At 35.6% G+C, this 121896-nt stretch overlaps 1 non-coding gene and 1 pseudogene across 1 annotated transcript; both read right to left on the bottom strand.

The window, feature by feature from the left end:
* Nucleotides 1–424: 424 nt before the first annotated feature.
* LOC118895330 lies at nt 425–98011 on the bottom strand (annotated as a pseudogene).
* Nucleotides 98012–105148: 7137 nt separating this feature from the next.
* On the bottom strand, nt 105149–105255 carry LOC118896249. The gene has a single exon (XR_005020155.1). It is a non-coding gene; the product is annotated as a U6 spliceosomal RNA (small nuclear RNA).
* Between the last annotated feature and the right edge of the window lie 16641 nt (nt 105256–121896).

Here is a 121896-nt window from a genome sequence, read left to right as displayed (position 1 = left end):
GAGCTTTTGACTGTGGCCCTTCCACTTGGTTAAGCATAATACACCTCCTGCTTCAGCTACTCCTTAAAATATCTCTATAAGGTAAGTGTTATTATCATCTCCATTTTAGGAATCAGAAGAATGAGGTTCAGAAAGGTTAAATCACTTGTTTCAAAAAACATAGCTTAGAGAGATGGGAAAGGGAGTCTGAGAGGGAGATGCAAGAGGGAGGGGATATGGGAATATGTGTACACTTATAGCTGATTCACTGTGTTATACAGCAGAAACTAACACCACATTACACAATGTTAACTAACACAACATTTACAAGATTGTAAGGCAATTATACTCCAATAAAGATGTTAAAAAAAAAAAAACATAGCTCATGAACAGCAGAGCTGAGAGTTTAACCTCTTTTGTCTGATGCCAAAGCCCAGGTTCATAATCATTTTTGTTTATGACGACTCCTTTCAATTTCCATCCATTGATCACGATTCTCCCTGTAGATCTGAACGAAAAGCATAAATCTCTCTTTCATCCGACAGTCTTCTACACAATTCAAATCAATTATCACTGGATGTTGTAGCCTTGAGTCTCTGTTTCTCCAGGCTAAAAAAAAATAAATGAAAACAAACAAACAAAACTAAGGCCCTTTAGTACTTATACATATGACATCGTCACAAATCTTGTCAATGTACCGGTCACCCTTCCCTTAACGGCCATGACTATTTTATTTAGCCTCCACTGAAAACAGGAAATTTAAGAAACCTCTACTTCTCTATTTTTTTTTCAGCAAAGAATGGAAACACACAATCAAGTTTAATTTTTATATTTTCGCCTGATGATTTTGTTATTTTTTTCTTGACATTCACTTCATAAAGTTACTTATAATAAAACCACATAGCATTGAGAGATGAATTAATACTTTAAAAGCGTATTGATCTGTGTGTCCCTGTTTGGTAATATTACAGCAGATACAAGGGATAGAAAGGACAGATAACGTTAGCATAGTCATTTTTTCCCCATCCATTCAATAAGCATTTATGTAGCACACACTCTGTGAGGAGCCAGTCACTAGAGATAAAATGATGCCCAAGATGTCTGCTTTTTCCACAGGAGGTTTATAGCCTAATAAGAGAAAACAGACAAGAAAATAAAGAGGAATTGATAAAATATTTTGTAATAGAAGTCTGTATATATTTTTGTGGAAACACAAAAAGAGAAGGATTATTCTATCTTGAGAGAACCCAATTAAAATAGAGGTGATGATATTTCAGCTGAATCTTGAAAGATGTGTTGCTGACCAGGAAGCCAAGGGAGTGGCATTAGGGAAGAACTAAAAGATTGAGTCTTAAGGAGGCAGAGATATCTGCCCTAATTTGTATAAACTAGCAGCAGAATTAAAAACAGAGCCCCCTGTGGACTCATCCCGAGCTTCCTCTAGACCTCAGAGACTGTTTCTGCACTCTTTCTGGGCTTCCTCTCAACTCTAGAGCTACCTGGAGCCAACCCTACCCACACAGCAAGTTGTAGTCCTGCCAGGTAGGGGAGAGGCTGACTTCCCAGTAAGAAAGTCAGTGCCTGGTTCATCTTGCCTCAAACTAGCCCTTCTAAAAGATTACTTGAGCCTTCTGAGTAGGCTGATATTAGGCAGATACCTAAGCCAGCACAGAAGAATCTGCTTGGGCATGACCTGAAGATTCCAGAGAGACATGTGATACAGAGGATCTTGAAAGGATGCTCTATCTGAATCTTTTCAAATGATATTTTGGGAAATTGAAGTAGGGGTACAGCAGGAGGATATGGGCCAGGTGAGGAGAGAAAGGAACTGAATGCATAGTGAGCCTTGACTGACATTCACTGAATCAGCAGCTAATTTGAGGTTGATAACATCCTATCAGAGCTGTTAAGTTTTAAAACATGTCTGCAAATTCTTTGACACTTTTCCCACAAAAAGTGGAGTCTAATTCCTCACCCCTTGAATATGCATCAACATTAAATGACTCACTCCTCATGAATAGACTGATATAAAAATTCCATAAATTTCTAACTGGCTCTCTCCCCCAGGTCTTTGGAACCCTGCACGTCCATGAAAGAAGTCCAGTTCCCCTGAACTCAATATGCTTCAGTAACCATATGGAGACAGAGAGACTAGCTCAAGAAGCCCCAGCTGTTCTATTCCACAGCTGTTCAAGTCCAAGTCCCAGCATGTGAGTAAAAGAGACTTCAGATATTCCAACCCTCAGTTTTTGAGCCACCCAAGCCAATGGTGAGAAGAGGAAAAAACTTTCCTCTTTTCCTGACCAGATTGCAGATCCAGGAACAAATCATGCTGTTTTATTTTATGCCACTCAGCTTTGGAGTAGCTTGTTACAGTCACAGCCACTGGAACATTAGCACAGATGACCTAACTGAGTCTCAGAAAATTTCAGCATTTGCTGTCACAGAACTAGAGAGTACCAGAGCTAGGCACTAACCCCCAGTTTTCCTTACACCAAAACTATGGTCTTTTTCTCATTCTACATAAACCAATAGGTCTCCTTTCAGCTGCAGACTCCTGATTACCTGTTTCCCCACTGTGATGTCTACCACACTACAGTACTAACAGCTTCCTGCTGGTACCAATCGTCAAAAAGCTGTTATCTGGATGCAAATCTCTCGGAAAGAACCTGTGACACTAATATAATAGTAATAACAACCAACTGTATATACATTTGTAGTTTAAATGAGTCATACCTGTGGTAGTTAGGCTTTTTCAGGAGAAGGAACTTATATCCTCTCCCTTGAACCTATGATCGATTTTACCAGTAGAATGTAGAAGATGCGATATTCTCGGACTTCTGAGTTCTGGCCTCTGCTTTCTTTCTCTTGCAACCCTGAGCCACCAAAAAATCCCAAGGTAGACTGACAGAGAGAATAGCCACATGAAAAGATGATGGAAGATAACCTGCCATGTGGAGAGAGAGGCCAAAGGGAGGAGCACGAGAGAGGGGACATCTAGACTCTGCTACAGCTGTCATCTGACTAAAACACATGAGACAACCCAGTGATGCCAGGAGAGAAATAACTCAGCCGAGCCCAGGTCAACCCATGGAATTGTGCACTGCAATAAAATGCTCTGAAGTATAAGGCTTTAGTGTGCAGAGTTCTCTAATTTATGGATCATGGTACTATCGTGCTACCACACGCTCTTACCTCCCTACATTTTTTTCTCACATTATTTATGAAAACTGGTTCTTAGAAAACTATACTTGTACGTGGATGCTTTATAGACATTTTGGAAAATGGGTTGTTTTGGGGCACTTGTGTTTTCCTAGAGGAATCATCCATCAAGTTTCACTGTACCTTTCAGGAAGTGAGAAGTTCTGGAGTTGACTGGAAAAAGCTGTGTTCTAAAGATGAGCAGAGTTCCTGGATGACTTGGGTAGTCTGAATACAAAAGAAGTGACTCGGTTCCTAGTCATAAAGATGCCACCCCAGGATGAAGACCTCTGGGTCTTCAGAGATCCAGGCTAGAATTTAGAGATACATTTGCTCAGAATGAACTTAGTGTATGAGAAAAAAAAATGAGCTCTATATCTTATTAAGTGCCCACACCTAATAAAATGGAATAGACATCAACCTGGGAAGATTTCCAGTTTGAAATGAGGGCTTTCTTAACACCTGCATTTGAACTGGAATTCTTCTGTACTTTAAAAAGTGCATGGCATGAGTAGTTGCCTGCCTCCCTCTGTGTCTTGAATTACAGAAATCATCCACCCATCCTATGGAGTTCCAGCTTGAAATCCTAAGTAGTTTGATGACATATTTTTCATTAAATATTGGTTTATAAAATTAATTGAAAAGATTGTGAGAAAAATATCTGTTTTAAAGGTGACTTCCCTCTCATTTTACAGTTAAAAAAAAATTAATTCACATTTACAAAGTCCCTGTAACTATTTTTGGTCCTGAGGATACAGTGATAAATGCAATAAAAATGTTTCCATTCTTTAAAGAGCCTAGAGTTTTCTATTTCAAGGCAGGATTTTTCCTGAATTCCATGTAGCTCCAAATTTTAGGAAATATTTATCAATGATAATATGTCTCTGTTCCATGGATAAGACCAAATGAGACTCAAAGAGGAAATGAACTTATGCATGTGAAGTATTTCACAGACCTGTAGATTATTACAAAACAGAATTTAGAGATAAATAATTCCCAATAAAGCTAAACAAATTACCCAAAGATGTCAAATGCCCAATATCTTACAGAACTCATGACTTCTAGTTTGCATTTCAGCGTTCTTAGTTATCAGTTCCCAAAGAGGCTTATAGTATGACTTTTCCAGTTCACATTAAGATGTTTCCTGTGTTATTAAGGCATTGAATTGGTTACTTCAAGTTTTTATAGAGTAGTTGAGATCACAGGCTTTGGAGTCATAGTGCCCTGGGTTCAAATCATGACCTCTCTCTACTAGTTGCATTATCTTGGACAAAATGATAAATTTCTAGGAGCCTCAGTGCTTCCATTGTTAAATATTCGCTTGGTCAAAAAGTTCGTTTGGGTTTTCCGTAAGATGTTACAGAAAAACCTGAAAGAATTTTTTGGCAAACCCAATAGATTCTTTCTGCCCTCTCGGAATTACTCAATTAATGATAGCTATGAATTAGCAGTTTTCCTCAACTGGACTTCCATTTCATGTTTTATCCTTGGAAATTTTAAATTTTCATGACAAGTCTCGGTTGTAAAGTAAAGCAATATTCTCATGGTTCTGCACGTGCAGTTTCTGGCACTAATGATTATAAATAGGTGTTTGGCAAATGAAAGTTATTTTAAAAAGAAAAGGGACCCACACTCAGAAAAAGACATTTCTACCTACATGTATTTCAATATTATTTTTTCAATGTCAACAAACACTACCAATTTGAGATAAGAAAAAATATTGAAGAAAGTTATGAGAATAGTTTAATTTACAAGGCAGTGGATAACCAAAGGTAACTGGACATTGTCTAAGTACCTCAGAGAAAATATAGTCCAGTTTTTTGGGCAATTCCAAAGACCCTTTGATCATACAGCTTTCATATGTGATTTGGCCTTTTGTCTCCTGGTGAATTTGGCCATGGTCTTCTGTTGTATATTCTAGAGCTGAACAAGGGGAGCCAGCTTCTTAGTCCAATGTGGTTGTAATTTTTGTATTATTTGTGAATGTGTCTCTTCACTACATTAGGCAAAAACATCTTTATTCTAAGTTAGTCAAAACAACGATGCCAACTCATATGTTCTAAATAGTTCATTATCTAAGATTAGCGAAAGAACTTTGGCTCTAAATATTTATTTTCTGTAAATAAGTTAGTTAGATGCTGAGTGAATTAATTATGTTATTAGCAAGTGTTTTAAGCCCATAAAATTTGATTAAAAACTTACCAATATGTACCCAGATACTTGTTCTTCTACCTGCACTTAACTAGGAAGGCTGTGACTACTTTACAATGATGTGACCATTGCTGGAATCAAAGTTAAAGTTCTATAGACTTGCTGTATAGGTTAAAACCCCAGTTATGCTATTTTACCAGATGTGTATTTTCTACCAACTTATTTGACCTTTTCTGATCCTTACTTTTCTCATCTATACGATGTGGATAATAATTGTTCTTGGCATTAGTGTTGCCGTGAGGGGTAAATGAGCAGTACCTAGTCTTGGAAAGCTCTCAGTATATGTTAGTTACTATTACTATCCTTATTACTATTGCTCTTATTATTATTTTAGCTATTAGTCATAGAGAACAGAATTAGCCATTTATAATGGATACCATTTTTTGAACATCAGCGGTGTGTCTAGCCCTGCACTAAGACTGTATTTCTTCTCTCTCAGTGACTGAGAGAGAGTCTCAGATGAGTGCACAGGTACTGCTAACATCCTTTGCCTTGATCTGGACACAGACTGGATTGGTATATACCATTTGTGAAAATTTATCAAACTGTGTCCTTTTCATAAAAACATCTCTTGTTATGTGAAATACTGTTCAATACAAAGTGAAAAAAAAAAAAAAAGAAAAGAACCAAACAGTTATAACAACAATACAAAGTAGTTATATCTTACACTCATGGTGTCTATGTGAGCCAGTTCTGTATATTAAGATATAAGCAGAATTCTACAGAATGGGGCTTGTGATTAGGCTATTGTTTTCCTGATAGAAGGGGAAGACTCAGGTTGACCATGACTTTTGCCTTTTATCCTCTCCATTCCCCTTTTCTCATTCCTGGGACTCAGGCATGAACCTGGAGTTATGTCATATCCTTTGTAACAATAAAGATAAAAGCCACATGCTAACATAGTAAAGAAGGAAGCTAGGAGGAGCCTGGGCCGTGACTTCCTTGAGCAAAGAACCTGGATTGTGACCTCTAGACTTCTTATTATTTAAGAAAAACATATCCTTATATGTTTACGGCACAAAGTCTTAGATTTTTCCTTTGTTCTCTCTCTTTCATTCCTTTTTTTTTTTTTTTTTTTTTACATGCAGCCAAATTTAATTCTAACTTTCCAACCTTTCTTGAGAAACTACAATATTTACTCTCATGGCCAAGTTGTGTGAAGTTAAAAATTTTTATATATAGGATTAGAGAAACCAACTAGCACCACTTGGGTGGATATGTCTGGAGAGTTTATGTTCCTTGCTGGGAATTACTAGTTGCTTGCACATGTAATATTACAATGAAATTTTCAGATTTTATCTTTTTGCTACATTTTATATTCACTATCTTCAATGCCTTCACTATCTAATGTCTAATAAATTGGAAAGCCCATCTTAGAAAGAGCTAAAATTAAGGTAAATATACCGTTTGGTTTTAAAAATGAAATTGAATGAGGCTGAATATTGTATGTTTCATTAATCGAATTGAATTCCTAAGAAGGACTTCAACTGCTCTGAGCTGAGCAGCAGTGCTGTACCAAGTAGATATTCTTCTAAGAAAAGTCATTTGAAAGATAGCATTTATTTCTGCATATACATTTTGGTACTAGCAAAGAAAAACAAATCAGCAATTCAGCAAATGTCACATTTGTTCTTCTAGTTGTTCAGGCTCCAAATCTTGAAGTCAGACTTAATTCCTCAGTTTCTGTCACATTCCACATCCAATCTATCAATATCTGTCCTCTTTACAGTCAAAATACATGCAGAACCTGTACACTCTTCTCCACCCTCACCTGCTCCAAATCTCAGCTGTTCTTTCCTAGACAATTGGAATACCCTCCTTCTCCTAACCATCATTCTGGATCTTGACTCCTGTCTCTCCTCCTTCCTGTAGGCAGAAGTCAGTTCACTCCTCTACACAAAACAACTACCTATGTCTTCCCATCTCACTCATATTATGATGCATAGGCTTTATTTTGACAAAAAATCTTTTTGTGACCTGGCCCACTGCTATCCTTATATCTTACCACTTTTTTTTTTCTTACTTTATCAGGATATGCTTTTGACTCAGAGACTTTGCATTTGTTCTTCCCTCTGCTTGAAACACTTTCATCCCAAATGATATCTTGACTCACTCCCTTCTTTTGTTCATAGCTTGGATCAAATGTCCCCATACCATAGAGCCCTATATTGACCACTCAATCTAAAACAACTAACCACCTTCTGCTTCCTCCTTCTTTCTCTATCTCCGTTATCCAGCTTTTTTTTTTTCATACTATCTATCATGGGAATTAGTATATATTTAATTTATCTAATATATCGGATATATTTATTTTCTGTATAAAATGTAAGCTCCATGAAAGCAGTTATTTTACATATTTTATTCATCATAGTGGTGCATAAAATGAACTGGATAAATAATTTAATGAACAAAAAACATCAAATTCTGCTTCATCTTTGGACATGAGTTCAATTACTGGAACACAAGTTGGAGGAAGAAAAGAAAGAAAACATCGAAGCAATCTGCTTCCCCCGGAATTCTTTGTGTAAGACATTCTGACAATCCTTTGTCAGATGCCCGATGCTAACAACGCAGTTACTTAGGACACATTCATCATGGTCCGCATTCCACACGCCGCAGTGAGAGGAGGAAACCAGCCCTTCTGGCTGACAACTCTCCCAGCACTGACCCTCTGTGAATTCTCATATCACCCCAGAGTATCCCAGCCCACAAATGACAGGCCCTCAACTTCAGTTGGGGGACACAAGACAGGTAGAGAAGCCCTGTTCTGCAGCTTCAAAAGATAAAAGAATGCCCTGAGTATTCTGGTTTGAGATTTATGGCTATGAATCTGATAAATCATCAGAGATAAATGTGGTTTGTTTTTCTCTCTCTTGTCAAAGATTACCTCCCTCCAGACTGCCATAAATGTCTTTAGGTTGTACCATCTTATCGCTGCAAGAATAGCGTAGAAGTATGTGAAATGCTCATTTGAATTCCATCCCAGCATCCCCAGCTCCCTCTGCCTCCTCTTGCTCACGCTCATGCTAGCTTTTTTTTTTTTTTTTCCCATATGTAAAGCATGAATACACACACACAGAGGAAGATACTATCATTTTAATTTTTTTTTCTGGTAGTTTTGAACATGCTTTGCATGAGCAGTTTCAATTGTGAACTCTGACCTGCTTATCCAGGCAATGCATTCCAGGTTTCAGCAGAAAGGCTTTTTAATGAAACTATCATCTTAGGAAAGCAAGTGATGGTGCTTTATTCAAACATATCTAATTCTTAAAAGGTTACATAAATAACCTAAGACACAATCACATTCAATTCTGTTTTTCTTTCTGCAATTGGACTTTTTTTTTTTTTTTTTTTTTTTTTTTTTGCTATTTCTCCGTTTGCTTGTGGGGTCATACCACTAGGAGATCTGAGGAATTAAGGCAGAAAATTTGGAAAGGGGCCAAACGTATTGAGTTACCATTCCAGTTTTCTAAACCCTTCAAATAAAACCATTGAATATATCATTTTATGATATGAATATTTGATTTCATAAGCTGTAAATTATTATTTGAATGTTTGATTTTTTAATATTTTTAAATCATAAAACTTCTAGTTATTCCACAAATTTGATGCGCCGGTATATATTGAGAAAACCTTCACATTTTCTAATAATAGAATGTTAATGCTTTAATTTCTATTTCCTGGACTGGAGAATGCTTAAATATTAGAGGACTCAAGACATATAATAAAGAAAACTAAGCTTTGAAAAAAGAAGCCAGGCATTCTAAGCACTTTAATTATTTTTCTACTTCACTCCCGTGGTATTTCTATGAAGGAAGGTTACTACATCTAGTTTACAGATGAGGAAACTAAAGTTCATACAAGTGAGCTGATTTTTTTCAATGGTACCCAGCTGGCATGAGTAAAAGTCAGTGCTCAAAGATGGATCTGACTCCTAACCTGTGTACAAGATACAAGAAAGCTTATGGAGGATCTGACATGGAACTCCAATTATTTTTTGATATCTATCTGAGTCTTTGATTCCTTAGAATATATGAGACAGAGAGGATTCTAAGAAATCTTTGTAGAAGAAGTAAAATTTAAAATGGACTTTAAAAGATAGATGATATTAAAACAAAGATAAAGAAAGATAATAAGGTAGAAGGGATAAAGGGAATAAATAATCTAGTGAGAGAAGGGAAATTTATTGTTGGGTAGAAAAAGCCTAGATCAATTAGAGCTGTAAGAGATAGTTGGAGTTAGGAGGTGGAAAATTCTGGTATATCAAGCTTATGAGAATCCTGCAGGTATAGGTGAGACCCTGAAGATTTTGTGTAGCGGTGACATGTGAAAAGCTGTAGATTAGGATTATTCATCTAAAAGTTGAGTCTGGGGAAATTAAAAGGGGAAAGAATCAAGATAAAAGTAGAATTAGAAACCTGTCACAAAGACTAGTGCAGATGGTCGTAGTTATGCAGTTTTGTGGGGAATGTCTACACAATCATGAGGAGAACACTTTGCACATCACATTAAGAGAATATTATGTACCCTGAATTGTTTTCCCATTCATTTATTTTTACTGTTTAGTCAGTACCTCCTGTAAGCTCAGGAGTTTGGATACATAATGGACATATATAGTCCCTGACCTCAAAGAGCTTCAATTCTAGTAAGATGGACAAACAAGGCACCAAGCAGTTTTAATATGGTGCACTTATTGCTATGAAGGTGGCAAATACTGGGGGCTATTGCAGCATGTGGGAATTCATTGCAATTGCAGTTTCTCTGTATCTTTGATCCACAAGTTATTTAGGACTGCTTTGAGCTATATATTTTGTTTGATTTTAATTTCCACGTTCTTGGTGAATGAATAATTCTATGAACAAAGGAAATGCTAATGAGAAAACAAAATTAGAGATCCAATTGCGCTGGATGAGCAAACACTCCAGAAGTTAGGTGACAGCTTTGGAGAACAGGGTGGGCCTGAGTATGGAGTGTAAAATCCTTTAGACTTCCAAACAGCAGTTCTGGAAAGGTCCCTGGTAGTATTTGGATGACCAATAGTCACAGTTGTAATTTAGTAGCAAAAGCAATTATTAAATGGCATGAATACTAGGAGGTAGTTTTCATGGTGATTTAAAATGTTTTGATAATGAAATAGGTATTTCAAAATAAATCAACAATTATAGCATCTCAGATTTTACATTTAAATCTGCAGTGAGAAAAAATGTATAGGTTTGCAGCTATATTTTTCTTAGGATGAATATTTTCTCTTGTTAGAAGTAAATGAATAATTACAGGATGAGTTTAAAATAAAATAGGAGAAGGTAGCATGTCATCTGGCTACAAAACAAAACAAAAAGGAGGCTGAATTGGAGTATCAGAAATCTCACCTTGGTTATAGTGATATTCTAGATAACCATAAGGACTAAGAGAAATCTAATATTAACTAACAGCCATGGAGTTTCCTGTGCTTCTCTTTCTGTCCTTCTCATTCTCTCTGTATGGTACACCCATTCACTAACCTCTCTGCCTTCCTTTTCTACTCTTTCATTTACATATCTGTTAACATTTATCTGGAAAAAGCAGAGCCAAATGGTTAAAAAATATTCACAGTGACCTTTTCACCTCTCCCAGTTGAAGTTTCTGTATTCCTAAAATGAGAGGATAATAATATATTGCTTACTTCCTAGAGTAGTTTTGAGAATGAAGGTGTTGATGTATATGAGGTGCTTAGCACAGCCCCCAGCATATGGGAGGAAATCAATCACGTCCTTTATTTTTATTTTTTTTAATTAATTTATTTATTTATTTTTGCTGTATTGGGTCTTCGTCTCTGTGCGAGGGCTCTCTCCAGTTGTGGCAAGCGGGGGCCTCTCTTCATCGCGGTGCGCGGGCCTCCCACCACCGCGGCCTCTCCTGCTGCGGAGCACAGGCTCCAGACGCGCAGGCTCAGCAATTGTGGCTCACGGGCCCAGTAGCTCCGCGGCATGCGGGATCCTCCCAGACCAGGGCTCGAACCCGTGTCCCCTGCACTGGCAGGCAGACTCCCAACCGCTGCGCCACCAGGGAAGCCCAATCACGTCCTTTATTATCATTATGTACTAAGCACTTAGAATTGATTCCTCAATTTAATGTCCCATATATTCTCTCAGATGTGTTATAATTATCTATAATATTAAAGGATAATAGTAATCCCCCTTCCATCTGTAAAACTCTGCAGCTCAATGTTATGTTTATGCATTCCAGTTACTAAGAAAAATATAAATTGCCCCTGTATACTGAAAACTCAAACTAGGAATACACACAATTCTCTCTCTCTGTCTCACTGTCTCTCTCTGTACTGTCTCTGTCTCTCCTGTCACATCTCATATAAGAGAAGTATGATGCCCACATTTCAATTTAATATTTCATTCTCCTGGTTGCTGTTAGTTATTGATTTCTAATTGGTAAGAAAGCCCAGGAAGCCAGCAGTGGCAAAGATAGAAGCTAATCTCATGATCGGCGTAATATGACCTCATTTGGAGCTGTTTAGACAGTCTGCTACTTGGTTTACTCATCTTGCTTTTAACATGCTCATGTCGTATGTGGAGGAAAAACATAGAGCAAGAAGAGTAGAAAGGAAATTAACAGCTGAGTTATAGCATCATATGCATTCAGTTTTTTCTTTCTTTTTATAGAATATCTTAGATGAAATGGGGATAAGGATTATAAAGAATGTCCAAAGAATATAAAAAAGATCAATTCCTTACAATAGAGAAGTATAGATGTGCACAATCAAAGATGAGCTCTTTGCACAAGCTATATTTTATAGCAAGCATTATAATAGTTTGATTACGAATCAAAATAACCTGTAGTTCACTTGAGAAAATATCATGAAAGCTTTTATGTCTAATGAAAAGCTCAACAAATTCTTCAACTTCATAACAGTATCAGGTAAGAGTAGATTTAGCTATTGTCTAGTTTGAGGGAAGATTTTCTCATAAAATGTTTAGATTTGGCACTATCTCTTGAGGTTGTAATATAATTAAATTTAAAAGCATTGACTCTTTCATTCTTGCAGGGTGTCTGCTCCTGTGAGAATATGATAAAAGTTATGGACCTTGCCATAAGAATAATATACATATGCACACATATTTGAAATATTTCAGAATTCCATAACCCAATTTCCCACTTTTCTGAAGTGCTCTCATTAACCCTTGAGAAGTCATGAACCTCTGCTTTTGAGAATATTGTCTTCCAAAGCTAAATGATTGTCCCAGGAAATCCAGATTTTCACTTCTCACTCTAATGCACAAAACAAGCAAGAAAGTTTGTGGAATTTCAAAGATGATGGATTTTTAAAAGTCTACTTTAGTTTGCTAATGCAGAAGAGAACAGAGCAAGTTAAATCATTTTGAAGGATAGAGATAGCTGTGCTCATCAAAAGTTCCTTCTCTTTCCTCTTGGAGATGCATTCTAGCTTTGTATAAGCTTTTTAGAGGTAAGTTGGGATTGTACAAAGAAAATAGACTTTGATATTAATTGTATATGAAACCCAGCAATGGATCAGGCCCAGACATAACAAAAATGGAACATTCACAATAGAAAAACTTGGCCAAAGCAAACACTCCCCTCTGACTCCTCTGCAGTCCATGGGGTACTATTAACATCATGGTTGGCTGAGCAAAAATTCCCAGGATATGAATTCTCCCAAGAAAGTCATGGCAAAGCCACCAGCCTCCAGGTTGAAGAAGCCAAAGAAGTCACAGGACTGGTAGGGCTGCCATCTGTTCTCTTTGTGCCACCATCTTTTTATCCTCTGCACTTCAAACCGACCAAGAGCTGATTTCTGTCTAGGGAGGGTTAAGATGCATGCAGGTGGCTTTACCACCTGTGACCATGGAGATTCGGCCAAAACAATGCTCTCCGGAATGCATGGCTGGGAATTTGGATAAATGCTAAAAGATGACTCAGAGACCAGAGCGGAAGAAGACTGTTTCAAAGTGGGGAGAGAGCAGGGAAGGTGAAGGTCAAATAATACATATGAGTGATTCTCCTACCTCCTGCCTCTCTTTGCCTCTTAATTCATTACATGATGGATGGTTGATTAAGTAAAGATATTGATACTTCATGTTAAAATGCACAGTCCTATTAAGAACAAACGATTTACACCTGGCATTTGTGTACTTTGGGTTTTACTTTATTCCTGAGACTGTTTTTGCTTCTATTTCCACTGAATCTTTCTCCTGGGCTTTAAATTTAATGCTTCCTGTCAGAAAGACTTTTCTATATCTCCCTTCTGTGGGATGATACAGACATCTGAAAAGGAGAGAAAAAAATACTTTGGATTATCATGCTAAAACACAAGCATCATGAGATATATTCATTTATTAAGTGCTTACTCTGTGCCATATACTGTGGTGAGTATTTTACATGGATAGTTTGCAATCATCACAACAACTCTGCAATAGGCTTTCATTATATGCATTTTCAATTGAAGAAACTGAGACACAGAGATATTAAATGAACTGACAATCTTATCTGTGAAGGAGAAAGACCAGAAAATACCTTAAAGGAGGGCCAGAAAGTGTGAGAATTAATAAAGGCCAACATTTGGGCCATATAATCTCTGCCATGCCTATTCCAAATACTCTGCATATACTTATTATTACCGGAATTATATGAAGTAGTCTCATTTTAACAGATGAAAAAACTTAGACACAGAGAATTCAAAGTCAATTTGATAGCAAGTCTCATGGTCCCAGAGAATCCCTGAGTTCTTAGAGAATGGTGGGAACACAAAATAAAAGGAGGCTGGATTTCTGAATTTTTACAGTGAGAAAATCTTGCCCAATTTGGACACTTTGGAGAGTTATGTCAACAAGAAATAAATGTTTAGTATGTTAAGCAACTGAAATATTGGTGTTTATTTTTAGAGTTGCTACCTTCACCTTAACTAAGTTAATGATTATGATAAGGACAAAGATTATAGCAATTATTATATTTTCCCAAACACATAAATTTATTAAGAAGTAGAATCAGTATTATAACCTAGAAATAGCTAGATTTAGTTCTAGTTATACATCTATATCAATCGATCGATAGATTATAAATAGGTAGATAGATCTATATATACCCACATGTCTGTCTATCTAGTTATCTGTCTATCTATCCATAAACTTTTACTGTAGCATCAAACAATTCTGATATCTCAATTGTTTTAAATATATAGTTCTTATTCATGTACACAAGAACAGCAATCTGCAGTTAGATTAGGTTTATCTGAGCTGTGCCAGGCTTCTGGACTACGTTGTGCTTGGTTCTATATGTCTCCTTATTTCAGAAACAAGGCTAAAATTATAGTTCTCCTCTGTGACATAATTTTCTTATAATAGAGGCCAAATAAGAGACAGAAACATGCACAAGTACTTTGAAAATTTTGGTTCATGTGTGGTATATAGCATATTCACATTTAATTGTCCAAAGGAAGACACATGTCTAAGCCCAAAGGTAATCAAGCAAGAGATTATATTCTCTCTAGTAGAAAACATGGCAAGTGCAGGGAACAAATGAATAATCATGAACCAATAATACATCCACTACATTTTGGGGTCCATATTCTTTGCATTATGATACTTTAGCAATAGCTATGGAAGAAGATGAACATCATCATATATTCCTAATAAAGCTGCTTAACTAATAGAGTGATCAGCTGACCTTATTAAAGACCAATCTATGCCCTTACCTATAGATAAGACACATATTGAAGACAGCATGTTAAAATGGGATATGGAAAAGAATACAGGGTGTTTTTAAGGAGGCATCTGAGCCATCATAATACAAATGTATCAATTTTTCGATTTGTGCCAAACAAATCATAAAAGCCACCACCTTAAAGTAATTTTTTAACTCTTCAAATTTGTACAATTCCATATGTGGAATTTACTCAATGAAAATTCAGTTAATAGTTATGAATCTCAAAATGTATTGAATTTTATCATTAAGAACTAATATAGTTTGAAATAATCACTTCCACTCTACCCAGAACCCTTAACAAAACTTTCTCTTCTCTTTCTTCTCTTTATAGCATCTGGCTAGAAGAACACAGATATCTTCTTTGAAAACCATTTGGTGAGTAAGGCCACCCATGATTGAAGTCAGTCATACAACTGAATTTATCTCGCTAGTTTTAAAACATCCAATTATTTGATGAAATTCAGTCTGGTATCTACCTTTTTTCCCTTCAAGCTGGAACAGTGTGTTCCTTTGTGTGTGTGTGTGTGTAATATCCTCAACTGTAAGTTCCACTTATTGATACCAGTTAAGAAAAAACAATTAGAGAATGATGGCTGACTGGGTAAATTTTCCACATCTCACTCAGACACACAGGTGTTGTGCTCTTATACAGAAGACATTGTATAAATATAAGTTCACTGCAAATTAATTAAACAACTAGACATGTAAAAAACATATAAAATAGTTTGTATTGGTTCACTTTCATAATGGTGGGCAGGATACACTGGATCTCTATTAAGTTAAAAAGACGTGCTGAAGGGTTAAGGGAATGGGCAGTTGTTATTTAATAACTATAAAGTTTCAATTTTACTAGATGAATGAGTTTTAGAGATGTGCTATATAACATAGTGTCTATAGTTAACAGTATGGTACTGTGCACTTCAAAGTTTGTTAAGAGGGTAAATCTCATGTAAATTATTCTTATCAAACACATACACAGAGACAAGCACACAGACACAGAACAATGGGACACACAGAAGTTTCAAGAGTTGTTGGATGCATATAATGTACATTACCTTAATTGTGGTAATGGTGTCATAGATGTTTGCATATGTCTAAGTTCATCAAATTGTACACATTAACTATATGTGGTTCTGTGTATATTAATTATACCTTGATGGAGCTGTTAAAGTTGCATATAGACTTCATTAAACATATCTTCACAACTGAACATTAATATAGGTGCTGTAATGCCAATTTACTTATGAGGCTCAGAGTTACTAAATGATAGTAACACTTGTATATATCAAAATACAGTCCATTTCTTCCTAGGTCTGTCAGAGTTTCTTTTGCTTCATGGAAGAAATTATACCTATTTCTGTGAGTCTCCTAAGCACTACCTTGTCATGTGGCTGTGACTAGATTCAAAATAATAATAATAATAGTGATGATAATGATGATGATGATTATAATAGGCACAATCTTCACCCTCTGTGAGTTGATGGGTAATCTATATGACAGTAAGATGGACATAATACTCACAGTACATCAAGCAACTTAGACATCTTTAACCCCTTGGAAGGCACATGCTATTAATTAATAGAAATACAGTTCTTACATTTCAGTTCAAAATATATACATGTAGCATTTATCTCCAGGTCAATGGCTTAAGGAGGGATTAAGCAATTTAGTCTAAGGACAAGATCAGTTGACCTCAGTCTGGTATTTCATTCTTAAGGTACTTTGGGATAAAATGGGTGGGATGCCTTCTCTTTCATGTTATGTAACTTGGAGCACACTGTAAAGACTTGATTCTAGAAGAACTTAAAGCAATAAATTCTTATAACTTCATTAATGGTTTTGTAAGGAGAGACATTAAAATTCTTCCATGTTAATCAGCTGCATGGGAGGAAAGAAATATATGAAAGAAAGAAAACAAAAATTTTAAATTTTAAATTGTATGTTCAAAACTTTAATAAAATAATTGATGCTGTGATTTCAAAGACTCAGGGCAAAGTCAACATTGATTACAATCATGAAAAATTAGAAAGATCCTAAATATCCAAAAATAGGAAAAAAGTTACTCAAATTTTGATACATGTACATAATTTAACGTTAGGAAGTTATCAGTAAAATATACTTTTTATACTACATATTGTGTGAATAGTGAAAATTCAAGTATAAAATATAGTGAAAATAGTGGAAAGAAAGAAACAAAATATATAACATAATGTAAACATTAGATATATTTGAGTGATAAGAACATTTAATTTTCCTTTTATTTAACAAATACTAATATAATACTAGGTGACAGGCATGAATTCAGCATCTTGTGAATATTAATTTATCCTCCAAATAATTATATGAAAGAGGGGCTATGCATTAGTTTTCTATTGCTGTGTAAAAAATTAGCACAAACTTAGTTGTAGTTGCACTTTAGCAGGGCTGCATTCTGATCTGGAGGCTCAACTAGGAAAGAGTCTTCTTCTGAGCTTATGCACATTGTGGGCAGAATTCATTTCCTGTGGCTTTATGAGTAAAGGCCCTGGTTTCTGACTGGCAGTTGGAAAATATCTTCAGGTTTTTAGAAGCTGCCTGAACTCCCCTGCCACATGGTCCTCTCATAGGGCATTAAAGACACAGCTGTTTGTGTCCTCAGTGTCAGCAGGGAATCTCTCTTGCTGCAGTCTGCTAAGACAGAGTCATATAATGTAATGGAGTCAGGGGGTGATAGTCTATCTTGTTTGGCATACAATGTAGCCTAATCAATGGACTGACATCCCATCACTTTGACATATTCTATTGATTAAAGCAAGTCACAGATTCTCCACGCACTCAGGAGGAAATTATACAAGGACATGACTCTTTGGAGGTAACCTTAATTTGCATCAGCCACATAATATTTTTCTTATCATTTCATGAATAAGAGAATTGAGATTCAGAGAGACTAAGTAGCTTGCCTATGGTTAAAAGTTAGTAGTAGGAAATGCCGGTATTTGAACTCAAGCAATATGAATCTAGGATCCTTGCTCTTAATCTTATCTTTTCTAAAATTCAATATGCATTCAATATATAAATTGAGTGTCTCCAATGTGTTAGGCATTATGGTAACATTGGAACTACTGTAGCAGAAAAGATATAATCTTTGCCCTCAAAGACTATGCAGTCTAGTGGGGAGATGATATAACCAGGTGTGCAACAAATACAATCGAGTATAAAGACAATGCAGACAAAGTGTGGAGTGCTGTGGAAGCCCAGAGAAGCGCCACCTAATCTAGAGTTGTAGAATCAAAGGAGACACCCAAGAAAGCATGACATGAAAGCTATGGTGAGATGAATGGATAGGGATGGAGATGGAGGGCAAGAAATGAGTGAAGGCAGCAGGTAGGCAAAGTGCTTCAGGAGATGGAAGAAACAATATTCAGAGGTACCATGGTGAGAGTAACATCACTCTGACCAGGAATTAAAAGTATCTCCACAGCTTCAGCCAAAGATTCTGGGGCCATAATGGGAAGGGTAGATATAAAACTTCTGGGTTAGGAAGGGACTTGTGAAGGAACTTGGCTTTATATGAGAAAATGGGAAATCATTGAAGAAAATATTTTCTCAACTTATAAATATTTTACTGGCTGCAGATAGAAGGATAACTGCAGGCTGGGGGCCCAGCTAGAATATTGTTGTAATAACCCAGGTGAGAGATAATAATGGTATGGACCAGGTTAGTGAGATTTGGGTTGGACAGGGTTGATATATTAAGAATTAAGAGACTATCTCTATGCTTTTTTGTCTTCCTTACAGTTTTCTGTATGTTTTCAGGATTATAAACAATAAGCATATCTCATTTTTAATGTCAGAGATACGTGCTTTTTTTTTTTAAATTTATTTATTTATTTATGGCTGTGTTGGATCTTCATTTCTGTGCGAGGGCTTTCGCTAGTTGCGGCAAGTGGGGGCCACTCCTCATCGCGGTGCGCGGGCCTCTCACTATCGCGGCCTCTCTTGTTACGGAGCACAGGCTCCAGACGCGCAGGCTCAGTAGTTGTGGCTCACGGGCCTAGCCGCTCCGCGGCATGTGGGATCTTCCCGGACCAGGGCACGAACCCGTGTTCCCTGCATTGGCAGGCGGATTCCTAACCACTGCGCCACCAGGGAAGCCCAAGATATGTCCTTTTAAAAAGGAGTCAAAGCAGATATTCTCCCCAAATACAGTGCTCTACTAATTCTCCTACTAAAGTTAGGTTCATTTACTGAGAAGAATAATTTTTACCAGCTGGGGCACTTCCGCATCTTTTTCTACCTTCTTTCCTAAAGAGCTTAGGGTTTCATAATGAAAAGCTGCTTCATTAGTTTTAATGGTTTCCCTGTCACATGGGTCTATCCAGAATTAGTTTTTCATACTTATCTGTAGGAAATCAAAAGACTCAAAAACCTAACTTATAAGGGCCACGAGATAGGAATGCAGGAGTGTTCCCAGAAACGGGCCACAGTGCTTATATTTCAAGCTCGCGGGACTGCAGTGGCACATAAGGAGTGAGCAACTCAGTGTGAGTCTCAGCAGTGTCTCCTCCCCAGATGCTCAAAGATACGTGATATAAAAAGCTTGGCACCAAGAGTCCAGAGTCCTGACTCCGGAGCACCTGCCCCATTTCCATCATCTCAGAATGTTCCATTGAATACCCTTGGTATATACATTCTCCCCAAGTTTTACAACAGTTTAAATTCTTCATTCTAAATGGCACTGAGACTTGGATGTGCTTGAACTCTCCTCTGTCTGAAAAAAAACCAAAACTATTCTCAATCAATCATGCTGCACCCCCAAGATTAAGCTATTTCCTGGAAGCAGTTTGAGAGATAGACAGCAGGCTGGATAAAGATACCAAGTCTTAATCCCTGAAGCTTGTAAATCTTACGTTATTTGGGAAAATGTCTTTTGCAGATATAATTAAGGATTTTAAGATGTGGAGATTACCTTCAGTTATGCAGTTGGGCCCTAAATGCTATCACAAGTATCCTGATAATAGAGAGAGACAAAAGGAGATAACGGAAGAGAATGATGCTGGATGGAGCAGAGAGAAATGCAGCCACAATCAAGGAATGCCAACAGCTGCCAGAAGCTGGAAGAGGTGAGGAATGGATTCTACCTTAGAGCCTCCAGAGGGTGTACTGCTCTGCTGACATCTTGATTTCAGGCTTCTAGCCTCTAGAACTGTTAGAAAACACAATTATATGCTTTAAGCCTCTAAGTTTGTGGTAATTTGTTATGACAGCCCTAGGAAAGTAACACAGGAGAGGGAAGATAATGTTAGAACATTTTCTGTGCAAATTAAGAAAGGAGTTTGCTCTTTGAATAGACAGAGTTCCATAGACAACCAGCCTGGAGAGGAGGTACCTGGGTTGGATTTTAGCCTCCACTTATCTCTTCAGAAGGTACCTTTGTAAAGAGAACAACTTGCACCACAGTCCTAAGAGTGGAAGAGATAACAAGATTCTGGGTTTACACAAAAGCAGAAAGAGAGTGCAGAAATAAGAGTCAGGTGGCATGGAGGACGCATTAAATCATGATTATAATTCTCACTTCAGAGTGTATCTCAAAAATGCTTCATGTGAATTATCTCTGTGGCCTCACAATATCCCTTGAGAAAGACACTAGCCCAGTTGCCTCTGAATTCTGTTGGATACTCTAAGAAGATTCACTTCCAAATATTCTCCTCTGTTTCTTAGTTTCCTGTCACCGTTGGGGTGACTAGGCAGAATCACTTTATTCTATAGAGAGTTTAATTAAGCAATTCTTTCAGGAAGCCCAGCAAGTCTAGATTGATTAAGATTGCTTTCAGAATGATATTTAATTGGGATAATGGTTTTCATTGGTTATTGATGGGGGGAATATTTGCTTGTGACTAGCTTAATTCCCTCTGGATGCGATCAGAAAGCTTTCCCCGGCCAGTATGTAGTTCCTCGGATAATTTGAAAAAAATTATATTAGGCATAATTAGCGACTGAGAAAATGCTTGACTAAGGTGATCTAAGAATTTAGCCAAACCATCAAGAGTATAAACTCTCTAGAGGAGACACACTCTAAGTGACAAACGATTTCCACAGAGTTGACTGTGAATTTCATGCTAATTTTTTGCTTTCATAATGTATACTACGGGTCAGAGGCAGGCATTTGCAGGATAAGCAACAACTAAAAGTCCCGAGCCCTGCCAAAAACAGAATTAGGCATTGGACACTCCATACCTTTAATCACTATGCTGCTCTGAGTAGAATTTTATCATTCTCATTTAACAAGGCTCAGAGATATCAAATTAATAATCCAAGACCACACAATGAGTAAATGGTGATTGGTAGCTTTAAAGCTCGGATCCCTCGGAGTCTGATGCTAGTTCATTCATTCAGCAACTATTTAATAAATACCTACTGTGAACTAGGCACTAATCTAGGCACTTGGGATAAAGCAGAATAAAATAGATTCTGTCATCCAAAAGCATACATTTGAGTGTGGGAATCAGAGAGTGAAACAATATAAAAGGAAATAAATTAAATATCAGGGTATAGGAGAAGTTAAATGTCCCAAAACATACTGTTCTCTCATTCACTCTTTTCTCTTTTTTCCCCAAGATACTGTCTTTGTCAGGGACCACACAAGGTCATGGATTCAAACAAGAACTTTTAATAATAAGTTTCCAGGAAGATATCCTCTAAGCAGACAAGGGCAATGTGAAGAGTGCCTCATTTCTAAGAGGTTACAATGGTGATTTTATAAAGATGAGGTCTTAATAATCCCCCCTGTTGTGGAACTTCTCAAATCATCCCATCTAATCTATTTATCACTCCATTTATTTGTTAATCATTGATGCTCTGGGACAAAGAGGAGAAAATTCTTACTTGAGTGTAGGATTCCATGGTAAGATTATTCAGGGTTGAAATTAGACCTTGTCATCCACTAGTTGAGCCTCAGTTTTCTTATCTGTACAGGGGACAAAAGAATCAATGGGAAAGCATAGAGAAAGTGCTTAGGATAGGGACTGGTACATAGTAAATGCTTAATAAATGTTAGCTATTGATACTAATCATTATTCCTTCAAAATATTTTATGGTGAAGAAAACAGGTTGGGGATTGGGCAAGGTCTTTGATGACAAAGTTCTGAGGCTTCCTTCTGTCCCCAACTCTCTCCCCAGCTTGTCCTGTGATTGATTCTCTCGCTTATCTGTGTGTCCCACAACCCAAGTTACATAGTCCTGCCTCCTCCTCATACTTGCCCAGCATTTTCTTGTCAACTTGAAAGTCAATTCCCCTAAGTTCTGGCTTTGCCCTTTCATGCCTGTGTGGCCTTCAGCAAGTTTCCTAACCATCTGAGCCTGTTTTATTATTCTTCAAAATCAGGACAGTAACTCCATCACAGCATTGTTATGGAAGCTAATAATTGCTATAACTACTATATATATATATATATATATATATATATATATATATATATATATATATATATATATATATATGTATGTATTTGTATCAAGCAGAGGGTAAGCGATTTACAAGAGTATCTTCACAGCAACCCTATCCAGGGAATATTACTTTTCTTTTCTTTTTATGTTTATTTATTTATTTTCTTATTAGTCATACATTTTATACACATCAGTGTATACATGTCAATCCCAATCTCCCAATTCATACCACCACAACCTCCACCCACCACCGCTTTCCCCCCATGGTGTCCATATGTTTGTTCTCTACATCTATGTCTCAATTTCTGCTCTGTAAACTGGTTTATCTGTACCATTTTCTAGGTTCCACATATATGCGTTAATATACGATATTTGTTTTTCTCTTTCTGACTTACTTCACTATGTATGATAGTCTCTAGATCCATCCACAACACTACAAATGATGCAACTTTGTTCCTTTTCATGGCTGAGTAATATTCCATTGTATATATGTACCATATCTTCTTTATCCTTTCGTCTGTCGATGGGCATTTATGTTGCTTCCATGACCTGGCTATTGTAAATAGTGCTGCAATGAACATTGGGGTGCATGTGTCTTTTTGAATCATGGTTTACTCTGGGTATATGCCCAGTAGTGGGATTGCTGGGTCATATGGTAATTCTATTTTTAGTTCTTTAAGGAACCTCCATACTGTTCTCCATAGTGGCTGTATCAATTTACATTCCCACCAACAGTGCAAGAGGGTTCCCTTTTCTCCACACCCTCTCCAGCATTTGTTGTTTGTAGATTTTCTGATGATGTCCATTCAGTCTGGTGTGAGGTGATACCTCATTGTAGTTTTGATTTGCATTTCTCTAATAATTAATGATGTTGAGCAGCTTTTCATGTGCTTCTTGGCCATCTGTATGTCCTCTTTGGAGAAATGTCTATTTAGGTCTGCTCATTTTTGGATTGGGTTGTTTGTTTTTTTTTAATATTGAGCTGCATGAGCTGTTTATGTATTTTGGAGATTAATGTTTTGTCCGATGATTCATTTGCAAATATTTTCTCCCATTGTGAGTATTGTCTTTTCGTCTTGTTTATGGTTTCCTTTGCTGTGCAAAAGCTTTTAAGTTTCATTAGGTCCCATTTATTTATTTATTTTTTTATTTCCATTACTCTAAGGGGTGGATCAAAAAATATCTTGCTGTGATTTATGTCAAAGAGTGTTCTTCCTATGTTTTCCTCTAAGAGTTTTATAGTGCCCAGTCTTACATTTAGGTCTCTAATCCATTTTGAGTTTATTTTTGTGTATGGTGTTAGGGAGTGTTCTAATTTCATTCTTTTACATGTAGCTGTCCAGTTTTCCCAGCACCACTTATTGAAGAGGCTGTCTTTTACCCATTGTATATCCTTGCCTCCTTTGTCATAGATTCATTGACTATAGGTGCGTGGGTTTATCTCTGGGCTTTCTATCTTGTTCCATTGATCAATATTTCTGTTTTTGTGCTAGTACCACATTGTCTTCATTACTGTAGCTTTGTATTATAGTCTGAAATCAGGGAGTCTGATTCCTCCAGCTCCGTTTTTTTCCCTCAAGACTGCTTTGGCTATTTGGGGTCTTTTGTGTCTCCATAAAACTTTAAGATTTTTTTGTTCTCATTCTGAAAAAAATGCCATTGGTAATTTGATAGGGATCTCATTGAATCTGTAGATTGTTTTGGGTAGTATAGTCATTTTCACAATATTGATCTTCCAATCCAAGAACATGGTATATCTCTCCATCTGTTGGTATCATCTTTATTTTCTCTCATCAGTGTCTTATAGTTTGCTGCATACAGGTCTTTTGTCTCCTTAGGTAGGTTTATTCCTAGATATTTTATTCTTTTTGTTGTAATGGTAAATGGGAGTGTTTCCTTAATTTCTCTTTCAGATTTGTCATCATTAGTGTATAGGAATGCAAGAGATTTCTGTGCATTAATTTTGTATCCTGCAACTTTACCAAATTCATTGATTAGCTCTAGTAGTTTTCTGGCAGCATCGTTAGGATCCTCTCTATATAGTATCATATCATCTGCAAACAGTGACAGTTTAACTTCTTCTTTTCCTATTTGTATTCCCTTTATTTCTTTTTCTTCTGTGATTCCCGTAGCTAGGACTTCCAAAACTATGTTGAATAATAGTGGTGAGAGTGGACATCCTTGTCTTGTTCCTGATCTTAGAGGAAATGCTTTCAGTTTTTCACCATTGAGAATGATGTTGGCTGTGGGTTTATCTTATATGGCCTTTATTATGTTGAAGTAGGTTCCATCGATGCCCACTTTCTGGAGAGTTTTTATCATAAATTGGTGTTGAATTTTGTCAGAAGCTTTTTCTGCATCTCTTGAGATGATCATATGGTTTTTATTCTTCAGTTTGTTAATATGGTGTATCACATTGAATGATTTGCATATATTGGAGAATCCTTGCATCCCTGAGATAAATCCCACTTGATCATGGTGTATGATCCTTTTAATGTGTTGTTGGATTCTGTTTGCTAATATTTTGTTGAGGATTTTTGCATCTATATTCATCAGTGATATTGGTCTGTAATTTTCTTTTTTTGTAGTATCTTTGTCTTGTTTTGGTATGAGGGTGATGGTGGCCTCACAGAATGAGTTTGGGAGTTTTCCTTCCTCTGCAATTTTTTGGACGAGTTTGAGAAAGATGGGTGTTAGCTCTTCTCTAAATGTTTGATAGAATTCACCTGTGAAGCCATCTGGTCCTGGACTTTTGTTTGTTGGAAGATTTTTAATCACGGTTTCAATTTCATTACTTGTGATTGGACTGTTCATATTTTCTATTTCTTCCTTGTTCAGTCTTGGAAGGTTATACCTTTCTAAGAATTTGTCCATTTCTTCCAGGTTGTCCATTTTATTGGCATAGAGTTGCTTACAGTAGTCTCTTAGTATGCTTTGTATTTCTGTGGTGTCTGTTGTAACTTCTCCTTTTTCATTTCTAATTTTATTGATTTGAGTCCTCTCCCTCTTTTTCTTGATTAGTCTGGCTAATGGTGTATCAATTTTATCTTCTCAAAGAACCAGCTTTTAGTTTTATTGATCTTTGCTATTGTTTTCTTTGTTTCTATTTCATTTATTTTTCTCTGATCTTTATGATTTCTTTCCTTCTGCTAACTTTGGGTTTTGTTTGTTCTTCTTTCTCTTGCTCCTTTAGGTGTAAGGTTAGATTGTTTATTTGAGATTTTCCTTGTTTCTTGAGGTAGTCTTGTATAGCTATAAACTTCCCTCTTAGAACTGCTTTTGCTGCATCCCATAGGTTTTGGATCAGCATGTTTTCATTGTCATTTGTCTCTAGGTATTTTTTGATTTCCTCTTTGATTTCTTCAGTGATCTCTTGGTTATTTAGTAACGTATTGTTTAGCCTCCATGTATTTGGGTTTTTTTACATTTTTTCCCTGTAATTGATTTCTAATCTCATAGTGTTGTGGTCAGAAAAGATGCTTGATATGATTTCAATTTTCTTAAATTTTCTGAGGCTTGATTTGTTACCCAAGATGTGATCTATCCTGGAGAATGTTCCATGCGCACTTGAGAAGAAAATGTAATCTGCTGTTTTTGGATGGAATGTCCTATAAACATCAATTAAATCTAACTGGTCTATTGTGTCATTTAAAGCTTGTGTTTCCTTATTAATTTTCTGTTTGGATGATCTGTTCACTGGTGTTAGTGAGGTGTTAAAGTCCCTCACTATTATTGTGTTACTGTCAATTTCCTCTTTTAGAGCTGTTAGCAGTTGCCTTATGTATTGAGGTGCTCTGTGTTGGGTGCATATATATTTATAATTGTTATATCTTCTTCTTGGATTGATCTCGTGATCATTACATAGTGTCCTTCCTTGTCTCTTGTAACATTCTGTATTTTAAAGTCTATTGTATCTGATATGAGACTTGCTACTCCAGCTTTCTTTAGATTTCCATTTGCATGGAATATCTTTTTCCATCCCCTCACTTTCAGTCTGTATGTGTCCCTAGGTCTGAAGTGGGTCTCTTGTAGACAGCAAATATATGGGTTTTGTTTTTGTATCCATTCAGTAAGCCTGTGTCTTTTGGTTGGAGCATTTAATCCATTCATGTTTAAGGTAATTATCGAGATGTATGTTCCTATTACCATTTTCTTAATTGTTTTTCATTTGTTTTTGTAGGTCCTTTTCTTCTCTTGTGTTTCCCACTTAGAGAAATGCCTTTAGCATTTGCTGTAGAGTTGGTTTGGTGGTGCTGAATTCTCTTAGCTTTTGCTTGTCTGTAAAGCTTTTGATTTCTCCATCGAATCTGAATGAGATCCTTGCTGGGTAGAGTAATCTTGGTTGTACTTTCTTCCCTTTCATCACTTAAGTATATCATGCCACTCCCTTCTGGCTTGTAGAGTTTCTGCTGAGAAATCAGCTGTTAACCTTATGGGAGTTCCCTTATATGTTATTTGTCATTTTTTCCTTGCTGCTTTCAATACTTTTTCTTTGTCTTTAATTTTTTCCAATTTGATTACTATGTGTCTCTCCTTGGGTTTATCCTGTATGGGACTCTCTGTGCTTCCTGGACTTGGGTGGCTATTTCCTTTCCCATGTTAGGGAAGTTTTCGACTATAATGTCTTCAAATATTTTCTCGGGTCCTTTCTCTCTCTCTTCTCCTTCTGGGACCCCTATAATATGAATGTTGTTGTGTTTAATGTTGTCCCAGAGGTCTCTTAGGCTGTCTTCATTTCTTTTCATTCTTTTTTCTTTATTCTGTTCTGCAACAGTGAATTCCCCCATTCTTTCTTCCAGGTCACTTATCCGTTCTTCTGCCTCAGTTATTCTGTTATTGATTCCTTCTAGTGTATTTTTCATTTCAGTTATTGTATTGTTCATCTCTGTTTGTTTTTCTTTTAATTCTTCTAGGTCTTTGTTAAACATTTCTTGCATCTTCTCGATCTTTGCCTCCACTCTTTTTCCGAGGTCCTGGGTCATCTTCACTCTCACTATTCTGAATTCTTTTTCTGGAAGATTGCCTATCTACGTTTCATATAGTTGTTTTTCTGGGGTTTTATCTTGTTCCTTCATCTGGTACATAGTCCTCTGCCTTTTCATCTTGTCTATCTTTCTGTGAATGTGGTTTTTGTTCCACAGGCTGCAGGATTGCAGTTCTTCTTGTTTCTGCTATCTGCCCTCTCATGGATGAGGCTATCTAAGAGGCTTATGGAAGTTTCCTGATGGGAGGGACTGGTGGTGGGTAGAGCTGGCTGTTGCTCTGGTGGGCAGAGCTCAGTAAAACTTTAATCCGCTTGTCTGTTGATGGGTGGGGCTGGGTTCCCTCCCTGTTCATTGTTTGGCCTGAGGCAACCCAACACTGGAGCCTACCCTGGCTCTTTGGTGTGGCTAATGGCAGACTCTGGTAGGGCTTATGCTAAGGAGTATTTCCCAGAAGTTCTGCTGCCAGTGTCCTTGTCCCTTGGTAAGCCACAGGTGCCCCCTGCCTCTGCAGGAGACCCTCCAACACTAGCAGGTAGATCTGGTTCAGTCTCCTATGGGGTCAATGCTCCTTCCGCTGGGTCCTGATGCGCACACCAGTTTGTGTGTGCCCTCCAAGAGTGGAGTCTCTTTTTCCCCCAGTCTTGCCGAAGTCCTGCAATCAAATCCCGCTAGCCTTCAAAGTCTGATTCTCTAGGAATTCCTCCTCCCGTTGCCAGACCCCCAGGTTGGGAAGCCTGATGTTTGGCTCAGAACCTTCACTCCAGTGGGTGGACTTCTGTGGTATAAGTGTTCTCCCGTTTGTGAGTCACCCACTCAGCAGTTATGGGATTTGATTTTACTGTGATTGCACCCCTCCTGCCATCTCATTGAAGCTTCTCCTTTGTCTTTGCATGTGAAGTATCTTTTCTGGTGAGTTCCAGTGTCTTCCTGTCGATGATTGTTCAGCAGTTAGTTGTGATTCTGGTGCTCTCGCAAGAGGGAGTGAGAGTACGTCCTTCTACGCCTGCTTAATATTTGAATGACTATCTAGGTGTCATTCTGGTAGCAGAATTTTTAGAATGAGAAGACAAAAAGATCACCTTTGTGGGGTATATGTTTATCTTGAGATTAATAAGGAACATCAGGAAAGAGGATTCTATGCCCAATGCATTCAGAGAGAGTGATTTTCTTATCCTATTACAGTATAGCTAATTTCTTAATTATTATAGATTTCTTTCTGATACATTTAACAAACTGAATAATAGGTCCATTCACTCCCTTGTTAAGTAATGCCTTTTCTATATTACTGGTTGACAACTGAGTTATTGGTTGAGAGTAACTCTTGGCTTTTAAATAATTCAGATCTAAGGAAAATAGAAATAAAATCTCTGTGAAGAGAATAGCTGAGTGATTCTTGTAAAATAGCTGAAGATGTATTTGTTCACTTCGGCTGCCAGAAAGCCCCAAAAGAAATGAAGAAAACATGTCTTAAAACAAGATGGCAGGGCTAGATCAAACATAACTTTCATAGCGAACATTGAATTAAAAAACCCACAAAAGTATATACTATGTAAAAGCAAAAAACTGGAAGCAATGTGATTCAGAAAAGTTTAAAATTAAAGGATGGGCAAAGGCACAGAAAATCATATAAAACTACAAGGAGACTTAGGCAGAAACACAGTATTATGAGTTATTAATATGTTTCTTTTTTACATCCACTTCCCAATTTAAGCAAAGAGTAATAAGAATGATATAGAGAATGTATTTTTAAATGGCCATAAAAAAGATCATATAATAGATAAAAATTAAACAATGTTTATTAAAATTCTAACTAGTGGAATTAGTACATCGTGGATACTTTGATACAGATGGCCTGATTTCCCATTCCAGCTCAGCCACCTTGGACAATTCCCGTAGTCTTTCCATGCCTCAGCATTCTCATTGTAAAATGGAAATTATAATGATACCTACCTTATTGGGTTATTGTATGTGTTAAAGGGTTAATAATAAGTAAAGCTCCTAGAACATTGTCTGGCACTATATAAATGTCAACTGTTATTATTTCTAGTTCTCTTCCTATCAAATAATAATTTCTCTGTTCTGTATATCTCTTTTCTGCAATCATTTATTTTTCTTTTGCTTCTGCATTCTGGAGGGCCTTTACAGCTTTGCTGCAGTTCTCAGCAATGCCAGTTCTTTATTACCTACAAATATATTTCAATTTTGCTATTGCATTTCATATAACCTCATATTTTCACACAATAGTCTGATTATTTTTCATCTCTGAAATTATTTCATCATACCTCCATATGATATCTTACTCTCAATTTATTAAAAATACACCTTCTTGCAAATATCTTATATTTAGGCAATGCTTTCTAAATGTTTAATTTTTTAAATGATTATTTTCAGAGAACCTTATTTTTCTGAATTTTAAGACAATACAACCTTTTCACACATTTCCTTGAAAACAGATAGAATAACTGTGTTCACTTGTGATATATATTTACAGTCTTCATCTATTCACAGAGAGAGTAATTGGGTCTGTAGTATTTTTCATCATGCAATCAGTGACTAGGCGTTTTTTAGCCATCAGATATCCATTCAATTTTCAATAAAATGTATACTGAGGACTTACTAACTTGCAGACACTGTTCTAGATGATGGGGACACATGAAGCACAGGTCAGAAATGATTACTGATCATGTGATGGACAGACAGCTGACAAACAATATATGCATACATAAAATAATGTTAGTACTAGGAAACAGAAAGCAGGATAAGGGGCTGGAGAGTTACAGAGAATAGAACGGAGGGAGAATGTGACTAGGCAGAGAACCTTTTATCTCATAGCACTATCCTACGTGTAATTATATATGTTTTTGTCTTTTTATATAATACCTGTCTCCATCATTAGATTTCAAGTTCACTGACAACAGGGTTGATGTCTGTTTCATTTATCACTGTACTCTAAGCCTATCACAATGTGTGCCCCATATGAAATGTTAATTATTATTTGTATTTAGAAGGAATGAGAGGAAGACCAAATAACATAGAAGATGTTTGATACATATGTACTCAATGAGTGCGTTATGAGAGAAAGAAAGGGAACAGGAGATGAAGGGAACTGTGGAAGAAAATCACATCACCAAAAAAATAAAAACAAAAAAACACACCAAGAAATAAAAGTAGAAAATGAGAAAAGAATTGGGTTTGGTCAGCCTAGTGTTATTCAATACTAGCTTCCTGTTTTTTGTGGAATATCTTCTAAGAAATATATATTATAGTTAAGTATGAAATTTATATTTCATCACCAAGAAATTTCTAGTTAGCACAAATATTCCTACCATAATAACAGTAGACAAATCACCTCACCTACAAAATAATATTTCATGCTTTATGTGTAAGATACAAGAGAGAGATTCACTGAAGACTCATGTCTTCTAAATTATACATCTATCGAAAGAGGAATTAGTCTGGTTTTGGTAAGAAAGTGGGGGGGACCAAAGAGGTCTGGTGAGGTGAGGGGATATTAAAAATATCAACTTGCTCAAAGCTCTCTATGAGAGATCAGGGAAAGTAGAGAATATAGGTTGTGTTCAAAGATAAACTGAGGCATATTAAAAATCTGAAGAGTTTATTTGACCAAAAATCCATTGGAATAGGGTAGCGCCAAACCAAAAGTAGTTAGGAGTGCTCCAACTATAGGAGCTGGGGAAAACATTTTGTACAGAAAAGGCAGGAAACAAAGTAAGAAAATTGTTGATTGACTATAGCGTAAAGCTCAGTTGGCTGTTTGCAATTGGTTGTCCTTAGGTTTTGATTTTGTAATCTTGAGGTATTTAAAAGTTTAGATTTTGGTTTTCTCATGTAGGCCACCACTGCATTAGAGCCACCTCAGTCTAATATGGCCACCTTGTTTAATTAATTTAACAGTTAAAATAAATTGTTTTTTCTAGAGAAATGGAGAAAGAGCAAGAAATAATTACTATGTTATATTATAAAACATAGGAGATTTTAAGAGTAGGAAGGTCAATTTTCAGTTTCTTAAGGAACCTATATACTGTTTTCCTTAGTGGCTGCACCAATTTACATTCCCACCAACAGTATTGGATGGTTCCCTTTTCTCCACACCCTCTCCAGCATTTATTGTTTGTGGATATTTTGATGATGGCCATTCTGACTGGTGTGAGATGATATCTCATTGTAGTTTTGATTTGCATTTCTCTAATAATTAGCGATGTTTAACATCTTTTCATGTGCCTCTTGGCCATCTGCTTATATGCAGAATCTAAAAAAAAAATGATACAAATGAACTTATTTACAAAACAGAAACAGACTCAGACTTAGAGAGCAAACTTATGGTTACCAGGGTGGAAGGGATAGTTACAGAGTTTGGGATTGACATGTACACACTGCTATATTTAAAATGCATAACCAACAAGGACCTACTATGTAGCACAGGGAACTCTGCTCAATATTATGTAACAACTGAAATGGGAAAAGAATATGAAAAAGAATAGATACATGTATCTGTATAACTGAATTACTTTGCTGTACACCTGAAACTAACACAACATAATCAACTATATTGCCATATAAAATAAAAAGTAAAAGAAAACCCAGAAAACAAAAAAGGTGTAAACAGGTCAAGATTTCTCTTACCCTGCTTGAGGACAGTTGGACAGGGAGAATGTTTCCTAAACAAACTTCTTCCTCAGTTAGGGGTTCATGCTTGAAAACTGATAGAAAACAGGAAGAACCAAGAAATTAAAAGGAAAGACTGTTCCTGCAAGATTTCCATGCCTCTCTTGCAGATTCAAGTGCTTCAGGGCCTTCCATGAAAACTAAGCCTACAACCTAAAACACTGGTCCCAGAGGAAGGAAAGGAATTCAGTCTAAGTAATCAGGGCCCTAGTTGTGAATGGCTCATCCTAAGAAAGTAAGCTAGGTGTAGTCTAACAATATTTTTTTTTCTTATCAGTTGCTTAGTGAACACAACAGGAATGCAGGAGTGGTGGAAGCAAGCTCAGCTAACAATTCACATGGAAACACCTTAGTAATGGACAAAAGTCAAAAAACATTGTCTCACATTTTAGAATATTGAGGAAAGAAATATCACAAAGTCACCATTAAAAGTAAATTGTGATATCATATGATATTTGTCTTCCGCTGTCTGGCTTACTTCAATTAGTATGATAATCTTTAGGTCCATCCATGTTGCTGCAAATGGTATTACTTCATTCTTTTTTATGGCTGGGTAATATTCTATTGTATAAATATACCACATCTTCTTTATCTACATGATATTGCTTATATGTGGAATCTAAAAAAAAAATGATACAAAGGAACTTATATACAAAACAGAAATAGACCCACAGACATAGAAAACAAACTTTTGGCTACCAAAGGGGAAGGTGGGGAGAGGGATAAATTAGGAGCTTGGGATGAATATATACACACTACTATATATAAAATAGATAACCAACAAGGACCTACTGTTTAGCACAGGGAACTATACTCAAGGAATCTGAAAAAATATATATATGTACATATATATATATACACACACACACACACATATGTAAGTGAATCACTTCGCTGTACACCTGAAACTAACACAGCATTGTAAATCAGCTATATTTCAATTAAAAAATAAGTTTAAAAAAGTCAGTTGCAATAAGCAGAGTGGGGAATAGCAGAATGAAGGAGAAGAGAAGACTTTCAATAGAGAAGATTTGGGAAATGCATAAAGACATTCTGCTTTCCAGAAAAAGAGCCAGAGCCAAATCTACTCTGTTCTATACCCTGTACTCTAACTTGACCTCTTCATATAAACTTGGAAGAATATGCGCCTTTGAATTTTTCAATGGCATACAAAATAAGAAATCCCAAGAGCAAAGGTCAGATTTAGAGCATAAAGAAAAAGAAGAAAATATATTTTTCACTTGAGATAATTTATTACTATTATTTTCACTAATGATAATTACAAAGAGGTTTTCCTTTTCCACAGAAAGCTTTCCTTCAGGAAGGAAATTGGAATTAAGGTTTAAGTTGATGGAAAACAAAAAGTACAATAATATTCATTTAAGAATCTACTTGACATATTCCAGGCACTCTTCCCTTTCTCTGTTTCAGGAATGAGGGAGGGATTTTTGGCTTTCCTGAGTTCTGAGCCTCTAAAGAGATAGGAGCAAAACAGCTAAAAGAAACCAGAGGAGAGCTGTGGTTCATAATGGGGCTCACAGGACTCCAGAGTGAGGTATTGGGGTTCGAGTGACAGCATTTCCTTCCCAGATGCCTTTACTCAGGTGTGAAATGGAAAGAGTTCCTACTTCATTTGTTTGTCTCTTGACGATTATTCCCTCCAAATATTTTCTTTATACATGTATGTTAGAATGATGAGTTACCACATGGTTAAACCCAGGAAATCAGAAATCTCTAAAAATAGAACCACCTTCAGTAATTCATGGAAAAGCCAAGCCTCCAGGATACAATTTATGAAAACAGAGATAATGAATAATAATTGGAACCTCGTATTAATTAACAGCTATGATATCCAATATTCCTGGTATAGCCTCTTAATCACATTAGAAATGACTCACTGGTGCTCTTTAAGTCCAATAATTGCACTAAAGACTTAGCTAGATTTCTGGTTTTCTTGGCAGATAAAGACTCTGACCTCTGCTCTTGCTGAGATGGTGTCCTTTCCTGAAAATCCAATACTTAAAAAAAAATTTTTACCTCCTCAATCAGTTTAATTTTACTTTAAAAAGATCTTTGCCACTTAAGGCAACCTAATAGAATTCCAGATGAAGACCCCTTGTTACCTGTATTACCTATATACATGAGATAGGGGAGAGACCCATAGGATCTACAGCAGAAGTAATGGTGACTTTTGTAAAGGGCTAGAACATTACATATTTAATAAATACATGAATAATTGACATCTGGAAAACATTGTTCTGGTCCTATGATGGCTACAAAGGTCATATGCATCAGAAATGTTGTTTAGAAGCTCACGGTTTTGTAATGGAGATGAAATGTGTGCATAAATAACTCAAATAACAGTCAGAACTAATATAAATCCACCCTAAACAAAAACCCAATATGAGAATACAAATCAGAGAATAGCAGCCATAGAAGTTGAAATAAGGAAAATGTATTCCTCCTACAGAAAATAGCGATGTTTTAAATGAAGAATCCGGCAAGTTCTAAATGGAAAGACAAGTTGTAAGAGAAAGCAAGGGATATTTTGGATATAAGGAACAACTTGGGCAATAAAGATAGGCTAGAAATTATAAGCATATTTATTCCAGGTTTCTAGGGTCATAGAGTATATTTTCACCAATGGCAATAAAGTGGGAGAATTACTTTCTGGGTTATGAAAATTTTTGGATGCATGTGAAGAATTAAGAGTGCTGAGTGAAAGCTTCTTTGAAGGAGACTACCTGAGGCCTTTATGTGATTAGAACTAGACACTTAGAATATTAATCTGTCAATAGTTATTAAGATAGATTTTGGTGGTTAGAAACTCACTGAAGTATTCCAACTAAGAGATTACTGTTGTGAAATTTTTGTAACAGTACCATTAGAGTGGCAAATATTAATATTGGTACCTGATTACATGGCAGACACAAAAGTCCAGGAAAAAATGCTATGAAATATTTTATTTAGGGTAAAATTATTACATGTCTGTTCTACAAAATACTAATTAAAAAGAGTTGCTATACTTAAAAGGGCTCTCTGGTGAAATGTGTTGAGTAAATAATAAAAAACCTTCATTTTATTGACTGGCCTTGTCAAGAGAGTGGTATCATAAATGTTGATATCTAAAGACTAATAATGATGATAATGATGATGATGAAGATGATGATGATGATTTCAACAACACTGTGTCAAACAGTGTGCCGAACTCTTTATATGCATTATCTCATTTAAAACCATTAGTGGCCTTATGAAATAGGTATTATTTATTATGCCCATTTATGAACAAAAATCTTCAGATGCAGATAGCTTAATAATTTGCCTAAGGTCACATGGCTTATATGTCGTGAATCTGCAGTTTGAACACAAGCAGTTGACTCCTAACCTACACTCTTAACCATGATGATATAATTACTAAGAAATTATTTATATATGTGATTTTAAAAGTATTTAATAGAGGGTTAAACTGTTATTAAAAATATAAAAATAGAAACTCCCTAAATGTTTCAAATTATAGAATAAATACATCCTTTTTATGAAATAGTGTTAGTAGGCATCAAAACCTATATTTTCAAGTACTAGTCATGTCACCTGACTATAACCAAGTACAATATTAAGTGAGAAATACAGCACACAAAACAATATATAGTGATTTTGTAGCTGATTACATAAAAAAAGTAAAAGAAAGGGAACATCACATTTGCACATTTTTCCTAACTGATATGTTTATATGTGAGTTCAATTTTTTCATATTTTTCTCTATTTTCTAAATAAACCATAATTAGGGTGTATTACTGTTATAGTTATTTGAGCTTTATAATCAGCATTTGAGCATTTTCATCGTAGAACATAGTCTCTAAATAGGATAGGCAATGATCTCTACATTTATGTTATCTACCAGCTGAAATCTCTCTAATCACCATCCATTCCTCTTAAAAGAAAATCCAAACCTTTCAATGGCCTCCAAGGCAAAAGTCAGAATGAGTAGGTGATCAGGCCAGTCTGGTTCAAGGAAAGTATTTTGGGACATGAGATTGACTTATTAAAGTAGGGCCAGATGAAAGCAAAGCAAACCATGTGTGGCTATAGCTTTTCATATGGGACATCATCAAAATCATGGTTCCACATTTGCCTGAGCTGAGGAAAGGTGACAATATTTTGTTTTCACCTAATTCCTTATACACCTGTATTTATTTAAAGCTTTCCATTTTGTGTATAATCTAAACTGCCAAGAGAACCCCATGTTTTATTGCTTTCATATATTAGTGGGCATTAAGACACTAGTGACTAGTCTTTGCGAAACAGTCATGGTGAATCTGATATAATCTAAGTATTATGTCTTTCTCAGAGTTAACCATGTCACCACAGACTACTCAGCAATCATTTTAGCTACAGTTAGAAAATCCATTTCAGACTGGAGATTTTCTTTCTCTTTTCTTTTTACTTGTTCTGTTGTATGACTAGGGGTCAAGGACCCATTTCAACATATATAACTTCCAAAATTAAACTTGGCTAAAACAGTGAGACTTTATTTTCAAACAATTTGTTCAATGTTGTTAACACAAACAGATAAAGTTGGATTGTTTAGCAAGTTGATGTTTTTTTTCTTCAAATTAAAGGATTAGTTTGAACCATAAAAGGAAGACAGTCTTACTGTTAGAAAATATGAGAGCTGTTCATATTCAGGGAGATTTTGAATATTTAAAATACATTTTTTGTTGTTCTCCTATAAGTTTAAAAAATCAAACATTAACATGCAGAAAACTTAAACCAAATGTAAAACAAAGAGTGGAATATATTTTCTATGTAAGGAAGAGAGATATTTTTACTAAGAATACACAGTGGGAAAAGGAGAATCAGTAACTGACAGTTTAAACTTTTAAGGGTGAAGAGAGAGAGCCATCTGTAGTTAATCAGCATAAATCTATAGGTTGCCTTAGCTCCACAATTAAGATACTCATAAAAATCCACTGTGTAAGAGCTTTCCTGAATCATAATTTAACCACTAGACATCAAATGACTTTTTTATTCTTCAATTTAAGACCACCAAGAAAATACATGAAGCAACTAGGTGCTGAAAAAGGAAAAAAAAAAATTTACCAGCTGGCTGTTACTTTTCTTCTTGTTAATATAAGTGATAAGAAGTAATCACTTTAATGATTTGATCATTCTAATTTTATAATTTATGATATTATTTATTAATATGTTATATAATAATAGCAGATGAAATAGATTTACATTTCATAAATCAAATTAAAAGGAACTGTAGATGTTTTAATTTTGGAAGAAGCAATTATCATATCACCATATTAATAATGTATGGGAAACTATGGACTCTAGCTCTAGTGTGCTTGAATTTTAGGAGACAGATTTTCATTAATATATGTTCCATTTCATTTTGTTGCATTTTATATATATCTAAAATACTATCAAGTTTGAGAAAATATAGAAGATATATGGGTGGATTAAAAAACAAAATACAATAAAGAAAAACTGTTAAATTGGAAAATGGTGGAATTCAAACTCGAACCCTTGAACAGTGGATTGGTGAAATCAAGAAAAAGCTTTTATCACATATTCGTGTCTTTTACAACAGAGAGAAGAATTTTAGTAAATGAGGCAGAAATGAGATTTGGAGCTTAGCAGAAACAGGACATTCAGAGTCACTAGATAGTCAAAGAAATATTGGGGAAGAAAATGACATTTTCAACATTTCCTGAGATGATGTCTAACCTAATTTTATTTAAATCTCTAAAAGTAACATAATGTCAGTGGACATCTGGATTAAGCTGAAGAAAACCCTCAGTCGATAAGTTTGAGAGAGAAAAGAACAAAGATGCTGTGACAATATTGATGAGAACCTCAGTGGAGGGTACAGAATACTAAAAACTTGGTAGAGAAAGATGCAGTTAAATAAAGAGACAATTATCTATGGCTATGACATAGATGAGCAAATGATCTATAAGCAAAGCTTAAAATGTTAACAGTGGTTGAGTTTGTGAAGCATGAGGCTCTCAGAAGAGTAAAAAACAAAGAAAAATAGTGGTCAAGAGATGTATAAGGGCACAGTTAGGAAGTACCCTTACTCTAGAAGGGATTGGAATAATTAAGTACCATTTTATGTATGGATTAAGGAAGACTTTGTACAAGGGGATTCTGTAGAACACTTACTTGCCTGTGAAAAGATCTGCCCCTCCCCAATTAGGAGAGAAGTAGCTCTGTACTCAGATCAGCTTGGAAAGTGCTGTAGAACATTGCCACACTCCTCCATGGAAATTCATAATTCATATTAGCACACTACAATTCCTGAAAAATGGTGCATTGAAAAATAAATATTTTTAACCAATTTACCTTTATTTAACACAGTGTTAAAAACCTCTTGCAAGGGACATCATTTACTCTCCCATGAAAGTGTGATAAAAGTTGTAAAATAGTAATTTTTTATTTGGCTGAGTTGGGTCTTCGTTGCTGTGTGTGGGCTTTCTCTAGTTGCGGTGAGCGGGGGCTACTCTTCGTTGCGGTGCGCAGGCTGCTCATTGTGGTGGCTTCTCTTGTTGTGGAGAACGGGCTCTAGGGGCGCCAGCTTCAGTAGTTGTGGCGCATGGGCTCAGTAGTTGTGGCTCAAGGGCTCTAGAGCGCAGGCTCAGTAGTTGTGGCGCATGGGCTTAGTTGCTCCGCAGCACGTGGGATCTTCCCAGACCAGGGATCGAACCCATGTTCCCTGCATTGGCAGGAGGATTCCTAACCACTGTGCCGCCAGGGAAGTCCCAGAAAATAGGGACGAGAACGTTCAAAAATTTAAGCCTGAGCTGAGTTCCTGTGATTTTTCTGAACAGTAAATTATATTTTCTGGAAATATCCATTTTGTGTGTGTGGTAACAATTTTCTTCCTGGATTGATACTGGGTTTTGGACTAGAGTAGAGAGCAAGCCAAGTAACAGGTGCTGCCAAATAAGAATGAAATATAGAGTAGGCTTTCCTTGTCCCTTTCTCATACACTCATGGACCCTACAACAAAAACCAAGACCAGTAGTGGCAGTAACTGGATTTAGAGGGTTTTCTCTTTGAGTTTGCACAGAGAGAGGACTTCTAGCAAAAGCCATACAACTAGTTGTTATTCTAAGAGAATAAATAACTTGTAGTATACACATATGATAGAATAATACTGAGTAAGAAAAAGGAGCAAACTATTGACACATGCTACAGTAAGGATGAATCTTGAATATTATATTGACAAATGAAACCAGAAGAATATGTACTGTATAGGTCCATTTATATGAAGTTCTAAAACAGGTAAAAATAATCAATGATGAAAACAGATCAGAAAAGTGCTTGCTTCAGGAGATTTGTTGGCTGCCAAGAAGCACAGTGGAACTTTCTTGGGAGATGAAGAATTTCTATATCTCGACTGTGGTATAGGTTACATTGGAGTATATATCTGTCAAAATCCATCTAATTGTATACTTAGGATCTGTGCATACCATTATATGTAAATGTCACGTCCCCCCATAAAAAATAAACAATAAACAAATCTAGGACTCTAGTTAGTAAAGTTTCATTTTTTAATAATCATATGGGTTAGAAATTCAGGAACTACTTTTTATGTATTTTTAGCTTAAGAAGTAAGTATATATATTAAAGGTAACAGGAGACAAATTTCTCGCTATTGATTATGAAGTTCTTCATATAAAAATGTGTAAGACTAAACATACTCTGCAGAGCTGGAGTGGAATTGAAAATCTCAGAATGTATTCATATTTCATAAACACATACATACACATGTACAGGTATATATGTAATAAATGCACACACATATATATGTAGATACAAATACAAATATATATATATATATATACAGGGAGAGAGAAACAGAGAAATAGGCAAATATTCTTGTTTTTCCACATACAGCCACAAACACACACACAGAGATAGAGAGAAATAGAAATAGGTAAATATGTTTATATATGTGCATATATATATATAGTTACACATGTGTGTGTATGTGCGCCTGCGCCTGTGGGTTTCCCAGCTCTGTATGATGAGAGGAGCTAGAACTATTATTGGCAGCTCATTAACAATGTGCAAATTGTTTCCAAATCCTGCTCTCCACTAACAGGAACTATGGATTCTTGGAGAAAAAGCTAAATCCTGGATTGGAGCAGAATATCTGGAGCTTTAATAGATAAGAAATGAAGAAAGTTACATAAGAATGACGGCAACTTATCAAAAGGACAGAGCCAACTTGAGGGAGCTCCTCCTACCTAAAACTGGGATATTTTGAGAATCAATATAAATAGTGGCAATATTGTATTATAGCTCAAAGAATAAAATAAAAATCCTCAAGTCTATAGTTAGTTATACAAATCAATTTAATCAATCAATACAGAGAGAGCAAAGCTCTTTTTTACGGTAGAATATCAAATAAAAAAACATAGAAGGAATGATGGAGTAAGAAAGTTATTGAGTTAGAAGATGTTATATGGTATTATGATATCTCCCCACAAATTACCTATTTGATGCAAAGGAAACATCATAGTGGAAAACAGTTAAGATCTCCAATATTGGGAAAAATCAACATCATGTGATGTGATGCACAAAAAAGGATGTATCGCTTTTGATATTCCTCCCCAAATGCACAAATAAATATAAACCTAAATAGAATGGAATTCTATAAAATGTCTGGTCTATGCTCTTAGGAACTGTCAAGACTAAGAAAAACATTGAAGGAGACAAAGGAAATAAGGTAACTAAATTAGTGAAAGATTCTGCATTGAATCCTGTAATAAATAGCTATAAAGAATAATATTGGGACAACTGATGAAATTTGAATATGGTTAATGGAGTTTTATCCAAGATCTACCATCTCTTTTTCTATAAGTTCTGATAAGAAATGTTTTAGATATTGGAAGCTATATGGTCTCTATTGTAACTACTCAACTCTGTGTTGTAGCAAGAAAGCAGCCTGGATAATATGTAAATGAATGAGTTTCTGTTCAAAATAAACTTATTTATAAAAACAGGTGTCATGGCAACAGAGTCCAGACTGATATCCAGGAATGTTTTCCTTATTCTTCTGTCTTCTCTGGTATTAATCAAAAATTTTATATAGTTCTACTTCAACTTCTCTTTCAACATATTAGTCATATTTCTTTATAAATATTTTTTACCTTCAAATATCAATATATCATTTCCATGTAATTCAGGTACCTTATAACAGGGTGTTTCCAATTTCTTCATCCCATGTCTTATGACATTGCTGCCTTTCACTTAATTTATCCATATGATGCAAACACCCAATGTATTATTATTATTATGTTAACAGTTATCTTATAGATTAAGAGGAAAAAAATATTTTTTTTCTATTTTACCCTCTTTGATTCCTTCACTGCTGACCTTCCTTTTTGTAGATACAAGTTTCTGACATACATAATTTTTCCTTTTGGCTGAAGAACTTCTTTTGAACATTTCTTGCAGGACAGATCTGCTGGTAGCAGATCTGATGTATTCTTTCATTTTTTGTTTGTCAAAGAATGTTTTTATTTCTCCTTCACTTTTGAAGGATAATTTCCCTGAGTGTAAAATTCAAGGTTGTTGGTTCTATCTTTTATCACTTTGCATGTTTCACTCCACTTTTTTCTTATTCGTGTGGTTTCTGACAAGAGGTCTGCTATAATTCTTACCCTTGTTTGTCTATAGGTAAACTGTTTTCTCCTTACCCTATGACTTCTTTCATTATTTTCTCTTTGTCTTTCATTTTCTGCAGGTTGAATATGATATGCCCAGGTGTAGATTTGTTTGGTTTTCTTGTTTATTTTGACTTTTGGCTTGATACTTTTGTATTTTTTGTTATTGTTCTTGTTGTTTTTATAGTGGTAGTATTTATCCTGCTTGCTCTTCTCTGAGATTCATGAATTTTGCTTTGATGTCTATTCCTATTATTAGAAATTTCTTGGCCATTATTGCTTCAACTATTCCTTGCACTCTGTTCTCTCTTGCTGGTATTCCAATTATGCATATGTTACATCTTTGGAAATTGTCCTATGGTTCATGGATGCTTTTTTTTTTTTTCCCATTTCAGTTCACGAGGTTTCAATTGATCTTACTTCAAAATCATTGATCCTTTTCTCAACCATGCCCAATCTCCTCAGGTATCCATTAAAGTCAATACCATTTATATCATTTTTTTTATTTCTACTATTCTCTTTTGAGTCAATTTCCATCTCACTGTTTATCTTTTCTTGCAGGTCATCTACTTTTTTTTTTTTTTTTTTTTAATTTATTTTTGGGTGTGTTGGGTCTTTGTTTCTGTGCGAGGGCTTTCTCTAGTTGTGGCTAGCGGGGGCCACTCTTCATTGCGGTGCGCGGGCCTCTCACTGTCGCGGCCTCTCTTGTTGCGGAGCCCAGGCTCCAGATGCGCAGGCTCAGTAGTTGTGGCTCACGGGCCCATTTGCTCCGTGGCATGTGGGATCTTCCCAGACCAGGGCTCGAACCCGTGTCCCCTGCATTGGCAGGCAGATTCTCAACCACTGCGCCACCAGGGAAGCCCCAGTCATCTACTTTTTATCATTAGAGTCCTTAATATATTAATTATAGCTACTTTATGGTCCCTGTCTGATAATTTCAACATCTCTCTCATATTTGGGATGTTTTTTTAATCTCTTAAAACTATTTTCGTTTTCAAGGGGGGCTTGATATGCCTTGTGATTTTTTGTTGAAAGCTGGACATGTTGTAAAGTTTATAGGAAATGAAGTAAAAAATGAATGGATATATGTTAATTTGTGTAGGAGTTGGGCTGTGTTTAAGGTGTTAAGGTTTTTCTAAGGTTTGTTGTACTTGTAAGTGCCAGAGGCTTCACTTCACTCCAGTGTCATTTATTTTTTTCTCCCTTGTTTTCAGGTGTTCCTAAGAACTCCTTCTTAAGTAGAATCTGTATCTTAAAGCTTGTTCATTGTAATTAACTATTATTATACTAGAACCTTATTAGTGTGGTGGTAAGGTGTGGGGCAGGAGAATTGTTCTATAATCCTATGATTAAATTACATTCTTTTACTGAACCTATGTCAAAGGGCTGTGACTTTCACAGAAATTGTTCCATTAATATATCTCCTCTCCCCTTTTTTTGTGATATGGGAAGGCTAGAGGGGTCTAGAGTGGGAGAAATGCCTTTTCTCTGGATGAAATAAGGCTGCAATAAAGTCTGCCTACCTTTTCTTTTGAGAATATAGTGAGAGTGTTTCACAATATGACTTTTACCTTACCCCCTCCAGAGACCCGAGGAGAATCTTTCTTGACTCCTTATAGTGAGAACTTGGGGGATACTTAGAGGTCAAACCCACAAAAATATAGGCATGCTTTTAAGCCTGTAGCCCCTAGGAGTTTCTCACTCTCATGCTAGTGCACACTCAACCTCACGTAATCTGTCAAAGTCAGTTACCATTTAATTGTTTTCAAAAGTTTGTGACTTTAACAGCTTCTGCTCTAGGTAAGCTAATTTTGGTTGTGACCCTCTGGATCCTCCTATCTCCCCAGATTTGTTCAGTTTTTTTTTTGTTGTTGTAAAGACAGGAGCAGTGACTTCTAAGCTCTTTAACTGTCAGAGCTGTATAAAGAAATATTTCAATTGGGCCTTTAAGATAAATTCTTTTGGGGACTCCCCTTCATCCTTTTATAGGAATTCTCAATCTAGAACACAAATATACTTTATTTTCATTTTGGGGAAAGGGACATTCTTCACTGAGAAACCTCTGTGAAATATGTTCAGGTTTTCCAATAGATGAATTTTCCCATCAAGGACTTCAATTGCATTTCAGTAAAGTTCCTTGTTCATCTATAGGTCATTCTTTTGGAGGAGCATAACCTTCTAAAGTCTCTAAATGCTTACATGGATGTGACTGGCAGTTCCTATTGATCTAGTGGTATCCTAGATAATATTTAACAATGTTTACTTTGAATAATTCCAATCATTGTGTCTGAAAAAAACTCCACATGATTCTAATTAGAACTCAGAAAATAACATCATGTAGTGACCTAGAACACATGCCTGAAATATTGTCATATCTTTTCTAAAACTCTTACAGAACCCAAGACTTAAGAGAAAAAATAGAGATGTTGGTAACACTCTATCTCATGCCACTTAATCCACTTATTTCCTTTTTTCCTTCTCCTTTGCCTTCTTTCTCTCATTTCCCCATTCCTTCCTTTTATGTTTCTGATTCTTTCCCCTTTCTGTTCTGCCTTCTCTTGATTTAACTCCATTTATTTGTTCATTCATTTATCTATTTTCTTTTTTCTTTCTCTCTTTCTCCCTCTCTTTCTTTCTTTCTTCCTTTCTTTCTTCCTTCCTTCCTTCCTTCCTCCCTTCTTTCCTTTCTTTCTCTCTGTCTCTCTCTCTCTCTCTGTCTCTCTTTCTCTCTTTCTTTCCTTCTTGTTTATACCTTTTTACCCTCAAGGTAGTCCTTAAAGCCTATAGTGACTCTCTAAGGCTCTCTAAGGAACATTGATGCCTTAAACATTTGCTGACCTCTGGTTTGCAGAAAACAAAAGAAAGTATATGCACTGATACATTGATTTCTAAGAGTTGACCAGCAGATTACTTCCTTTATTCTCAGGGAGTTAAGGCACTAATAACTTTTTATCCTTTACATAACTGATTTTTTTTCATATCACCACAAATGTAGTTTATTCAGGATGAAATTACTTTAAAAATCCTCAGAATCTGTTTTGTTATTCAGCTTTGAGGTGGAAGTTTACAGTTGCTGAACCTACCTTCTGGAATGTGCCATTGAGTGAGAAACCAAATAATTGCTTGATATCTTGATGTTAATACCACCTCATTCTTTCACAGTGAAGAAAAATTAATAAAACTGTAAACATGGAAAATTTTTGGAATTCTGTCTGGAGAAAATGGATTTAGTGCAGAATCATGAACATGGTAACCAAATAACCACTATGTCACCCAAAGCTTTTAAAACTTTCAAAAAATAAATGAGGATTCAGAAGGAAAAGGGAGATCATACACTTTACAATAAAATGCTAAGCTTTTGAGCTCAGGGAATCAGTTTTATACTGTTTCCTATTCTCCACATTAACCTTACCTACAAAGTCCTAAGAGCACGATAGCTTCTTGATTAGTACATGCTAGTTATAGCATGTACTAATGGAGTAACCAGTGCTGATTGGGTAAGGAATTGTGGTTTCCTTACTGGATTTAGAGACAGAACTTGTCTACATTTCTTAAGAGGGGTGAAGGAAGTGATGAAAGAAATAGCATGGACATTTAAAAATATGTCTGCAAAGTCTCTTGACACTTCTTTCACTGAGATAGGGATCTGTGTGTGCCCTCCTTAAAAACGGGTGTATCGTTGTGGCTGTTTGAACCAACAGAGTTCAACATTCAGCAGGACATAATATTAGCAACTCATGAAGCTAGATCATAAAAAATGATGTAGCTTCATCCTTGATCACTGGAATATTCACACTTGAAATCTTTAGATGCCATGTAAACACTATGGCAGCTTGGGGCTGTCAAGCTGTGAAGGAACTGAAAGTAGCTCAAATGGAGAGACTACATGTAGAGGCTTTGAGACCACACAGACATACACACACACGTGCACACATGCACATATGCCCCCCTACACACACACTCACACACATGCCCAGAAAGCCCCAGTTGTTCCAATCACCTGATGTTCCAGTTCCAGCCACAGTCTGGCTGGAATTGCATGAGAGAACCCAAACCAGAACTACCTATTTTGAGTCTTTCCCAATTTCCTAATCCACAGAATCCAAGACAGCATGAAAGATAATATAGTGATAACTGTTGTTTTAAGCCAATAATAAGTTGTTACATAGCATTAGATGGCCAGAACAAGTGTGCTTCTTGTTTGTTTTTCTTCTTTTTCCTCATAGGACCTCAAATTTAATGATGTGTGTTTACATATAGTGTCTGAAATGAGTGTAAAGTTCAAAAGTCATTAAGTATACAATAACCAGAAAATACCCGCCTATATTCACTAATGCAGGGTTCTGGAGAGAAAAATAACCAACACACTTATATAGACTTATTTTAAATAATTGGCTCATGTAATTGTGGAGGCTAAAAAAGTCCAAAATCTGGTTGGAGACACAGGCTGGAGATCCAGGAAAGAGTTGCTGTTTGAATCCAGGGGCAGTCTGCTGGTGAACAAGGAAGAGTTGATGATGCAGAAAAAGTACAAAGGAGGTCTGTTGGCAGAATTCCTTCTTGCTCAGGGAAGGTAAGCCTTTTGTTCTAGTCAGACCTTTAACTTATTAGATGAGACCCACCCACATCCTGGAAGGCAATCTGCTTTACTCTAAATATACTTATTTAAATATAAATCTCATCCAAGAATCATGTTTACATCTAGAATAATGTGTCACCAAATATCTGGGCACCATGACACAGCCAAGTTGACACACAGAATTAACTGTTACACCACCTAAGTAAAAAGCAAGGTGATCTCTTTTGATACAGGGTCAAATATCTTCATTAATTGCTTGAAAGACAGAAGAGAAGTTTTTTAACCTTTCTTGCCTCATTATCATTCTGTATGACATTAGTTCAGTAATACAATTTATAAGGATATTATACAATTATAAATAAAAGTTGCTAATGTGTCCAAAACATTTATGCCTGGCATACAGTGAGCATCAATGAATGGTAACACCTGTACTCTTCACTTTAATGTATGTCACGGATAAACAGAGAAATATGTAACAATAGGATTGGTACCTTGGGGGTCATCTAGTCCATATTTATATCAAAAACATCTTACTATTCTTTTTATTCATTGAATAGAAGCCAGAACATGAAAGGCAACAATGCAGTACCTGTGCAACCAGGTGTCCCAGGTCCTGGCAGTACTAACTGATCCATTTAGTTGAGCCCTTAAGAGGCAAGGAATCCCTCCCAACATAATATTGTCAGCAGTCACTACTAACAAATATGATTTGACATTTAAGATGAAACAGTGGTTTCCTGACCATGGTCCAGTAATTCCATCATCATTAAATATACATTCCGGACCTCCTACTATGTGCCATGCCCTGTGTCCTTTTAACATATGCTGCCTTACTCTTCACATTTATTAATTTCCCTCTAAGCTTTATGTATGCATGTATAGCCTTGCTTTAAAAAAAGTAGCCTGGTAGACACCTTATATTTGTTACATACTACTTTATCCTGGATGCATTTATGAAAGGAAAGGTGAGGTTATGAGAAAGATGTGGTGTAAGAGAGAAATTTACCTGGGTGCAATTACTGAGATAATTTCCAAGTCCTGGGGCCACCTTTGGGAACTAAGATGAAAGAGACACCAGTGAAATATAATGATGTGAGGAATTCAGTTCAAGGGGTACAGTAAAGATATAGTATTCCAAACATAAATTGACCAATTCTGTTTCTGTATAGTCAATAAAATACTGAGCATTGGGTAAGTCCAAACCAGAATAAGTCGTCTTAGAAGTAGAATATGACAGTAATTTGTTAAAATAGATAATGAATATTGGGGAAATATGAAGGCAAATTTCTTTATTCACTAAGTGTCCATCAACAGATTAATGGATAAAGAAGATGTGGTATGTATATATATATATATATATATATATATATATATATACACACAATGGAATACCACTCAGCCATAAAAAACAATAAAATTTTACCATTTGCAGTAACATGGATGGACTTACTTGAAGGGCATCATGCTGAGTGAAATAAGTCAGACAGAGAAGACAAATATTGTATAATATCAGTTACATGTGGAAGCTAAAAAATCAAACAAACCAGTGAATATAACAAAAAAGAAACAGACTCACAGGTATAGAAAACGAACTAGTGTTTCAGTGGAGAAAGTGGGGAGTGGCAAGATAGGGGTAAGGGATTAAGAGGTACAAACTATTATGTATGAAATAAATAAGCTATGAGGATATATTGTACAACACAGAGAATATAGTCAAAATTTTATGATAGCTATATCAATGTCAAGTGTAATATTAATGTAAAACTATAAGTTAAATAATAATAATTATAATAAACTTACACTGACCTGTTATATAAAATAATTTATGATAACTATAAATGGAATACAACCTTTAAAATGGTGAATCTGTATGTTGTACACCTGTAACTTATAAAAATATTTTACCTCAACTAGACTTCAAAAATTTTTTTTTAATTGACTGGCCTTAATGAAGAATAATGGCAATAATTTTATTCTGAAAGGATAACTCCTAGCGCTTACAATAAGAAGAGGAGATTGATGCTGGAAAGATCAGTTAGGTGAAAAATACTGAGGACTTGAACCAAAGCTCTTATGATGGTAGAAAGGAGGTGACAGGTGGAAGAAACATTCAGAAAACCAGGTAATTCAAGTGTGACATAAAAAGGATGATTCAAGCATGACCCTGGGGTTGCAGACTTGAATAACTGAATGTTTTAACTAGAATAGATTTATTTACCGGAATAAAATACAGAAGACATTGGAATAAAAGGCACAGATTCGGAGCCTAGAAAAACAACAAGCTGACTTTAGTTTAAAATGTTCAGCTTGAGATTCTCAGGGATTTATTACATCTCATCACATTAGTGTCAGTCTATCATTTCAGTCTTTTTGACCCTTCACAAATATCAGTTTTTCATCTGGATTGTGAGCTAGACTTCCTGGCTGTGATATCATTGATGATGAGAAATGTGTGAAATGAAATAGGATTAAAATTATCCTTCCTTGAGCCCCTTCTTTGTATCAGACACCTCTCTACATGATATTCATATATTTGTTTTAATCTAAAGTTCAGAATTGTTAATGAGTAGAAACTAGGTCTTTGTGAAATGTGCCATTTTTTGAGGTCAATCGTCCTCATAAATATATCTAAACAATACTCATAACCAATTGGATACTCTTGATATTCACTGGTAGACAGGAAGAGTTCCATTAAATATTTTACAGAGTGGTAATTTGAGACATGCAGAGAAATCTTTCTGGTTAAATACATGTTATCTCCTTCCAAGTATTCTAGTACCTTTTCCATTTCCTTCACTCAGCTTTCACATGCTACCCCATTATTGAGTTATCGGGGATGCTATCCACCTCTGCTAAGGAGGCCACAGGATGAATTGTGTCTTCATGTTGTAAACCACTTAGAGTTTTCTGGGTAGAGTAAATGTTACCACTTGAGGGCATCCTGTCATTATGTTCTGTGATAGTCCTGAACTTCTAAATCTGCCTCAAAACCATAGCTCTCTGACAGAAGGGACTAAGGGAAGGAAAAACAATCTTTGCGGGAAACGCTGAGGCAGCAGATGAAATGGTAATTTTACCATGCTAAATTATTGGTGTTTCCTGGGATTACTAGGTCAGTGAAGAATGTATTTCAGGAAATGCCTAAGTAAACGAAGAGGGCAAGTGACACAGATAGTAGTTGATGGAATCTTCCTGGTCAGGGACCCAAAATAGATCTTTCAGACACACTGAGTGCTCTACACGTTAAAGTGATTTTGGTAGGAGGATCTGCATTCAACAAGGACTTCTTTGAGCAGAGCAGGCAAGGAAAACACCACGGTTCAGCAGCATTCCTTCCGGTAATAGTGGCAGTTTTTCTACTTTGAGCCCATCAGTTGTTGGGAAGAAGGTTGAGAATTTGAATACATATACTAATTGGACAAATTTTAATTGACAGTAACCCTAAACATTTAGGGATGTTTTCCCTTGGGTTTCAATAATATGATCAGACAAATGCATTAAAATATGTGTAAGTATGTCTGCAAATTTAGATTACTGTTAGAATACTTTTTAATCTAATGAGACTAGTAAATTTAAAAATTAGATACTCATTATGAACACAATTTTCCCTCTGTGCTTATTCAGGCTTACAGAAATAACAAAAACATAAACCTAACTAAGGCATTAGTTCTAAGGAAGGAGAAGTATTGTGCCCTAAGAGAAAGTCATAGTCAAAATTAGGGGGCAGTACACAAAATTATATTATAAAAATATTAACTCTGGTGAACCAATACATTTAATTGATCTAAATAAAATCTCTATTGGGAGAGTGTCGAAGTATTTATGAAAAAAGTAATTTCTTGTTTCATCCAAACCCTCACATTTTTTAGCAGTACCTTTTACATTTAAAATGGATAACTAATTTGTAGTACAACCAAATTGCCTTTACTATTGTTGGGGGGGAGTATAAAAAGTCGTATTTTTGAAAAAAAAAAAACACCCTATATGGCAAGCCTATTTCTTGGTTTTTTAAAAGGACATTGAACTATTTTTTTTCTATTAATTTAGTATGATGAGTATTATATTAAGAGGAATAATGTTTACACATAAGGAAAGGAACCCAAATCAGAACTAATCATAATCAAAATTATACCCATATCTAAAAAACATAAACATACTATATAACCCTTAATGTACCAAGGTTAATTATATTACAGAGAGCTAGTTAGTCTTAGGGAATTTGGTTCAATACACTCCTGACCGTTTTTCAATGCAGGGGATCATGAGTAGTATGATTTTTTTTCTGTCTTCATGGTTTAATGCTTCTCACCAGTAGCTACTTTTAGGCTATTAGCAGCCACAGCAGGTCAGCAGAGGAATGAGCCATGTCAAGTCGTTATTGGTTTAGGGTCAGTGTTCTTTAACACACTGTCATGACTGCTTCCTTATGACAAGATAGCATCTTAAAAAGATCTGTAAGTAAACTTCTTGTTAAAGGCAAACTATCAATTCTCCCAACCAGGAACATTTGTCAGCGATTTTCTCAGAAGCTTGGTCTTAGATTTCTATTCAAAATAGAGTTAAAATCCTGCTTATTCATTCAGGAAAAAAAAAAAGCCCTGGCTCCAGAAATACAGACTATGACAGTCAGATAAAATAAAATTTTCTAGTTTGGATTTTACTGATAGCTTCAGTAAGACAGAAGCTCTAGTGGTAGCAGACTAGAAAAAAACATCCATTAAGGAATTGAAAGTCATTTATTGTAGGCAAACCAACAAGGAGTGGAGGACAAAATCTAGTGAGTTCTTGTTTATAGTAAACTTCAAACAAAGCAAGTGTATGTGATGTATAATAATCTACTACCCCAAAATGATTTCCTTGAGGGAAAAAAAAGTTGCTACCCAGCAAACTTTATTTATTTCTTTTTAATAAAGTTTTTTTTTTTAATAAATTTATTTATTTTATCTTTGGCTGTGTTGGGTCTTCATTGCTGTGCGCGGGCTTTCTCTAGTTAGAATGAGCGGGGGCTAATCTTCGTTGCGGTGTGCAGGCTTCTCATTGAGGTGGCTTCTCTTGTTGCAGAGCATGGGCTCTAGGTGTGTGGGCTTCAGTAGTTGTGGCACGTGGGCTCAGTAGTTGTGACTCGCAGGCTCTAGAGCTCAGACTCAGTAGTTGTGGCACACAGGCTTAGCTGCTCCGTGGCATGTGGGATCTTCCTAGACCAGGGATTGAACCCACGCCCCCTGCATTGGCAGGCAGATTCTTAACCATTGTGCCACCAGGGAAGCTCCCAGCAAACTTTAAAAGCAACACCGGGAAAAAACACACAGAGATCATTACTATGAAATTTTTAATCACCTTATAAATGGAGGGTAAAAAGCAACGGATTGCAGGGCTAACTCCTTTTTCATCTAATCAACAAGTTGCTCCTGTTCCGTGAAATGAATGCCATGGCCTTTTTAAGCAGCATGGGGGATCTATTTACTGTGAGAAGAGATTTGCTGAATAACTGTAAAATGCAGAGATCATTTTGGAAATCAATTAACAGCTTTGCTGTGGACACTCTCAGATCCCACCTGCCCATGATATCTGTTCCCCTCCAACAGGCATCTGGAAATCGCTTTTCTTGCAATCATCAGCCAAGGTATCTGCCCAGTTTAAAAAAAAAAAAACCAGGAGTTTCAAAAAGTGACAGTGACAATGACATGTGCTAATTCTTGGCGTGGTAAAGATAAGGGACATGAAAAATTGTCATTCAGTGTCTATTAATTGCATTGTAAAACAGAAGAGGGAATGTGTTTCAGATTTTTTTCATTAGCACATGTCTGCTGTGGTTCTTTGTGTGAATGACATGAAAGGAAGGTGAGCGGTGATATGAAAAAGGTACAGTCTCTTTTGGTGGTCCATAAAGGTATTCCTCACTCTATTGGCTAGAAGGAGATGGGCTTGTTAAAAGATGTTGCAAATTGAATCTTTACTGTTATTTTGAATATCAATTATAAACTTTTGGAAATGTAATTTTCTGGAATTTTACTTTTACCCTAAGTTATAATGCAAAACAAAATAGTAGCATTCATTTTTGTACCAATATTTAAAGCAGAGATAATGAAATTCTGATAAAATATGTAAAGATGCTCAAAAGCGTAAAATATATAAAGTCATTCCCATATTTAGCAAAGTAGCTTATATAAAGAGGAAAAGCAATACTAAGAACTTAACCAAAAGCAGTAAACTCATTCTGAACCCTTCCTCCCCCTTTCTCACCCTCAGTTTTTATTCAACCAATTGTGCATATTTAATGGTAAAATAAGTAAATGATTTTTTGAGAATAGTTAGAAGATAAATACATTTTAGGCTTGAAGACATTTCTTTGGAATAAAAGAGTGAAGGAAGCACAAAAAGAGCAGAGATCATGATTCAGAGCATAGCAGTAACACAGTAAGGGAAAATATATTTCTTGAACATGTATGACATTCAGTAAAGCCCAATTATCTGAATAGTGAAATACTGGCCTCCTTTAAAATTATATAGATGTCAATCTTTATAGATCTCTACACAAACAGGTATCCTGTTATTGAGTTCTGACTTAAATGGCAGACTTCTATTTCCAGTAGCATGATGGTCTCTATACCCTGTATGACCATCTCCATAAATCCAATTAAGTGTTTGAAAATAAAACATTTTAAATCTTATTTACTGCATTCCTGAGCAGGCATGATAGAAAAAGACATCATCAGAGACCAAAGTAAAGTTAAAGCAGAAGAAATCCTAGAGAGTAAGTGATCTCCAAAACCAGCTGGGAGTTTTGGCCTAAAACTGGAACCCCCAACATGCTATATCTGTCTTTTAAAACTCCAGAGACTAAGCTCTTAACCATTACATATAGACATATAGTGCCTGACCATATGAGAAACCCCAGACACAATTTCACATAGCCTCCAGAAGTCCTGCAGTTAGGTTTTCCTGATGTCTTTTGGACCAGGAAGAAAAAATTTTGCTTTTAAACTGTTTTACAGTTTAGAAGACATTTAGACATCTATTTCCTCATTTAACCTCAAAACGACTCTATGATGTCAGAATCTTTTATTACCCTGGTTAAGCGATTAGGAGGCCCACGGTCAGTGAGAACAAAGACTGATGCAGAGTTTGGAATTAAACTTAGTTTTTCTGATTCTGAAGCCTGTTTGCTGTCCAAAACTGTCCAAACACAGTCTGTTAATGTGGTGAACTTCACCTCCTAAAGCATCTAGCCTATATCTGCAGAGTAGTTCCTGCTCTGGGAAACTTTAACTCCCTGCCTAATAGATTGTTAAGAGCCTTAAAAATGTGCAACAGTTTTTAAAAATTTATTTATGTATGTACGTATGTATATATGTATGTATGTATGCGTTTTCTGATGACCCAACTTAGAAATACAAACAGAGCAGCAGAAAGCAATGATACCCACATGTCATCCTGAGGCTTTTCTCAGAACAGTAAGGTAATGGTCTTTAAAATAGCTATGGATGTTATTAAACACAATGTACTTAAGTCACACCTGAGTAGATAGTTCAATTAATCAGAACCAGAAGAGTTAACCAAAGTGTCAATTCAAAACCATCTCCGTCTGAGGTTTCAGACCAACTCCTTTCTCTTCCTCAAATGCATTGGGCCATCTATGAGTCTGAAAAGGGTTTTGCATTAACAATCCTAAAATCTGTGTTTAAAATTTTTATTTAATAAAACAATCTAATGCTTTAATCAGAAGCCTGATTTTTAAAAACCCAAAAAGCTAAAAACAAAACAAAAATAACAAAGTAACCTAATACCCAACTGCAGAAATTTCATGGCAAATAAAATCTCACACAAAGAAAACAGTGGGAGTTAAGTTTTCATCAAAAGGAAAATTTTAATGATGATGGTGATGATGATATTGATGAAAATTGTGTATCATGTGAAACACATATTTCTATGTATCTATATCTTTCTATCTATATCTATCTGTCTATCTATCTATCTATCTATCTATCTATCTATCTATCTATCTATCTATCTATCTATCTAATATCTCTACCTTATATACTTAGAGTTAATTATATTAAGGTGTTTTCCTTTGACATTTGAGATATTCGCAAATGGAAGAGTACAGGGACTAGGGCTATACCATTAGAAGAACAACCTATTACACTGCAACACTGAAAGGCTACTAATGAAATGGGGGACTAGCTTCCACAGTCCTGAGGGATTTGACAGACAGCTCAGTAATCCAGCAGATGACAGTTTCATATCCTGGAGGCTGGTAGTAGAGTAAGTGAAAATAATTTTGAATTCATATTTGGGTGGGTGAATTTCTCTCTTTCTCCTCTCTCTCTCACTTTGATTTTTATCATCCAAAAAGAGTGAAGTACCAAAAAGAGTTATTTACAAAACAAAAATAGACCCACAGACATAGAAAACAAACTTATGGTTATAAAAGGGGAAAGGGGGGAGGGATAAATTAGGAAGATGGAATTAACAGGTACACACTACCATATATAAAATAGATAACAAACAAGGACCTACTGTACAACACAGGGATCTATACTCAGTATTTTCCCCTATAAGGAAAAGAATCTGAAAAAGAATATATATATATAATACATATATATATGTATATATATAAACTGAATCACTGTGCTGTACACCTGAAACTAATGGGGCATTGTAAATCAACTATACTTCAATTTTTTGAAAGAAAGGTGAATTTTGGTCTCTTCACTGATACAGTACAAAGATGACTGGGGTACATTTGTGCACCTTGCCTCCACCCACAGTAGGAAATTCTTTTCCCAGCTCCTCCTTCAAAGTCTGCCATCTCCTTCAGGCTTTTCACAAAATAGTAATAATAACAACACTGCTAAATTGCAAAGCTATCCCTCTTCAGAAATTCATAAAACTCTTCCTAAATATCATTTTACTTAATTATTACCACAGCTGTAATATGCTAGAAGGGCAGGCACTTCCATCTCCATTTTGTAGATGGAGATACTAAAGTTTAGAGTGGAGACTTATTACTGAGGCTCACGGTGATTGTTCCCTCTTGTGAAGTCTTACAGAACATGCAGCCTGTACCATTTTTTAACCTAGGTCTTTGATGGAGACGCTAAGGTCTTTCTGATGAGTAATAACATAATGGCAACTACCACGTATCATTCTTGCTATATGTCAGGCACTGTTGAAGAGTTTCACATGTATCAATTCATTTAATCCTCACCATACCCTATGAGTTAGGCAATATTTTATTCACATTTTAAAGATGAGGAAACTGAAACACAGAGAGGTTGAATGACTTCCGCAAGGTGGTAGAGACTGGATATAAACTATAATTGCTTGGTTCCAGAATTTGTATTTCTAGTAGACTAGCCTTAAATTCTAGTTTTGGTATAAATGGCATTGCCTTTACTATTTTCAGTGATAAACTAAAATGCTTTATGTTTAATTATAGCTGCAAGGATACTTTCAATTATTTAATAGAATAATTGTGGAATTCTGTTTGAAAACTGTCAACCTCCAAATGCTCATGGAGAGGCTTATCAGCGATCTGTGCCTATCCCAAGCCCCATAACTCAAGTACTTGTTAACTATAATAGAATATAATGTAGATTAGAAAATGGGAGCGATGGCTCCAAAGATCATCAGGTTTCTTCGGCCAACTATAATTTTACTATTGATCCATTAAAGTGGCAGTGTGCCTCTGAAAGGAGAAGGGTAGAGACTGACCGTATTTATAGTTATCCCATATTTTACAAATCAGTATATCAAGGGAACCAGCTGTTGTTATTTTGTTTATTTGACAAAGTTGTTTTACTTTTCTATTTTACCTTTGGTTCACATCCCCAAGAGCATTTCTACATTTTAACATGTTTTCACTTTAGTAAAAGTGTTCTTTCCTGGAAAAACCACTATGTCTCCATTATCCAGAATTCAGCTGGAAGTGAAGTGGTCCATGTTTCTCTCCACTGGAGTCCTAGAAAGTTGGGAAGGTTCACCATACCCACAATTAATATCTCTCTCCTGGGTTCTGAGGTCACCAGATAGGTCACAATACATCCTACGGATATTTGTGAGATTAGCTCTCCAGCATGATGGGCCCTGGCTCTTGGGATTTTTTTCCCCCTTCTAGCATTAAACCTCCCCATAACCAATAATTTGGAAGTCATTTAGAAGGATCCTGCACAATTCCAGGTGATTGGTTAATCAACATATATTTAAGTGCTTGAGATTCAATTCAGGGAATCTTGAAGACCGTTTAATTCAAAATACTAACAGAGATAGTGCAGGAGGACTAATGTCAACTCTCTGGCTTATTCCCATTGCAAAGAGTTGATAATTTCGGCATTCTATATGAGGCTAGAGAAAACATAGTACAGTGGTTAAAAGCAGATTCTGGAGGTAGCCTGCCTGGATTGACCTGATTATGCCACCTGGCAAGAGGGCATGTTCAAACACTTAGAATAGTGCCTGGTACATAGCATGCCATGCAAGAGTTCCTAGTATCATTATGACCTACAAAGAAGATGTTATCCTCTAGATTATTTGTACGCAAAGTATATTCTACCTACGAATGACATGAGGAGACAGTTAAAAATATGTTTATGAACTCCACTCAGATCTATTTAATCTATATCTCTAGCAAATTGCAGCCTAGAAATTTCTATTTGAAAAAAATTGATGATGTTTATGCAGGGGGTTCTGACATAGTAGGTTGAAAACAATTCCTTGAGCACAACTGACGAAGACTTTTTTGACATATATAGCAGTATTTCCTTAACGCTGTTAAATCTTCACATTTGTAAGGCATTACACGAAAACTGCAAGAAGACTCCATCCTTGAGTATTTACAAAATGTCTAGCTTATCTATTTTGCTTGTTTTCTAGCTAGAATAGACATGGCAGTGTTCACATTCATCTCACAGCAAAGTAGAGGATATTGAATCCTACCCCAAATTATCTTCCCATCCAGCCCTTAGGACGCTTCGGGTGCCATTAAAAAATTTTTGTGAACATTAGCAATTAAGGGGGAAAGAGACCAGGTTATTCTTTTGAGAATCCTAATACAAAGGTGGTGAGTGGGTATTTCCTTCAGCTTCCCCCAGCATGATTGTTGGGGTACTTGAAACACTTGAGCAGAGAAAGTGAAAACTCAGTGCTCTGACAGAGAAATGATGAGTTCTCAGAGCAAAAGAAGGAGTAACGTCAACAAGTAACAGGGACTCTGATGTGCCATAATCAGTCTGAACCAGCTCTACAGTAGAGTTAAGGGAAAGGAACAGCTTAAATGCTTAAGCACTACTAAAGAGAATGTGTAACCTTTGGGAAAGATTGTGAGACCGGTTAGCTCAAGAGGCTTAGGCAGGGTTCTCTCAGTTTCACTTAGAGACAGTGAGTCAAGCTACCTTACATCACACAATATGAATTGTACTCCTTGAAGATGAGGAGTATATAGCTGTGAAATTGAGGGTGGAGGGAACAATGGTACTTACGTTATCAGGTTGTTGTGATGGTTTAAAGGGATAATATTTTGAAAACACATGATTCCTTTGCACATGATTGTGTTATGTAATTATTAGGGTAAACATTACCCTTTTAGTAAAAGTGTTCTTTCCTGGAAAAACCACTGTGTCTCCATTATCCAGAATTCAGCTGGAAGTGAAGTGGTCCATGTTTCTCTCCACTTAATAATATGTCTTATTAAGATTACTTTATACTGGAAGTCCTCGAAGTATGGCCTGTAGACTACTGGGTATCTCAGAGGAACTTTACACGTTCAAAAAGATCAAAACTTTTTTTTTTTTTTAATTTTAATTGTGGTAAAAAATAAAAAAGAAACACATATCAGAATTGATAAACAAAATGTGGTATATATAAACAACATTTTATTTATTCACCCAGCCATTGATGGACACTTGGATTACTTCTGCCTTTTGCATATTGCAAATAATGCTATTACTAGCATGGATGCACAAATATCTATTCTAACTCCTGCTTTCAGTTCTTTTGAGTATATACTCAGAAGTTAGACTGATGGATCTTACAGTAATTCTAGTTTCAAATTTTTGAGGAACCACCATGTTTTCTTTAGTGGCTGCATCATTTTACATTCCCAACAGTACATAAGTGTTCCAATGTTTCCACATTCTCACCAAAACTTGTTCATTTTTTTTGTAGTAGCCATCTTAATTGGTGTGAAGTAGTTAGCCCTCATTCTTAAAGTGATAATTTCACTAGAATGCAGTTTTCTCCTAACTTTGTAGGTATTATTCTTTGAATTCAGCCTTCTAATGCTGCTTCTGAGAATCCAGCTATGAGAATAAATAATCATCTTTCGTTTACAAGTAAATTTGTCCTTTCTTTCTCATTGCTTTTCAGACTGTCTGTCTTTAGTGTTCAGTACTTTGATTCATGTGTGTCTAGGTGTTCACTGATCTATTGAAATGTACTTGAAGCCAACAATGACCTCCAAACTAACTCCTAAAATACGTTAATATCTATCCCTCAGTCTTTCTACACATTTTGGCGTTATTCAGCAGAAATAAATACTCCCATATATTAGAAATATTCTTTCAATTTTTGTGATTTCACATTCTCATAGTTTTCCTTTATCTAACTGATAATTCCATGTAGGGATTTTTTTTTTATATATATACTCCTTATTCCTATCTGACCTCTAAATATTTGCTATTCCCAAGATTGGTCCTAGGTTTTACTTTCTTCTCTCTATATATACCTTCCCTCTGAGTTATCACCTCCATGTCAGTTGCTTTACATATCAACTATATGCTCATGACTCCCAGTTATATATTTCTGGCCCAAACTTGCTCTGAACTTCACATACATGACAGATTTTGCTATATCGAATGATCTCTGAAACTTATTAAGAATGATATTAATGGCTCTCACCATTCTAATATTTTTCTCACTCAACTCAGTCTGTTCCATATAAATAAATGATACCACCATCAAACCAGATGTTCAAGCCAAAATGTAGTAGTTATTCCTCTCTCTGTTTCCCATACATCTAAAGTCTTCACATATTTATTCTATAATTATCATCTACATCTTCACTGCTTATCCATAGTTAAAACCACTCTCATATCTCACCTTGTCACCTCCAATAAAGTCTCTCAGACTGGGCTTTCCATCTTACCTTCATATAATCTATTCTACTTTAACTAGAGCAATCTTTTAAAAATGTAAATCAGATTAAATTACTCCCCTGCTCAAAAGCTTCCAATGGACTTAGAATGAAATCTGAACTTCCTAATGAGGGTCCACAAACTTAGCATGATTTTTTCTTTGTCCACCTCTGCTACTGCTCTCTTCTTTCCTCACTGGTCTGCAGCACAGGCATTTCCTTGCAGTTGCTTGAAGCTGATTTGTGCCTTGTAGTCTTTGGACTTGTTGTCTCTATGATTGAAATATTCTTTCTGGTTCCTTTTCAGCCTTCAGATCTCAGTTTAAATTCCATCCAGGCCAAACCTCAATCCTTTCTTGAGTGGCACCATCCTCTCATCCCCAATCATTACTACTTCAAGGCTTTTTTATTTTCTGTGAAGCACGTATCAAAATCCACTATCATCCTAAATATTTTAATGTCTACCACCTTCTACAAGAAGATAAACTTCCTGAGGCAGAGACCATGTTTATCCAGGACCTATCATGGATCCTATCAGAGAAGATCCTCAATAAATATTTGCTGAATTAACTCTAAATAATTAATCAAATAGTAAATGGTGATTAAAATATGTCCCTAACCTTATCTCTGTCTAATGGTGGAGACTGGCATGAAAAAAATATATTTCCCAATAATAATAAACTGTGATAATAATATGAAAGATGGTATAGAATTATATTTACTTATACTACATAAAAATTCTATTTTCGACTCTGATTTTGTACTTATTTTTACATTCAGAAGAGTAACTTTTATGAAATAAATGACCACATCTAATTAGATAATAGAGTCTATGTATCAGAAACATCTGGCTCCTCTTAGATAGGCAAAGAGGGACTGGTGAACATCTTCTGGATCTTCAAGAAGGATTATATTGCAGAAGGCTTTATCTGCCAAAATCAATTTGTTCTCTCCTTTGACTTCTTTGTGTTCTACTTGCTTCCTACAGCTTCAGGTCTTGACAGGTTTTTATTATACTTCACCACAAGTCATTGCTAGTAGCATTACTTGCCTCCAACGTTATTCTCTTTACCCGCATCCTCTTGAGACTCCTCCCTCGCATCTGGGGACATTTTCATATTTTACCTGCTCCACTAGCTCTGACCTCCAACATAGCTTTTACTTTTACTTTCAGAGGACCAAGTCTTGTTTAGAATAGTGGTGCTGAATAGTTAAAAGAAGAAAAAGACAGCAACTGGACCAGAGTAGTTAAGGCTGCCTTACACAGTTGGTTCCTCATCATCGTGAGTATCGCATGATGGAGTTACCTCCATTACTGTAAGCTCAGAATTTTACATCTTAGATACTTGAGAATAAAAACCACATAAGCAAAAACAAAATTATACCATCTACCATCCTAAAGTAACTTTAAGTTCTTCATATGTGACTGCCCACCACAAACAAGATTCATTCCTTTAAAAAAAAAATTATGGAAGTGTCATTTTCTTCCAAGCGCTGTTCAAGCATTGGGAAATCCACAGTGAACATGAAAAAACAGGAGTCTCTGCCCTCATGAAATATATATTTTAGTGGGAAGGGGAAAGATAATAAACAAATAAATATATACTTGAGATAAATCAACATGTAATGAGTGAATATATGTGACAAACATTGTTCTAGGTACTTGTATTGCCAGAAATTAAAAAAAAAAGATACTAACAAATTCTATGAAAAAAAAAATGGAGTAATAAGATGGAGAGTAATGATTAAGGATGGAAGAGAATAGCATAATACATTTAGATTCATGGTCAGAGAAGAATATCAAGTTGGAATTTGGATGATCATGAGGCAACAACCATGCAAAGATCTGAGGAAAGAAGAGACAGAGGAAACAGTCCAAACATAGCAAGTAGTGAACTTGGCTTGATCAAGAGACAGCAGAAAGTCATTGTGTCTGTAACATGATGAAAGGGAAAGTAGTAGGAGATGAGACTGTGTAAATAGGCAAGCTCAAGGGTTTAGAGATAATGGTCAGAAATGTTGATTTTATCCAATCACATTGTACAATCATGAATTAAATTCTTCATAAAGATGTTGGGTACAGACAACCAGCCTGATCTGTGCATCCAATGTCTTCACAAGTAATTGTTCTACAAAATATTGTCCTAGCTACTCTTGCCTTGAGTCAGAAGCCCTAGTCACATCCCTTGATTAAGCCATCCATCGGAGTCAACAATATGCCTCTACGGGAAGTGGACCTTCTCTGGCCTCACAGCTGACTTATAATATCTGGTTACCATGCTAGGGGGACTTTACAGAGTGTAATGTCTGGAAGCTCCATTGGTGAATTAAAGAACAATTGGTTTCCTAATACTTAAAATAGACAATTACAGGAAGATCATTTTTATTTGTATTTTTTAAAATTTGGTTTTGGTAAAACGTTTACTTCCCCTCAGGATAAACTTGCATATAAACTGTTTTGGTGAGTGGGTCTTCTGTCCAGTTGGTCTTTGAAACATTGTTAATTAGTAATGTTGAGGTTAAAAATGCTCTTCATCATCAAATTATAAAAGTTTGAATGTAAAAGGACCAGGAGGTTATACACCAATCTCAAATATGCTCCTCAAGTCTGTCCTCCATATTTTTAGTAACCCCATATACTACTTGAGACAGCTCATATTTTGATCATACTCCATTGTTAGAAAAATTTATCTAATGAATGAAATTTTTCTTGAGACTTCCACTCTGTGTGGTCCTGGTTTTATTCTCCGGAAAGACTTCGTAGTCCATAAACAGTCATGCAAGAACAGGTCATATCTCAGCCTAACTCTTCTCTAAATTATACACATAAAATTTTCTCAATTGTTTCCATTCAAATTAGTTTGAAAACCTTTTTCTATTTGGTTTTGCTTCCCAGGGATTATAATCAAGTAAATCAGTATTCTTTGTAAAGTGGTATGTCTAGAAAAACGAAATATTTCTGATCGACTCTATCGAGCACTAAGTAGTTATATCACCTTCTTTCTGAAACTACCTGTCTTTCTAAAAACCTAATCCCACTAGATATTTCTTGCTCTAGAACTTTGTCTTAAAGAACTTTTCACATTAAACACTAGTTTTGTTTGTTCATGGAAGCCCTCCTCATGACCTAGTTGCCTTCTCTCTTTCGTCATAATAGACAGCACTATGGAGTGTTATTATGCCACCACGTACTATTACAAACTCTTCATTCGCCGAGTCATTTAATGTTCATCCCTATGAGATAGATGCTGTTTTTATTCCCATTTTATTGATGGATGATTGAGTGAAAGAATAAATGAGTGAAAGAATTCTGATCATTCTCCCACCTTGTCCGGAGCCACAAGTGGAGTCTGAATATCATCCCTATTCTTGAAACATCATGCTTTCAGGATGCCATTAGCTGACTTGCTAATGGAGAATATTACCTCTCAAATAAGGGAGACTGAGATGTAGACAACTTTTTAAAAGTATCAAAAATAAAACTATCATGAACAAAACAATACACATAGAATTGATTTCTAACTGGAGAGCTTGTTCACCTGAAAAATCATGCCATTTAGGCAATGCCTTATTTTCTGCACACCCCAGCAGCTGTACCTGCCCAAATCCACACATGTGATCTCTCAGGAACCCAGACAAGGTAATTATAGGGAGGCTTCCATTCTCGTCCCCTCACTCCGGTGTGCCAAACTGCCATTCAGTCAATCTGGGTAGTTTCTAGGAATTATCCCTGTTCCCTGCAATTCCCATAAGGCAGCAGCCTACATATTCCCCTTTTCTTAGCATACAGAAGGTTTCCCTTCATTTGTTGTTGTGATTTAGACAGCACAGACTAACTCCCAAATTTAATTTCAGACACATGTGCCTTGGATCAAATATTCTGCTGGCTGCTGTCCAAACCTTTTTTTTTTACCCTGGATTTCCTGACTTAATTATCTCAAACTCAGATAAAGCCAGATCCAAATTGTATGAAAAATCATATCATTAGCCATTATGGAATGGGTTTCAGATTTAAAACAATTGCAGAACATAAGCTGCAGTAAAATAATGAGCAACAACATTCATTCCTAAAACAGTTTTCCTATTCAACATTTTACTAGGTGTGAATATGTTTTAAATGTGTTTTGTTCTACGTGCCATCTTTGTCAGTTCCCCAGCAAATAGGTCTGTGTAGTAAGACCTGGACTGGAATTGTGGAAGAGTGACTCAATAACCACCTTCATTATCACGAGTATGATTATATGGAGGATGGTGACCAGCTGTTCTCTCTCTGATGAGGGCAGAATAAGAGAATAAGGGCATAAATTGCAGCTGGAGGGAATTCAGATGATGTAAGGAGGAACTCTGGGGGTAGCAAGCATGGTAAGTAGCAGAGGAGTTAGCAGAGCAGTTAATTCTATCCTTGACAATGTGTCTGGAATGGTTTGGTGAGCTTTACTTAAGACAAGGAGTCCACCTAGATGACTTCAACAGAAATTTCTGGTTCCAAGATTCTGCCTTCATTCCTCACTGTGCATTTCAATTGGTGGCCCTCACAGTCTTTATAATGCAAATGAATTGCAAAAGTAAAATCAATGGAGGCATTTTAAAAGTTAGGCAACTAAAGAAATTACATATTGCACAGATTACAAAAATTGAACTTGAGAGTCAAGCAGACAAGAGGAGTCCAGGCTCAGCTATGTATTTGTTTTTTGACCTCAGGCAAGTCATGCTATGTTCCTTGACTCAGTTCATGGTGATGTCATGAGAAATGGATAAATTGTCTGTAAAGCACAAAATACATATGAATGAAAATATTCCTACTTTAATCAGCAAATCTTGGTGGACTTCGTAATTGTTTCTTTAGAGGATATATAGGATTTGTTTATATCTCACCTCTTGAATTTCACCATAACCCTTGAGATCAAGGGTTAATATTTTATAGTGCCAGAAACTGAGACTTAAAGAAATTGAGAAACTTGTCCAAGATCACATAGTTAATAAAGATGATTTAGACGCTAGAACTGAAACTTTGCCTTGCTTTTCCAGATCTAGATCAATTGTTTCTATTGTTTCATTATTTATCACACTTCATCTAATAAAGTTTGTAAATTTACTGTGACAAAAGAAGGGAACAACAATAATTGTCACAACTGTGACCTTTTCTCAGAATGAGAAAGCACTTTAAAACAGCCTGTTCTGGGGACATTTTAATCCATAGTTCCAAAAAAAAAAGTCGATGTTATTTTATGACAGTTTTCAGCAGTAACGTCTTTACTTAGCAAGTTCCTTTTTCTCTTTGTATATACTTATACTATTTTGCAATAATCCCAGCATCACAGACAGTGGCCAACGGGACCTGATGCACCATCTTCATTGGCTAAGTTCATATGACCATATATCTATATGGGTATTTCTTTAAGGGTAGAAAAGATCCTATGGAAATTGGGAAGACCTATTAAGTAGCTTCCCTAGGAGTAAGATTCTGAAAAAGTTAGCTTAGACTGCAAGAAACTAATTCTTATGTGTGCTCCCCTCCACCTGGCACTAAATTGGGGGTCAGCATTTGCTGCTCAAATGATCTCTTTCCCACAGTTTTTTGAGAGTGAAGGAGTGACAGAATGTGCATAGCTTTCCTCAGCTCCTCAGTTGGGATTTTTCATCTAAACTGTATAACCCAGAAAATGATTCCAGTGGCTATTATCTCAATTCCTTCAAAGATGATAGTTAGGTTGTATCATACTAGATGAAGAGGAAAGAAGGAAACTCATTAGGTAAAATAGATGTCTCTTGGAGCTTCAGGGCTTAATTTTCTTGTGGAGCCCCTGTTTTTCTGTTTGTTTGTTTGTTTGTTTTTTGTCTTCTGTTTTTTTGCTGCACCGTGGCATGTGGGATCTTAGTTCAAGGACTAGGGATCGAATCCAGGCCCCAGAAGTGAAAGCGTGAGTCCTAACCACTGGACCGCCAGGGAATTCATGGACACCCTGTTTAGAAAGGCAGATGAAAGCAACTATGTAGTTGGTCTTTCCTCATTCATTGGGGTTCCTAATGGTCTCAGTCTTCCTAAGATGCTCCAGCTCCACTGTCTGCTGGCAAAATGTAATTGGTACTAACAGTCCTCATCATCCATGGGCCCTAATAAGACCTATAGACTGCTCTAGCCTTGTTTCAGCACTAACTAGTAAAAGCACATAGCAAATTGAATATAAGAAAAGGCTGAGTCATGTGAATACAAATGTTTATGTAAATTCAATTCATATTGGATATATTTTACAAGCATATAACTGTGCTAAATTTCACAAGGACAAGGAGGCCTGTGATAATCTCATTTTGGCTCACCACCCAGATCATTATTTATCCAATGATTTCAATCCTGATATATTTAGAAACAATAGAGGACAATAGGGCACAATGAAATGTCATAAAAATTATTTGACAGCAATTTTCAAGATAAAATATAAGAACTAGATACTCAAGTGTTGTGTCCACCAAAATGCCCAGATTTGGGAAAGAATATGAATAGAATCTGACTAGAAGTCTGGTTGGCAAAAATATCAATTTATTATGGAAGCAATATAACTAAATATATGTATATATTTAGTTTTATATATCTATGTATACATAATTAAATTTGTTCCAGTTAAATGTGGGAGGTTGGAGGCAAGTTAGCTGAGCTGGAAACAGTTTAAAATTAACTTGTATATTCTGGTCTCTGTTAGAGGTACAAAAATGGAAAATGCATGCTCACCTCTTAGCGTGTTTGCACAGTGACACAGGATCCGGTCATCTCACCTGGACCTGCCTTTCCCCAGCTTTCCAAGGCAAGAGGATGAGTGAAAGGAGAAGATACCAAGGAAAACACTGTAGATCCTTAGTGATGGCATCTTTGCCCTGCCTGGATAGGCAAAGATGATTAGGAAAAGATGATTTACCTACTATGATTAGGTAAAATTAAAACTGCCATATATTTGGCAATGTGGCCAGATGTTAGGTTATATTAGCAATCTCTACCCAGAGCAGAGGTTCCAGGCAACCCATCTGGAGTTCAAGATAAAATGTCAGCCCTTCCACATATATACAGTGGAATATTACTCAGCCATAAAAAGAAACAAAATTAAGTTATTGGTAGTGAGGGGGATGGACCTAGAGTCTGTCATACAGAGTGAAGTAAGTCAGAAAGAGAAAAACAAATACCGTATGCTAACACATATATATGGAATCTAAAAAGAAAAAAATGGTCATGAAGAGTCTAGGGGCAGGATGGGAATAAAGACACACACCTACTAGAGAATGGACTTGAGAATATGGGGAGGGGGAAGGGTAAGCTGGGACAAAGTGAGAAAGTGGCATGGGCATATATACACTACCAAATGTAAAATAGATAGCTAGTGGGAAGCAGCCGCATAGCACAGGGAGATCAGCTCGGTGCTTTGTGACCACCTAGAGGGGTGGAATAGGGAAGGTGGGAGGGAGGGAGATGCAAGAGGGAAGAGATATGGGGATATATGTATATGTATAGTTGATTCACTTTGTTATAAAGCAGAGACTAACACACCACTGTAAAGCAATTATACTCCAATAAAGATGTTAAAAAAAAAATTCAGGCTTTCTGTTTAACAGTGCTGTAACTGTATGTTAGTAACTTAAATTCATTAAATCTCTGTTCTTCTATCTGAGAAATATGGAGAATACATAAACTTGCAGTGTTGGAGAGAAGATCAGCACTTAGGTATATACACTGTAGATACACAAATGGTAATTATTTTCTAGATGAATACTCGAACTGATTTTTTCCCTAACTATAATAAAAATATATGTATATAAAAACATGCCTGCATCTTGATTTGGATATTTTTCCCTTTGGGGGTCATCTTACTTTTTCCCCTCTCATGAAACTGGTGGGTAAAGAGGGGATGTTTAGTACAACTCCAGGAAACAAACACAATGTCCACTATATAATCCCTCTGCCTGTTCCTTTGTTGAGTAGGAAATACAAGACCAGGTGCCTTAGAAAACCAACCAAAATATTGCATTTGTACGATAAAAATGGTCAAATGGAATGACCACAGAATGGTCAAACTCTTTTTCAATTAAAATGCCTGCAGATGCAAGTGGTATTGAAACAGCAGTTTAATTTTACCTCGTGCTGCACCAACCTTCCATTCAGCCCCTGAGCAAAGTCACTGCAATTGAATAAGAAAGAACAATAGCAAAAGAGAGAGTAAAAGGGAATTTTGGGGAGTTAAACCAGTAACAGACTGAGAGAGAAGGGAAAACTGGTAATGGATTAGCCGTCTGAAGCACGGCATTGGATCTCACACAAATTGTGACTGAAAGTCATTACCACCTGCAAGCTGCCCATTCAACTGTGAGAATGTGCTCTCAGCATTGATTCTGTTCCCACTGGTCACAGGTCCAGTGCAGGGGCTCATCACTTGGGACATCTTTAGCAGCAAACAGGACAAAAATTAAATAAGTAAATTTAAAAAAGGAGGAAAAAGAAGAAAGTGCTGGTCTAGTATAGAGAGTAGCCTTTTGCCCTGCAAATTCTTTCCCTGAATGGGGCCACCACAAGGCAATGGTTCTCTGCGACAATAAAAATGGCTCAGACATATCCAATCCCTTCCACAAGCAGGAAGAAATAAATCACAAATCAACAAACGGTAAACAACTATTTTTCCCAGCATATCTTTTTGAAACTTCTATACCTTTAACTTATTAAGAGGAATTATAGATGACCTGTGACTTTAACGCAGATGATAGGCTGGAAAAAGATGACAACCTCAAGAATATTAGACAAGAATAGACACATTCTAAATTAATAGTATTACAATGATTGAAAAGCTACTGAGATAAAACTTTGCATACGTTTCTCATTTAATTTCCACAAAAATACTATTATTCATATAACTTTAAACCTCTTTCACAGGGGAGGAAGACGAGTGTTGTATGTTAAATTGTGTCCCCCAAGATTCGTATGTTGAATCCTTAACCCCTCTCGGAATGTTAACTTATTTGGAAATAGGGTTATTGCAGATGTGATTAGTTAAGATGAGGTTTGGAGTAGAGTTATGCCTGGGGAAATTTGGACATAGACACATATACAAGGAGAAGACCATGTTGATTACTGCAAGCCAAGGAACAACCGGCAGCTAGGAGGGAAGCCTAGAAAAGATCCTTCCCTTACTTCAGAGGAAGCATAGCCCTGTCAACACCTTGATCTCAGAATTCTAGCTTCCAGAACTGCGAGACAGTCAATTTCTGTTGTTTAAATTTCCAGTTTGTGGTACCTTGTCATGGTAGCTGTTTGTGGGACTGTAGATATACAGCCACTATGGAGAACAGTATGGAGGTTACTTAAAAAACTAAAACTAGAACTACCATACGACCCAGCAATCCCACTACTGGGCATATACCCTGAGAAAACCATAATTCAAAAAGAGTCATGCACCACAATGTTCATTGCAGCTCTATTTACAATAGCCAGGACATGGAAGCAACCTAAGTGTCAATCAACAGATGAATGGAAAAAGAAGATGTGGCATATATACAATAGAATATTACTCAGCCATAAACAGAAACAAAACTGAGTTATTTGTACTGAGGTAGATGGACCTAGACTCTGTCATACAGAGTGAAGTAAGTCAGAAAAAGAAAAACAAATACCGTATGCTAACACATATATATGGAATGTTAAAAAAAAATGTTTCTGAAGAATCTAGGGGCAGGACAGGAATAAAGACACAGATGTAGAGAATGGACTTGAGGACATGGGGAGTGAGAAGGGTAATTTGGGATGAAGTGAGAGAGTAGAATGGACATATATACACTACCAAATGTAAAATAGATAGCTAGTGGGAAGCACAGGGAGATCAGCTCCATGCTTTGTGACCACCTAGAAGGGTGGGATAGGGAGGGTGGGAGGGAGATGCAAGAGGGATGAGGTATGGGGATATATGTATATGTATAACTGATTCACTTTGTTATAAAGCAGATACTAACACACCATTGTAAAGCAATTATACTCCAATAAAGATGTTAAAATAAATAAATATAAGAGTCCTTCATCTCAATCCATACTCTTAACACTGCACTGCAATAGAAGGTATTCATGCATCCTTGTGGCCAAATCTTCAACATTTGGTCTAGGTCCCATCTCCAACTGTCTTTCTGGTACTATTAGTTACCCTTCCTATGTTTCCTTTCTTATCCTTCTATCTCACTATTGTGTCCTTCACAAAATATGTTGAAAATATTGTTAATTCCCAAACTCTAGTTCTTACTTCCCATTTTCTCTTCCACCTATTCCAATCTGGCTTCCTATCTACTGAAACTTGTTACGTCCACAAATGATCTGGTTGCTGAATCAAATACACACTTTTTAATTTTCAAATTTATATTAATTTTATGGCACACATTGTCAGTTTCCTGTAAAACTTCTCTTATTCTTGTCTTCCTTTCTAACAGAATGTTAGCTATTCTAGGCACATAACCTTTCACCACTAAGCCACATGCACTAGGAGATACCTGTCCCACTCTCAGTACCGTCATGGTTGGTCTTTAAGTATTTCCATTTCTCTTGCTCATGTAAAAATGAGCAGGTGACCCAATTGTAGGTAATGGAACATAAAGAGGTGTTTGTGGAAGACTTCTGGGAAAGATCTCAAAAAAGGGAAAGATTTATTTTAAAGGATGTGAACTCATATAACTCTGTTTTCCACTGGCAAGAGGGAAGCTGGCCTGAAGACGAAATTTACACTATGGACAGCAGAGCAAAGAGGTAGAAAAATCATGCTCCTTTACGTCCTTGTTGAGATGCTGGATCAATCAACCATAATATTTAATCCAATATAAGTTCTTGTTCTTTAAGCCAAATATCTCTAGTGTATCTAAAACATCCCTACAAATATACTTTTCAAAACCGTGACAGACAGCTTTTATGACAATCCCTTGATATTTCTCTTAACTCTTTGTCTACTTCTCCACATTATGCTTTTCATGATTCTGCTCTTTCTTTCTGACTAAATCTGAGTGGTCCTGAGGCCTCATCTCCTATGCTCTGATAGTACAGGGCTATAGGCATATCTAAGAATTTGAGACAGATTTGGCTTCACATGCTGATTTCTTTTTTTATTTTTTTGGTCAGGAAGTTTCTTTCATGGTCTCCATCTCTTGCCTGCAAAGATTCTATACATTCTTCATGTCTTAAATATAATATCCTTAGAAAGTCTTTTATTTTTCACCCCCAATCTATTTCAGAGTTCCTGCTATAATTCCTCATAAGTTCCTCCACTTTTTCTTTATAGCAGTTGTCCAATTTTTTTTTTAATCTTGATAACGCTCATCATGAAACTACTCCAAACAGAAAAAGAAATTAAAATTAGATGATATCACAGGTAAATAGAGATGCAAATATTAAAGACTATGCTGATAAATCAAAGAAATTTGTACATTAAAGAGAGCTCCGTAGCTTTATACTGAAGCATATAAAGGGGGGTTGATATAATGAAAATAATAATATCAATAGTGCAAATGAGAAGAAATGATAATATTCATTGATTCCAATTATTAAATAACATTTCTCTATAAAAAACCCTAACTGTATATTTTTTGTAAATTAATCTTTGGTTTTGATACAATACCTATTAACATGTCAAATATGTTTTTTAACGTTTCTGACATGTTCCACTAAAAATTCTATTTGTAACAATATTTCTATAGTCATTCTCCAAATTAATGTTCTAGAGTTAAGGTAGTAGTGTACAAAATCTAGAATACGCAGGACAATTTTTTAAATGGAGTATAATGAGGACTTTTTAAACCATTATTAAAAGGTATTATAAAACTAAGATAATTAAAATTAGTGTGATGAGTGCCAGATTATTGACATACAGATCAATAGAATTATTTGTAGACTCAAGAAGTAGATCCATGGTATGTATATGTAGTATATATATGCACATGTACATGTGTACATGTATATGTAAATGTATACATTTGCATACATGTATGTACACATATGCATATAAATATATATTTGTATAATTATGTATTATAACATCATATATATTATTCATTAGACAAATTATTTCATAAAAGTCACATATTGATTTATTTATTTTAAGTTAATCTTTATCTTACATCATATAGTAAAGCAAATGTTAAGGTTATTCAATATTTCTTTTAAAAACAGAAAAGTAAATATTAGAAGTTATAGGTGACTATTTTAAAATATTGCAATGTGGAGTATTATTTGAAAACATTACCAAAATTTGAAATTAAAGATAAAATGGTTTAGAATTATTACAATTGTAATGAAGGAAAAAACAATGAAGTAAAGTCAAACAAATGACAAATGGAGAAATAGTTAAAATATATATGTAAAAGACATACATAATCAAACATTATTTCAAACTATTATAGTATAAAAAAGATAACATTCACCCACCAGGCTATTCCCTTCTACAACTCCAGTTGTGTGTTCTCCATTCTCTCTGCTAAGCTTGCATTCACCCTGCATTGATAATTAAAGAGATATATTACATCATAATGTTAAGAACACATGATATTAGGTCCAACAGACCTGAATTACACTTCTTTTGCCACTCTTCATACTTTCTGAATTTGGTAGTTACTTAGCATCAGTGGTCCTGTATTTGTGAAGGAGAAGAAGAATCCTATTTTATAGGATTAGTGAGGAGAATTTACTGTGAGCTAACATTTACTCTAGTACCCAGCACACAGTAAGGGCTTAATATACATTAGTTTTTTTAGTATATATGCAAACAGAGAAAAGTTAAGAGAAAGCATTTGTATAAAATAGAATGGGATTCATATATTTCGAATCTTTAGAGGAGAAAAATGGAGAAGTAACAAAAATAGGATGTAATGGAAGCATAAATCAAATAAGAAAAAAATAAAATAAAATGACAAAATTAAGACCAACTATATCTAATATGATGATAAGTGTAAATGTGTTAAACCTCTCCCATAAAAAAAATTCTCAGGTTGACTTTGAAATACTTAACACAGCTTGATGTTGTTTATAGGAATGACATGGGAAATGTGCCTTGTATAAGGTTTATTATCAAAACCATGGTACAAAAATGTATGTGTGTGAAAGAAACTCTTTTGGAAATGAGTGAAGTGCCAAATGGAAGCATTTCCAAATGTCAATCATGACAGTAGATGGTTTGAAAACTACAGGCATTTTATTGCCAGACCAATTTGACTATGCCAATAAATTAATTACTTAATTAAAAAATCTCTACTGTCTTATTTATTGTGTATATTATTTTCCCTTTTATGAACAAAGCCTCTGAATAACTCACTCTATAGAGGGTCCTAATAAGTTTGTTCCTGGCAATTTTTACTTATTTTAGAGGTAAGGTGTTCGAGATCATCTGTTTGCCTGGTGAATTGTTCAGGGTTTCACACTAGAGAAGAAAATGTTACAATATTCAAGTGGAGCAACCAAGAGGCTTTTATATCTACTTGGACTCAAAACAATAAGATTGAACAAGCTATTTCAGTGCTGCAGAAAAGGCTAAGAAACATAGAGGCAACTACATGGAAGAAAAAGCTTGTAATCAGTACAGTTATAGTTAGAACAAGACCTCCTTGAAACTTCCCTGGGGAAAACGCCTTTATTAACAAGGGCCCACACCCTGGGGAACATTTATTTATTTTCTTTTGTACTTACATTACTTTGTAAATAGCCCCTTACTAGACACTTTCCTAGACACCCTAGTCTCTCTACTTTCTTTTCACATGTTACCCTCTTCAAATTGTAGTGGAATCATTTCAATTGACATGATTTGTCATTGTTCCCTTTTCTTTCTAATGTTTTTTATTCAATTCTGTCTTTATTTGCTCATCATTTCAAGAAAGTGATAATAGAATCTAAGTCCCTTATCTTGAGAGATGCAGTTTTTCTCTAAATTTGCTTCAAAATTTTCCTTTTTGTTCTTCTCCCTATGGTTTTCTCTAGCTACAGAATACTTGTTCTTAAGTGTCCAAATAGTGTTATATGATACACCTTCAGGAATTATGAATTAGTATAATTTAAAACTAATTTTGATTCTCAAATAAATTTTCATTTTCATATTGTCAGTCTACAGGAATTTGCTTTATTTCTCTTTTGGAATCTGCAATTTTGGGACACGTTTACTGAAAAAAATTAATAACCCAATCTTTGTGATATAAACTACTCAATATGTACTCGAGTAAAATAAACCTCCATAACTTTAAAATTTCAATATTTTCTTCTACATGAAACTTTCAATATACAAAACTATCTAGAGTAAATTTGAAATCAGGTTTTCCTCAATAAATGCTCTCCTTTTAAATATTAAGGTGGAAAGTCAACATAAAAAGTGTATTAATTCCTCTTGCTGAAATGCTTTTAGTAAATAGTTCTCTGCTCAAAAATGAGAAAATGTGGAATATTAATTCTAACTCCAGATTAAATCACTCACCAGTTAAGAGTATCTGTTTCTAAATTATTTCAATCATTCTGAAACTGCAAATAAAAATATGTGCAGTATTTTTAAGAATCGCAAACACTTTGAGATTTATGAAATGGGGGAACCTTAGCCATTTTTCCATTCAGCTGTTGCAACCCTGAGAGTTATTGATGGATTAACGATATGTTTAAGTGACAGTGATATAAGTAGGTGGAAAGTATCAGAAGTCTGGAATGCGTAAGTTTTACATCAAGTGACTTTGAAATGGAGAATTCTTGCAGTTCACTTACAGCAACATTAAATAGCTATCCACTTAGGTTCCAATTTTAGCCTTTATAATGGGTTCACTGAAAAACAATAACACACCAAAATTCTTATTCAAGCAATTTTTCTATAGCAACAAGGCTTTTTTTTTTTTATTATTACTTATGTATTTTGGTTTCATTTTTAAGAGGTAATTCCCAAAGAGATTTGTATGTTTCCATTGAATTTTTTAAAGTAATGAGTTTCCATCTTATAAGTGAGAGATAGGATGGAAGGTTAATTTTTCAGTGGAAGAAGTTATAGGAACCAATAGACCACATTTGTATTTCATTCAGGCAGACAATTTGCTGCATTTGCTCAGTGGGAGCCCAGTGGTTACTTCCATCAGTGGTCAATTAGCAGGGGACCAAATTTCAGTATGTTCTGAGATGTAGACTGCTATTTAAATATTTCACCCATTTTACAACTAATCTTCAAAACCGTGGCAGCTGGTCAGTGAGGTAGACATTGGGATCTCATGGTCCCTACCATTCTGTATGTTCTGTGGGGCCACCTGGTAGACAGGAAACAACTAGGTGCCTTTTTGGTCTTCAGATGCCATAGTAGATAATCTTACATTAAAATATTCCATTTTTAAGAAGGCCTATAAAAGAAAGAAATTAATAGGGATTATGAAGTTAGCAAAATTCATATAATATATGAATAAACTTTGTGTAGGTCATAGCACACAGTTAGAATCTTTGAGAAACATCACCCAAAGCTTCATGTAGGAAACCTGAACAAGTTACTACATAGAGAGCAGTAGGCCATCTGTAGGAATGAGCATATGTTGAAGTAGCTATCCCATCACCATGCCATCATTTTCTCTGAACAATGGTGCCATTCAGGAAATGAAAGTTTGGTTTGATAGTTTTTAAAAAGATTATATTACCTTAATAAGCCTCATCTTGTTTGAGGGAGTGTGGTAGATAAACTCCAGCCTAACAACCAGGATCCTCACCTTCTGATGTTCTGCCCTTCTTTGGTCCCTTCACCTTGACGGTGGGCATGACCTGTGACTTATCTCTGACAAAGAGAACACAGCAAAGGTGGCAGGATGCATGTAATTAGGTGTATATGATATTCACATAACATTGTAGAACCTGTCTTCTTGGAGTCCCTTTCTATTTTGCTGGATTTGAAGAAGCAAGTGGCCATTTTGGGAAACCTTATGTGTCAAGGAACTGTGCGCAGTTTCTAGAGCTAGGGCTGCCTCTTGTTGACAGCCGGCAAGAACCTGGAGCCCACAGTCCTATACTTCAAAGAACTGAATTCTGTCAATGTTCTGAGTGAACTTAGAAGTGCATCTTTCCCCAGTCAAACTTCAGATTAGACAACACCCGTGGCCAATATCTTGATTGCAATATTATAGAGAACATAGCTAAACTATGACAGGAGTCCTGATTCATAGAAACTGTGATATAATAAAGGAGAATCATGCAGTGTCCAGTATCTGTTTGTTTTTTAATAAAAATAAATAAATAAAATCTATAAATTTGTAACACATACCTCAGCTACTCAGGAATGTTCTTTCAAATCTGCATTTTGCTCTTTTGGCTAAGGTTTTTTTGAGTTCCTATACTATATCAAGTATTTCTTCAGTATTTTAAATATATTTGCTTTAAGCCAAGACCTTTTTACAAAGGTTTGCATTCTTCATTTACTGATGAAATTAAACATCAAGAAGGCTGTTATTTTCCAAAGTTCATTCAACTGGAAATCCAGGCTTGCAAAACTCCAGATCCCGTTCTCTAAACATTATGATATATCTCTCAACCAAAATGTCATTACAAATAACTCTTGTGTGAAAGATATCATGCTGTTAATTTTGATAAATTTTCTCAGTCCTCAAAATTCTAAGTGTAATCCTCTTTACAAAGCAGGAAACCGACTTAGAGTGTTTTAGTAATGCCACACTAAAGTAAGTGGTCTACCTAGGAATCAAACTTATGTCTTCTATTCCACATTTACACCATGTCTACTGTACCATTTTATATCCCATACTGAAAAGAGTTTTGTATTTTGTGGCAGTTTTTTGGTGTCTCCCCATCATAAAGACTTATGTAAATGGGCAATCAGGTGAGTGGTATGCAGGGCTAAATTTGCTGGTTGCACTAGAAAAATCAGGCCACCCATTGAGATATGAGATAATTAATTTGATACCCATTTAGCCAGTTCCAAGTGTTTTGTAAAACAAAACAAAACAAAAACAAATACAAACAAAAGCAACAATAACCTAGAAAATCAGAAACGCGACCATCTGCAGTGGTAGATTTATTGAATGGAAATTAATAATGATGGTTCAAATAACTCTAAGGGTTAAAACATGGAGCACTTCCAATTTCAACATATTCTCTCCAGCTAGTTCTGGGTAACACTGGTGAGGCCAGATGCACTTACTATTAGGACAATACGAGATACACAGATACACACACAGACAGTCAAATGCAGAGGACATCTTCTAAATTTTTATAATGACCACCGCTGATGCCATAAAAATGTAAAAAAAAACTAAAACGTGGGAATATGCATGGATATTAAAAGGAATGAAATAAACCATTCAAATTCTTAAAAATTAAGACACGTAAATCTTAAATATTAAATGTGTTTATTTTTTGTTTGTATGTATTATAGAACAAATAAATGCAACTTTAAAAGATGACTCATTTCATAAATTACATAAAACAGAAAATTGAAGTCATTAAGTAAGCTAGCAATGGAAAAAAAGAAAAGTACTTTCATTACAACCAACATTTGCTGAGTTTTCACTATGCTTTCAGCAGAATGCAAGGCATACTGTGGAATACAGAACAGTATGAGCCACAGTTCTCCTCCCTAAAGATAGTACAACCTAGTTGAGAAGACAATACCAACATTTACAAGACAGAATTGATCTGTACAAAACAGAGATTTTTTTCAGCAATGAGTTTCACGGAATTGATCATAAGCACAATAAGAATTCAGAGAATGGCCCTTCAGCAGGGCTTCCTGTTCTCTGTCTTGACAAGGAAGATTTTAAGAAGTTGAATGAATTAAGGTTTTGAAAGATGAGTAAAAATTGTCTGGAAAGAGATGCCAAAAAAGAAGTCAAGTTGAGGTATATGAAGGAAGCCAAGAGGACAGAGACTGACAGGAAGAGTATGGCTTTTTATTTTTTTAAACAGAGAATAAAGAAAATAGATGAGTAAAAGGCTGATTAAGAAGAACTAGATGATACCAAGGGGAAAAGGCGGGGGCGATGGGACAGATTGGGAGATTGGGATTGACACATATACACTACTGATACTGTGTATAAAATAGATAACTGATGAAAGCATACTGTATAGCACAGGGAACTGTACTTAATGAACTGTGGTGACCTAAATGGGAAGGAAATCCCAAAAAGAGGGGATATATGTATATGTATAGCTGATTCATTTTGCTGTACAGTAGAAACTAACACCACACTGTAAAGCAACTATATGCCAATAAAAATTAATTGAAAAAAATAATAAGGACTAGAAAGACAGGAGAGGAGCCCAGCCAGAAAGAGTCAGTCAAGGGAGATTCTTTGAGCAAGGAAGTGACTTGATAAAGTTGGTTTTGAATAAGTTGATGGAGAGACTGGAGCTAGAAAAGTGAGCTAGGAGATGATTGAAAATATGTCATGAGGTAGGAAGCTAAGCTAAGCTAAAGTGTTGGTTCAGGGGATGGAGATGATTTATTTAAGTACAGGACTTACATGAAGAAAAAGCTAAGAATTGTCAGTGTATTATATCTTCAGAAATCATATGCATTGAACATTAGTTACTCTTGGGACTAATTAATAACAAAACAAAATAGATATCCAGTGACAGTAAAAAGAAAAGTTGTGCACCTGTGTGTATATTTAACCAGCAATTCACTCAACCTAAGGAATCAGTTTTTTATATTACATGAATGAGAGAAATGAGAGAATAAAGAAAGGCACCTCAATAGAAATTCCTAAGTAGTTTGATGAATGAAAGATTTGAATTATACACCAAAAAGGAGCAAAATCAAAGTGCTAGTTTCTGGTTCAGTGGAATGAGTTGCAGTTTCTAGTTTAGTCCTTTGCCCACTCATATCCTTATTACAGGGAAGAAGAAAATTTTTCCCTTTCTTCACCTACTTAATTCAGTTGGCTTATAAGATTAGCTCACATTTTAACCACTTACCCTGTGTGCAGGTTGAAGCAAGCACACCTCTTCTGTATCCCACTATACTACTCATTGCTCCTATCACAGCACTTTTCACATTTTATTATAATTTTGTATTTACTGACCATCTCTTCATTAGATGGTGAGCTTCCTTTTCTTTTAAAATTCAGAACAGAATTACAAAATATCAAGAAAAATAAAGCCAAAACACAGTGCTGAATAAATGACTAAATGACAAAGGCAACTTCTGAACTTAGGACACCTATGTTTGATATTCACACAGGGTGGGAAGAAGGATAGTGGCACCTGAAAGGAGGTCTGAGATGCAAGTAGAAATTGTGCACATTGAAAATGCTTAACTTGCAGATAATTCCCAGTCAAGTAAAGACCTGCATATACTCACATATGCAAAGTGAACGTATATTGGCCTTAAGTGTTTGGCTTCTTCCCAAATCTTTCGTGAAAACTCTGCTTTTGCAGTGGTCAGCAACAAAACTCAACCTGGTTTTTCTTTTCTCTGCTCATTCTATCACCATTTCCCTGATAAATGTCTTCCATGAAGACATCAAGGTCTGTGTACCTTCTCCTTTGCCATCCCTCATTGGGAAATGGGATTTATGGAAATAGATTTCATGGGACGTGACAACGTCTCAGATCATGCCCTTTCCTTACTAAAAACTGAAAAAGAGCCTCCAGCTAAAATAAAATTACAATGTGTGAAACTAGTGAAATAAGACTCTCAGGTAAGTTGTGAGGTTAACTAAGAGTGTGAATTATTCTTAAATTTGTAGTAAGTAGTTTGAAAAAAAGAGTCCTAAAGCCCAAATTTAACATTAGGTATCTAGTCTGCTGTGAGTTCCCAGAATCAGTGTCTCTTCCTTCCTTGAAGTTCAAAGACTGCTGCCCTTCACATTTTGGAAGATGCAGTGCAGGAAGCTCAGCTACAAGCCTGGGGTGATGCCTGTGGAGTATCACTGTTTTATCAAAGCGACTTTGGAAAACTAACTTCTTTCAGTGGCTCCTGGGGAAAAACAGGTAATTGATTCTTTGGGGTGGCTGTTGTTTTAACTTGCTTCATTATTCTTGTTTTATAGTTTTGTGTGACATGTATACAGCAAGCAGGGAGCACAAAGAGATGGAAATGTGCACCGGGTTAACATGATTTATTTTCACTGGAATAAAATGACATTTCAAAAGCAGGGACACCGTATTATCTGCAGTTTTCCTTAAAAAACTCTTAACAATGTATAATGCTTATTTTGACCGTCAGTTCCTAGGTAAGGCTGCCATCACCCCAAACTGTGTGGCTTCAATAACAGGGCCTTATTCCTCGCTCTCAGTAGTGACTGTGGGTTTTACTGAACTCTGCAACTCATGCTTTCTCATTTCAAGTTTCAGGCTAAGGAGTATACTGCTCCCCAGGAAGACACTGAAAATCACACAGCAGTTAATAGGTAGGAATAATGCTCTAATAGAGAAAGGGAGCAGATAATTGGGCACTTACCCACCGCATCTGTTTATATAACAATCATATCTCTTGGCCCCCTTTCACTTCCCTTTTCCTTTCTCCTCCTCTTTTTCTCCCTCCTTTCCTACTCCTTTTTCTTCTGACAGCAGAATTACTGTAAAAACACTCTGTTTCAATATTGCTCAAATGTGAGTCATGTAAGGTACAATTTTACAGGAAAATTATACCTATGGACTTCTGCCATTGATTTACTTTTATCATAATGTTAACGTTTAAATATTCACACTATAAAACTAGTATAATTTTCTTGTGCTTATATCTCTTTTTCAAGCAGGAAAGAGAAACAAATTTATATATTAAATGCAAGAAGACTGCAAAATATTAAAATTTAACTTCAAAACATTAATTTATTGTGCCCAATGATACATTTGTACATAAACTACCTCACCTATGTCAAGTTAAATTGTGGAAAAAGTATTATCTGACCAAGTTCAGGGATAGTGTCGTAATAATGTTAATGCAGAAAATACCTATTTGCATTAATATGTATAAAAATGACATTAATGCATCTAATTTATCTTTGTATCCTCCAGACCTGCCAAGGTGCCTGGTTCACAGTAGATGTAAAGATATTATATGTCAAACTTTATTTACCAGTTCATGATAATCAGACCCCATATTTAACAAATGTTTAAGAAAATGATCCCTCAGCTGCTTATTTTAATGAGTGCCAGGCACCCTGTCAGGCATTAAGAATATGATGAAAAGCAAAACATATTATTTCTTAGCCTGCAATGAATAAAGGAAATAAAAAAAAAAAACATGGTAAGTGTTAAAATGTAGAATTATCTGTTGCTCAAGAATATCTAAAGGACAATTAATCTAGTCAGAAAGATCAGAAAGTAATGACTGAGCTAAGATATGAAGGAAAAGAAGAGTTAACTGTGCAGTGGAGGGGAGAGGAAGAAGGCATCTCAGGCAGGAAACAACAATTATGAAGGCATTGTGGTGGGAGGGAACACAGTGCATCAAATAAGGCCAGTGTGCTAGACCACAGGGAGAAAAGGGAGCACAGGGTGTAATATTGCAATGGAGATGCATTAAATGAGGTATCAAGTATTAGTACTCTAAAAGCTGTTATTCTAAGAAAAAAATAGAGGCTACTAATTTTTTTTTAGTTAGTAAAAATGTTGGTCATTTATTGATTGTGTGATTATATATCTACCCAAAATAATTTACAATCTACTTGAACTTTCAGGTCTGCTTTAAATTCACTCAGCAATATTTTATAATTTTTCACATGAAATTTGTACATTTTAAAAATTTATTCCAAGATATTTGATTATCTTGTTACTATTATAAATATTTTAATTTGATTTTCTAGATGCCCATGTTAGTAAACATTAATCTTGTAACTAAATGTTTTAAGCAGAGAAAAATGACCAATTATATATCACAAAAATAAGTGACTTCAGATTTGGTCAAGTGAGAAGGTAGGAAAATCCTCTCCCCATAAATTTGGAAAAAAAGTACAAAAATAAAAAATACAAACCCACACCCACACAAAATCACATAAAGCTCAAAATACCTTTGTAGTGATTTGGAAATTAATGAAACCAAAGGTGTAAAATATTATGAGAAGTATCTTTGCAAAACAAACAAACAAACAAACAAACAAATCCTGCTGACCTTAGAAGGGTGAACATCAGAAGAGTGGAAATCTGTGAAATTCTGGCCCAAGGCTGTTTCTTAACTCACTCACATCCTCACAAGTTAGTAGACATGAAAGTTCTGCCAGAGCAGGGCAAGCCATATGGAATAGCAGCTTCTGCTGCCATCCAAAGGGGCTCCCTTATATTGTAGTGATGGTGATGCCCACTCTCAGTGGCAAGAAGGACCAATGGCTCTACTAGCCTGATTTGGTAGTTGTTGTATATAAGAATATGTTTGAGGCTTGACTGAGGCTAGGACATGGAGGACCTCAGCCAGCCACACACTCCTGACCAAATCTGAGGATGCTCACATGAGCACAGAAAATTAAAAAGGGCTCAATAGAAAGTAAAATCTGGAGTATATATGAAACCAATCTGAATTTGAATGCACTTTTCTATACAGGCAAATACATGTCATATGCAGAGTATAAAAGTCTTATGGACTTGAAGTGGATGAGCATAACCTCAATTATTAGTTGATGACTAAGGTATGCAAACACTGGGAGACCTCTTAAAAATAATTTAAAAAACAATAATAAAAAAAGAACTGATCAAAGACATCAGTAGCTGCACACTGAAAGGGAGACAGACTTCATTACTTTAGTCCAATCAACCATTAAAGGAAAAATAAAAAATAAAAAAATGAAAGGAAATAAACAAAAATACCCCACCCACAATTATCATTCAGTAAAAGTCAGAATCAAAAGTTGCTACAACTAGTTTATCTAAAATGTTCTGTTTCAACAACAACAAAATATTTGATATGCAAAGAAGCAAGGAAGTATGACCTAAACCATGAAAAAACAGCCAATACAAACTATTTCTGAGAGATCTCAGGCATTTCATTTAGAAGACAAAGACTTCAAAACAACTATAAATATGAGCAAAGAGCTAAAGAAAAGCATATTTCAGGATTTAAAGGAAAGCATAACAACAATAAATCAAAGATATACATGCTAAAATTTATAAATTAAAATTAAGAACTAAATTGAAATTTAATGGTAGAAAAGTACAATAACTGAAATTAAAATTTGTTAGTAGGACTCAACAGCAGATTGAATAACTAATGAAAATACTTTCTTCAAAGAAAAGCCCAGGCCCAGATGGCTACACCGGAAACTTCTATCAAATATTTAAAGAATATATACCAGTCCTTCAAAAACTCTTACATAATTTAGACAAGGAAGACATACTACCCAACTCACTATGAATCCAGTGTTACCCAGATACCAAAGCAAGATAAAAACTTCATAAGAATATTACATAACAATATCCATGATGAATATATGGGCAAAAAGTCTGTAACAAGATATTAGCATAATGAGTCTAGCAATGAATAAATGGATTATACACTATGGTGAAGTGGGACTCATCTCAGGAATGCAAGGTTGGTTTAACAACCAAAAATCAATTAATATTATACCACAGTAGTAAAGGACATAAAGGACAAAAACCACATTATTATTTCAATAGATATAGAAAAAGCATTTTAAATATCACAACACCAATTCATGATGAAAACTCCCCCAAAAATTGGAATAGAAGAGCACTTAAGCTCAGTCTGTTAAAAGCCATCTCTGAAAATTGTGTAGGCAACATCAAAGTTAATGTTGAAAGACAATATGTTTTCCCTGATATTTGGAATAAGGTGAGAATGTCTAGTTTTGCCAATTCTACTCAACATTGTACTAGAAGTTCTAACTAGTGTGATAAGGCAGTAACTAAGAGAGAAAGAGATAGAGGCATTCAAATTGGAAAGAGAATAGTAATGTTTCTTTATGATTTTAACATTCTATGAAGGAAACCTTAAGAAATTCATGGAGATAAGGATGGTTAATAGAAATATAAATAAGTTAAAAATTCTAGGATAGAAGATCAATATACAAAAATCAATTCTCTTTCTCTTCACTAGCAATGAAACACACAAAAAGGAAATTATGAAAACAATTCTTATTTCAATAGCATCAAAAATAATAAAATGCTTTGTTATAATGGAAGAAAAAAATAATTGCAAGACTCACAAACTGAATATTACAAAACATGGATGAGGGAAAATAAGATGATCTAAAATAATGGAAAGATATTTCATTTTCATGGATTGGAAGACTCCATATCATTAAATGATGATTCTCCCCCGATTGATCTATAAATTCCATGAAATCTCTTTTAAAATCCCAGTAGTCTTTTGAAGAAATTATTAAGTAGATTCTAAACTTTATACAGAAATTCAAAAAACCAAGAAATCCATCACACTTTTGAAAAAGAAGAAAGTTGGAGAATGTACAGTATCTGATTTCAAGGCAAAGTATAAAGCCATAGTAATCAAAATAGTGTATTGGCACAAAGATAGATATATAGATTAACAGAACAAAATTATGGGTCTGAATGATGCTGAAACAATTGTAAATCCCTATGCAAAAAGAAGAATGAGAAAGAGGAGGAGGAGGAAGAGGAAGGGGACAAGAGGAACTTAAACCTTTAACTCACACCATAAGAAAAAATTAACTCAAAATTAATCAGATGTAAATGTAAGACCTAAAACTATAAAACTTCTAAAATGTAGGACAAAATATTTGTGACCTTAGGTTGGGCAGCAAATTCTAAAAAATGGCAATGAACATAAGAGAATAAAATGAGTAAATAGGACTTCACCAAAATTAAAAAGTTTGTGTTTCAAAAATACCATTTAGAAAATCCACAAACTAAAAGAAAATATTTATGTCTCATATCTGAAAAAGACTTGCATCCATAATATATAAAGAACCCTTTCAACTTATTATAAGTAGACCAACAACCCAAGTGAAATGGGCAAATTCTCTGAATAGACATTTCACTGAAAATTTCACTATCAAAAGCTAAAAAGCTCAAGAAAAGTTTTCCAACACTATTAGCTATTAGATCACTGGAAATTAAAACCACAATAATATTCACCAAATAGAATGATTGTAATCAAAAAGATATACAATACCAATATTTGGCCAAAATGTTGAAAACTGAATTCTTCATACATTGCTGACTGAAATGTAAAATAATACAGCTACTTTGGAAAACCATTTGGCAATTTCTTAAAAAGTTAATGTTTCCATAAGACCAAGCTGTTTCAATTCTAATGATCTACCCAAGAGAAAAAAATAACAAAAAACTGTGCCGCAAATGAAATGTACACAAATGTTCACAGCAGCATTATTCATAATAGCCAGGATTTGGAGACAATGCAAATTCCCACCAGCTGTTAAATAAATAAACAAGATGTGGTAATATCCATACTAAGCAATACTATTGATCAAGAAAAAGGAATGAACTACTGATACATACTATAATATAGTAGAAACTTAAACCATTATGAAAAGTGAAAGAAGCCAGACACAAAAGACTGCATATTGTATAATTGAATTTTTATAAAATGCTCAGAAAATGCAAATTATATAAAGATGGATAGCAGATCAGCTGATGAGTGGGATTGGTAGTGAGTTCAGGATTAAATGTAAACAGGTACGGAAGAGATTTTGGAGTTTATGAAAATGTTGTAAATTGTGATGATTATTAAAAACTCTATAAATTTGCTAACAATCATTGAATTGTACAATTACAATGGGGAAATTTTGTAGTATGGAATTATATCTTAATAAAGTCGTTGAAGGATGAATGGCTGTAGAAGAGAGAACTGTTTGGTGGGTGGTGAATAAGGAATTTGATACAGAGGATTAGTTAGGAACATATTGCACAAATACAGGTGAAAGAAGATTAAATGAAAGTGCCATGCATGCACCGATGCACAGAGTTAGAAATGGAAGTGACCCTAGAGATCTTTGTCTCCTCACACTACTGGATTTTAAATTAAAACTCAGTAAGAGTAAGTGAGTTTTCTATTTTCAAATAGCTTTATTGGAAGAACCAAAAGTAGATCTTAGGCCTGTTGAAATATTCAGCACTCATTATACTGTTCATTATTCAGGAGTTGGTAAAAACTCAGTTGAAATTGTTAAAAGCAAAGTTTTCTCTTTAAAAACATTATTGTTCACAATATGCTTTATTGGCACAAAAAAGCAAATGCTTTTGTATGAACTGTGTTAGAATGGGCTCTGAGTATGTATTAAGAAAGAAATAAAATAAAAGCAGATAAAGGTGTTATTCAGAACTTTAAAAAATTTGAATGCATTTTTTCCAAAGGAAAGAATGAATACCAATTTGTCCAAAAAAATAAATAAATAAAACAAAACAAAACCATTAAATTGGGAAGTTTCAGATGTAAGCAATTTCCTTGAAATCATAGGCAAGATATAATTCTGATCATGTTTGTTCCACTTGGCAAAGAAGGAAAGGAGGTTGGTGGATGTGGGTTCGAGGACGGGCATGATACCAATGAGATCAGTTAACCCAGGTAGTAAAAATTTGGTGTTCAGGTCAATTCATTCATTTTAGAATGACTACTAGATTTATTTGGATTTAACAAAGGAGTGAAGATTCCAAAAACCACAATTTCCCTAGAAATAAGATAAGCAAATTTTAGTTCATTTTCCCTAAATTAATACTGAATTAGTGAATTTATTTCTGGAAGCAAAAAATGATTTAAGTTCAATATCTCTGCAATTTCAAGGTGACAAGCCTAGCCTGTGGAATACTACATGCATGGAAAATCAATCCAAGGAATTTCTTTTTCCTGTGAAACAGATATTTCAATAATTAACCTACCATAAAGTGACACCTACTATAATAATATCTTTCTTACAATGAATACTAAGAGCTTAATATACAGTGCTCTTCTTATTCTACAAGCACCTATTTTGAGGAGGAGTGAATCTAGAGATTGTTAACGCAATGCCAGCTGATTGAAGGCATTGCAAAGATTCAGATCTTCATATAAATGTTACCTGACTACAGTGATCATGATCTAAGTTCTCTAGCCCCTCACCTTCCATGGTAAAAATTCCATGGGATGGAAATATTTGAAATCTAATCCTGGTAATATCACTAACTATCTCTGGAACTTTAGGGAAATTGTTTTAAATCTTTGAGCCTTAGTATCGCCTACTATAAAATGGGAGCAATTGGACTTGCCATTCCTATCTCAAAAGATCTGTATTAGTCAGTTTAGGCTAGGCATGTTATGGTGAAAATTAAAATAAAATAACCCTCACATGTCTGTGTTTTATTTCCCACTCATGTGAAATTCAATCTAGATTGTTGGACCTCCTCCACCTTGTAACTATATTATCTGGAACATGCGCTATTCAAGGTTACCGTCATAGGGAATGGGAGAGATATAAAGAGGCACTTAACTCTCAATTGCCTCAGTGTGGAATTGACTCACATAATTGTCCCTCACATTTCATTTACCAGTAGTAATCACATGGTCCCAATAAATGTGCAATGAGACCTGCAAATGTGGAGGACTACCTGATGGGCACTGTCATTGCACAGTATCGTTGATGACAATAATGGTAATATTATAACTAACAGCAATTATTTCATGTAATCTACTCTACCATCCTCTCCTAAAACAACTATCATGCTTCCATTTTAGGGATGGGCAATTTAATTAATTATATATTTTTTGCTCAAGGTCACATAGCTACTAAGTGTTGAAACTAGGAGTCAGATTCAGATATGTCTGATTCCAAAGCTTCTCCTGTAAACCACTATGCTATTCAGTATAGAGATATGGAAGGCAAATTTAATTCTCATGGTGTTAAACACAGGGTGCTTCACTTTCTTCTGTACTATTTTGGTCCTGTAGCTTCTGATCTAGCCTCTAGATAACCCGAACCATTGTAAGAGCTCATAATGTTTTTTCTTTGAGGAGCGTTTGCAAAGACTAGCAATTTTTAAATAAAGGTGTTTTTATATCTCTTTTTAGGCTTAAATATTGTTGATGTTGCTTATGTTAATTTAAATAAATTGACATTAGTTGATGTTTCACTAATACAATGTTCTTTTCTTCATGAAAATATGACTGCTTAATGAAAACATTTTAATAGCACAATTGACAACAAAAGTTACAGGCTAATAAATATTATCCTGTTGATATAGTACTTTATATATACAAACAGATACTATATAGAGTTAGATTATAATATATTGTCTGCCATTTTAACCTTTCCAAATAAACCCTGGACTCTGTTTTGTCTTTTTTTTTTTTTTTTTTTTGCAGATAACAACTTATATTGTGCCACTAAATGGCATCTCTCTTCAGAGATTACAAAACAATGATGTATGCATTAATGAACATGCTGCTGCGTTGAGAACATTATGAAAGAGAAAGCATATTGGCAGTGATATTAAATGATCTACAATTCAGAAAGGTAAGCTGTAAATGACTAAAATATTCCTTGCTATTATTTAAGTGTAATTCATTTTTCTAGACATTCAATGTACAATGAATGCCTTTTATATAAGTGGAAAGAAGAAGTTAGCAACACGATATCAATTTACATAAAAGCTGGTCCATTAATAACTTTGCCTATCAGGTTGAGGTCAAAAATTCAATTAAGTTCCACTATAATGATGATTCTTTCCACTAGAAATCTGATTCTCACCTATCCTGATAATAGAATGATTCAATTTTGGGAATTAGAAGTGTCAAGAGCAATTAGATTAACATGTTTGTAGTTTGCTATAAAAACATTGGAAGAAAGAATGCTTTGTAAGACATAACAACTATCTTAAATTTGATTGAACTGTAGAACTAATTCCTGATATGTAGTTCCTATACTTACAATTCATTCTAAAAGCTTTACAGTATAGAAGATATTTGTAGTTAGATGAATATATGTTTACTATTGTTTAGCAGTGATTTTTTTTGTTTGACTTTCTTCCTTTTTTATTTTTTTGTAAACAAAATATATTTCTTTCCCTGGGCTGTAGTTGTAAATTAGTATTTGAATTCAAATGACAGCATGTTCCTTTTCTTTCCTGTACAATTCTTGTCACAAATGTGTTGTTTTAAATGGCAAATCAGCTAATTAGAGACAGTGTGGTGTGGAAAATGAATGGAGCTAATTGAATTAGTATTAAAACACTTAGTAATTAATCACTTCTTGCATAGCTATTATTCAGAGCTTAAAATTGTTGGCAAAGCTTATTCTTATCCATAAGTTATTCTCAATATTACTAGCATTAAAAAGAAGGTATTTAGGGCATATCCTAAACACACAAAAGCTTGCAAAGGAACGATTACTTCATTTAAGATTGTGTACACCTACAGAATTCACAATGTCATTAATTTTTCTTAAGATCCAATATTTAAATGCTAACTTTCCTATAAAGAGTTAGTAGATATTGAAAAGACTCTAGGATAAAATATTACTATAAGAGCTTGTTTTCAATCATTAATTTCCCTTGTAACTTGTGGGCTGCTAACTGAACACCAGGTGTTCTTCACTCACACCATCTCTTGACTTCTAGAATAATATTGGCCTTCAAATCTCAGGTCTTTCAGTAACTGTTTTTTTCACTCATCCAGCTTGCCTTAAAATCAACAGCTAACTCACACCTTGTGAACCTTTCCTCTAACTTGTGAGTCAACCTAGAGAAAGCTTCTTATTCTCTAATGTTTATAGTTTGTTCTCCTTTGGCAATACAGAAGTATAGGGAAAGATGATAAATTACTGACAGATTGGTTAATTGAGAATAGAACGTTGGCATGAAGAGTTTTTTAATTTAAATTACTGCTTCAGTTCTGTTGTGCAAAAGCTTTGAATTTGGTTGCATAAATCAAGGAAATATCCTAACACTATTTTTATACGTATTTGTGATGTTAGTTTTTATTCATTCATTCATTCATGTATTCAGTCACTTATTCATTGAAGCAATAGTTCTATACGGGTGGGACTCAACCCTCAACCCTAACTGAGGCTCTGAAACCACTTTGGACTATTTTAAAAATAGACATGTCTGTACCCTTGAAGATTCTTCATCAATAGACCTGCAGTGGGTCCAGACCAAACATATTATTAAGGCTATATAGAAGATGAGATAATGGCACATAGTGGGGTTAAGAACCACTATTCCAGATGTTATTCTAGGCACAGGGACTATAAAGACTAATAAGAAATGGTCCCTGTAGTAGCTTTCAGTCTAAAACAGATATGAACCACTAAGTAAAATGAGAATAATTATCCCTCTTACATGTGACACTGAGAGTGAACAGCTGACCATAGGAGTACATCCAATGGCTGAGGAAATTTCCCCCAGAATCATTTTTATTTCTAAATTATTGAGTTTAAAATCTAACTTAAATATATTCATTTTAGTATATACACAAGAATATTGGGACTGATTAGAAGTGATATCAAGAGAAATGATGGGGCTTCCCTGGTGGCGCAGTGGTTGAGAATCTGCCTGCCAATGCAGGGGACACGGGTTCGAGCCCTGGTCTGGGAAGATCCCACATGCCGCAGAGCGGCTAGGCCCGTGAGCCACGACTACTGAGCCTGCGCGTCTGGAGCCTATGCTCCTCAATGGGAGAGGCCGCGACAGTGAGAGGCCCGCGCACCGCGATGAAGAGTGGCCCCCGCTTGCCGCAACTAGAGAAAGCCCTCGCGCAGAAACGAAGACCCAACACAGCCATAAATAAATAAATAAATAAATTTATAAAAAAAAAAAAAAGAGAAATGATGTTTTCTCAATTATAGATTATAGATTTAGAATTAATATTCAAAACAGTATTTTTAAAATATATTTTCTATGGCATATGGATGTCAGACCCAGGTTTTATTCACCATTTTATTGCAAGATCAAAACTGTGAGAGATGCATAGAGATCACTCTATAAATTTTTGTTGAATTAATGACCAAATGAATAAATAATGTATCTCTGAAATGATGATTATATTGGTTATTTCTTTGCTTTGACTAAATTAATTTCACTAATCACTCCTCCCCCCATTCTTTTAGTGAATGTCAAGGAAACCTTTTAAGTATTATGAAAGGAGTTTTCTGAATTGCCTCCCCAAAGCATGACAGCCATAATGACTAACAGAAGAAATTTTCTCACCTGCTGAGAAAACTACCTCAGCAATCTGTGCAAAGTCAAATGCTGTTACTGCCAAGATGGGATTTTGAATTCTACAAATCTTGGATCCTTCTTCCTAGAATATAACCAAAACAAGATTCATGAAACCAAGCAAAATGCTGCCAAGGCAATTATATTGTTGCTTTCCAATTCCTGACTGCTTTAGAAGGCAAATAGCATTGGGAACCAAATTCTGTCAAGAATTAATTATGGAATTAGGTGATAATGACAAAGATGACAGATAATTTGAGCCAATTTGGAGAATTAACTGAAGAATTAAAACTACAGTAACATGGCAACAATTGAGAGGATTTATAGTACTTACAGTGTAGCTTTTGCCCTGATTTCAGCACGAGTAAATGATGAAAATTCTGAAACTCTAAATATCAGTCTCAGACAGAGAGGTGAGAGAACTGACTTATCAGAAGCAACTCCCGAGATTAATAATAGTAGCTCGCACTTATCTAATGTTTCTTGTACATGTCACAATGATCTCATCCCTGCTCTGAGCATGTTATAAATACCGACCCCTTTAACCTTCCCAAAACCCTATAAGGCAAGTTCAATTATTACTTTTTTTCTTCCTAATATTTTTATGGATGAGGCAGACAGCTCTTCTCAGCGTCAAAACCAAGATTTGAACCCAAGCTTTCTGTTTCTAGCCTCTTATGATTTTAACCACTGTGCTGAAAGAAAAGAATTTTACAACATCCCATTTTGAACAATATGCTCTCTTGACATTTCCATGCTTGGCTGTTCAGAGACAATAAATGAAATATTTTATGTATTATTTAGTTTCCAGAAAATATAGTCTTATTTTCAAACCCCTCTTCCTTCTATTATGACACTATTTCTCCATTATTGAAAAGCCATCCTAGTCATCATTCATTTTTACTCCAAAATATAGTAATATTATTAGATTTACTGTCAATAAGGACATGCTTAAACCTGAAGTATTTGAGATACAAATGTGTACAACAGGATGTTGAATACGTTTCTGAGATTCCATGACTCTGTATAACACTTAGCAGTTTCAGTGATGATATCTTTGACAGTGTGTTACTGGTGGGAATTCTTTTCAACTATACCATAAATATATTTGGAAAATATTCCTATGTTTTGTGATTTCAGTTTAGAGAGAAAACTGCTAAATGAAAACAGGAATTTAATGGATCAGGTTGACTTTTGAAAAAAGAAGTAAAGAATATTACTCAGCTATAAAAAGGAATGAAATAGTTCCATTTGCAGAGATGTGGATGGACCTAGAGATTGCTATACAGAGTGAAGTAAGTTAGAAAGAGAAAAACAAATATTGTGTAATATTGCTTATATGTGGAATCTAGAAAAATGGTACAAATGAACTTATTGACAAAGCAGAAATAGAATCACAGAAGTAGAGAACAAACTTATGGTTACCAAGGGGAGAAAGGGGGATGGGATGAATTGGGAGATTGGGATTGACATATATACACTACTATGTATAAAATACATAAGAAATGAGAACTTATTGTTTAGCACAGGGAACCCTACTCAATGATCTGTGGTGACCTAAATGGGAAGGAAATCTAAAAAACAGTGGATATATGTATGTGCATACTTGATTCACTTTGCTGTACAGCAGAAACTAACACAACATTGTAAAGCAACTGTACGCCAATAAAAGTTGATAATAAATAAAAATTTTTAAAAAGAATTGAATATAAGACTAAACTCCACTTGTGTTACTATCTTGGCTCTCTTTGAATAGCAGAATTTCAATTGTGTCCAGATAGTCTTGCCACAGCAAGAATCTTTATCCTCTTCTCAAGCCTTCTCAGACAGGCTGCTTGACCTAGAGAGCTGAAAAATCTCTTCCTTTTCCTTTTTGAATTAACCCAGAGGATAAAACATGTGGGTTTATAAGCTTGTCATGATGTCTTACATTTTGAACTTTGATAATTCTAGGCTTCATTCCAACCATAGTCTTGGCTCTTGGTTGTCTCCTACAGGTTAAGATGTGCCATTTATGGATTCAGAGGAATCATTTTCCTTTCTACTAACAAGGATGTAAAATCTTAAAAACTTGACATGATTCTGGCATCTCTCAGCTACAGTCAATAATAAAATTCACCTGCAGGCTTAGGCCAGCCAAATTCCTGAACACTTATGAACTTCTGATCAACAGCAGCATTGGCATCTGGATCTTACGTTATGTCTCTTCTTTCGGCTGGATTTGTATATTCAGTCTTTAGTTTCCGGGTTCAATGCTCCACTGTCCCTATGGGATGGAAATCTTTCCTTGAGTCCTAGACTGCTTGCCCTTTGCCAGTTTAATCTCATGTTTTCAATGCTGATGGTCACTAGAATCTATGTGTGAATAGTTTAAGCTTAATGAATATAAACACCTTAACTCTGCATTTCTAACCATGTGTCTTATCCGTATAGTCCTTGATTATGGAAGGAAAGGCAATCCTCTTGTAAATAGAGTCTGGCTCCATATTTCATATTTGATTGCTGATATCTCCTTCTACCCCACATCTGGGAAAGCTGATAAGAAAGCCTACTTTCTATCTCCTTTGATGCCAATGGGAAGATCAAACCCCATAAGCTCCAGCTAGTTCATGGAAGTCCTCACCACAGCCTCTATTCCCTAACCACCCTAAAACCCCAAGTTAGTCTCTTTTCTCTGTTCTCTCAAGCCCTTCTCGCACCAGTTTCAGAGCTCACCCCTGTTCTCCCGGAAAGTCTCTGTGTGACTAATAAACCTTTCATAACTTCTTGGTGCATGTATGACATCATTAAGATTGACATCTGAGCCAAATTTGGGGTGAGTGTTTATTCTGCTTCTTTGGAGTGACCAAAATTAGTTGTCATTCTTCTTAGGACTTTTCTCATTGTTTATTTCTCTATATTTCCTGCAGCCTGTTTCCTTTTTTTTTTTTTTAATTATTTATTTATTTATCTATTTTTTGGCTGTGTTGGGTCTTCGTTTCTGTGCGAGGGCTTCCCCCAGTTGCGGCAAACGGGGGCCACTCTTCATCGCGGTGCGCGGGCCTCTCACCATCGTGGCCTCTCCCGTTGCAGAGCACAGGCTCCAGACGCGCAGGCTCAGCAGTTGTGGCGCACGGGCCCAGCTGCTCCGCGGCACGCGGGATCCTCCCAGACCAGGGCCCGAACCCGTGTCCCCTGCATTGGCAGGCAGACTCTCAACCACACCTGTTTCCTTTTGATTCTGATTTCATTTCTGAATCCTTTCAACTATTTTTTTTTTTTTTCTGGAAAAAGAAGGCTTATCTACCTACTTCCTCACCCTCTTCATGGACTTTTTTCTCTACTACCTTGCGTTCTCTTAATCCTGGATCTGCCTAAGGACATTACTTCCTCTACAGGACTCAACAATGGATAATATTCATTTTACCAAACCCATCGTGGATAATCCCACCTGGCTTTTACCATTCCAATTATGCATCACCCCTTTTCCACAAACAAACTTGTACTGAAGAGTTCTGTGCCTGGTTTAGATTTTCATTCTTTATCCTAGATATTTTCACCATATATCTAGGAAACATCAATAATTATGAACAAAGTCCATCCAAATAACCAGGTGCTAAATTCCTGGGCTTCCTCCATTTACTGGCTTCATCTATGCTCTGCTTCATTATTTTCTTCCTATACCATTTCATGAACCTTCTTTTATCAGGCAGACTAGCATAAAAGAAATCTTAATATCAAGCAAGATTACTCTCTGACCAATAAATCTTGTCCTTCCAAGAATCTCACACCCTCACATTTACTAAACTTTCTAATTAAAGTACTGAGGCCACCAATTCTTTGACCTCTCTTTTCTTCCGTCTTAATGGAAGCTCAGCAATATTAAGTCAGTATCACACAGATAGTAACTAGACAATTCCTTGGTTTGCTTGGAAAATAAAGTTATTATGCATAGTCTCTCTCAACTTTCCTCCCCTCTGTCTGCTCCTCAACTTCATTACTATCTATACTTACTTCCTTCTCTGTAATTCCAAAGAATGAGATCCCTCTTCCTATTCTTAGGCAACCTCTGACTCTATCAATGTCTTTGACCTCATTAATCCCTGACTATTTTGGAAACTTGTACCATCAGTGATCCACCCTCTAGCTTTTCTATCTTCAACCTCTTCTCTATTCAGACAGTTTTTAGCCTAAGTATCTCATCCTTGAATCACGTTACTCCCAAGCTCTTATCCTTCTCAAGCCATTCTAATCCACGATTTCAAAATAATCAGCAACAGTCTCTATCTCCATTGTCTCACCTCCCATTCCCTCCAAAATAAATCATAAAAATCTATGTAAATTTTTGGCTTACATGGTACCAATAACATCAATTCTCAAATGCAATGGATATTTTCTATTCTTTTCTTCCTTAACCTTTACTCTGTATTTAATTGGCAATTCCTTCCGTCTTGAAATGCTGTTTCTCTTTGATTCTGTAACATCATTCTCTCCTGCCCTCTTCATAGCTTTGAAGATACCTTTCAGGTCTTGTCTACCCCCTCCTTTTCCTCTACCCATTATGCTCTTATTACTCATATGTTTTCCCATGACAAGGGCATCCAATTACATAGTTTCATGCTAATCACACTCATATGGATTGCTCAAGTCACCTTCATATATCCACATTAAATTCTGCTGAACTCCTTCACCTGAATATGCCCCAAGCTCTATATACTGACTATGTGCCAATTAAATCTCCACTTAATTATGTACCATTTGAGTTGCTCAACTCTAAGTCATCTCTCAAGAACTTAGTTGTCATCTTCACTTTTCTTTTACCTTCAGCCACCACTTTCAGTTATTTACCAAGTCCTAAATATTTCACATCCAATATATATATGAAATAAAGACATATTTCACATTATGTGTATATTATATCCATTTATATCTGTCTATATCTATCTGTCTATCTATCACTCCTCTGCTTTCAAATCAATCTTTCTGCCCTAGTCATGTCCCCCAAATCTCAAAACTGGATTATTGCACTAATTCCCTAGCTAATCTCTCTGCTTTCATTCTTCACTCTTTGGATTATGCTGATTTCAGTGTTCTGTAAATACAAACCCAACTGTGACAATTCTATTGAAAATTCTACCTTCACTCCACGTTTTCTAAATATAGTTTACCAGGCATTGTAAGGTTTGGACCTACTCATGCAGACTTACTTCCTGCTATCTTCCTTTACACCTTTCATACTCCAGCAGCAATGAATTGCTTATATTTTCTCTATACCTCAGTCTCTCCCCAATATATCACACTGCCTTTGCTTATGTTTATCTTTGCCTAGCTATCCCTTCCTAGGTATAGGCCTCCTCCTACCTCCACTCCCCCGGTCTACCTGGAAAACTTCTACCCCTACTTATCTTTTAAGATTCAGATTAGAGGTCACTCTTTCCAAAGCCTTTGCTCTGACCTCTCTAGACTGCATTATGTGTCCCTCTTCTGTATGTCTTTTACTTATTAGACTCTATAGCATATTTTTTGCCTATCTTTACCATTAGATTATGATGTCCTTTAGGGCACAGGCTATGTCTCATAAATCGTTGTTACTCCAGCACCTAGCAAAGTTCCTGACACATGGCCAATAAACTTTTATTGCATGGGGAGTCTTCAAGCCATAAAATGATTCACAGGAGAATTAATGGAGAAGTAACATGGTCTGAGCACTCCTTTGAGAATCAGTACTCTGCGTGATGCTGGTGAGGTCACTTAACCTTTCTGCATCTCTATTCTCTCAGCCGAAAAGAGACCACCTACATATTAAGATTCTTTTTCAGCTCCATATTTCTATGAAATGTGTACTCTTCATGCTGCACTTACATTTTTGATTATAGAAATTTAACAACTCCCTTGAGATATTTGCAGACACTACACACAGTAACTACACTGAAGTTAGGAAGTTATTTTGAACCAAGTCATTTATACAGATAAAGTTCCCCAGGAAAGTAATATAAGTAAATGTGAATTGAATAAATAATAAACTTTTGTGACTTTAAAAAATTTCTTGAAAATATTATATATGCAATGGAAGTACTAAACATATGCATATATGTATATACTTATTCAATACATTCTATATATAAAATCATACATATAAACCATACATATTTCTCGCCAGTACTGTTTTTTTGCTTCTGTGGCAATGATCACTTTTTTCTTGACACTGGATTTAGAAGGTTCTTTCTTTTGTAATGTTTTATTTTCTTTAAGGTCCAACCCAAGCACATTTCACCATAAAGAAATCAGCATCAAGTCCCTCTTCCTCCTCCTCATCATTTCTGTCCAAGAACTGCATGGAAATATCCTTGATCTTCTGTACCTCATCAGTGTTAGAGACCAATTGAGCTTGAGATCCTTTTGCTTTTCCCAATTTCTCTTTCCTTTTTTATTCATCTTCCTTCTTTTTTTCTTCTTCATGATTAATGCAATTAACCAGTCTCTACTCTGCCCCTTCTGGTCTTTTCCCACCTTTTTGAAGGATGGACATTTTCTCATTGAAGTAGGCTCTAAATTCTTCCACCTCATCATTGGTGAGGGAGGGAGCCCTTGGCTCAATTACTTTATTATCTTGACTTACTACCAGTTCTTTGGGGGTTGTTCTGAATTTTCTGAAGAAATTTTACCCATGGTGACACAGGAAGACTAAGAGACAAGGCACATTCAGGCATAGGTAACATGCCCACATTAAATACATTTTATCCTTCATCAGATATACTGAATATATGCAGAGAACAAAACACCTTTGAGCTCTTTCTTTTGAATCTTGGGGCTAAAAAAATTCCTTTATTTTTCTGGATGTCTAAAAGTTTTTTCTGGATTTATTTTGATTTTCTTCACAGGCACTTTCTTCTGGAGAAGCTGCTGTACCATCTCTCTTCCTTCTGAGGGAAGCAAAATTAGTAAAGTGTCACCATTCTCTTTGTACCTACAAGCTTTATGTGTTGGTGTCCTATGGACAAACCCAAGAACCCAATTCACAGCCAGGAAGTCCAGCCCCTTGACTGTAATATCAGCAGCAAAGAATATTGCAGATCTCTTGAAGGCAAATTCATTACAGTAACTTCCATTCTCCTCACTGCTGCTGTCACACATGGAGGGCAAGGATAGAAATACCAGGAAGACCAATAGCTGGCAGATCTCTTGGTACAAATACTAAACCTCTTTACAACTGAAGAACAATGTAATGTGCTTCTTCTTTAGGTGGCTTCTCAAAAAGGAATATATCCCACTTCTTTCTTACTGCAGCTCACAATCTATGTAATTCTGTTCCAAAGTGACAGGGGTGATGTATTTTGCTTTTTCATGAATTTTATATATATATATATATGTGTGTGTGTGTGTATATATATATATATATAAACATATATGTATGAGTTTTGTCAAAAAAGTGTAAAACATAATCAAATATCTACAAGGTTTTATTTTTTGGGTGGGTGGGTGGAGGGAGTATGAATACTTCAGATAAGCTATGTGCTAAAACCAAACCATTCTTCATTAAACCAACATTTTGTTTTTAGAATCTACTGAATTCCAAGACTTTTATTATATGCAGTGGGCAGTCCAATCATCAATAACAATTTTATCAAAATTATCAATTTAATTCTATTTTCATTCCACTAAATACTTAATGTGTCTGGGGAATTTCTTACTCATCTCTCTATGTTCCTGGTAGAATATAAGTTCTAGAAATTCACCATTTGAATTAAGATTCTGTCCCTGCATATCCCACCCGTGTGGCCTGAGGCAAGATATTTGAATTTCCTGTGGCTTAGATTCCTCTTCCATAAAGAGGAGAGAAATATCTGAGAACCTACCCATAGATTGGATTAGGCATATCGAGTGAGTTACTACATGCAACAGAAAAACAAAAATGTGTAAACTTAACTTAGCATGTAGCAACTTAAAATAGCATGTAGTATATAATATGCCCCAAAATATTATTGTAGTAGATAATTACTAAGTATATGGTGGATAACATGAAGTTGACAAGGCATATAGACAATAAAAACCTAGAAGATAAGTCATATATAGAAAAAGTCTAATGAAAGGTAAAAAAATTGGTATCCTTTTGGAGATGTGAATTGTATTATTAGGATTCAAAGTTGAGATATATTACTGACACACTTTGTAAAAAAATGTTGTTCATTAAAAAAATTTATCAAATATGTAATACATAACAGATATGGTGCTAGGTGCTAGAAATAAAGTGGGAACAAAATGTGATTCATGTCCTGACCTTATGGTGCTTTCAGTGGAGAGGATATATATTGAATAAATGTTTGCATTTATGGACTATTAAGATGATAAAGTTTGATGTCCTATAGGAGCACATAAAAAATAAATCCAATATAATCTGTGTGGAACATATGGAGGACATTGTGAAAGAAGTAATTTTTTGGCTGAAAACCTAAAAAGTAAACAGTTATTGAGTGCTGAAGGAGGTGGAACTGAGAAGTGGTGAAAGAAAAGAAACACATTTATTAAAATGAGAAAGATTAGCAAAAAATAACCTGACCCAAGTTCTAAACTCTTTCCATGCTACTTCGCAGAATATCCAGTACTGAATTTATTTTCCACTTTGAAATCCCCTTTTATAACCACTGTAGCTTATGCATTCTCCTGGGTTATGATTACATGGGCTCTTCCAGAGTGTGCTTTGGGGATCTTCCACACCACTGTGTCAGAAAATTATCATGAATAACTAATGTAGTAAATTGTATACAATGGATAACAACCTAAATATTTACGTCAGACTTTAAAACCTTATTTTGATACACATTGTCTCACTTAAATTTTACAGTACTAGTGGACTTGCATGTAAATTTTCTCATTTAAAAAAAAAGGAAATAAGCTGATTGGCTTGTGCAAAGTTACACAGCTAACGTTGCTAGAAATCATGTGACCAAACTAGATCCTGAAGATGATGCAGTACAGAGACCCAGTTCTTTTGTACTGATCAGGGCTCAATCTGCAGAGCAAATATAAGGGAGAGCTATTCATTCAATAAATACCTAATAGATACCCAGCAAGCACCAGGCATTGGCTTAGGGGTTGAGGATAAAGCACAGACTAATACAAGCTACATTCCTGTCTTTGTGCAGCTAACCTTCTAGATGAGAAAGGCAGAAAATAAACAAAATAATGAGCAAAATATGTAACATGTTATTCTGGACTCAGAATAAAAATAAAGTAGGTATGGGGGATAAAGAATACTAATGTGCTATTTTTGAATGGTTAGAGAAATCCTCACTAGAATGATAACATTTGATTAAAGACCTGTAGAAGAAGGACAGGGGTGCCCTGAGATCTCAGAGAAGGGCTTTCCAAGTAAAGGCAATTATAGTAAAAGGCCCCCTGGTGGGAGATGCCTGAGCCTGGTGTGTATGCAGAGCAAGGAGGTCAGAGTGCCTGGAGTAGAAGAAACAAGGGAGAGAATGGGGAGAAAGCTAACAAGAAGCCAGAATTTATAAGGCTTCATAGTCCATTGTAAGAATTGGAGGTATTAGATTGAGTGAGAAGCACAGTCACTGCAGGGTTTAGAACAAAAGAAAGACAGTATCTGGTTTACATCATAAGATCACCTAGGCTGTTGTGTTGGGATGAGACTCTGTTGATAAAGACAAACGTAGAAAAGTCAGTTAGGAACGACTGAAATAATCAGCGATAGGGGATGTGGCCAATCACGAGGAGGTGATGAGACTGGATCAAATTCTGGATATCTTTTTAAGGTTAAGGTGACAGTACTTGATTTAGGACTAGATGTGGGCTGTGAAAGGAAGAGAGGCATCAACGAATACCACACATTTAAAAGGTAATAAGTTGTATATAATCCTCATTAATTTTCCTGCTAACCCTGTGGGTATGTACTGCTGGGTTTGTTGCTGTTATTGCTGTTTATCTGTTTATGAGTTGTTTTTCATGAGTGGCTTGAGAAAGTAAAATAGAAAGAGTCAGAAGGGTGAGGGAATTAGTTGGAATTTGGGATAAGTTCAAAGAAACTTTAGGAACTGTATTCATAGCAGGCCTGCAGTAAAAATATCATTACAGAAGGCAAAGCTCCATTGCTTGCTTTGCTTTTTAACCTAGAAAATAGTTACTGTTACATGGGCAGAAATTGGGAAAAAATGGTAGAATTGGGTTATATTTTCTGTGGAATTTGGTTTATCGTAACCACGTCAACAAAGATTGTCTCAACACAGCATCCTTTAAGAGATAACAACAGCTTGGCTATCCAAAACACTTGTTTGAAATGCTATTTGTTTTCAGTAGTATTTTACCTGGAATGAAAAATCAAGCATCGTGTTTAAACATCAGAAGTCATGTTTATCAGTATACAATTTTTTCAAACTTGGAAGTCCAGTCGCTTTGAGAGCAAATACCTTGAGGTGGATACTTGGAAAGTGTATTTAAGGAGTAGCAGGGCAGATATTAATGCTGAACAATGACAAGTATGACATAGGTGCTAGTCTTCACACTGAGGGGTCACCGCACATGTTATTTCACAATGACTGCCTCAGTAGATGAGCTGACATAACAACCCACTGCCAGTGCCATAAACAATTGCCAATTTCATTTTACAGGAGTCGCATCGGTGAGTTGAACCAGAAAAAGTGATGAGAATAGGTGAAACTGAATATGTTATGGCTCATTCAGAGCTGGCTTATTAGTCCACGGGCACTAGGACAGATTCAACATTGGAGAGACCAGGTTCAAACCCTAAGCCTGCCATTTAGTAGCTGCATGACCCTGAGCAGAATGCTGAGATAGTTTACTCACTTTAAAAAGGAGGAAATTAATGTAGACTTATACTAGAGACTCATACGACTCAAATGAGACAAGGCATGTGTAAAAATGGTTTAAAGCATCATATAAATATTTCATGTTATTATTGAAAGGCTTTCCCTTTGAAAGATGGAAAGGGAGAGAGTAAGAATGCCTTAGCAATTATTGAATACTCTCTGTGGTTTCAGGAATTCCCCACATACAATAACAATGGCATATCTGTCTATCTATCTATCATCTATCTATCTATCTATCTATCTATCTATCTATCTATCTATCTATCTATCTATCTATCCATCCATCCATCCAAGAACTCTGTTGTGCATCTTGTTCGATGTCATTTTGTATGTTAGAGTCAAGATCCAAACTTAGGCCAATCTTTGTGTCCAAGCCTGCATAATTCCTGTTATACCAAGTCATTGCCTGGTCATTTTACATGCAGCAACACTGTGTCAGAAATGGAAGAAATAACAGAAATCATGTAATGGAATTGTTTTCAAATATTTCATTGCAAAGTCTTACTGGGAAGCTCAATATTTTCTAGAAATAGAGCTGACCTTGATAAAGTAGATGTGGGAACTCCAAAGTTGCTTCTCCTCCACTGAGCCCTCTTCTACCTATCTGGGGATGGTAGGTACTTTAGGGTCTGAAAAACATTAATATAGTCCATTCCCCTCAGTTTAATGATTGAAAACAGAGTTTCAGGGAGTTTAAATGATTTACCTAAGAACAAAAAAATTTTTAATGGCAAAAAAAGAACAAGGAGCCCAGTTCTGTGCAATTTTGTAACATATACTCCCATTTACTTCCTACATTGTTCCTACAATATTAACATCTGAAGGGTCTCCTATCTCCCACTCAAATTCTGAACCAGCTAAGAGATATATAAAGAAGTTTAACCTATGGAGATAAAAATATAACTCATATAATTGATGGAGAGCACAGCTTACTGTGTGATAACAAAAGGCTGCTCCCCAGGACCAGGGCTCACCTTGTCACAGGTAGCACTGCTTCCTCCACATGGAAGGAGCCTTTACCAATAAACTTAACCACTGGGGACAAAAATGGGCCAGAATACAAGCTTCTTGGAGGCCAGACTAAAACTGAATGGGTAGTAGGTTGAGCTCTGCCTACCTAGTTTCTACTCCCTAAATTTCTAGATCACTATCTTCCATGGGAGTGAGGGGTCAGTAAGAGTCCAGTGCTACCTTAATATAAGACCCTTGTTATAAAATGAAACATCGGGAGAATGGGTTTAGTGACTCCACCTAATGGTATAAGGGGCACAGGTCTGGTGAGATCACACATCATAACATATGGTTTTATTTTGTTTACACTTCTGGTTTTAATTTTTGATTTGTGTATTATTCTAGGAAGAATTAACGTTCTCATGAACATATCTCAATGTTTGAGTACATATCAAATTTATAAATGTTATATATTTCCTTGTGGCTTTGTTATTTATAGATGAACTTATTTCTGAAACTGAAAGTTACTGTAGTGAGATGTTATGTGAGGCAAAACCAAAAGGGGATAAATCTTGAAACATCATTTTCCCCTATCACCCTGAAAGAGCAGAGTAGGAGTAATTTCATATCTTTAAAACAGGACATATCCCAAAATCACGGTGGAAGTTGAAGTCTTAGAATCAGTGAGACTTTGCAGGACTTATGAGAATTAAATAAAGAAGCTGTGAATAGACAGTAATTGATGAAAGAAGCTTGGTGGTAAAGAGGGGCTTGAAACACATACCCTCCAGATAATAATATTTACCTAAGTAAAATTCCAATACATCTTGAATCTATGATTAAAAGAGGATTACTAGATATTTAATTTGAAATAAATATTCAATTTAATTCAAAAACAAGTTTAGCACTTGGGAGCATCAATTTCAAGAGCAACCATTGAAAAGTCAATGTACTCTGGAGGTTACAAAAACCATCTTTCTATGTATATAATTATAATATATGGTTTCAAGAGCTAAGAGTTCAAAATTACTATAAAATTAATATAAATCCTAGCTTCAATCCCCCCAAGAGAAAATTGGCATATTCCTTCCCATTATCTCCACTTTTCTTTGAATCTCAGATCTAATTTCTATCACTGGGATGTAGATCACTCTGGTGAAAGTCCTGCCTCCACTGATGTTGCTATTGTCACTAAATTAACTCATCTTCTGATTCTCAGCTTAAATATCACCTCTGCAAGGAACTCTCCCATGATCTTCAATGATAATGAGTTCCCCCAGTTGTGTCTCTCATACTACTCTAAGATTCCTCCTGTTCCTTTTTATAACAGCCCCACTCTTGCTCATTTGGTCAATCAAAAATGTTTATTGAGCATATATTACATGTCAGGCATGTTTCTAGTCTCTGAATATACAATGGTGAGGAAGACAGGCTAGATTCCTGCTCTTATGGAGTACACATTCCATGCCATCAGGAATCTCAATGGCTTTTCTTTTTTTTTCCTACTGATGTTTGCTAAACATCTATAATAGCTGTTGATATATGTATGTGCTCAATAAATATTTATTGAATACATGAGTGAATAAATAAATGGGAATTATGGGGAATAAATAAATAAACATATAAGATATTGATTAATGTTTGGCAGAGAACTCATACTGGGTGAAAAAATTGATAGTGGATGACTTATCCTAGATTAGTTGTTCATGGAAGACTTCTCTGAGGTTTTAACATTGAAGTTGAGATATGCCTGGTAGAAAGAAATCAGTTTTACATGATTTACATGGTCAGAAATGACCATGCTTTGAAAAGTTCAAGCAGTGGGGAGAGACCTAGAGTTTGAGAAACCTCAGAGGAAGAGAATGAGAGTAGGGAGAGATGATGAGAAAGAGGGCTGGGGGTAAGAGGGGAAGAAGGAATGAAAAAGAGAGAGAGGCAGGGAGAGGAAAAAAGAGGAGAGGAGAGGAGAGCTGGCAAGGTGAACCAAGGCAACAAGCATGAGAGATGAAGCCATTTGGAAGTGTATCGTCCAGCCATAACTATCACCATGTGCATCAGAGATGAACCATCCAAATTCCTTTCCCACAAAATTGAGAGTAAAGGTAAAATGGCTGTTTAAGTCCCTGTGTCCTAGAGTTGTATCACAGCAACAAATAATTGAAATGTGTCTTTCACAGTCACTGTAGCATCCACAAAACTCAATTACCAGCTCACACTAGGTGAGAAAAAAAAAAAAAAAGGAGGAATCACATCACTAGCTACTTCTTAGACTCAAGTTTTTATTTATTTATTTATTTTATTGGAGTATAGTTGTTTTACAATATTGTGTTAGTTTATACTGTACAGCAAAGTGAATTAGCTGTATGTATACATATATCCCCTCTTTTGTGGATGTCCTTCTCATTTAGGTCACCAGAGAGCACTGACTAGAGTTTCCTGAGCTACGCAGTAGGTTCTCATTAGTTATCTATTTTATACATAGTATCAATAGTGTATATATGTCAATTCCAATCTCCCAATTCATCCCCCCACCTCCTTTCCCCCTTGGTATCCATATGTTTGTTCTCTATGTCTGTGTCTCTATTTCTGCTTTGTAAATAAGATCATCTATACCAATTTTTTCAGATTCCACATACATGCGTTAATATACAATATTTGTTTTTATCTTTGTGACTTACTTCACTCGTATGACAGTAAAAATATGGAACGCTTCACAAATTTGCCTGTCATCCTTGCACAGGGGCCATGTTAATCTTCTCTGTATTGTTCCAATTTTAGTGTATGTGTTGCCAAAGGGAGTACGACTCTGAGTTTTAGTGTCTTTACATGTGGACTAAGGATGCTATATAATTTTCAGAATGTTTAAGAGAAGTAAATCAGGTAATACATGTAATATGTTTAATACTGTGCTTGCACACTGTAGTTACAGAAGTAGTAGAAATATGTTGTTCATTTCATTCACTCTTTATTCCCAGTGACTAAAGCATCACCTATTAGACAGAGTCCTCATTCGTATTTTTTTAATGAATGAGAAAATGAATACATAAAGCAACCTATTAGACACTGTTTATGTGACTAGGATCATAAAGAATAACAGCTCACTATTTTATAGTGGCTATAGATATGCTCTCTGTTCTAATACAATAATATAAGTGCTGTAGTCATGGTCTGTGCAAGGGTTTATAAGAGCCAAGAATGGATCATCAGATTTTGCCTGGAGAGAGAAAGTCAGGAAATATTTTACTAATGTAAGGACTTCTGTTAGCTCTGAGTCTTAGAGCATGCCAAATTGTTTATTAAAACATGAAGTCAGTTCATTCCTAACAAAGAAATTTTGTCTTTAAAAAAGAAGACCAAACTGAGACTAATATATGACATATAAAGACACTTCAGATTGGACTTCTGAGGGACTTATATCAGGCATAGAATATAGGTGGGAGAATGACATGGTAGTCAGATAAGCAGAAATCAGATGATGAAGGGCTGAGCATGCCATCACAACGCATTTGCCCTTCATTGTATTGGGAATAGAGAGACAGTTACATATTCTATTCCGAAGTCTGGCAGTCTTAGACTCTTATTTTACGAAAGTTACTCTAGATCATTGTGAAGAATGGATTGGAAAGCTTGCGATGGAGGCATCTAAGATGCTGGTGCTGTTACCTCTCTTATTACCGAGGAGAGAAATAATGCTGACGTGAACTAAAGCAGTGGCATATGATTAGTGAGTAAACGAAAGTTATGGAGAAATTGAATAGGGATAATTTATTGGACCTGGTTGACTGATTATATATGGAAGTTGAGGAAAACAGTGCAGTCAAGATTGATTCATTTAGATTTTTGTAACTGAGAACAAGATGATACAGTCAACAAAAATTTTCTGTACAATTTTGGATACTGTAGCAATTGAATATGGCCTTTCATAATAGTTCGTAACAAATAACCTCAAAATCCCAGTGACTAATGAAACAAACTTTTTCTTTTTTGCTCGTATGACTACATGTCTGCAAGGGATGAGCTGCAGGGTGTGGGTGGAGCTCAGGTCTGTTCCATATGTCATTCACTCTCTTTAGACCAGAGGCTAGCTGGAGCACATATGTCTCATGGAAAGTCCAGAAGCCAGGAAAATAATCAGAAACATGCAGGGCCTCTTAAAGTGTAGGTACATATCCCACATACTGCAAATCCCATCCACATGCCATCAGTGAAAGTAAGTAAAATGGCCAAGTCCAACATCAACAGGACAGCAACACACATTCTGTCACACCAGGAAGTACTACATAGTCGTATGACAAAGGACATGGATACACAATTCAAATATAGGGAATCAAGTGAGGAATTGGGAACAATGACCCAATGACCATGATAGTCATGTCAGTGCATCAGGTAAGTATATCCATGAATAGAGCTGAAAAGAGAAACATTAGAAATGTCCACACTGAGTATCTTTCTTGCCACAAAGCTTCTTTACCCTTACTTCATGGTACTTTGAAATCATTGCTTCATGGGGCTTTCTATACTAAGTTAGTTATTTTTTAAATCACATTTGCCTAATTTTTGTACTACTCCATGTAAAGAAAGATGCCATAATAAAAATCAAGCCAACCTTCTCCAATAACAACAAGAGACAAACAATGGCACTTGTAGATGAATGTTGGTACTCATAGTCTCAAAGATTATTCCCCAAGAATGACCTATTCCTTGGTAAATAAATACCACTTAGGCATCAAGGTGCTGCTTTCTTCTTAAGGCCCAAATTTGGACTCATAACTGTTCTCTTACTAACTGCAAACTTGACCAGTACTATGAGGAAGAAGGAAGACAAGGCTTTGCTAAGGGTTCAGGAATGAAAAAAGGTAAATAGTTCAAGATAGTATCAAGATAAGTTTAACTCCTCTTCACTTCATGATCCAGACAGGGACTCTTTTACCTGACTCATATACCATGCTCTACATCTCTATAACTACCTTTGCTGGTGGTTATACCGGAGTACTTGAGATTCTGCCAAAACCAGTTGAAATTCATATCCAAGAGAAGGGAACCCAGAAGTTCTTGGTCAAACCATTGTGGTAGGAAGAATTAGGATTCCCCAAAGATGTTTGTTTCCTAATCCCTAGATCCTCTGAATATGTTGGGTTACAAGGCAATGGACAATTAAGTTGCAAATGTAATTAATTTTACTAATCTTTACTTACTTAAAGATCAAGATATTATCCTGTATTATCTAGGTGTGCTCAAGGTAATCACAAGAAGATTCTTTAAAATAGAAAAGAGAGGCAGAAGAAGAAATCAGAGTCAGAGAGAGATTTTAATATACTGTGTTGTTGGCTTTGAAGTTGGAGGAAGTGGCCACAAAGTAAGAAAGGCAGCCGTCTCTAGATTGGAAAAAGCAAGGACCAGATATCCCTTAAAACTTTCAGGAGAAATGCAGCCCTGCTGACACCTTGATTTTAGATTTAGTATATTTCTGACATTGTACTTCTAGAACAGTTAAGATAATCAATTTCTGTTTTTTTAGGCCACAAAATTTGTGGTAATTTGTTACAACAACAATAGAAAGTGAATGAAGTCCCATATCTTTTGCTGATGATTGATACCAGAAATACCAAGCCCCTTTAAAGAAAGAGCTCTTCAACAGGGGATTAAATTTATCCGATGGATAACCATACCAAAATGCAGTAAGATCACTGTCTTCCCATAAAAGACAAAGCCAGCAAACTAATATGATTTTCTCCCTTTAAACCAATTTACCATCTATTCTTCAAGAATAGCTTCAAAAATACTGACATTCTGAGGCAAAACAACAAAAATGATACCAATTTATTGACTATGTCTTGGAAATATGGTTTTCTTCCCCTTCAGTAGGGAGAGAGGATCTACTGGGGGGAAAATTCGATTTTCTTCAAATAAGTCACAAATTTAACTTACCCTTTGGGATTGTAAACTACCCATAAGTGATAAATAAATAAATAAATAAATAAATAAATAAATAAATAAATAAATACCTCTTTGTATCCATCACAGTCCCAGATTTATGCTTTATGCATAATAAAAATATTTATGCCTTGCTACCTCAATACCATAACATTCTTATCTCATTCAGTTGTCAGTGAGCTCAGATTAATGGCCATTTCATTTCTGACTCTCTAGAGTCTAACAAACATGCCTGGCATATAATTCCCACTGCATCATCGTTGGATTCATTAATTAACTTTAAGTGCTTGTTGAATTGATCCATAACACTTCATAATTTATAAACAGGTCTGAGGATGAGATTTTTGCAGGCCAGATCCTTTTTAGAGATAGTTCAGGCATAATGGGCAAGCCTAGGATAAGTTAGTAATATTAACATATTCACCATGTTAAATTGGTGGGACAATAAAAGATAATTACTGAAGGGAGAAAAATATCTGTAGGCACAGTTTTAAGAACAGAATGATTAATTACATACATTAAAATGTATTAAAATTGTTTGGCAATAACAGTGTACATTGAGCAATTGATTATTTTTAACTGTTTTCATTTTTGTTCATTTTCTCTGTGCAATATTCTTAAATAACCTTCCACCAATATTTTTTTTCCTTTCTTTAGATCTATGAAATGTAAATGAATTTAATCAATATGCTCAGAGGACTAATTAGTTATAAAATCTTCAGGACATTCAAAACTAAAAATAGTGCAGTTAAAAAAGTGAATATGCTATAAGTGATATTCCAGAAGTGTTATTAAAGGAAATAAAAGCTGTTTAAAATAAACAGACATTTTGGCAATTGAATACACATGGGTTTCATCTTATGTTACTATTTGGTTTGCCTAAGTTAAATTGTCCAAGTAAAATAATGACTTAGCTGTTATAATGCCCCCCATGTTCTCATCTGCTATTTCTAGTCCTTGAATGTTTCAGGATCTATAAGACCTACAGAACTCACAGGAGGATACTGTATGCAAAAGGCAAGTAATGGTGGCCTAGAAAACACAGAGCAACTGGACTCATATCTATGAATAATTTTATTGTGGCTTAAAAATTTACATAAAATGAATGCAATTAAATTATTTTAGATTAAACCAAGAACATTTCTGACTTTATAAGATGAATGCTGCTCCACACTCTGTAAGTATAGGGTCCTATGAAATGAGATAAAAATAAGACATTCAAATCTTTAGTAACGAGAGATACGTATTCTCTGTGCTCATATACAACATGTGAACAAACCAAGGATTTCAGTAGCAAAGACATGTGCTGGTCTTTTCTTTTTAACTTGACGTTGCAGCTGTCCAGCATCCAGTCACTCACAGTCTCTCACAGCAGGATCCAAACAGCTGGGACTTAAGGTAGAGGGCAGCAGTTTTAACCACACAGAGGCCACGATTTAGGAAAAGAAGGTGATCTATAGATATTCGCAGTGACTGAGACCTGGGAATGTAATTAGAAGATGTGGCACCACATCAGCTGCAAAAACAGCAGTGAAATATGAAATGGAGAATGATACTAATGTCATTGGACAGTACCCATGTTGGTATTCCTCAGATCTTGCTTAAATCATGTAGAGCATGTTAGTATAAAGGCATGAGATGGAACTCATTCTGTGTGTGTATGTGTGTCTGCGGGGTGTGTGTGTGTGTGTGTGTAATCATTTTGGCTCTTGCCTATGTCACTTAGAAATTTGGACAGGTATTTTAACTTCTCTGCATCTCATGAGAACACTGAAAACTAATTCTCAGAGTTTTATTTTGCCAGAATCTGGAAAGATTTTCTAATTATAGCAGTGACCTAAGAAGCACAGCTGGTTTCCAATGCATTGTTTGCCATCAGAAATGGAGTAAACCCACTGGGCTAAAAGGAGGGGAGGAGATATTATTTTTCCTTCATTTTCTGCCCTTGTCTCAGAGACTGAAGAACTGGATATACTTTGTAAGAAGGACAGAATATGGCATTCTTCCTTCCCTTTAATACTTCTCATTCTAAGAATATTTAGTGACTTCCACTTACAAAATCAGGATAAGAAGGAAAATGAGAGGTAGGAACTAACTGTGCCTCGTTGGATCTTTGAAATGTGCATTTCCAGAAGAAAAAAAAAAAAAAAAGATATAGGGAAGCAAAACCCAAAAGCATTCCAGAGCTAGTGCAAGCTGTGGAGTGTAACTTATGAAATTCATGTTTCTATGTGAACAAAATAAGGGAATGGGGGTAAAAAATGATCCCACTTTTATTTAGCATGGCTCCTTTAGTTAAATTTCTTATTGTTTTCCTAGGGTTTTTGAGATATATTGGACATATAACATTGTGTAAGTTTAAGGTGTACAATGTGATGATTTGAAAGACGTATATATTGAGTAATATTTACCACAATAAGGTTATTTAAAGTTTAATCACCACATAAACAGAACATCAAAACTTAATATTATTGTGTAATCTGATGAATAGCATTATATTTTTTATTGACATAAAAACATTTAAAATGTTAACATTAAAACAAGTCACCTCATATAATTAACATTTTGTTGCTGTTGTTATTTCATTTCCCTGGGATACATACCATATGTAGGATTGCTGAATCATTTTGTAGTTTTACTTTTAAGATTTTGAGGAAACTCCATAGTGTTTTCCATCTTGACTGTACTAATTTACATTACCACCAACAGTGCTCAGGTGTTCCCTTTTCTTCACAGCCTTGTGAATTTTTATTGTCACTTATCTTTTCTAACTGGTGTAAAGTGATATTTCGTCGTGGTTTTGATTTACATTTTCCTGAGATTAGTGATGTTTATCACCTTTTCATATACTTGTTGCCAACTTGTATGACTTCTTTGGAAGAATGTCTATTCAGGTAACCTATCCTTTTTTAATCCAATTATTTGATGAAATATTGAATTATATGAGTTTCTTATATAATTTGTATATTAATCCCTTATCAGATGTATGATTTGTAAATATTTTCACACATTCCATAGGTTGCTTTGTCACATTGTTGTTTCTTTTGTTGTACTTATTAGTTTGATGTAATCCCACTTGTTTATTTTAGCTTTTGTGGATTGAGCTTTTGGTGTCACATACAAAAGTTATTGCCAAGAACAATATCAAGGAGCTTTTTCCTTATGTTTTCTTATAAGAGTTTTATGGCTTCAGGTCTTATGTTTAAGTCCTTAATGTATTTTGAGTTAACTTTTGTGAATGGTGTAAGACAGTGGTCCAATTTCATACTTTTGCATGGGAATAATCAATTTTCCTCAAACCATTTATTAGAGACTATCCTTTCCCCATTGAGTAGTCTTGTCTCCCTTCTCAATATTTGTTCACTATGATGAATGGGTTTATTTCTAAAATCTGTTCCACTGCTCAATATGTCTGTTTTTATGCCAGTACCATACTGTTTTGATTACTGCAGCTTTGTAATATAGTTTAAAATCAGAATGTGTGCTGCCTCCAGCTTTATTCTTCTTTCTCTGGATTCCTTTGGTTATTTGGGGTCTTTTGTGATTCCATAAAAATTTTAGTGTTCTTTTTTCTATTTCTGTGAAAATTACATTGGAATTTTTATAGAGATTGCATTGAATCTATAGATGGTTTTGGGTATTATGTACATTTGAACAATATTAATTCTTCTGACCCATGTACTTAGGATATCTTTTAATTTATTTGTGTCTCCTTCAGTTTGCTTCATCAGTGTCTTATAGGATTCAGTATACAGATCTTTCATTTCTTTGGTTAAATATATTCCTAAATTTTTATGGTCTTTTATGCTAATGTAAATGGAACTATTATCTTTATATCTTTTTCAGATAGTTCATTGTTAGTGTATAGAAATGCATCTGACTTTTGTATTTTCATTTCATACCCAAAAACTTTACTGAATTTTTCTATTATTTGTGGAGTCTTCAGAATTTTCTACATCTTTGATTGTTTCATTCTTCCTTCCCTTTTGGTGTGGTTATTCTCAGGGTTTTTTTCTCTCACTCTGTTGCATAAAATGGATATTTGAGCTCTCTAAGAATTATTTTCATTTATAGATAGCTGTGTCATTGTTGATCTTTGAGGAGAATGGAGGCTGGGTTTTCTACTCTGCTATATTGGTGACATCAGATAAATTTCTTTTTGATAATGGCTATCGGATTTATCTTTGAAATTGAACTTTTCTGCAACTGTTAATCTGAGAAACAGCTTCTACTTAAAAGGCCAGTCGACAGTGAGTACGGTTGACAAATCCTATGCAGGAAACGTGCTTCTCAGACATTAATGTATCTATGAATCACCTGTGGATCCAGCAAAAATATAAATCTTAAGACAAAGCTTGTGGTGATGCATTTCTAATAATCTTCTAAGTGCTTGTTGCTGGAGACCATTCTTTGGTGTGGTAAGCAACATCAAATTAGTTGGACATTGTCTTAGGATGAATAAACAGGAAAAAAAAAGGAGAGAGAGGTGTACAACCAAAAATATAGAAGGATAAATGACATAAAACATGAGAAGTACCTTAATTAAATCAGAAAAAAAAAGAGATAGGAAGTTGGAAGAAGGAAGGAAGGGAAGGAGGGAGGAAGGAAGGGAGGGAGGGAGGAAGAAGAAGAAATGGAGGGAGGGAAGGAAAGAAGAGAGGAAGTAAAGAAAAATGACATAAAAAGGACCAAGAAAAAATATAGTCTGGAAGAGCTAAAAGACAACCCAAAGAAAATTGTACCTTTCCTAAAGAGTGTTTAACTAAAGTTTGGAACTTGTTAAGATTCTAATCTAAAATATATAAATAAGCCCTTCACAATAAGGTGCTAAGATGAGGAAATGGGTTGACAATAGAGACGATAAAGTAGAAGAAATTAACATAAAATACTATTACAGAACAAACTTGTAGACTAGACACAGCAAGGAATAGGATGGACACAACTGAAAGTGAAAAAAAATAAAATAAATAAAGCAGGATGTGTGGCTGAATCTGCTTGGATTTGAAACCCAGCTCAACCACAAACTAAACACATGGCCTTAGTCAATTACGTAACGTCCCTGAGCCTCCTTTTCCTTGCTTGAACAGTGGCAATAAGAACAGCAACTTCTTCACTGGGTATTGTGGGAATTTTAAAATAGAGATTCCTGGAAACATACCTAAAAGAGTAACTGTAACATTCAGTCAATTCCTGTCACTCCTTTACTGGTAACTTCCAATGCTTTCTCATATTCCTCAGAGTACAAAGCGAAGCCCCTCAAATGGTCTCCAAAGTCCTGTATGATCCAGTCACTGCTGCGCCTCTACCCCTTTCCCTACTATAGTTATCCTTGCTCATTCTCCTTCAGCCACACTGCTCTCCTTGCATATCCTGACTTAAAGTCTTTACTCAGATTTTTCCCTCTCCCTGAAATGTGCTCCTCCTGTTACTTACACAGCTCCTTTGTTCATCTCCATGTCTTTACACATAGTTTATCTTTTCACTGCTGGCCACTCCCTCTAAAATCCACAATTTATCACATATTTCTAAATTTACAGTCCTTCCCACCTTTGCCCCGACAGCACTTGCAGCTCCTGGACCTTGATTAGCATTGTCACACACACTGTGTTAGTACTTGTCTATCATCTGCCTCCCTCTCACTAGAATATAAAGTCTATGAGGTTGAGACTTTGGCTATTTGGGTCACTGCTATGTCTCTGGCACCTAAACAGTATCTGAGACTCAATATATATTCGTTGAAGGAATGAATTTCATGCATCAAGTCAGTATTAAGATTTAAAATAAGGCCAAATTTCGTGACATACACATACATATAATCAAACACATAGTCATTTATTGATGACGTAACTGATGCCTCTCACTTTACTAGATATTATATACACATTATTTTACTTATTTATAATAACAAATCTGAAGTAGAGTTTATTGTGCCCATTCCTCAGCTTTAGAAACTGTGCCTCTGAAAAATTAAATAATGTACACTCAGTCACACACATAACAATTCTTAAAACTGAATCTGTGTGATTCCAGCCCATTCTGCTCATCATACCTAGCCTGATACTGTATTTTCACTTGACCTAAAAATGAGTCAATATATCCACTCTGACTCTATAAATTGTCAGTCCCATTCACACAAGTAATAGGCAGCCATTTAAAAATGAGCCTTGCTTAATTCCTGGCATTGTCTTTCGTTAGCAGAGCTCCTGACTTGAGATTGACTGGTTATGTCTTTACAAGTTTGCTTTCATTAGAAATATCTGAACAATAAGAAAAGAAAACAAAAAGTTGGCTTATTTTGCATTTTTTTAAGATATCAAGTACCTATTTTTTTTTAAAGTGATATGTTATAAAATAGCAATTGACATTTTTACATAAGTATCTAAAAGTAATAGTTCAGTAGAAAGGCATGTAATTTTGATCTAGTTTTTTCAGTTTATCAAAATTCTTGGAGTCTCCACTCTGATTTGATTTTGGCCCTTGTTCATTGATGTGACAGGTTTAATGATCACATGTCAGTATTCCAAGAGCCTCCTGTTTAACAGAAGAGCACTGTTCCCTGGAATACTCTAGTTCCCGCTCATCAACTGACCTTTCCCCTGGAAACATTCATCACCAGTGACACTGACTGATGAGCAGCATGATCTCCTGACCTCCAATTTATTCACGTTGATGGTCTTGACACTCTTCGCAGTCTCCCAGGCTCCACACAGCTGCTTAATATCATCAGTGGATTTTTACTTCCCAGAAATACTTTCTATTTCCTCACTGTACAGACAGTATTACTTTCTTCTCCATCCAGCATGAACTGTCACTTTTTTTTCACTGATTGCTTTTCAAAATCCTCAGATTTTCTCCCGCCCCCACTGACATTTCTAGGTCTCTCATTGAGTAACCTACAGTCTGTCCATCTTAGGGGGTCATTTTCTGAGGAAAGTATACTCTTCCTGGTAGAATATCCTCATCAGTTTGGTAAGAAATTCCACATCAGTAATAAAGGGACAACTCAACCTAAGCATACCGCTCCCATCTTCAGATTACAGTAACCATTTTCATGACCTCACTTAATGACTACTATTATTAATTCCATGTCCCTTCCTTAAGAAATTTCAGCAATTCATGCTGCTAATAAATATACTATCACTATTAATAGTAATAACTACCATTGTTTTTACTATTTTTCAAAAAAGAATAAATGAAGGAAGAAAGGAACACATTTAATATCAATATTTGTAATAATAAAATACCTTTCCTGAACACTTACAATGTGTTTGAAGCTGTGGTCAGTGATAAGTATTACAGTATCCTCCACTTTTCAGAAAGTTCACTCTATGTTACTTCACTTTTACAAGACCTATATTAGTACCTGTTTTCACTAACAAAATAAATCTGAAGAGCATTTTCACTTTATGAAAAAAGGTGTAAAGCAAAACCAGCATCCAGCGTTTGTTTTGCAGTGAGCCCTTATAGAGGCAGCACGTGTTCCAGTGGTGAGAGGGGCACCACCAAGCTCTTTCCTGAGGAACTATACTCTGCTTCTCAGCATCAAGCTGCCACAGCTTTGAACTGTGTCTGTGAGCATTTGTGCTTTATCTCAATTTATTTTTTGCATCCATTAGCAAGACGTGCCCTAAGGTAATTGCTTCTTCCTTTTATGCCATTTAAACTTCTGAAAGTTTTCGTAGAAATGCTCTACTTTCAAATAGCAAGAGAAACCTGTATCTCATTTAACAATTCCATCAGTTCTGTGCAGTAAATGATATTACCATCCTTATTTTGAAAACAAGAAACTGAGACACAGTAAAGTAATCAGTAGGTAAATAACATGTCCAATGTCACACTGCCGTTCATTGGCAGAACCAAGATTTTGTTAGATGATTCAATAATTATCTTGGATTAGCAAGTTTCATCAACCGAATTTGACTCAAAGAAAAAAATAGTTACAATGATGAGGATCTTGGGGATGGTGGTGATGATGATGACGATGAAGAAAAATTACTAATAAAATCTGTTATATTTGGTAGCAGACAATGTTCTGTGTACTTTATATACAGATTCTTGCTTGTTTTAGTTCTTACAAGAGAACAAGATAGTTATCATCATGACTACTCTATAAATCAGGTGATTGAAAATTGGAGAGGTGAAGTATTTTTCCTGAGATGATGGGAGTGATTCTTAGCAATTTTGTTGGCCATATGAGTGTCCAGAGCATGAATCATTACACTGAGAAAAATCTTTACCCGCAGTAACAGCTGATGGGAAGTTTGATCAAAGTCTCTTTACAGGTAGGCATATAATTTCCTCATCTTCCCCTTAAATGAACTGGAACTTTCTTGACAGCAAGTGTTCTGTGTTTTCTGAGAATCTAGTCCATACACTCTCAAGAAATAGTTGTTGAATTAAAAGCACTGAAGGAAAGAAAGCTGAGAGAGGTTTAAGTGCTTGACCAGGCTCCCAGGGCTGGTTGGTAGATGAGCTGCGATCTAGTGCCCTGATTTGTATTGCAATGCTCTTACGTAGTCACCTTCTGATGGATTTACAGATGAAGAATTAAAATAAGAAATGGAAAATATGCTTGTGTGGTAGGGTTTCAATGGTGAACAGAGGTCAGAATATGCTATCCTAATTTCCATTTCAGTCTTTATTTCTCAACTATTTATCTACAACCAATTATTGAACATAACATTTATCCTTTATTCATAAACATTTATTATTTTTCTATCTCTATTTTGTCTCCTCCTTCCAAGTGGTTTATCACAGCTCATTAGTCATTTAAAAGATAAAAATGCATTCATGTATTTGTAAAAATCTGGTTCATTTATATATAGGTCTTAAAGGAAAATAAATCTTAGATGTGTTGCATAATTTTGAAAGGCCACTTTGCCCTTAAATATTTGTAAATATTTCTGTTTGTAATGGGTGAAATAAATGAGTTTTTCAAGTATTAAAAAGATGCTTATACTTGCTTGTGTGATCACTGCTGATCACATTTGAAGCAGTATACTGATTGTTTTACATTTCCCAAGATAATTTAATTATGTCAATGACTCTGGTTTCTGTATGTAACTTGGAAGAAGGCTAACTGAATGATGGGTGTTCTACTTTATCTTGACCCATTGAAAAGCACAAACACTTTGTCTTAAATACACCTTCAAGTATTTAAATATTAAGATATAGAAAAATATCACATTCATCTAACCTCATTTTTCTTAACTTTCCAGAATGCACTACTATATTTATGTTCTTAATATGTATGTTGCTTATATTTGTCCTTTCATTTTATAGTCCTCCTATCATTTACATCACTAACAGCAATAGTTTTATAAGTCTAGATAACATTTCACAATTTTTTCTTCCTTAAGAATTGCTTGAGGAGTGACATCAGCAAAATGGTGGCATAGGAGTGTCTAGTGCTTATTTGTCTTCCCAGGCAGCCCCCCAACATCAATTTAGAAAATTATCCATGTGTAAAAATAATTCACAATAGTTAAGGATACCAGGCAAGAGATTATAGCACCCAGATGAGGCACAGAAATAAGAAAAGATGCATTGAGGAGGGTAAGAAAGATAGATTCACATTACCCCCCATAACTACCCCCCAAGCCAGGGTAGCCCAGTAGCACCATCCCATGGAGGAAGGAGAGGAAAGTGAGCATCTACTTCACCATGGACCCCAAAGCTAGCCCACCCCAACATCATGCCAACTCCCATGGCATTAGGTGGCTCCCTGCAGGCTACCATGAACCAGGGACCCCAACTTTCACTGGCAATTGCCAGCTCCTTTGGCCACATGTGAGTCTCACAACACTAGGATGCTGGAGGTCTCCAGCAATTACAGGCTCCTAGTCCACCAAGGTACCAGCAAGTTTCCATGGCCTGAGTGACACTGGGGCCCCAGGATCCCAGCAAGGTCCTGTAAACCTAGGCTCCCAGCCCATCCCAGCAATGAGTGGCTCTCCTGGCACCAGGCTCTTAGCAGACTCTTGCCAACCAGGAACTCAGCTCACCCCAGCACTAGCTGGCTTCCACGGCCTCAGGAGGCTCCTATGGCACCAGACTCCTGATGGGCTCCCATGGCCCTAGGAAGCTCCTATGGCCCCAGGATACCAATTAGCCCCTATGAACCCTGGCTCCTGACTGGGACCAATGCCAGAATAACTACACAGACCCAGGCTTTTGACACACCCCTGCCCAAGGCTGGATCACATACACCCAGACTCCTTGCCTGCTCCAGTACAAAACAAATTCAATAGCACAATATAAGGATAATATACCATAATCAAGGAGAATTTGTTCCTGGAATGCAAGGATGGTTCAACATGAGCAAATCAATAAATGTGATGTACCACATTAATAGAATGGAAGATAAAAATCATGTGATCATCTCAATAGATATAGAAAAAGCATTTGACAAAATTCAACATGCTTTCAGGATAAAAACTCTCAACAAATTGGGTATAGAAGGAATATACCTCAACATTATAAAGGTCATAAGTGGTAAATTCACAGCTAAATCATACTCAGCAGTGAAGGGTTGAAAGCTTTCCAGCTAAAATCACAAACAAGACAACTGTGCTATCACCACTCTTAATCAACATAGAACTAGAAATCATTTCCAGAGCAATTAGGAAATAAAAAGTAATGAAAAGCATCCAAGTCAGAAAGGAAGAAGTAAAATTGTCTCTAACTGCAGATGAAATGATATTATATATAGAAAATCCCAAGACACCAGCAAAGAACTATTAGAACCAATAAATAAATTCAGTAAAATTAACATACAAAAATCAGTTCTATTTCTATACTCTAACACATAACTAACTGAAAAAGAAAGAAAGCAATTCCATTTGCAATAGCATAAAAAATATATATAATGCCTAGAGATAAATTTAACCAAAGAACTGGAATGAACTGTACACTGAAAATTATGACAATGATGAAGTAAATTAAGAAGACACAAAAATGGAAAGATATCTCATGTTCATTATTGTAAAAATTAACATTATTAAAATGTCCATACTACTCAAAGCTATGTATAGATTCAATGCAGTCCCTATCAAAACTTCAATGACATTTTTCACAAAAATAGAAGAGAAAGCAATTCAAAAATTCTTATGGGGGCTTCCCTGGTGGCACAGTGGTTAAGAATCTGCCTGCCAACACAGGGGACACGGGTTCGAGCCCTGGCCGGGGAAGATCCCACATGCTTCAGAGGAACTAAGCTCGTGCTCCACAACTACTGAGCCTGAGTGCTAGAGCCCGCAAGCCACAACTACTGAGCCCACATGCCACAGCTACTGAAGCCTGCACACCTAGAGCCTGTGTTCCACAACAAGAGAAGCCACTGCGATGAGAAGCTTGCGCACTGCAACGAAGAGTAGCCTCTGCTCGCCGCAACTAGAGAAAGCCCACGCACAGCAACAAAGATCCAACACAGCCAAAAATAAATAAATAAATAAATTTATTTAAAAAAAAAAAAATTCTTATGGAACCATAAAAGACCCTAAATATCCAAAGAAATCCTGAGAAAGAATAAAAAAGCTGTAAATATCATAATTCCTGATTTCAAACTTTATTACAAGCTATAGTAATAAAAACAATGTAATGAATATAGTACTTACATAAAACAGACACAAAAATCAATACAACAGAATCAAGAGCCCAGAAATAAAACTACATATATATGGTCAACTAAAATTTGACAAAGGAGCCAAAGAAAACTCAATGCAGAAAGTATAGTTTTTTCAATAAATGATGTTGAGAAAGCTAGCTATTCACATACCAAAAAATAAAATTTGACCCTGATTTTACACTGCTCTCATGATTAACTTGCTATGTATTAAAGACTTTCATATAAGACCTGAAAATGTAAAACTACTAGACGAAAACATATGGGAAAAGTTCCTTGACATTAGTCTTGGCAATGGTTTTTTAAATATGATGCCAAATGCTCAAGCAACAAAGCAAAAATAAACAAGTAGGACTATCAAACTAAAAAACATCTGCACAGAAAAAGAAATAATTAGCAAAATGAAAAGCTAATTTTGGAGTGGGAGAAAATACGCAGACCATGTATCTGATGAAGGGTCAATGATCAATCTGAATCTGTATAAGTAACTCATGCAAGTCAATAGCAAACAAAAACAAACAAACAAAAAAACCAACCAATAGGATTAAAAAATAGACGGAGGACTTGAATAGACATTTTTCCAAAGGAGACATACAAATGGCCAAATGGTATATGAAAAGATGCTCAACATCACTAATCATCAATGAAATGCAAATCAAGACCACAATGAGTTATCACCTTACACTTTCTGGAAAGGCAAAAAGATGAGACAATAAATATGGACCATCCTGTGGAGAAAAGGAAATTCTTGTGCATAGTTGTTGAGAATGTAAATTGGTGCAGTAACTATGGAAAACAGCGTGGAGATTCCACAAAAAATTTAAATTAGTACTATCATATGATCCAGCAATCTCACTTCTCAGCATATATCCAAAAGGATGGAAATCACTACCTCAAAGAGATATCTGAATTCCTATGTTCCTTGTAGCATTATTCTCAATACCCAAGACATGGAAACAACCTAAGTATCCATCACAGATGAATAGATAAAATGTAATTCCATTGACCCTTGAACAATGTGGGTTTGAACTCTGTGGGTCCACTTATATGCAGATTTTTTTCAATAAATTCATACTACACCACTATCCAAGGTTGGTTGAATCCATGGATGTGGAACCTTGGATATGGAGGGCCATCTGTAAATTACATGTGGAGTTTTGATTGTGTGGAGGGTCAGTAACCATAAGCCCGATGTTGTGCAAGGGTCAACTGTATATATATATATATAATTCAGTCTTAAAAAAAAGAAGGAAATCCTACCTTTTTCACCAACATGGGTGGACCTGAGGACATCATGCTAAGTGAAAGAAGTCAGACAGAGAAAGACAAATATCATACGTTCTCACTTATATGTGGAATCTGAAAAAGCCAAACTCATAGAATATAAAGTAGAATGGTGGTGCTAGGGACTGGGATGGGGGAAATAGGGAGATGTGGGTCAAAATGTACAAACTTCCAACCATAAGAGAATAAGTTTAGAGGACCTGATGTACAGCATGGCGATTATAATTAACAATACTCTATTATGTACTTCAAATTAATTATGGGAGTACATCTTTTATATTATCACCACAGATTTAAAAAATGGTAGTTATGAGAGGTGATGGAGGTGTTAACTAACCTTATCATAATCACTTTAAAATATATACATGTATCAGACCATCATGTGTACACCTTAAACTTGTATGTTACATGTCAGTAATACTCTAACATATAAAAAGGAAAATAAGAGAATTATTTGAAGAATTAATCTATAGTTAAATAATCCTACTCAAAATCTACCTCCCCATATATCACCATAGATTCAGTACTTCATTTTTCCAATTACACACCCAGATCTTGATATTCTGTCATGGAGAATTTGATTTCACATGTAGTCCTTACCA

Source organism: Balaenoptera musculus, chromosome 5, assembly GCF_009873245.2.
Source record: "Balaenoptera musculus isolate JJ_BM4_2016_0621 chromosome 5, mBalMus1.pri.v3, whole genome shotgun sequence".
NCBI lineage: Eukaryota > Metazoa > Chordata > Mammalia > Artiodactyla > Balaenopteridae > Balaenoptera > Balaenoptera musculus.
This window is presented reverse-complemented; position numbering and strand designations above follow the sequence as displayed.